A 144,179-nucleotide genomic window follows, 5' to 3' on the forward strand; every position below is an offset into this window, starting at 1 on the left:
CACCCCTGCAACAGGCCTCTGTCTACTCCAGCCCCGGTGACAGACACTGAGACTACTCCAGCTCCCATGACAGGCATTGCAGCTACTCCTACCCTGGTAATAGGCACTGTGGCTACTCCAGCTCTGGCAACAGGCCCTATTGCTGAACCAGAGAACCCACCTGTGCCTGGTGTCAGTCACCCCTATACACAAGAATTAGCACTGGATGTGAAAGTCATCTTGTTTAGTAAGGGAGAAAACTCATACTAAGAAGGGGAAGGAAGAAGAAGTGGATGAGGCAGGCTACTCTGAAGCAGGGCCATAATGAAAAGAGGAGGAAGAGGCAGAACTCATAAGCAAGGTGGTAACTACTCGATTCTTATCCCTGAGTGAGCTGCGAGATATGCAAAAAAAAATCAGCTGTTGTCCAGGCAAGCACATTGTCACCTGGCTGCTCCGATGCTGGGATAAATGGGGTCAGTAGCCTGAAATTAGAGGGTAGGGAAGCCAAGCAGCTATGACCCTTTTCTAGGGAAGGGGGCACTGACAAACCTTTCAGCCCCGGAGGGGCCTGATAAGGCATGAGGGAAAGGTATCCCTTCAACAAAGATGTCCTATGTCACCCAAGCAAGTTGACCACCATGGAGAGAGGTATCCAGTACCTGATGAATTAGCCATGCTGTCATTTATGATGACCTGGGCAATGGGCAGTTATCCAAAGATCCAGATGAAGTCAAGTGTACATGAGGACCCTTCTGTTGTGGTGTTGCTGAAGGCTGAAGAACAACAGGTGCCAATGGCTACTACAACAGTACACTGGTGGCAATATTGCACCATTTGAGACTCCTGGATTCCCGTCCATAAACTGATTCATTAACTGGAGATCCCACAGGGATCAGAAAGACTCACTCACCCTTAATTATCCAGTGTGAAAGTCTAGTGGAGAGTGGAGACTAACAGTAGACTGTTGTGGCCCGAATGAAGTCACACTGAGTGCTGCTGTCCTGGACATGCTAGAACTTCAATACAAACTGGAGTCAAAGGCAGCTGACTGTGGTGGTGCACTTCTCCCCCTTCTCCAGGCTGTTCTATGACCTCAGGAGCTTCTGGCTAGGCTTCGGTGCCTTCAGTAATGAGTTGGGTGGTTAAGCACTCCTTGACTGTACCAGTATCTCCTACTCCACTAAGGCAGAGAATGGCACTGCCTGTGCTGCAAATCCTTTGACTGGTCAAAGCAGGGAAGAAGAGTGGAAACAATCAGTTACTCCCTGACAAACCTGGAATGTTCCTGCCAGAATATTTATAGCCAGAGTGGTAACCCAGTGGAATGATATATTGTTCCTTGAATTTTTAAGATTACCAAGTTGGGTTGTGGTCAGAATGGAAATTTGCTGATGACTAAAGCCAGTCATCTCACAGCTTTATAAACAGTGGTCCCACAGTGAGACCTTTTGGTGCTTTCATGGACCACAGCAGGCTGTGACCAGCATCTCCCTCTGAGAAGGACACTGCTCAGAGCTTGCAAACCACCAAGTTTGTAATACGAGGGAGACCTTCATGGAAACTCAGCGATGGGGCCTGGACTGATATCCCTCCTCCTCAAGTCTCAACACTTCACCTGTTGAGGAATGCAAAGGCATAAGACGTATTTCACTGAACTTGAGGGCAAACTTTTAGTAGGTATACCTTTGCTGTAAAACATATTGCAAGTTTGAAGCAAGTAGTTTAATTATGTAATTTTGTGATGTAAAGCAAATTAATTTGCTGCTACAATCATGAATAATCTTGATCTGGGAACAAACTTTTTCTTTCTCTCTCTCTCTACCCTTTAGATCTAATCTGTTGTCAAAGTCTGATAATAGGTATAGGTCCAGATGCACCTAAGCCCCATGAGAGTTTAGAAAGCAAGGGAGTCTATTCTGAACCTCACAACTTGATGGTAGAGTCCCCCTTATCCTTTATATTTCTCTAGAACTAATCCATTGTCCAGGTCTGAGTCAAGGTATAGATCCAGCCACACGTAAATTCTGTGAGAGTTTAGGAAGCAAGAGGGATTCATGAAAGTTTAGAAAGCAAGAGCCTCATGACTCAGCAAAAGGGTCTCCCTTATGCTTTACCTCGCTTACTGTCTTTCCCTTTTAGACATAAAATGTTGAACAAGTCTGAGACTAAGACTGGATCCAGCTGCACCTAAACTCTGTGATAGTTCAGAAAGCAAGGGGATCTACTCTATACCTTGTGACTCAATGGAAGGATGTCCTTTTATACCTTTGATCTTTTAAAACTGTTTCCAACTCTATTCTGACTTGATTTCAATTTGATTTATCTCTGTGCATTTACTCCATGTAATAAGTAACAGAGTGAACCTTGCCATCGAGTCTTGTGCAGTTGCATTTTCACAAATTCATATTAAACCTGATGCACTTAAACCCTTTGCTGGCAATTCTTTAAGGGACCTGACCTAACCACTGCTTTCATGAGACTGAGTGGTATGCCCCAATTGATACCACTAATGTGTTTTTCTCAGTCCCTTTGGCAGTAGAGTGCAGGCCACAACAGAAGGTAAGACACCCTTCCTATCTTTACAAGATAATGATTTCCAGTAGTTTTTCCTTACTTATTTCCTGGAATTTTTTCACTGATGGGGAAAGTTTTTTGAAAGGAAATAAATTAATTAACTTGACATTGATGATTGACGAGCCTTAACAAGGATAGCCGTAAACCTGCAGTGATTACTTGAATGAACATTCCCACTGGGCAAATACCTTTCTCACTTACATTAAGGCAACTCCTTGATTTAAGTGGAATTCTGGTGATATATATGAGATGTATGAGATTTGGTCTATTGATTTTTAGTGTGGGTAACAACTACCTGAACAGATTTTAAATTAAGTTTTGAAGCTACAGATTTTTATTAAGCTGGTACGGCCCTTTAATAAATCCTGTAAAGGTGTCTACTGAGTTGCAGAGAAAAGGAATTTCCAAACACAAAGAAGTGCAAATTATGTGGTATACCCTTAAACATGTCATTTCAAGCTTCTAAGTGTTGTGTAAACTATTTTGCCCTTTGTATACACCTAGAAGTCTTGGGATAAGGGCTAAACATACCAAGGACAATAGTGAAATGTAACTAACTACAGACTGTAGCCTTCTGGTTTTTTTTTTATTTAATAAAAAGGTCAGAAAAATGTAAGAGTAAATTGCCTGCTACATGCTGGATTAACCCCAGTTAAGTGAACATGTATTAATTCTCCCACAACAAAGAAACAGAAGAATAAACTTTTCTTATATATTATCATGACTGATCGGTGAAAGAAAAATCTAAATAATTTGTAAAGTATGTGAACTAAATCTAGTAAAGGACTGGTTTACTGTTTTACTAAACTAAAAGCACTGAACTAGAAGCATCAGAGAGTTAACCAGAAGGGAATACTGCAGAAAGATGCGATTTGTGTTGTACTCTTCTCTAAAGCCAAGGTATTTAACTGCAGTGATGAGCCAGGTATCTCCCACCATGTGGGAGTTACTTTCACAAAGGCAGCACTCGGCTGTATGTAGTACATGCATTCTTGAATGATCAGACCAGGGTTCAACTCTCCTTTAAAATTCTCTTGGTACTGGCTGGATTGTTAAAGCACTCACTCTGGGCTTTGCTCTTGGCTCTAAGAGCTGCTTAAGTATTTTGTATGAGTAAATAATTCACTAAAATGAGTAAAAAGACCAGAGAAGCAGGAACAGAAACACTCCCCAAACACCCAAGTACCCCTTCTCTTCTTCCCACCATGAATGAGATTACTGGTGCTATAATATTTAGTTGCACTGACTTTACTGCATTTACACCAATGTAGATGTCCTACCTTTAGCATGATTCATCAATGCAATTACTGAAATGTTTTGTAAAATGGAAGTGTAGGGGAGAATCATAGCTTATCTACAAGGAGAAGAAACAGAATAGGGATTGCGTTGCTAGTTTGCTAGAGGTTGTATGACAGCCCTTAATTAATGGAGCAGATTTTAGTAGCTCTCTGCCTTATTAAGATGTGATTTAGGAAGCAGAGTGGGCTAGCATTCAGGTCTCTGGTGTGGGAGGACAGCCTGCAGATGGCAGGTGCTGGCATGCAGCATGGTCGGTCTGTTGTGATGACCCAAAGATAAAACTGGGCACAGGCAATTACACCCTCCACACACTGAAAATAAACGGGCATGTAATTACAGAGCTGGTGCTCCAGACAGTTGAGTGGTCTTATTTTTCTGGGTGATGAATGTAAAGCCTATATTCGTTTAGAAACTTAGCTCCTATTTATTTTTGTAATAACTAATATTTTCATATGTTCTTAGCTCTGAAATCTCTGTTTCGTCCCATGAAAGGTCTAATGGTATAAAATAACTTGCTGGAGCACAATGACTTTGTTTTTCCTTTCACAATCCAAGTTTTTGCTGTACATAGCTGAAAATCAACAGAAGGACACTGCAATTTGCTAAAATCAATATAATTAGAGAAAAAAAAATTGATGTACTGAAAAGACCACAATTCAAAGAACTACTGGGCATGATTGAAATGCTTAATGAGCTGCTGAACTGTAGTGCCCTGGCTCTGCCACGCAGTGGAACCTGGGTGCCTCTGATGGGAACCTTGCTGCCAGCCTGGCTCCCCAGAACACTTCTCAGCACCATTTCATGCCAGCAGCTGTATTAGGCTGAATCTGTATCATACCCACTGCCATTTCAGGGAGTTATTCATGCTGAGACACTTCAGACCAAAATGTCAGGCTAGCACCTAATTTCTTCACATTACTAACATTTAGTGCAGCTGCTAAGGTGAGCATGCAGCACTGTACTAAACTCCTCTGTGAAAAGAGAATTTGTCCTTTCAACAGTTTAATTCTTTGAAGAGTTGTCTGATGAAAGTGTTTTGACTTTACATTGCTATTGACTTTTTACAAACCTATAAATGGGCTTCAGGCTTTGTCCTTTCAGAGTTAAACTATGCAGACAGGACTGGAGCCTCATGCATTAAGTTTATTACCTTTGCTTTGTTTCATTTTTCCCTCTCCTGACCCAAATCTGCCATGAAGCAGGGAATTAGGAAATGAGCTGGTCAAGGATGGTTTGATTCAGACCTCTGCTTTTTATCTGACCTAGACTATGAGACATGGCAAGGTGGATCCTTATATAGGTGTATCCCTGGCCCTTTGCACCAGCTCAGCTCCTTTCCCTGTGCTGAGTTTGTGACAGGACAGGAGCAATGGTGTGAGACTGCAGTGGGGTAAGCATGTCTTCTCTTGCAACTTCTGTGTGGGATGCTGCATGAAGAGGCCCAATTTTTTCTACAGTGCAGGGTCCAATCTCCTCTGCCCTTCTGTATCTTCACACATGACGTCTCTCAGTGGGGAAAGTAGACTTGGTTTCTGCATCGCAGCTATGTGAACTACAAGGACTCTGCAGGAGACCTTAGCCTGCGGTGAACCCTTGACCATGTATCACACTTCTGCAGAACAGCTGACAGGTCTATAGCTTGGGAAACATGCCCATGCCCACTTTTATTATTAAAATGAAGCAAATGCAGAAAAATGGTTTGCTTGGACTGTGGTGCTCTGGATGCAATTTTCTCTCTGCCATTCATCTTCTCAGATTATAAGCTCTGCTCTTAGTAAACAGAAGAGTTCTGTGTAGCAAAACCAAAAAAAAGGAGGCTCAGTTTTTACCATTCCTGCTAAATTTAACATGAAATGAGAGTGGTGCTGTAAAGCACATTTCTGCGTTTTTGTTTTTCAAAACAAATAACAGCATATGCTTTTTCACTTATACCTGCTCAGGAAACAAGAGCAGGCTGCTCCCCAGGGAAGGTGAGCCAGAAGCCAGGGTGACAGCAAGGTGGAAGGGCAGTGTCTGCGCCAGCAAGGTCACAGTGCCACCATGCCAGAGCAAGGAGAGCAGGGTAGGCCCAGTGACAGTAACCAGGGTCAGTCACAACCCAGGCAAATCCTTGGTGATGGGGCAGGTCTGAGGTCCAGTCAGCTGGTCATGACGAGGGGCAGGCACAGGCATATCTCCAACATGGCTCAGGCCAGGAGCAGGGGAAACAGCTACAGGTTAAATGCATGCAGGAGGAGGCCCTGAGAGGGCTTCTTATGGCTCTCCTGCACAGCTTTTTTCCCAGCACCCTGATCCCAGCTTAGATGGCTGTGCTGTGTTCAGGATGGCTACCAGCACAGGCAGCTGAACCTTGGGGTGGGGGGCAGAAGTTGAGACTGGAGGTGCGTGCAGGGCCCAGACTCATCTGTCCTGCAGGACAAGAAGGCCACATTTTCTGTAGGATGTTGTCAAATGGAGAATGCATACTTTTCTTCAAAGAGGATCACTGTGTACCTGAAACCCAGTGACAATCAGGATGTCAGCAAATATATTCTACTACCTTGTCATGATTTGTTTTGTAGGGTAAACCTGAGATGGCAACAAGATTACCATCTGTATTTTAAAAATAAAAAAAAGCCCCACAACTTAAACAGAGGTAACCTGCATGAAACAAATGCTTTGCAGAAAGACATAATGTATTTCTATTTCACTCTGGAGAGGTTTCTGAGCATTATTATCATATTGTGATGCTATGCTACAATTAATCACCCCATTTAGTGATGCTGTAATAAACTCAGGGGTTTAGGTTTTCAGCTTGTGTAAATCAATATGGGTCCATTGATTTCAGTGGAACTGTGCCAGGTGAATATCTGGCCCCTGACATCAAGTGGAGCTTGTACAGAGATGTTTAATAAAGCAAGAGACCTGTGTTTTCACAGTAGATAAATGACTTCCCGGGTGATGCTGCAGTCTCTTGTGACATTTCTTCTCCAAGAAGTTTTATTTTAATCACTCTCATAAAGTTCCCTTAACTGTAACAATAATGCTAAGTGCCTGACACAAAGCAAAGGAAATCAGATATCTAGATAACTGCTGGAATGAAGTGTTAGTCTTGAGTTGTTAGGTGTTTTTTCCTAGGATTTTTATTCTATTATTTCCTTCCTTTTAATAGCACTGAAAGTGCTAGTGTTTAAAAACCCAGCTTCTTCAGTCCTTAGCAGATAGACCTCTGGGTGGTCCCTGTAAGGCCTGTAATATAAATAAATATCAATATAATTGATCTAGTTTTATCTAGAACTGTGCCATAAAATGAAGGTCTTAAGAGCAGCTGCCCAGTTTATCATGTCAGTAATCATTCTCTGTGTTCACCCAGTACGAACAGATGCAACCCTACAATAAATATGAAGGAACCAAGGCAGCATTCAAATACAAAGTTCTTTAAATGCAGTTAGTTTGGGATAGTACAGCACACTAGTGCTTATGGGACTGTGTGTGAGGAAGTATCATTTAAACCACTTCCGATGATACTAAAATAATAAATTTAGCAGCACAACATAGTATTAGTCAAACACATAATAAAAATGTCTTCTCATCTCTTTGAAATACCAAATCTGTTTAACTCCCAGAGAATCAATGGAGACTGCACATGCTCAACAGTTCTGAAAATCAGATATGCATCTGCTTATTTGCCCAATATGTATATCCATGCCAAATCTGAGGTGTTCACATTTGACAAATTTGATCTCTGTCTTCAGTCAAATGCACTTCTTGCTTGCAAATCTCTGTATGTGATTAAAAACATTTCCTTTTTACTTTAATTGTTTCATTTAACATTTATACTAATTCCCTTTCATTTGTTAGTCCATGTAAATTCTACTCAGATTAATTTTAGACAAGCTGGTAAATAATGTAAATGGAAGCAGCTTCATTGATTTCCTAAGGCTTTTTGGCATGAGCTTAAATATAGTCTGAAGACAACCACGGAGGTAAACACCACAGACAGCATCAACATATCTTAGAGCAGCACCATCATTTCTGTATGTAATATAATGTAATTAATGTAAGTAGAAGTGTATTGACAAAATCCAGAATTTCGAGGTCCCTCCAGAAACAGGAAGGTCTAAGTTTTATACTTAGAGTAGGAAGCTGATTGGCAATACTAGAATTAGTAACGTTTTTGCTGAACACCTTCTAGTTAAATGCATGGCATTTAAAAACAAGAACTGGGTTATCAGTTGTGAACAATTTGTAGCATTTGGCTTAATTCACAAAAGTGAAGTTCTGTACAGGAATCAAGGATTAATTGGGGTTTGATGCGGTGCCATCCGCTCCCTCATCCTGCAGGGATCTGTTGTATAACCTCAAGGCCTTCAGCTGATTGGACTAGTATAAGCAGCCAGGGACCCATGAATAGGACAATCTTATTACAACCAAACATGTTTCACTAAATTGCAGAAAGAAATATGCAGGTTGGATATCAGTTAAAACTAATGAAACATGGAATAGAACACTTACAGGCCCTAGCACATTTCTTTCACTGGAAGAAGGACAGGGGGTGACCCTTATGTGAGAGAGGTAAATGATTAGGATGACAACTTTGTGTGTTTGCAAACTTTTACTTTTCTCTTGTATAACCTACAATAAACAGCTGTGCTACTGATCTTTGTGTCTGAGCGTATCAGCTGCACCTATCAAAAGGGAAATGTTGCTAACCCGTACGGCAGCGTACTGCTGGGGTGGCTCCCACCATCTCCTGAACACAAACTGACCATGACAGCTATGGATCTTCTTGTTCTTTAGTTCAACATCACTAAAGCCTTTCCAACAGAGATAACTGACAGCTTCTCTTCTTCACAGTGTCATTGCTTACCCACCTGTAGGTATTAAGTGAAACATTCGCAATTGACATCTCCAGGAACTAAGAACTGCTATGGGCTTACCTGACCCTCATAGAATAGATAAACTCCAAATAGTCACCATGGAGCTGAAAAGGTAATGTGTCTGGCTTTGAATTGCTGCAAGGCAATTCTTGTTTCTAGTTCATGACCATCTTGTGATGTGCTGTTACATTTGTCTTAGAAATTGCACTGGTGAAGTGGTAATATGGACTGGCTTCTATTGATGCATCTCTTATAATTCCAGAAGTAGCATGCACATTCCCATAAACAAGCTCATCAAAATCTGCTTGAGCTTGTCTTGGATGCCCTCTGATAGAGACACTGTTATTGCCTTCTCACTTTTCCTGTTTACTATCACTCATTGTCAGAACAAAGGATAATGTCCTGTGGTTTAGTAAACTGCTTGAGAATTTAAAGTCAATTCTCAGTGACTTATCTGAATGATATAGCTCTTCTGCATTCCCAGAAGAGCATGCCACCAGCACATCTTCCTAAAAGGTGCTACAAATCTCCTCAACCTGCTGCAACCTATTGCAAAGCCTGCATATATCACTTTAATCCAGTAGAAAATTACTGTATCCCCATATGATAATTCCAGTAATTGATGGGAATGTGTTTTCACTATATAATGCACAATATTATATATTCATAATATACACCAAAATTAAGCCCAACTGTTGGCCCTTCTAGACAATTATACAATGACGAATTCCCATGCTAGTATGGAGTACTAGGTTTTTATAGTGGTCTGCTATTTACCACTCACCTGGCATACAGTGTAAGGGAATTCTTTTCCCATGAGTAAAGGAATTTATTTTCATAAGTTTTCAGACACTTCAAATACTACAGCTATGCAATTGCAAGTGCATTTCATAGTTATATTCAGATGTTGCATTGCCCTGTCATAACAGTAATGTTGTCTTTAACAGCAGTTTTCCTCCTACTGTCTAAGACAGTCCCACAAACTGTTTCTATAGTAAATAAAATCACTGTGCCAATGCACAGTTTGTGCACTGATGTATCATTATCCCTAAGCTCCCTGGCACAATTCTGACCTGTGCCAGCCTGTTCTTTCCTAGACCATATTTGGCCACGGTTTGGGAGATTACTGTCATGTTAAGAGTCTGATGAGTGGCCAGTGACAGGGGCAGGGGGCAGACAGCCCTCCTGTTGAGTCATGAGGTTCGGAAAGGACCCCCTTTCTTTTGAAACTCCTCCTCAGAGAGGAGTCTAGGTGTGGCTAGATCCAATCCTAGTCTCAGACTTGGTCGGGGGTTTTGAGTCGAAGGATTATATGTACAGCCACTCATCAGAGTCAACTTTTGCCTGTCAGAGACCAGTTTAAGGACCTTCACTGAAATAATTTTGCAAAGTTGAAAAAAATAGAAAAAATAGATGATTTATTAAGGTGACACATAACACGTTCGGAATTGCTATTGAGAAATACATTGACTGTAAAAACTGAGTTAAGAGTACAGCACTTTTGTTAGTAATATTGTCCTGGGAAACATACAACCTAGTTGGAGGTGCAAATCTTACCACAGAGGCATCCCTGCTTGGGAAGGAAAGTGGTCCAGGCCCGTCGACCCATCCCATATTTATGATTCTTGTCCTCCAAAAAAAAGATTCTAAAATTCTGGATTTTATACTCATGGTGAGGTGGGACTAAGTGTACCCATTGGCCCTTCACAAGGTCTCAGTTCGGGAAGGTCAGTTGGGCCCGATGGTTCAGTGTGGAGCAGGGAGGATTCAGAAGAGATACAGATTTATGGCTACAGATGTTCAGGAGTCTTCCTGGCCTTCACCCTGGGCACCACACAGTTTGCTTGTTAGACCACATCTGTAATCTGTTTTGTGAGATAGACATGCTGCTCAGGTCAAACTGCTGACTCCACCTAGAGCTGAATACAGTCATTCCTTGTTAGGGCAGGATGGGGCAGGGGGGACACCACCACAATTACATGGGCCATATGGACACATGTTGCATTGTGCCACTTGCTTTTAGACGCAGGGAACTAGCTGTGTCCCAAAGAATAAACATAGCTGCAGTCTCCCAGTCTGTCTGAATGACAAACTGAGTTGAGTGCAGCTTCCTTCATGCCAGGAGAGCACTCTCTGTTCTGCCTCACCCTGTTTTATAACAACATGCCAAAATTCCAGTGCTTTTTCTTTACCTCATCACTATCAAAATTCCCTTTTGGGACTCCTCAGGTCCTGCAACCAGTAAAAGCATAAATCTCAAGGACGCTGGTAGGCATCTTCCCTTTCCTAAGCTTGTTGCCTCAAGCCACTCACTGTGGTCCCACCATTTCCTTTCCCTTCCCTCCCTGGCAATGCACTGACTCAGCTGTTGACATTAAGGTTGTAGGACTCAGTGTTCATCTTTCTGGGGGACAAACATGGCAGTGAGTTTCTGAAATGATGACGAAAGCTGTTGAAGAGCAGCACAGAAACAGCTCCCTGCCTGTGGTCACTACTCCTAGGTCCGTGTTGTGGTTTAACCCCAGCTGCCAACTAAGCCCCACACAGCCTCTGGCTCACTCCCCCCACAGTGGGATGAGGGAGAGAATTGGAAGAGTAGAAGTCAGAAAAATTGTGGGTTGAGATAAAGACAGTTTAATAAGTAAAGCAAAAGCCACACACGCAAGCAAAGCAAAACAAGGAATTCATTCACCACTTCCCATGGGCAGGCAGGTGTTCAGCCATCCCCAGGAAAGCAGGGCTCTGTCATGTGTAACGATTACTTGGGAAAATAAATGCCATCACTTTAAATGTCCTCCACTTCCTTCTTCCCCCAGCTTATATACTCAGCATGACATCCCATGGTATGGAATATCCCTTTGGCTAGTTTGGATCAGCTGTCCTGGCTGTGTCCCCTTCCCTTTCCCCGTGCCCCTCCAGCCCTCTTGCTGGCAGGGCCCAAGAAACTGAAAAGCCCTTGAATCAGAATAAACATTCCCAAGCAACAACCAAAACCATCCATGTGCTGTCAACATTGTTCTCACACCAAATCCAAAACACAGCACTGCACCAGCTGCTAAGAAAATTAACTCTGTCCCAGCCAAAACCAGAACAGTCTACGTTCAATTTCCATTTTGTTTATCCAAGGCCAAAAAAAATATCTTCATGTAACTTTCATGTTATGCTTATTTCTTTCACTGTCCTTTTTTGGCTGACTTGTCAGCCCCATCCTGTAGGCTGTCTGTGTGACATGACCCATTCTTAGACGTGAAGGAGGTACCATATTTCAGCACTAATGCCTATGTCAATTGCCCTTTTTTAGGAGGTCCTGTAGATGTACATATACTAAGGAGCCTTTTGGTGGAAGTTCAAACCCAGCCTGTGAAGGTTTTATAGCTATAAATGGCTGCTGATGGTACTGCATGAAATATTCCATAATTGTAATGCCTTTACAGATGTTAACACTACCCCTCATGTATTGCTTTACCTCCCATTTGTATGTGCTATCTAGCACAGGAGGAATCTTCTGTGTGTTCCCAAAGAGAGGCTCCATGTGGGACCTTGAATCCAAGATTTCTCCTCTACATTGTGACCTTGACTTGGCTCATTTGCTGCAGCTAGATTTACTTAGATGAAAGGCTGTACTTCTGTGTAGGTTGACAGCATGCTACAGGTTTTATGAAGTCAAAATGGTACAAAGTGACTCAGATCCCTTTTTAGCTGTAGCTAAAAGAATCCATCCTGCTGTAGTCTCCAACTCTCTCTTTTGTCACACATTTTGAAAATCCAGAAGGCAGCTTCTGAATCTACTTCAGAACCAAAAGCAGCTTCTGGCACCATCTCTGGCCTTTCTACTGTGTATTTTCTCCAAGGACTATAATGCATCGGTTGTTTTTTAAGCTAGAATAACCAGCAGAGTGTGAAAACTACAGATTATGCTTATTTAACAACTGATTCAGCTGAAAGCTCTAAACATTTGACTGAATGCATCTCCCTTTTCTTTGTACCAGAATAGTTTTCTGCTGTGGAAGGAGAAGAATGCTTCATTAACTTTAGAAAATATTCATAGTATACTGCACTAGAGATCTGAATGGTGCCCACAAGTGCTGGATAGGGGATGTGCATTGTTACCTGAAATGAGTGAACCAGATACAGTGATAAGGGTAAACCTCAAATAAATGATTCAAAGCATTGAAATAACTCCCTTTCTGTTGTCCCTTCCTTGCTCTTAACTTTTAAAGGAAATCTTCTGTTACTTCCTTAGTAACATTAATACTCATTGGGGAAGCCTTTTATTGAACTAACAGCTGCCCCTTTTGAGTGAAATACCTAATTGTGTTCCTCTCACACAATTAGGTTACAAACTTGGCTAGAAACATAGTATGTGAAATCAACCCCAAGTGAAAATGTGCTTGTTCAGGAAAACTGCGTATCACCAAAATAAAGTCCTGTACTCATTTAAAGGTTCTTTCATCTAGTGAAAATAAGCTGTGTCTTTAGAAGTTACAATCATCCCAGAAAGACTTTTCTATTAGCTCTAAACTCTAAGCAAAAAATTGTTAGTAAAGTTGATGGGATAGGTATGATTAGTTACCTATCAGTAAGAGTTTATCAGTGTGGATGTGGGCTTACAAACCACACCACAAGGGCTTGCAAGTTTCCTCAGCAAGATGTGCCCCATGCTTTGCCACATAGATTGCCATCTTATACTTGGGCTTTTGATTTTCAGAACATGTTTTGACTGAAGACATATTACTTTGTGCAGTCATACTGTACTGAGGTATCACCATCCACGTTATTAATGAACCAGTGTTACATTCACCAATCTCACCAAGAATATAAAAATTTTCAGGCAGCTAAAAGCTTCAAATCTTCTTCTGTTCCTGGATTCAGTGACTCTGTGGCTGCCCTTTACAAATTTTGTATTGATAGAAATTGCCTCTTGCCTGCCAGCTGTTTATGGGATAACCATACCAGACTGACTGTCAAACTCTGTGGATAGCAGTGAATTCAAAAGAGGACAAAGGTCTCAATAAAAACGCTCCTATTGATTTCAATAAACATAATTTTCTACCATAAATAAGGAATTTAAACATTTTATGTGGGCCTAAGTATCTGAGTCTATTTATCTGGTGATAGTGGTCACACAGTAAGCTGTACAACAATTCATAAATTGTATGTAGCCCAACCAGCTAAATCAAGGACCAAAGGGATGCAGAAAAAATAGAGGTCTCTTTTCAGGATTAGAACCAGGTAAAAGTGCAGTGATGCAATTCTCCTTTACACATGTTCCTTTGGAGATCGTTTCTGAAAGGCAGAGTAGGTGACAACATGGTTCAGTTATAGCTACAGTGAATAGTTTTGCGACTACTACGAGAATTAAGTCCTGACCGTCCTTAGAAAAGGGCTCAAAATTTTAGCCAGATGGATGTGACATTGTCATTGGTCATGTTTTAAGGGAGGAACTAAGACAAAGGACACAATTCATTTGAGAATACCTAGGAAACTGAGTGGATCAGTAACTCCCATAGTGTGTGAGCATGTATCCTCTGGTACCTTAGAGCCTTTCTGTGGTATGATAGCTCTAGCACAGTCTTTTAAGTCACTTTTAACAAGAACCAGCAACTAGAAGGTGCATCAAAGAAAAAAGTCTTGAAAGCTCAATCCAGTGCAACTAAGAAGCACTTAAAGAGTGAGTATAGAACTACTACAACTCCTTGCCAAATGAGGTATACAGGGGCATATATATGTCTACAGAGAAGTAGGCACAATGTGAGCTGAATGCATATTTTGTAATTTTCACCAAGAAAAACAAACAAACAAACAAACAAACAAACAAACAAACAGACAACAGGAAATATCTCAGACAAAAGGTATTTTCTTTTGGTTTTGTTTTGGTTTTTGTAACCACCAGAACATCTTAGTTAAAGGCTGCCCATCAGGTTTGCATCAACCTCCCCATGAAATCTGAGCGGTTTTTATAGTTCAGCTGACTCCATTCTTTTTCTGAGTAAAGGTGAAGTCTCTGAAGTTAGAGAAAGAAAATTCAGCAGGAAAAATGCTTTGATACTGTAATTATGTCTATTCTAAAATGACAGGTTTTGTTGGGCTGAAGTTATTCAAGATACTGCCCTAAATGGCAGAGGGGATTTTTTATTCTTCTGAAATGTAATGTGAAAGAGAATTAATGTGACACAAGGGCATTCAAAACCCCCAAACCACTTTGTGGGTAGGGCTGAAAAAAACATGGGAATACAGTACAACAAGCAATATTTCTGAGCGCACAGGGGGAGAACTGATAAAGCAAAGAAGGTGTTTTGGGACAATAAATAACACTAGCAAGGAGAGTTTTTCTGGTGCAGAAAATGTGCTTCCTTAAATTAACTTACGTAACTTTAGAAGACATGATGCAACTCTGCATGTACTATATAAATGAAAAAAATTATGAGTACACATTTTTAAATTTAATGTTCTTATAGGCTTTCCACCCTTCTCAAGTTGCCTTCTGGAGGAATGACACCTTATGGTATAATGCTGTCATATGCTCACATACTTTGTAGCAGAATGTTAAGGTTACTCCTTAACTTGTTGGTCCAGTCCCATTTACCTTGGTACAAAATCCAAATAAATATAACATGATGTAAAATCCTGGTGAAATTAGCTAGTGGAAGAATGGCAAAGGGCCCATACAAACCCTGGCTTTGAGGTGTAAAGGCACTGAGCAACATACAGGTAGTTGTGGAGCAGTGGAGCTCCTGGAGAGATCTGATGCCTGTTGGCCTCTGAGCACTAATGTATATTATTCTCTGGCACCACCTGTTCTGCTGCAGTGATGGTTGGTCCCATTAAACATCCCAAAGCTGAAAGGCCTCTCAAATCACTTAGAGACATGACAACTTCCAATTCTTCTGAGCTATGTGTTCTGGGCTAAAATCAGTACTGGATCTTCTGCTAAAAGTTCACCTTAATAATTTTAACAACTCAATTCTTAAGTTCCTGCTCTTGTGATTTTTTAGTATCTACAGCACATCAGGGATTCAAGTTACAAGTCCTGGTCTTTTTTTTTTTTTTTTTTTTCATTTTGAAGATCTTTTTTCCTTTGGTACTTAATTTCTTATTTCCGAGCGGGTTATTGATTATTTTTCCTTTGTAATACAGGTAATAGAAAAATAGTAACCTAACACACTTAAAACTCAAGGAAAAAACCCCAAACAACATTATCCAATGTACTGAAGAAAGTCTTCTTTGAAGGCAGAACTGCTTAAATGAAAAGACCTCCATTTTTTTGAAAGTAAGGGGATATTAAGCATGATTAGATGCTAGAAAAGGCTTTCTTTTGGTATCCAAGATGGCTATACAATTACTGACTTCAAAGTAGTAATTTAGTTAAAAATAGATGCAAGCCATGTAACTCCTCTGCCACCTGGCATGTGGCTTCAAGAGTTGACCTTTATCAAAATGTTATCAATATAGTTTTCTTAAATCCATATTCTGAGACAAATTAACATGGGAATTGTGAATTTAAAAATATTTACATTTTAAGTTATTCCTTTTTAAGAGCACCACATCCTATACGATTATTTGTATCTGAATCACTCTCTTTTGGCACTCTCTTAACTCAGTCATTTATTCAAATAATTTAATTTAAACTGACAAATCCAAGTGTATGAATTTCCTAAGCATATTACCAGCTGGGAGCAGTAGTAGTTATAATTACTTCTTAGCTAATATTGTACACAGAAAAATTATGTTTGGAGAGTTATATAACATTGGACTGGTCTGTGATAATCTTGCAAATTTAGAAAGCAATGAATGACCTCTAAACATGGCTAAGACAAAAATTAATTAACAAAGAAATCTCCTGATATGCTGTAATATGCCATAGTTTGCAGCTAACAACAATTATTTTGTGTTTTAAATGTTAGCAGTTACAGTTTATCTACTTTGTCTTCTATGTATGCCAGCATAAAATCAATAAAACTTGTAAACAGCAATTAAAATGCAATAACAATCCCACTCAAGATTTTTTTTTAAAGCAATATGAACAACTAAGATGATGATCATTATTACGTCTATTTATTTTTCCCCATAGTCGGGTAGATTTGCATATTTATGCCACAAATATTTCACTTACTAATACAAGCCTCCCCTATGCCATATCCATAACCACGGGGGTGCACACCTGGTCCAGAATGATTCATTTATTCAGCTCAGGGGAGATATTTTAAGCTAGCACACTTTCCTTTGCACTTGCAATGGACAAACACTGTATACCCAGTCAGGCACCAGGCATCAGAGACACAGTCTTTGCCTCTGTCTCATGACATGGCTAAGGTGACTTTTACACCAGTGTCATCCAAATATAAAGATGGGTCTGGGCCAGAGTTCTCAAGCTGTGATAAGCATCCTACTAGTAATATGCAAGCTACTCCTTCTGTGCGTGTACCCAGCCTAGCATAGTGCCAGGAGCTTTTGTTGCTGATGCTGTCGTTAATGCTCTTACCTAAGAAAACTACATTTAGAAAGTGCTATGTAGGATGTTCTTCCTTCTTGATAATTATAGTTTGATCAGGTGTTTCAAAAAGACTGTTTCAATAAGAGGGAATTCTGACCCTACTCGGATTGTAATGTGAGTTTGTGATTTCTTCAATGTTTCAATCTAGGGAAGGAGAATCATGAATCTGCAGTGAAATAAATGAGAGGAGAATCTGCCCTGTAAACCAAACATGAAATTACTGATGAAAAAGGAAGATTTTTTTTAATGTATTTGAAATTATTTGTGAATATTTGAGTGCATTATCAGGCAATGCCATTTTCTGTATTTCTTGGTATTAAAACAATCAAAAGAAATAAAAAGTTATACAGCAAAATAAACACAGAAGTCTTGCTGTGACATCCAATATGGTTGCAGAACTGACTGACTGCTAATGTGGTACTTCAAGACGGAATCTAAATGAATGGTTTGCTTTGAATAATGTATTTGTCAAAACTGGTCTAGTCCTGTTCACAAATTGCTGGAGTATGATTTTTTTGTTTTATTACTCACATTGTTGGAACAAAATTTTGCATTGAAAGCTTTGACATGAACAATTTTTGGCTATCTAAGACTTGTACATTCCATTATTGGCATTAATATTTGGAATTCCCTATTTGATTGACCTTTGAACAGCCAAATAAATTATGTGGTATCCTGTTGCCCCTTAATTGAATTCTAAAAAAATAAAGAAGTATTCTTTGCGTGTTTTTTAAAATAGTCTTTTATCCAATATGTGGGAATATGTAGGGTAGAAATATATTTTAGGAACAGGGAGCAATGGCTCAAAGGAATATAAGGACATTTAAAACCCATCTTCTTTTTCATTTAACATTGCTTCCTGGATAAGGAAACAATAAAGTTATAAACCAGATTCATTACTGTCCTGAATACTTTAGGTTCAATTTTCTCTTTCCTTAAAAAAAGCAAAGCAATTAAAGATTTTTGAACCTGCATGGCTTCAGCCTTTTCTGATTTAAGTGTCTAAGCTGCAGGACTTCAGGCAGGTTTTTTTTGAGGTAAGGCAAGTTAACCTCATAGACCTCCCTACCCTTCAGTCCAAAAGACTTCATGATAATGGAGGGATGAAGTAGTCTGGGGAGTTCTGTATAGGAGAGTGTTAGTTTTCTGCAAAACACTGGGAATACTAGTGCCTGTTCTCACTCAGCAGTCTCTCTTAGTAACACTATGTTTCCATAACTGTATATAAAACAAAGCATTTTTTCAAGAAGCACATACATCAAATTTAATGGTCTTTGGCTTGTATCATACTGTATTTCTTTCACATATTTAATCCCAGATGAAAAGGATGCCTGTGTTTATTATCGTCAGATCAGATGACTACAGCTATCACTGCTGTTAAATCCAACTATTGCAAACAGAGATTGTGGTGCTGGAACAGGTATTGAGGCACATAAGTAAGAAGATTATTGAAGTTCTATTCAAAAAATCCTCTGAAAATATGTCCAAAATGTCTAAAAAAGTACTGAGTTTCATAAACTATACTCCAGTGAAGATGAGAACGTAGTCTTCCTCTTCACAAAGTATATAGCAAACCCAGTGCTGCTAATGTAAAAAAAATGCCCCATTTCTCTTCAGACTGGTCATTCAGGATGAAACCTGAGGTTTTGATTTGGATTTTAGGGATGTGAATGACATAGAGCTATACCTCCCTGTCACACATCATGGAATCATAAACACTGGGGGCTAGAAGTGACCTCAAGAGCTTTTCTTCTCCATCAGCCTCTCCCAAGGCCAGATAAAATACCTTTCCTTCTTTCCAAAGACTTGTTGTACCTGTTCTTAAGTCTTTTATGATGAAGATTCCACAACCTCCTTATTCAGTACCCCTAAAATCCAGCAAGTACCAAAGAATTCTGAAATTTTCTCTGGCTTGCTTGTTGCACTGTGAATGAACTCAAAATTCAACTTACTAGCTGACCGCTAGATCCTCACCAAAATATAGGTGTCTGTAGTGCAGACAAGAGCTTGACTGAGGGGTTTATGGAAAGAGAAATTTGAATCCCATCACAATCAGTAGCTCTTTAAACCCCTAGGAGGTGTACTGATATCAGTGAAGACACCCATGGAATATAATGTTATCCAATATGAAAAAGGGGACCAGAATCTGTCCCTTTGTTAAAACTGATAGGGCAAGAAGATTCTCTTGGACTTATGTTTAGGTATGGCTTATAATAAGCCATATCTAAATGGTTTGAATATGGCTTTGAATAAGCCATACGTTTAGATATGGCTTTGAATAAGCCAGATCTCATTCTGTGTGACATTGTTAAAAGCAAATGAGGTATCAGCCAAAATCATAAAAATGGGTTTTATATTATGGTAATTGCATACTGATACAGACACAAGGGTCTAATTTCTTGTAGTAGTGGTAATATAGTACATCTACTACAAAATAAACATATATTTCATGTTGGCATTTCTTGTATAAATGGATGAAAAATCCTAATTCAGTTTTTGATGGAGTTTTGCAGTCAACCACTTGCTTTGCATAATTGGGGTGACAGATGCACTTTATTGTAGCAGCAAAACCACTTTGTAACACATCTTGTAAAATGGTACAATGGGCCTGGATCTTGGCCAACATCAATAATGGAATAATAAACTCATACAAGTAGCGGGGAATTGCAGTTGTTTTAATGGAAAAGCCACTTCTCATGGTTGTTTTGAAGTTATTCTGTTCAACAGTTGCTGTCAGGATACAGGACTTTTAGAAAAGATTCTCAATCATTTGTGAGAGAGGTAGAGAAGGGACACAGGAGGAAAAGATTCCGAAAGAGTCCCACAGCATAAACCCCACCATGTCATGCACTGCTGTCAGAGAAAGCACTGGATCATTACTGAGCCACCACTCACAGAAGCAAGTCTTTTTGTACAGTCCTGTAAACCAAGCAACCCTGCTGAAAATTGTTATCCAGCCCCTCAGAAGTCAGACAGGAAAACACAGCCTGGTCTACACTGTAGGGTCTTCCTGCACTAATGCTTTCGTCACCCACATTGCTTACTCACCTGATAAGCAGAGATTTGTCTACACAGTTTTCGTGATTCACTGTTGTCAGTCTGAATAGGACAAATCTGGGAAAAAAGCAGCATCCCTCACCAGAGTCCTGTGAAAAATGTCAATGTATATCAGACTATTAAGACAGGTTGGTATTGATGTGATTTCTCTTTCTGACAGTTGATGAAATGCTCACCTATCAAAAATCTCTGCCTCTCACAGCTGCTCCTTTGAAGACAACCTGCAATGCAATGCTCTTGAAACGTGATTTTGTTTGAGATGGATACATTACTTTTCTTGTGTTTGTTTTTACTCAGTAAGTAGACAGGAGAAACTTGTTGAAAACAAAATAGGCTGATGAATGCAACCCAGATGAGGTAATTGAAAAGATAACCGAACAGAGGCAATGTCTAATCAGGATAATATTTTCTTACTGAGAAAATGTGAATGCAACACCATTTTGACACAAGTTGTCGTCCTTATTATTTCTTTAATAGCTTGTGCATACCTCCATTTCTTAGACAGAAACATAGATAGGAGAAGAGAAAGAATGCAACTCCTGAACACATTTCTTATCATTAACAACCACTCTGCCATGTATTTTGTAGGTCAGACTGTGTACTTTTTCCAAAGAAATTCATATCTGATCTGACACAACTCAAAACCCATCAAGAACATTAGAAAAACAACTATTGACTTCCACTTTGACTTTAAAAGGTCTCTGGGTCCAGTTTTAGGCAACTAGAAATAGCTGTCTGGAACATGGAATGAGAAGAAATTCTATAAGCATAATTCTTTTTAAAAAGTGACCCAAAAGACGTATATTTCTCTATCCTATACATGTTATAATCTTATTTTAAAAAGTTTCATTTGTAGCTTTTTCCAACTTACCGACCCGTATCAAACTAAGGAACCATGTAACAAAATGTAGGATGCAATAGTGACTCAACATACAGACATGTTTAATATCTGATAGCTACTGATTATTGTGTATCTCCAAATAATAAGCTTATTCTCCAAATGCAGAAGTCTAAGAAACATTGACACGTGGCAATTGTCTCATGTACCATGCCCAAAAAATGTCAAAAGGATGATCTGTGAAACTACTGCTAAGTGGTCAGTCTTGCTTCAGTCTCTGGGAAAATCATGAAGCGAGTCATTTTGGGACACACTTCTTGGCACCTGAGGGAGAAGAAAGCAATGACAACAATCAGCATGGATTTCCCAAGTATAAATTACGCCTGAACAATGTGATTGCTGTCTGTAACAAAATGACTGGATGCAAGAGCGGAAAGAGAGCAGTGGATGTCTCTTTATATATATATAGTATATATATATATATATATAGTGGATATATATAAAGATATACTTTAGCACATCTTTCGACACTGTAGATCAAGGACATGTTTATGCCCCTTTACTTAGCACTCATTGGACCTCATCTAGAATACAGTGTTTAGGTTTTCTCCCCTCCTCAACTTCCCTCATGAAACACAAATATTGATAAACTAGAACAAGTTCAGTGGAGGCCACCAAGATGGTCATGGCTAGATCACTTGCCCTGTGAGGAGAGGCTGAGGGAACTGGGCTTATTTAGCTTGGAGAAAAGATGGCTTTGGTGAGACGAGAATATCGTTGAGGGACAAAAGTTCATTATCATGCTCATGGTATATTTACAAGCATTTGTAGAGCTTGAAAAGTCCGCTTTCCCTCTCACTGCAGCATGTGTGAACAAGGAACAAAAATACCAAAATCTATGGTATGTCAAAGGCATAACTTCCAATAAGAGAATAAGAATTTGTCTTCAAGAAGTATCAAAGTACCAATTGCAGTGAGAATCAGCTTTCTTTGAATTAGATTATTTCCACATAAAAGCTTGATATATTGCTCAGATTCAAAAAATGCCAAATAAAAGTAGGTATGAAGAATTTTATTATTTTCACATTATTTGTAAATGAGATAGAAAATTAAGATATTCTGTATCAGAGACTGAAGAATAACAAAATAAATAAAAGGATCCATTTACATGGCCTTGGAATTTGCAATTTTTATTTTAAAAAAGTAACTCATTACTTGATCTTTTTTGTCTGAAATCTTTCTCCAGAATGTCCCATTCTGTTCCAAACTGCTCATCCTCCAGGTAGGTCAACAAAGTGAATATTGTTCATGACTCTCAAGCTAACTTTGAAAATAGAAGCATACTTATGTTAATGAACATGTTTGTTTAAATACTTAGAAAGATCACAGTCAGAGAATTGCATCTTTTGGAGGAAAACAGAATGGGAAGGATGTGCTTGGATTGTAGTCATGCAGAGGTACATATATCATATTGGTCTCACATTAGGATTCATCTTTAATAGCTCTGTTTCTTCTCTGTTAATCACAGTCAATCACACCATATCTCCTTCCTTATGCAAAGCATATTCTTTTGTTTTCATCCTCCACTGAAGGCTCTTACCCATACTTGTTTCCATATAATTTCTTTTTTCTTGAATGTGAGTGAAAAGCATATCAGATAATCTCGCAGATAAGGTTTTGCTTCTACTTTGTATATGAATACCTAATGCATCCTAAGACTACATTTCTGCATTTACTTTTTAACAGCCATGTCATGTTGGTCACTCATAATCATCCTAACTTATTGGTGTGCTCAGATCTATGCACTTCTAGATTTTTTCCACTGGATAAATGCCCAATTTAGATGAGGAATTAGTGTGAGTGTTATCCTACATAAAGTTACTTAATATTAACGTTGTTCTCACTGGTGGCTGCCTTGGTAAACAACGCTAGCTAATGTAATTATTATAAACCTGTAAACTTAATGATGTAATATCTCTATTATTCCATGTGATTTTACAGGCAACCTGTCCCTAGATAAGTATTTATAGAACATATAATAAATAATTTACAAGATTCAATCTCCTCTGCACAGTTTTCTTAATATTACAGATATACAAAAGGCTATAGTTCACAGTAGACCTAAATGGCAGCAAAACTATATGAATCAGAATATTTTTTTAGTGCCACAGCTAATAGTGCCTCTGGTTTTATCTTCATTGTACAGTCAACAGAAAACTTAATCAGCATCTTTGGTGAGCAGAGAAACACAATTAAAAGCTGCTTCTTTGAAAAGACTTTACTCAGCTCTACAGTCAATTGTCATCTCAGAATATTTCATGAGCTTGTTTTCTAAGTCTGCAGAGTTCAGTTGCTTGTGTTTTCATGGTATCCACATACATTTTCATTTTTATAGAAGTCCACAAAAAGATAAGGAAGGTTATGTCATTGTTTCTGTTCTTTCCTGTCCTCCCACAGGCTAAGCTTCCTGAAGTGCAGATAACTTGTCTGTTGTTTCAGACTGTTTGAATCTTATCCCTTCAGAGACAAACTGAGCATATTTAAGTTAGCAAAGATATCACCCAGATCTGTCTGAATGCACAGTCATTGCTGGTCACACCACGGTGCCTGCACTGTGTTGCCTTCCTGAAATAAAAAAAAAAACAACCCTAATTTCTGAATTTTATATTCAGCTCAAAACCTTTCTGTGTGATAGTCATCCTACCTCAGCAAGGAGGAGCAGTGCTGGTACTCAGAACAGTCTGTCACAATGTCTTGTGCCTTTGGCTTGATAAATTCATCCGTTTTATTGACCTGATGAAGGAAGTAACTTGCATTCATTTCAGAGGAGCATTTTCATACATTTAACACCTCTTTTTGGGTAGAATAGTGTGTATTTCATGTGCATTTCATTCATTTCATTCCAAGCCTGCCTATGAGGGCATCATCACCACAACACTTGAATAATTTGAATAATTAAACACTTTGGATGATACTTTTTCTTTATATAAGTCTCAAGGATTTTTAAAAATATATTCTATATTTGTTATTTGCTATTTAGCATTTAATATACAGCATTTAGTATTCAGTTATTAGTATCTATAGTTTCTGCAGAGATAGGCCAACACAGGAAAAAATCTTTCAGAAAAAGCATGAGGTTTGAATAAAAGAAGAAGTTACTTCTGCCTTTAGAGCAACAACAGAATAAACCTCATGTTGATCAAGGTTCTGATTTTTTTATTATTTGGCTTTTTTTCTAACATAATTTTGTTTGCTGATATAGACTCATAGAATTGTTAAGGTTGGAAAAGACCTTTAAAAGTCCAACCATTAACCCAGCACTGCCAAGTTCACCACTAAGTCCCATGTCCCCACGATGCTTTTTAATACCTCCGGGGATGGTAACTCAACCACTTCCCTGGGCAGCCTGTCCCAGTGCTTGACAAAATTTTGGGGAAGAGTTTTTTTCCTAATATCCAAGCTAAACCTTCCCTTGTTGTCAGTCCTGATGACCCCCCTCCTTTCTTCTCTGAGAATCAAAAACTTTATCAGTTTGTGATCTCATGACTGGCAGACCTGGCCTGGAGCAGAGGATAGTGCTGAGCAGCCGTGGGGATCTTTCCATTAACCAGTAAAACCAAGAAGCGAGCGCAGAAAGAGGGTGTCCCAGCCCTGCCTCCCGGAGCAGCAAGCCTTGACACCCTGACGTGCAGCAGCTCTGACTCTGTGGGCAGGGCCAGGAGTGAAGGTGGCCAAACCTTGACATGTACAAAAGCAGCCCCTGGTGAGTGCAGCAAACAAAGTGGGCAAACAGGGCACAGCGTGGTGGCCAGGGCGTGGCACGGCAGTTGGTGCTGCAGTTTGTGTATGGAGGGTGCAGTCACCCTACAAGCTCAAATAGGCAAACTCAAGTAGTGGTCATCATCCTTCCTGAAGAAACCTAGCCATGGTTTCCACTTGGCCAAAAGCCAGAGCCAGAAGGCATGGGTGACCCAGATGGAGCTCCCACATAACCATGCAGCTGTCCACATCACGGGCTGCAGGGTGTGCCTGAGCCTGTCACTGCTACCAGAGGGCAGCAGAGATAACACCTGTGTGAAGTGCGACCAGGTGCACGATCTGCCCAGCCTGGTGGCAAAGCCAAAAGGGAAAGTAGAAAGGTTAAAGGAGCATCAGGGAGTGTGACAGGGAGACAGACTGGTGGAGCCACCTCCTACCATCACTGAGACAAACACACTGGACAGACACATCACAAGAAGTGGAGGATGCCCTGCCTACTCACCACCAGGCAGCAGGAGGAGTCCTAAGCGATGGGGAGGAATGGGAACAGGTCTCTGCTTGGGGCAGCAGGTGAGTCACCCCCTGGCCTCCTTCACCTTCCCAGGTGCCCCTACACAAGAGGTACATGGCCCTGGAACCTGAAGGCCAGGAAAATTATGATCTGGACAAAAGTCTGTCCAGGCTGGAGGAGTTGCCTAGGGAGAGTCAGTCAACCCCACACATCAAGACCAGCTCTGCTAGGAAAAAACAGAAAGGTGGTCACCATTGGTGACTCCATTCTGAGAGGAGCAGAGGGCTCAAATACTGACCGGCCCCATCCCACAGGGAAGCCACCGGGGCCCAGGTAAGGGACGTTACTAGAAAACTGCCTTGTCTGGTACAGCCCTCTGATTGTTACCCGTTACTGGTCTTCCAAGTGGGCAACGATGCAGTCCAAACAAGAAGTCTGAGGGCAATCAAAAGAGACCTCAGAGCCTTGGAGTGACTGGTTGAGGAATCAGGAGCTCAAGTAGTGTTTTCTTCTATCCTGCCAGTTGCAGGGAAAACTGGGACATGTAATCAGAAGGTCACACATGAATACCTGGCTCCAGGCCTGGTGTCACTGACTGAATTTTGGTTTTTTTGTTCATGGATCAGTTTACACAGCACCAGACCTGCTGGGAACAGATGGGGTTCTGTTCTAGGGGAAGTGATCATCCTCCTGTACTTGGCAATGTTGAGGCCACACCTCAAATCCTGTGTCGGTTTTGAGCCCCTCACTACAAGAAAGACATTGAGGTGCTGGAGCATGTCCAGAGAAGGGTAACAAAGCTGTTGAAAGGCCTAGAGCAAAAGTCTTATGAGGAGCGCTGGATGAACTGTGGTTGTTTAGCCTGGAGAAAGGCAGGCTGAGAGGAGACCTTATTGGTCCTTACAACTACCTGAAAGGAGGTTATAGCGAGGTGAGTCCAGTCTTTTCTTCAACATAACAAGTGATGGGACAAGAGGAAATGGCCTCAAATTGCACCAAGGGAGTTTCAGATTGGATATTAGGAAAAATTTCTGAAAGGGTGGTCATGCACTGGAACAAGCTGCACAAGGAGGTCGTGGAATCAGTCCCTGGAAGCGTCCAGAAACACGGAGATGTGGTGCTTAGAGGCATGGTTTAATGGTGGACTTGGCAGTGCAAGGTTAGTGATTGGACTTGATGATTTTAAAGGTCCTTTCCAAGCTAAAGGATTCTTTTTTTTTCCTGCCATCTCTATGCTAAACAGGCCTCCACCCATTACATCATTCACAGGTCCTTCTCTGTTCACAAAAAACAGGTCCAGCAGGATGCCTTCCCTATTGGGTCACTCACTAGCTGTATCAGGAAGTTACCTTCCATACACTCCAGGAACATTCTAGTCTGTTTCCTCTCTGCTGTATTGTATTTCTAGCAGACATCTGGTAATTGAAGTCCTCCACAAGAACAAGGGCTAGCAATTGTGAGACTTCTTTGGAGCTCCTCTTTAAAAGTTTCTCAGAGTTCAGGCTATGTTACTGGAAGGCTCTGAGACTTCACATTAAAAGGCGGAGCTGGGACGTTTTGTGATTTTCTTTCTTTACCTTTTGATCTAAAGAGGGCTCCTAGGTAACTTGCAGTGTCCTTGGACTGGGCAGGGAGATAGCAGCCTGGCACTTAGAGATGACCTTTAAATCTGTGTTTAGCTGTGTAGGAAACATTTCCCATGTGTGAAAGACCTTATACCAAACTGCTAACTTGGTGTCTTGTGCTCCAGGAGCATGACATTGTGGGAATTCACATATAAGTAAATACTTATATTTCATCCCAGTTTATAACCCAGGAGATCTGAGAAATTCCTTAAAGCATTTGCTCTATTCTTGTGCTTGGAAGACTGAAGTTATGTGTTTAAAGTGCTACTCTAATAATCACTTCAATCAGTATATTGAACTAATTATAGATACATTTCCTCAATTTTTGTATTTTATTTTTAGTAAATCAGAATATCCTTTCTTCTTTAAAGACACAAAAACAATGGTTCAAGCTAAGTCAGAGCACAGGAAACAAGACAGACTTGGGTACCATTGCCTGAGAAAATGCTGAGCTGAGAAACTGCTCTGAAGCAGGAGAGGAAAAGTTTCTGACATGCATGAGATCAAAAGAACTCTCCTGCAGGTCTAAAAATGAACACTTGCTCTGTGGAGAGTAATTATCTTGGAACAACCAGCTGAGACACAGGACCTTGTGAGACCAGAAGAAGTTACAACTAGCTTCATTATCATCAGAAGATCAAAAGATTTTAAGATAGATGAGCATGCCAGCTGCTCTTTCAGGAAATACTGTCCCTTTGTTACAATAGCTTAATACTTCCATTTTAAGAAGGCTGTTATGTATCTATGTATGATTTGTATCTGAGTCACAAAAAGAAAAACTGCAGGTACCTGAACATAGTCAGACTTACTGAGAAAGTGCAGTCTCCTCTGAAGTATTGTAACCCAGGTCTTAGTTGAGTACAAAAAAGACGTCAATAAACTGGAGCAAGTTTGGTCAGGGGTGAGAATGCTTGCCCTGTGTAAGGAGAGGCTGAGGGAATTGGGCTTGCTGAGCCTGAAGAGAGATCACTCCGGGGAGATCTCAATGCCATCCTCAACTACCTAATGGAAGGAAATAGAGGAAAGGGAGCCAGAGTCTTAGAGGAAGAATGAGAGGTAACAGTCATGAGCTGGAAGGTGGGACATTTGATGCAGTATTAGGGAAAAAAATTTACTGTAAGCATGTTCAAACAGTGGAACCAGTTTCCAGCAAGGTTGAGGGATCTCTGTCCTTTGAGATACTCAAAACTCGATTGGAGAAGTCCCTGAGCAGCCTGCTATAAGGGAACCTGCTTTGAGCAAGGGGGTTGGACTAGATGAAGGATCCATCCTACCTACATAATTTTGTGACTGTCACCTGTGGGTTACTATAAAAACAGGATCAATCACGTCTGGTGGGTTTACCTTGGCTGGCTGCCAGAACCCCAGCCTGTTGATTTCTCTCCCCTGCTCCTCAATAGGACAGGGACAGAAAATAAGTTGGAAAAGTTTATGGGCCAAGATAAAGGCAGTTTAATATTCACTACTTCCCATTGGCAGGCAGATGTCCAGCACTTCCCTGGGAAACAGGGTGTCAGTACACATAGTGGTTGCTTGGTAAGACAGACACCATAACCACGAATGTACCTGCATCCACCTCCTTGCCCTCAGCTTTTATTGCCGAGCACAACGTCAAATGGTGTGGAATATCCCTTTGGTTAGATGTGCTCTGTTGTCCTGGCTGTGTCCCCTCCCAACCACTTGCCCACACCCAACCTACTGGACTTTGGATAGGAGGGGGATTTGGAGAGAAAACCTGATTCTGTGTAAGCACTGCTCAGCAAAAGCCAAAACACTGGTGTGTTATCAAAGCTGTTTTAGCCATAAATGCAAAGCACAGAACCATACGGGCTACCATGAGGAAACTTAATTCCATCTCACCTGGAATGTAACTATGCACGATACAGGCTTGTTGCTTGGGAGGGATGTCCACATGAACACAGGCACATATCAAAAAAATACAGCTTACCCTGAACTGTGACAATTTGTTGTTTGGATAGTTCTGCTTATTTCTATTTCAATAAAATTGATCTGACATTAATGCACAGTGTAGGCTGACCTTTGGATCTACGTGAATAAGAAAACCATTAAACACTGTGTTCCCCAAATGCTAAGCAACAACTAAAATTTAACAGAAAGAACTCAGATATGCCAAGGATAAATTGCCTAAGAAAAAAACATAGAATTAACTTATTTTCTTTGCTTGTTGGTATTGATTGGACTGCTTGAGCAGTGAAAATTGCAGGACAGAAAATCCAATTAGCAAAATATGGTACTTCTTTAAGTAAGCAAACATGCGCTGGTGGTCAAAGCTTGGTTGCTTTATTTTTGTGCTTCACAGACTGATTCCCAGCCTAATCCTAAAATGTGCTGCTGAGTGCATTTTGTAACAGTTCATAAGATTTGCCTACCAACAACTTCTGAATTCTCTATAAAATTATAGGTGCTGTTTATCTTAATCAGTCAGTTTTCTCAGCTTTAAGGTGCACCTCTCCAGCCCTCTGTTGTTCTTTTGACTCTCTGACAGTTTAGTATTCACAGAAGTACGCCTATGCAGCCTGCAACAGAGGATTTGTTCAAACGGAAAAAAAAGCTGGCACCTGATCAAGCGAAATGGTTTAAATGGGTTATCTGGAAAGCAGATCACACAGTAGGGGTCTCTGACTATATGTTGGACCTCTCCATGATTGTGTCCTGAGGAAAATAGGCAGAAGGTAGAAAAAAACAAACCCAAAGTTACATTTTTAAGGGGCATTTTCACTAGCTTACCTGAGGACAGTTGAGCCAATATCTGATTAAGAAGGAGCTCTGCCTTCCTGAATACTGATTGATTCTTAATGAACAGGGTAAGGGGGGAGGGATATTACCTATAAAGAATCTCTACGTTTTAGTAGGTTCTTTGCTAAACAACATTACTAGGCAAAGAATAGTAACCCTTAAATGTTAAAGAAACATTTAAAGAAAAAGACATTGTGAGCTATATAACTGAATTCTCTGTGTTACAGGGTAGATAGATTGCTGAAATAGGCTAAGTCCTTGTTCTACTATCCAGGTGGAAGACAATTTCCAGATTTCATTCTTAAGGTGGGAAATCCCAGCCAAAGTTTATTCATGACTCGTTCATACCGATTTCTTCAGTTGCCAATTTTTTTAAAGCTTAAATTAGCTCTTCTTTCTCCCTCTCATTTATCATCCTGATGATTTTACAGACTGCTTTCTGTTTTTTTTCTTCCTGAATTAAATCAGACAAGATTTTTTAAGTGTCCTTTCCGAACATAACATTCAGTTGGCCATTTCTAGTAGGATTTTTCTGCACACAGTCCAATCTGAATTCATCTTTCTTGAAATGGATGAATGAAATTCTGTACGGTGTATATGAGGGCTCACTAATGCCTTAAACAATGGTAATGATTGCAAGAGTAAAGCAGACCAGCATCGTGAGGCTTTTCAAGGTTCTTAATGGGGGGTGGGGGGGTGGGCTGAGTAGAAAAATCACTATCTAATCATAGCAGGAGACATTCTTGGTGTTTCTTGAATCAAATGTCTTGGATGAACTTGCAGTTTAGAATTTTTTAAAAAAATATTTTGACATTAGCAATTTCTGTACCAAAATATTTCCAAAATACAAACACACCAAATTAACCTAAGCATGCAAAACCAATCTTTATATCTAGGGTTTCAGTTGAAACACTGTTTGGACTAAGGAAGGAAGAAGAATTTGAGGGTTGTTAGATAAACATGTTTTGTTGTGTCAGAAAATGTTTCTGTATGAAACAGTATTTTCCCATGCTCTGCATTATGTGAACCCAAGAGAATTCAAATGGGATGTATAGATTAATTTCAATTCACAAATATAAATAACAATTAATGTAATGTATCTATATGATTACGAATCATTTAAGTAAAACCTTTTTTTTTTCAAATAGGTATGTTTATGGGTCTTAAAGCTGAGGCATTAATTCTGGGATTCTTTTGAGCGTTTACAGAAACAGATCATCAAAAAAAAAAGAAACTATAATTTGCTTACTAAAAATTTGTCCATGGTCTGCTACTGTTACTTTGGGATTTTATGAAAAGTTCCTGAAAGAAAGAGAAGTGACATGATCCTGAAAAAAATAAGATGCAGAGAAGTTAATTCAATATTGTGTAATTAAAGTACTGGAGCCTGCCAAAAAAAACCCAAACCAAAAGCCCAAACCCCAAATCCCAACAAAAGACAACCCACAGCAAGAAAGCAGCAGATAATTTTTTTGAGAAATACTCCAAAGCAGCAACCATATGATACCACCCCCACTCTGCGCCCAGCCACCCCATTTTCTAAACAGAGTAGTTGCAATTACCTGTGCTTACGTTCAAATAACAATAAGAGAATGGCATTAAGAATGAACAGTCAATCATAGAAATGCTAGAAAATGCCCAAGACAACACTCAGTGCAAATCAAATTTATCCTAGTCCTCATACTTATAAAAATCACATTGATCTAGTAGAACCAACAAATAAAGTAAAAAACCCAGGAGAGAGGATTTAAACCTTGAAGCTTCAGAGCCTGAAGTTCTGAAACTGTAAATGACTGAAAACTTCCTTGTGAGGGACATTATTAAACAACATGAATAAAAAGAGCTGTTACTGTCTCACTCACTGTAATGTACAGTTTAAGGGCCTAGCTGATGGTGTGTCAGCACTTCAGCTTTGGTCAAGAGTTGTTTGAAGCTTCTATTCATTTGCAGAAGTTCTGATCAGTCAAATGTGGAAACTGGGTTATTTTTACCTTGACTTTTCCTCCAGCATTCCTCTTGATACTAATGGAAACTTTGATCAAAGCTCTAAACATAGTTGAAGCATACTTGTATGCGATTCTCATGATTTGCCACACCTATTGCTATACCATTACAAAATACTACTATCCCAAGTATCTTCCAGCAATTTTCCCTATGCTTTTTCAGTGTTACTAATTTGTGACTTTCAGTATTGCTTGTTATAATAATATTGACAAGTGGCACATAACCACTCAATCAGGCATATCAAGTCCTTTAATTTGGTCTAATTCAGGCATCAATGAAATGTGTGAAGCTTTTATATTTGCTCTACTGAAACTAATGCCCATCACAAAGCAAATTGATTTTCAGTTTCAATACAGATCAAAATCTGATCACATGAAAAAATGTTGTCAAGCCTGCTAAATTGATAATGAATGAACAAAGTAAAGTGACTTGAATATCTGTCTCACATTTTCCTTTTCTCTGGTGTGTAATTTCTAGCCATTCAAAGTAATTTTCTAAAAGATGAAACACCTCAGTCATTCTTTGCATGTCTACTTTTTTAATGCTCCAGGTCTATTTTTTGTCACATTCTGTCTTATGGTACTTCAGACAGGCAAAGTAAATTGATTCTTTGCTATAAATGTTTCTGATTTGGCAAACAGCCAAATAAAAGAGTCAAAGTGGAAAGTGTATGTGGAAACACAAACTCTGTGTCCCAAATGTGACTCCAGCTTCCATTTTCGCAGAGATGCGTAGGTGGATTGCACAGAAATAACTGATAATAGTTGTGAAAGACAAGACAGCATTATTATTATGTCTACGTCTATAATTGCTTTCTTTGAGGAAACTGTAGTTCCCCTAATAATGCTGATTATGAGATATGCCTGCTTTTGTTGACTTTATATTGTTAGTGATATAAGTAATCTTAAACAGTTCTACAATAGTGACACAAAAAGAAAGAAAAATGCCTGGTATTGGTTTTTGTTATTGTTTTGTTTCATCTGAAATTCTAGAAGTAATATAAATAGAATAGGGTTAATCAGTTAATCCTTGATGTCATCTCTGTTACTTCTTCAGCACATTCATCTTTTGGACATATTCTCTATGTCTTGATCTATGCCTGGAGATCTACAATATTTCTAATAGGCTTAAGAGCAAGCTGTTAATACCAAGGAAATATTTGCTTTTTAATGCAATAAAAGAATTAATTGCAACAAAGAATCTGCAATGTCTCCGGAGCACTGCCCATTTATGCAGAAACAAAACTATTAAGCTAATTTTATTTAATTAAGGCTACCCTTTCCCTGATTTTCTCAGACAATCTGTACACTGAATTTGTATCTTCATGGCCTTTATGGTTATTTGCCATATTGTGCTACCTATTTGTAAGTGCAACTCCCCATTGATTTCTAAGACAGGCAACTTGGGAACAGTGTGCATTGCCTAAGAAGTGGTAGGGTCTGTAACAGATTCACCACTCGCAGAATATCGATCTTTAAGTGGTATGAATAAGACATCAAAATCTATTAAAGTTACATCAAAATAAAGCACGTATAAGATCTGATTCTGGTCCCTGTATGAACTGTATTTATGGTGTTCATTCCCTTGACATCTACAAATCTAGTTGATTTTCAGATGACAAAATTTATGTCAATTAATAGAAGTTACATGACTTAACCGCCATCAAATGTAGATCTATATTCACATGCTGATTAATTTACAACTCAGCTAGTTCTTTCTTTGAGACTTAGGTAAAAGCTTTTGACTTCTCTTGAAATGTTTTCTTCTCATTTAGAAGATTAAATATATTAGACTAAATCACACTAAAACTGGAACAGGGTTTAGCCATCCTCCAGCCCTCTCTTGCCTCCATTCTTAGTTGTTATATAACTCTGAGAAGCATGTGAAATTCCACATGCATTTCCTGAATGAAAGGCACATTCTGAAGGGTGCCTTTACCCATGCTATACAACAAGCTGTTGTATTCTTCTAAGCTTTGTGGTACAGCTGGCTTTCAATACATCCCAAGACAAGGACCTGAACCTCATATCTTTCAGTTCTTGCATAAATGATCTAAAATCTGAACTTTTAAACATAGGAAGGACAGAGCCATCCTTAGAACTTGACTGGAAACAAAGGTGAAAGAACACTTCACCTTGTCTTTTGAGGTGTAGCTGGAGGTTTTTGCTTTGGAGAAAGGATTCTGAATCTGGCTTGTAAGTGCATGAAGATACTGAGTTCATATGCTTAAACTTGGAAAGATGTATAATATCTGAGATGTACTTATGATTTCCAGTTAGCTGACTGGAAGTGGTCTACCACTCCATGTGCAAAAAACTTTTAGATTCCCCTTTAGGAACTGGACACATAGGAGGGTATGTCTGTGAAGTTTTTCACAAGAAGACAGGAATCAGGTCTCTGAGACATGCAGCCATCAGCCAAATCTAAGTCAGAAGCTCTGTAGCCCCCTAGGAAGTTACATGGCTTGAGTCGGTTCAACCCTGTCTGACTTAAATATGCCTGAGCCTTTGGTGGGATCTAGACTTTCGCCTGTATGAAGGTGAAAACTACTTGTCCTGATAGAATTTTTCTGTAATTCGGAGTACTAGATATTGTGTAATGTTTCCTTGTGGAGGTCATGTACACAAAGTGTTAGGTCAAGGTCGAAGCAAACCCAACATTACCTGGGCTGCTTTACAGGAGGCAACAAACTGGTTATGGCTCCAGTGCCAATAGAAAATCCCTGGGAAGCACAAAATGCTACTGGTGCTGCTCCCAGTGAGGCCAGTGACTCCAGGGAGATTTAAGAAAGGTACAGTCTCTCCCACAGCCATTTCTCCTTTTCTCATGTCACTGTAAACAGAAGTGCTAAGTTCCACCTCTAACCTGTTTACCTCTCCATTTTCCTGTGGCAGTAATTGCCTGGCTTTAGGTTAATTCCAACCTCATCTTATAGTGGTATCATATTCAATTTTTCTCAAATTTCTTTCTAAGGGTCTCATGCTGAATTGTAGGCAATCATCTGTGAATGGAAATAAAATCAATAAATGTAGTTTAGTTTTGACCTAAACCAGTCAGGATCTCCACATTTCAGAAGCTTATTGTGATGGACAGTTGTAACACCATTTTATTGGCTTGAAATGGAAAGGCCAGGAACAACGTCTGCTTGACAAATCTGGACAGGAGGAAGATGTTTGTGCTGGTTTTGGTACACTTCCTAACTCTAAAGATAACTTCCTAACTCGGGTTAGGTACACTTCCTAACTCAGGAAAAGACCTGCTGGTTTGCTATGAACCTTGACAATGAGCTTCTCTCCATCTATGTTCAAATTGTTCAAGCCCAGTGTCTTTGTTAAGTCCCTGGATAAGTGCTCTGTGCATGTTTTTGCATGTAGATTTAAGATGTGTACTTTTAACTTCCTCAATCCCAAATATAACAATGTGTGAAATGGAATCATCTTGATTTTTCATTTTAAGTGGGTCCTGCAAAGTTTATTTAATTTATCAAGACCACTGAAGTCCTCAGGGAAAGAAAGGAAATAAAAAGGAATGCAAAAAATATATTGCAATTTTGTTAAAAACTGTGTAACAGCAGTAGAAAGCAATATTATTACTGAAATAGTGGAAGAGAAAAAATAAAAATGTTAGAAAGAAGGCTCTTTAAGTAGTTGAAAGCTTGTCAGACAAGATCATCATTTAGGGTTTTACAAGAGTGGTTTCTTATGAGACTGCAAATACAGAAATCACAGTCTACATCAGCAGAAAAATAAATCCAGTAATAAAACCAACAGGATTAGGGGTGCTTGGGAATTTTGGAGTGAATGCTGCTTCAAACCACTCTTGCAAGATGGAATGGAAAGCGATGTAGAAAGAAAGAGCAGCAACATTCCAATGGTATGGTCTCTTGAGCAACAGGCTGACAGGATACTTTATATACTGCAAGCAAAAGCAAAGACCCCTGGAAGCAAAATCCTTTCTTGAGTCCAGAAATGACAGTAGTGTAAATTTACCACAACATCTATGGCAGTTAACTAGATGACTAGTGTGACATTATTCATGGAGTCTGAAATATCTCATGCATTCCTACGGGTGAGAAATTCTAGCTAGCAACAATGAACTTTTCATTGTTCCACTGTTTTTTAATTAACATTCCTTGAGCCAGTTTCCCTGGTTCTGATAATATTCTGCAATACTCTGCACTAATCTCTATCTGCTTCAAACAAACAAACAAAATTGTTTTTTTTCTCCCACCTCAGTTTAAAGCTATTTTGGTGACATCTTTCAGAGTTGTATGATTCTAGAATAGGTCTCATTAACAGTGATTAGTCTGAAGTTTTAAAGATACTAAACAAAGTAGGCCAGAGTGTGCTTCCAATTTATTTACTGGATAGTTAGCGTAGCATAGAGAGATAATTTGAATACTGTTGAGTGCTGACATGAAAGGGAGGAGGCAATCTACTTATACACAGATAGTAACATTTAATCCTGAAAAGGCAATAGACTGTCCTGTGCCATCTTCTGACACGATATTTGTTTACATTCATTGACAAAGATCAGCATTGAGGCAGGCATTGATAGCATGATGGATTGAGAAGAGAATTGTGATTGAAAACTTTCACGGAGGGTTGGTGTCTGAAATAATGTCAAGCTGAAGTGCTGGACACTAATTCTCTCAGTAGGTTGTCTTCTCTGAAGATCCAGGCCTGTTAACCTAGCTGACATGGGCCATGGTGATAAACCTCTGGCTAAATCACATCAATGTCTTTGTAAGGAAAATATCGTTTGTCTGGGAGATGGGGAAAGGGGAAGTTAGTGACTCCCCTTGCCCTGTTTTATAAAGTCAGGGAAGGACTGGAGTTGTTTCTTGGTTCAGCAGCTTAGATCAGCCTGAGAGGTATGCCAGCAGTTGCAAAAGAGGATGAAGGAGGTGTTGAGGGGAAGTTGGCTAGCAATGAGATTAGCTCATTAGGAGGTTAAATGATCACCTCAATGACAGGTACTGAGGATCTTTAAATCTCTACCAAAACTCAACTGCCTTGTTTCTCTGCTGCAAGTAGAACATACTCTTCAGTGGTATGGTGATCCTCCTTTTTTTGGACAGAAATTCAAAAGCATTGAAAGTGATCCTATTGTGAGAACTCTGTGGCAGTGATCAGCACAGGCCCTTTCTCTAGCCCAGGCATTGGCACAGGGGAATTTGGGAGCTATAGTTTCCACTATGAGTGCTGAGTGCTCAGTCATACCCATTGCAGTTGACTTTTAAGAACATCAGTTAATTTGGGACTAAAAAGCAATATGTTTCCCTTAAAATTCTCTGTGCTTGATTATTATTATTACCCTAGATTGAATGTTTCTCTCCCTCTGCAGCTGGAATTTTAACGGACTGTTCTGTTCCTGTAACAGCTGCTAAGAAGCTTTTCTCTTCCCCTAACTGATCTATTATTTCTACATAGCATCAAATGAAGTTAAATTTTGTTATCCCTGCATACTTATTTTTTTATCTCATTTCATTTCCTTTAGCTTCTTAAGAAATGGATTGAGACTTAATGTGGTTTAGAAGTGTTGGTGGCTTTCTCAGATCAACAAGCGTTGTCATACTGGCATGTTGAAGCTTTTTTTGTAGATGATGCCTAAATGCAGTGAAGACATGCCAACATTAATTCCTTGGCATGTTGAAGCTTGCTAGATTTGTGCAAAGAAAGTGAGTTGCCTTGTACATGTAGTTGGTCATACTGTAGGGAAAGCTGGATCTAACAGATGAGGAAGGTGACCTATTGATGTTTCACCATTGTAAACTGTAAACGTCTTTCAGAGGCACCACCTGCACATTTCCTCAGGTTGAGCATTACCTCCCCTTGCCCAAAACAGAATAGTTTCTCCTTTTGGAAGGCCCACAACGTGTCTTTTCCAGGCATCCCCTGCTCAAATTCAAATTCTGGGATCTAGTCCAGGGATTCATGGTGAAATTTGGTGGCTGGCCAGCACATACACTGTGCTGCACATTCCGTTATCTGTTGAGGCAGCTACCAAATGTTATAAGAACAAGCCCCTTTTTTCTCCATTCATTTGATTTTTCGAGTTGCACTGCTCCTATGTCTCTAAAGCTGACTGGAAGACCTGAGAAAGGACTGTCAATGAGCCAATCAGCAATCTGTGTCCCAAATATTGACTTTGGCTGCTTATAAGAGTATTTAGATATAGGAGCAAGTGCTCTTATTGGCTGCCAAAGGACAGGATTAGTACATCTACTTATAAAATAGGGCTGACAATCTGCTTCACAGAGAAAATATATCTGGGCTGATCTTATGTGTGTTGGCCTTCTAGGAAAACAGAATCACAGAATGGTTGGGGTTGGAAGGGACCTCTGGATATCACCTAGTTGAACCTCCCTGCCAAAGCAGGTTCACCCAGAGCAGGTTGCACAGGATTGCGTCCAGGTGGGTTTTGAATGTCTCCAGAGTAGGAAACTCCACAACCTTTCTAGGCAGCTTGTTCCAGTGGTCTGTCGTGCTCAAGGTAGAGAAGTTCTTCCTTGTACTCACATGGAACTTCCTGTGTTGCAGTCTGTGTCCCTTACCCCTTGTCCTGTTGCTGGGCACCACTGAAAAGAGCCTGGCCCCATCCTCCTTACAATTGTCCTTAAGATATTTATATGCATTGATAAGATCCCGTCTCAGTCTTCTCCAGGGTAAACAGGCCCAGCTCGCTCAGCCTTCCCTCATAAGGGAGGTGCTCCAGTCCTATAATCATCATCATATGATAATCAAGGCCAACAAAATGAAAAGGGTGATCAATATAGATATTCATTTGCTGCTTACAAGTAACTGATACTCCAAATATGCTAGAAATAAGGGCCTTCATGTAGTCTGTGATCTCTGATTGGAAATGGTAGATTAGCATTTAGTTTGCTGGTAGTTAAGAATGTACAGCTTAATGGCTGCCCTGTAGAGCTAAGGGCAAGCTATGTTAAAATTAAAACATGATTTCTCCATCATCAAATATAGGTTACTGATCTTCTTTTACAACCTCATTTTGCATATGGGCAAATAGATTACTCTAGAAACCTTTTGCACTATGTTCAATTTCTCTTCCTTTCTAGATTTTAATACCTAGTAATTTTCTATTTCCTTATTATTTGCTTTATGCAGCCTCTCCTTGTTCTAGAGAAGACTTTAGGGCTCAGTTGGTCAAAAGTGACAAGTAATTTTGCCTGCCTTGTGTTGTTTATTTAAACAGATGTAACTTAAAAACAGTTTTCAAGAATGAGTAAATACTTTCGCATGACATCAAGTTTTTTTGACCACCTAAAGTTTGAAAAGCCAAATCTAAACATTCTCAAAATATTTAGTCATTTTTGAGAAAACCATATTCCTTTCTTGACTTTATTATGCTTTTCCTTTTTAATTTCCTATTGCATCTCTCTGTTCTCCTCCCTTTCTCCCTCATACTTCTTTTCATGTCTTAAAGTATTCCTTTCCAATTATATCTTCCCCCCCCCCCCCCCCCCCCCCGTATTTATTTACATGCTATTAGGAAGGCTACATTATTTTTCAGACATCTGATTTAATGATCCTAAAACTCTGCTAGCAAAAGTAATGCTGTTTGGAAAAGGTTAACGATAAAGTATCATCACCATCTGCACCAAGTCTGCTGGTGAAGCCTGAACCCATCCCAGGTTAACTGCAGGCTATCCCGGGTACCCCAGTCCCTGGGAGAAACTGAGTCTGGCTAGGAACTTAGAACAAGCAAACTTGTAGCAGTGCTTATTCTGTACCATTCAGGAAATGTGGTTTAGAGGAAAAGAGGTAGATGTGTAGAAAGAATAAGCAATACCCCTGTGTTTGGAAGTAATCCTGCGTTTTGGTTAGCCCTGAAATGGTCAGGCAGGGCAGGCAGTTGGACTAGATGACCATTGTAGGTCCCTTCCAACAGAAATTTATCCTATTCTTTTATATTATATGCAGAGCTCTGAGGTCAGCTGGTTGCTCAGACCAAAGGACTCTTCAGTTGTTTTGTAGGAGTAACTCTTGTATAAGATGCATCCGTAATCACAGTACTTAAGAGGATTGGATCTTCCTATCTGCACAGCAAAGCCAGCCAATGGGGAAATGGAGTTACAGTCCTTCATTCTCAAGGTGCCTCACATCAACTGTAAGAAGCATATCTCAGAATGAAAACATGTTAACAATAAAAAATCAAGCAAGCAGCGGTACACATTGAATATCCTAACAATTGAATGTGAATATAAGAATACCATACTGCGTCTTCTTCCTGCTTCCTACGCACCTGTTCTGTTTATGGTACTCACATCTTTAAAATTCAAGCATGCATATGAGCTCCCTGCAGTCAATCCACTTTGTGTGGGAGAAGACTGTACAATGATAAGAGTAGCCAGTGCCAACTGGTGATGCAGGTCCTTTTGTAGATCTTTGTCTGCATCACTGGGGCAAATGTAAGTGGGACATACTTGTGTAAAATTAAAGTGTAGGGCTTTTCTAAAATTTCTGTTATACACAATAAACTGGTAATCCTGGGATCTTGTAGTAAATATGGCACTAGGCTGCAAGAAACAGCAAAAGTACTGTATGCTTGAAATACCGCCTAGGAAACTACTAATTTTAATGGAACATTTAATCTTTTCCGTATCAGATGTAAATGTGGTATCAATAATATGTTCTGATATTTAACTATATGCTTACTCTGAAGAAAAGTAAATCAGAGAAAATATTTTGTCCCTGATAGAAAGACTTTACTTTTCTAAAACTGCTTTCTAACTGAGCACACATAAGGATTATCTGGCTGGATACTGAAGAACCAACTGTGTAATTCTGTGAAAACAGAAATTTGTTGGAATTAATAAGGTAAACGGAAGTTAAAACCTTATTATACATAAAAAGATAAAATCCTTATTTGAATACAAATGGATTTTTCCTATGCGAGTAATGTATGATGATATGATTTTCTATCCTTTGAATACATCAGAGACCAATTACTTCCTGGATATGTTGTACATAAAGAATAAAAAAACATAAAAAGAAACTGGGCAATGTACTAGCAGAGTCTCAAGTTAATTGTGCCAATGAACAGATTCTGACTGAAATGAAAATTTGACATTTTAAAACTTTAGCAGTCATACCTCTTGTAATTGCACCAGTTCACCTGAACAGAGGATGAAGGTGAGGTCCAGGGAGAAGGGGCAGAAATGGCAGCTGAGAAGTGTTTTGGACAGTTACAATGCTGTGACACAGCAGCATTTATCTGCAGTTCCTTACAAGAACATTTTCCTGAATAGGGCCCATAGACATCAGTGAGCGTGGGTCTCTTCCAACTCTGCTTTGGAAAGAGATTTAACCTGTATGTCCAAAAGGTGACTCTGTCACCTATACAGCTATGAATCTCAGAAGGATTTCTACTTCTTGTTATGGCGATTCACACTCCAGCTGTGGCCTCACCAGTGGTGAATAGAGGGGAAGATCCCCTCCCTTGGTCTGCTGGCAATGCTTTGCCTCATGCAGCCCTGGACACTGTTCACATTCTTTGCTGCAGGGTCTCACTGTTGACTCACATTCAGCTTGGTGTCCATTGGGTCCTTTTCTGCCAAGCTCTGTATCAGCTGGGTGGCCCCCAGCATGTACTACTGTCTGGTATTGTTCCTCCCCAGGTGCAGAGCTTTGTACTACCCCTTGCTGAACTTCATGAGGCTCCTGTTAGCCCATTTCTTCAGCCTGTCAAGCTCCCTGTGGATAGCAGCACAACACCGTGGCATACCAGCCACTTCTCACAGTTTTGCACCATCTGCAAACTTGCTGAGCGTACATTCTGCCCTATCATCCAGATCAGTAAAAGAAGATGTTAAACAAGACTTGACCCAGTATTGACTCCTGGGGTATGCTGCTAGCCATGATGACTACTTATGATGATTTCTGCTTCTGGTTATGGATGTACTGTGTGTGTTATAAGTGAGGAACAAATAAAGTTCCTGTAGGAGCGGCACTTAGAATTTGGTTTTGAGGAAGTAACTTACAGAGAGGATGAGCAGAAGTTCTGGAGGCCCTGTCCTCAGTTTGCTGTGATGCCCCTGGGGTCTCATCTTCCAAAGGGAGAGCACACAAATTCTGCAAACAGAAGGCAAAATTCTGTGCTGACCAACACTGAGGCAACTCCACTGATACTACCATAATTACCCCCAAAGTACATCACAACTTCTCTAATTAAGGAAAATGTAAAAGCTCTTCCATGTGCACAATTAAATAGAAATTTAAAAAAAACAGAAAACAAATGCCTTAATGAGGACACGCAGTTAAAGAATGTGGTTTTCTTTCTTTAAGTGTTTGAAGTTTCCATTAAGATTTTCCAAAACAGTGACATGACAACATGCAAGAAACAGATGACAAGCTGTAATTTCCCCTGTGATGCACAAAATAAATGATAGTCAGAAAGCAGGTTTGTTAAGGAAAAGCCTTTTCAAACTTTGGTGCAGCCAAAGCAACTGGATGGCTTAAGAACTAAAGCTTCATCTTAAACCTCAAACTCATACCTGTGTAAGTTTAAGTATGCATTTAAACACTTTACTTATTCAAACTGTATACACTGATGCTGCTTTTTTGAGCATGAAGCAGAAAAACGAAGAGACTTTCCTCCATCCGTGGTACCACAATTAAGCTTAGAGGGATAATGTGATTCATTATGGTTCAATATAAACACCGAAGACCCCGTTCACACCCTGCCTCCACCTACCTCATGGAATTTGTATGATGAAAAGCAATTTCAGTAAAGAACAGTGTATTTGTCTTGTAGGGCATAACAAAAGTGAAAATCAACACTTTGGATAAGGCAACATTCTCAAAGGAAGAAAAAATTGGTGTGAAGTTAAAATGATGCAAACATATCTGTTACTATACTCACGTAAATATGCAATAACACTATAAATGTTGGAACAATAGCATAATTTACCCATGCTTAGAACATTGGGGACTTTTTGGTTTCATATTAGAAAAAAACAGTATTGATAGTTGCATTAAGAAAGTTGAAAAGAAAGTTAGTGAACGCTCTCTCTAACTTTCCAGTGCACAGGAGAGCCAGCAATTGAAGTTCTGTGGATCGCACCGTTTCATGAGTGGCTCCTATAAACTGCAGAAACCTCAAAGCCAGAACTTTGGACTGTCTGTGTAACCACTTTGATACCATGCAGCTAGCACATCAGAAAACATAAAGCTAAGGAAATTTAAAATACGCAAATCTGACTCTTTTTTTCTGAACTCATGGGAAATCTAGGCAGCAAATGCAGATGTTACCTACCAGCAGTTCCTATTTCTCCCAATAAACTCTATTACATATCTTCCTCAAAACAATTGACACTGTTTTGGAGAAACAGTAAATAAAACTCATGGTCTTTCATCTATCCAGCGATGCTAAAAGGTTCTTTTCAGATGAAAGCATGAAACACAGGTCTTCCACCATTTCCTTCAGCACAGTGTACCAGAAAACAAATTTTTTGCTTTGCTAGCAGTATTTTTTCTGCTTTGGCATAGATAGAATACATGGATCTTGCTACTTTCCTTTGCTAAATGACATGGAACTAATTTTGGTTGAAAAAAAAGAAAAAGTCAACACTAAAAACCTGACATTTCAAAGCTTTTTGTTTCAAAGGATTTGAAATGAACAATATTTACTGTGTTTTCTTCCAGAATTTTATTCAAAAATGGATGAAAATGGTTTAAAAATAGCGATCATACTGCTTACTGAAGACCCATTTTTTGATAAACACAAAATTACAAGGTTTTTATTGGAATATAACATTTAGGAAAAAATACGGAAAAGCACAAATTCTAGTAAGATATTTCAATATTTCATGGATAGCTATTGTAGCTTTAAGGTAACATTCTATCTAAATTCCATGCAATTCACAAAAGTACAGTTTCCCAAGACTACATATTTTTAAAAAAAGTAGAAACAGATTCACACGTGTCTGCAAAAGCTCTGCAAAGCTGAAGAAAATCATGTACTTCCTTTTCCTTTGGATACAAGAATTTTAGGTGAACAGGGAAGTTCCTTTCAGAGAGGAGGATGGTAAGGACACTGGATGCATCTGATGTGGTGTATTCCCACTGCGAGTGACATTGCCTCTCAGCTGCAGAGGGACTGGCTTTCCAGGCAATGCAGCATGGAAATGTGATCTCACTGCACATCATTTAAGGCATTTGGACTTGCTGCACACATGCAAATCACCAGCAAAACTGCAGGGTCAACAAATGATGTACATGGGAGGCCTGTACTTCAACACAGAACTTTAAGATTCACTTAAACTGAAGCATTAGCATGTTTTCGCTCTTTTTCCTCATGTTAAACATACCTCCAACTGAAGGAGTATTCTCAACATTTTACATTTCAAATTTTAATTTTAATTTAACTTACATTTAAAATGAACATTTTAAAGAAATGTTAATTTAACAGACAAGAAAATAACATTGTTGCTGAAATGAAATGTGGGTACAGCAAGTTTATCCCAGAGATTAACCTTTGTGCCTAATCTGGATTGTGAGACTGAGGTATGAGTCTGGCTTGTACAAGAGAAAGCAAATGCAAGCTGTAAGAAAGAAAATCTTAACTGTTTTTGTAACAGCCTAAAGAAGAACCTCTCAAGACTGTTCTAGGGACAACTTTGGCTCAGCTTGAAGAATGTGCCTCTACTGGGTAACATTTGGCACAAAAAAATAATTCCAATACTTTGAAAGTTCTCTGGAGAGCAGAGAAGCAAAGCAATCCCCATGACTTTTAGATGGTGTTTTTACCCTCCTACAAGGAAGAGAGTCTCCAAACTGCAAGTGTTTCCTTTGAAGCCGCTGCTCTTTCACTTTCAGTTTTCTTGGGGAGAAGTGAATTATCTTTCCCAAGGGAAATTAAGGCAACATTAGCTTCACAGCTTACATAAAAGCAGCAGATAGATAATGCAATGGTCCATCACTCAGTGATCACAGTTCCCAAAACAGGAACATGCTGCTGGAAAAGGGTCTCTTATATCACTGAATCACTTGTGTCTTCTGATTGATAGTCTAGATTTTCTTTGAATTTCTGCCCTGCATTTACTGATGCCTGGTTTATACCTACTCACTTTTGTGTCAGCTGTGGTCTTTAGCTTAGGCAGATCTTCCCTGTCTTGATTGTTTTCCTTTTCTGAGCCTCCTCTTCAGCTAAAAAGTCAAAATTCTTTTCACTGAGGTTTTCAAGACTTGGCTAAACAATGCTGCAGCAGACAAATGTAGTGTTGGTGCTTTGAGGAAGAAGCTGGACTAGGTGACCTCCAGAGGTTCAATTCCAGTTCACATTTCTGTGATTTTTGCCTACAAAAAAAGATTATATGTATGTCAGGCTTGGAAATGTGTTAACTTCTATCTCATCTGCTAAAAATAAATGAAAGGCTGCATCTACACTGGGAAAAAGGACAAATTTCTCTTAGGTTTGGATATTACATATGAATTGTATGAATCCTTTACTTGACCTCTTACTAATCAATACAGGGTACAGAAACTAAAATAGTGCTAAATTAAATAAAGTTTCTCCTTTGAGCATCTATGAAAAACAGAATGTTGTCTTGATTTCAAATATGTAATGAAAAACCAGTCCCAAGCCTATTACTCCCCGATGGTGATTTTTTAATTTTGATTTTCAGTGTATTTTAGTAGTTTAACTAGTTGAAACTGTACGTTAAAGATCAACACCAAACTCTTATTGTAAAGGTAATTTCTTTGAAAAAATGTTTAGAAGCTGTGGAACACTTATGACAGTATCCTTCTCCATACTGAGTCAAGGAAAACTTGACACATCTGAGCCACCTGGGTGAGATCAAATTTAAAGGCTAGTGGATTCCTGCACTTAGAAATGCCACTTGTGACACAGTAAAACTTACCTTTATAGACATTTGTGAAAAATGAAGGAGTGTGGTCCAAGCAGATTCATTTAAACACCCAGGACTCTGTATTATTCAGAAAGTTCTAGTCATTACATAGGTGTTTCCAAAAATGGAAATGGGAATGAAAAATATGTAACTGTTCCTCTTTCCTTTTCAGGATTTTTTTCAGGAAGTGTGTCTAAAGCTTATAAATAAGTTATCAGCAAATGTGAAATTAATGATTAAAGCTTAATTGTACCCTGGGTTTAAAGAACAATTGAAGAAATAGTTTGTAATTGTACTTGGAACAGATGTGCAACTGATTCTCTGTGCTAGTAAATTTTCAGTAGCATGCTACAGTTCAGAAGGGATTGGAAGATCGAGTCACTTTAATTTTCCTTCACGAAACTTACTTTTTTCACAACTACAGGTAGAATCCTGCCTGCTGACTCCTACCAAGTCCATTAAGCAGGAGTTGCTGTGGTTGACACTGCTTGGCTCCTTCAGACACCATTTTGAAGTTAAAAAGAGTATCATTAAGAGTTATCATTAATTCTGTAGACCTGCTGCAGGGTAAGATTTCCCTTGAGCTTTTTGCCCACTGTTTCTTCTCATCGATATTGTTTCTGCAGTCCTCGTTCATATCATCATCTTTGATTTGGCTCTTTTTTTACTGAATGACGTTTTATATGTCTCAGAATAGTCTGGGTAAAGTGGCAAAGAAACAACAATTTCTGAAACATCAAAGCATATTCCATGCTTCTCCAATGTAAATTCAGCAAAATCTTTGTCATAATGCAATCCTCCTATTTTATAAATAGGTTCCTTTGAATCCTTTGTTATCATTTAACATGCTTGCAGAATTTCTTCTTATCCAAGTAACTGTTTTCATCCAGATAAAATTTACTTTCCATTTTGTCCTTGCTTTTATTAGAATACTGTAGATGAATTTTGCTCCTCAGGCAACATGCTTAAGTTTGCAGCACCACTTTTATGTGTGTTTTTTTTAAAAATAGGTCTCTGTATTTTACCTTATATTGTTATTTAGGGTGTTTGTGAAATGCCTATAAATCTTGTGTGAGATTCAGGAGTTTGTTCTTACGTTATGAAGGATAAACCTAGGATTTGGAGGGAAATGCAAACAAAACCTGAGTGGTATTCTTGGCACAATTATAAACCGTGGTCTTGAAAGCTTGCAAAACTAATATGCTTGAAGTTAAATGTGCACTTAGCTCTTTGCTAAGTCAGGGATGAAATGAATAATTAACCACAACAGAAAAAACCAAAATTATAAGAACACTGCAACACATAATAATGGTACATAAAATAGTAATAAAATTCTTGAATATCAACCATAATAAGAATTCTTGTATCTGAAACAAACACCAAAGTCACCTAAGGTTTTCATATTAATCTGTGAATAAAGATGGTCTTACATAGCTGCACAGCAAAATTTTGTGTTTGCCTAGCCAAATACATTATATCAAAGGAATGACTCCTGATTTGGAGAACTGAAAGTTCCCACCCATTTATACAAGTTAAGCACATTATAAATTTTAAATTTCATTTTTCAGCACCTTTCTGAGAATGTATTTATCTCCCAGAAGACACTGTTTGACTTCCCTCTGTAAAACATAGCGACAGGTGTTCCAAGCATCTCCCAAAATGGTCAATGCAATTTCAATAATGTATGAAATGAGCAACACCACTACTGTTTGTGAAGGAAATGGAAATCCAGCAGCATTCAGGTTTAAACAGGATCTTGTTATCAAATGCAAATCAATTGTGAATATGGTAATGTTGTTTTAAATAGTAAACAACAGGAGGCAAGAGGACTTACATGGAGCCCTCTAAAAGGAAGGTTTCTAGGTGATTTTGTCTATTGTTTTTTATATCTAGTAACTTCAGAAATAGTGTGCAGCCACACCATCATTTCAGGTTGTGTAGCTTTCTTCAGTGTCAGTAGGAAGTATTTAATCTGGGGGTGCAACATGCCTCAGTGGAGTAACTCCTAGCAGCCCTGAAGACAGCTGGAATGCTGCTGTTAGTCTCAAGGGGAATCAGGATTTAGACCACGGCACTCAAACAAAACCAGTAACAAAACCTAATAAACTACCAGTATACTTAGCATATTCTGTATTTTTTTGCAGGTCATAGATATCTGGCTATGAAAGGAATTGCAGAGCTGTGAACATACATTTCTCTAGAGACTTTGTCATTATAATTTTTTCTGTGTTAAATCACTACTAAGTTCAAATATACTGACCATTCTTAAAGAAAACACACGAAACTTTAGTATTGCAACATCCTGAGCACTCTTTTCTACAGTTGATAGAAAAGGACTCCTCCAGAGGCTGTTGTTCTGTTCCAACAAGGTGCTTGCAATGAGTAGGGTGATCTGCACTTCAGGTGTGACTGGTGACAGAAGATAGTGGGTGGTAAGCTTAGTTTACTTGTAGGATGGTTACCTGGATAAAGCAAAAGAATTTGAAATATCTACCTATTTCAGTGAATAGTGACAGAGTATATAGAGCATATTGATTTATTTTATTTCAATATAATTTATTTAGTTCAACATAAGTGCTAGTTATAAACAAGTTCCTTCTTTCTGGCATGCTCTGATATTAATTTAACTTCATTTCCTTACTGCAGGTTCAAGAAAATCCCATACTCATCCAATGCGTTTTATCACTGGATCGTATGTGATGTGAAAAGTCCTATGCAAAGTCAACACGCCAGGATGAAATGGCTTAGCAATATAGGGCTTAAGTAGTGCCTAACCACTTATTAGTGGATTTGACCTCGTTACCCTTTCTAAGCAGAAGTGTTTTAATCCTTATTCATAAGTGATGAACTAAAAGACAGAAAAAGCAACCGTTTTGATCAAAGCTAAGCAATCATCTTTGACAGAAGATGAACCCCAACTTTTGAAGGCTTAGTACTGTGCTAGTTTTACTTCTAAGTGTAGTGTTACTAAAATGTAATGAATTTCATGGACCGCTACTTTCTATCCTTACTGGAAAGTCTGTGGTTTAACTTACTTGTTGGACATCACCATTCTTTTCTTCCCTGCATATAGGCTTAAAGTTGACATGTCTGCTGCTTTTTTCCCCTCCGTTCTCTCTGCTCTCTCCATATGTACAGAGACTGTCTTAGCTTATTTTTCATCCTGCCCAGTGTCTGTTCCAATTTAACCCTAATTTTCATTATTAATTTTACTTTCCATCATCCTATATGTTTCTGCAGGTGATATGAATTAATACATAAAATAAAAGCTCCACAACACTCAATTCTGAACCAATAACATTTTAGTGACTTTTGAATTATCACAGGCAAAATGAAGATGCCTGTCCTTAGTTCTAATTCATTATTTTTCCAGGCATTTGGTGCAAGATATTAAAGGCAATCATTTCCATGAATGAACTTATTTCCCTTTTGTATATGATAAATCATTCCCAGAATAAGAAGGATGGACTAATACTAGTTACTAATCAACTATCAGCTCAATGATGCTTTCATTGATGTGAATTAGTATAGTAAATCTGAAAAACAGCAAGCAGTAGGTTTGAGATAAAAATCAGTGTCATTGCAAAGTGTGAAACAGAAGCTGCAGAAAGCAGTATGTGACAGTATTTAATAGTACAGAAATGTGGTATAGCATTTTGTGTATTACACATCATGTGTTTTATCACCTTATGCTGATGGCAAATTGTGCATCAGAACGCTTCCTTTCAATACAGGTGTCGTGGAGTCATGCACTTCATTCGTAAGAGAGAGGCAACAGTATACTTTATTGATATAAAGTAGTGAGTTAAAGTTCAATGGTAAATGTGACGGTGGTTTAACAATATAGCAAGGTATACTTCAGTATTTACCGCATAGAGGACAAGATCACAAAAAACGGTCAGAGACCCTTCCATTGAGTTACAAGGTTCAGAAAAGACCCTCTTTGCTTTCTAAACTTCTCAGAGGAGCCTAGGTGCAGCTGGGTCTACTCCTAGTCCTAGACTTGGTCAATAGTTTATGTCTAAAGGATTATATATGCACAATCAATCCTTTGTATCACGTAAGTTTAGCATACTGTTAACCACTTACCAAGAAACTGTTGCAGCAAAGGATACCTCAACCTCTAGGAATAACCTTGAGAGGTGTCCCTCCTCAAGGGGAGGTCCTGGCTTGCAGTCTGCTGTGGTGCAGGAGAGCTCAATGGGCCTTGGGTTGTCCACTCTTTATCGAGTAAAGTTATTGACTTACAGTCATATTTGGATACCAGCAAGATGCTTGGGTCATGGTTCCAGACAGCCCTTGGCTACTGTGTTGCCATCTGTCACCCAAAGTCTAGAGTAAGCTGGGTGCAGCCATCACAACCCCATTGGTGGTTATGGCTTAAGCAGGGGCGGGAGGTGGGTGGGGGATTGGGGTGGGGGGCCGTGGGGTCAGGGGAGCACACTGCCACAACAGGCAGGGAGAGAGTAATTCATTTATGTATATGCTGGGGAGTCTGAACTTAACAGTAAACTTACTTCAGACCTGGCTTCCCTGTTGGGTAGTTAAGAGTAGACTACAGGGCTCAGGGTCGGCTTCTGACTCATTCCAGGTCTATATTCTAGTATTCTCCAAAGGCCGTACCATGGATCATATACTCCAGAAATTGAAATTTCTATGTTTCTTATCAAAGTACTGGGGAAACACAGAGCTGCTTAGTTTTTCAGAGTAGTCAAGATCAAGCTGCTTAGATGATCTAAATCACCTTCTAGGAAAAAAAAAAAACCAAACACAAGTGCCATGTGAGACTATTAATGCTATTTGCAAATGAAGGCTAAAAAAGGACCAGATTTTGTGAATTTTCCTTCATAGAAATATACATGCATTAAAAAAGACAGCTGAAGTAGATTTCTGAAAGTGCAAACACCATGATCCATATGGAGGGGTGTACATCCATCCCATCTGTGAGGGCAGAATCACACCCTGAGTTCCTGAAAACAACAGGAGATGGGGACATGGCACATTTTATTCTAATGGACCGTAGCCGTGTGATTGAGAAACTCCGCTGAGAACACTGAGCCTGCCAGGAAAGGGTTTGTGCTCATGGGCTAAGTTTTATACTTGCACAGTAGTGGCTGCTTCTCTGCAATTGGGAGAGGTCTGTCAGCATTTCTATGACAGAGATTCTGGTATTAGGCTTAAGCAGCTTTTGGCTTTTAAATGCTTCCTGACTGAGAAAGTCAAAAAAAACAACTCCGTAAATGAAAGAATTGCAACTCCAGTCATAAGTGTATTAACTCACATGGTACTGCTGTCATTTCCTCCCTGAAAAATATTGCGTAGATCACAGTGTGTCTATGTTTTCTAAGTTTTGTCCTATTTGTGAATGAAATTGGATTACTTTAAACAATGTTTTTCTAACCTGCTGATACTGCTGTCCTCATCACATCCATCTTTTCTAATTACTTTCTCCAAAGTTGCCTTTCTCAGCAAGCCTTGAGAACTGCTATTCAAGACACTGAGAAAAAGAAATGTCTGCTGTTTGCCTATGTTAAAAAGTCCTGCCATCTTGAATTACATTGGTCTCCAAGAAAGCTGGTAACAAGCGTTTTGTAATAAAAAAATGAAGACATGGTATTTACAGAGTTTCATGTAATTAAATTCTGAAAATACCTCACAGCTCTCTTTCTGTTTAATTTTATTGTCTGAAGAATACATTTCCTTATGCCTACATCAGAAAGGTCCGAAGCCAGGACCCCTAGTTTCAAAACTTAATTTTCAGTGTTGCTACATTTAGCTGACCAGGCTAAGAGATTGTAGGTTCAGGGCTGTGAAGGTTTGGGCAGGTGACAGGCAGGGACTGACGCTGCTGCACAGCATGGCATCACTGGCAGAGGAAGGGCTGCCCTGCAACAGAGAGTTTTAAGAGATTATCTGAAGCCTTTCTGATGACTTAGTAAAGCTAGTCTGAAGCAGCTTACCAAAACTTACAGAGCTGTTTATCTTCTCTGAAAGTCCTGAAGGTGCAGAAGAAAGCCATGAGTTTTGCTACTTGTGTGAAATAAAATCTGAATATTTTTTACTGTTACTTCATCTGTGTTCTATATCCTATAGTTTACAGTATCTTTTGTCTCCCCTGGAGCAGAAGTGTCCCTGTTTTTTCTCCATGCTGTTTTACATTTGAAACTTCCAGAAGTGACCTTTTTTAATGGTATGGAAACATGCAGTGAACACACATTGAATGTATTAACACTTAAACATTGCACAGGGTCTACCATGTAAATTCACAGAAGTTATTGGCCTAAGACAATTCTATTATGTCTCAATTTAATTCCTTCATCGTGTTATCCTTTACCTTTACATCCTTTACTGTTATCTTCTTGAGAATGCCTATTTATTATTTAAAGTTACATTAGATGAGCTGTCAACATTTTCTTCAACTAGGCAACTATTTTCATTCAAAGAAAATTACTGTGCTCCCAATACTTGCTTTTATCAGCATATTATAGATTATTTTTTTTTTATTAAGGACAAATTATCACTCAAAACCTAATTTATGTGCACAGTAACTTCTTTTTATATCATTTATAATTGTGTGTGCATTCCCATATTAACATTATAACATATTACAAACTGATAAATGTGGTGCTGTTATGAGATACCACATAAAAATATATTTAACGACCTTTCCATACAGCAGACAGATACTTTAGCTCATTGCTTTTTAGAAGAAGCTGGGTATATTCACTGTGGCTATTATAGTTTGTAATACCTTACATTGCAAGTTCTAAAGTCTATGAGAATTCCCTGCACACAATAGAGCTCCTACCGTATGTCAGGTAAATAAAATATATTTTGAAAACTCCCTAAACACCTACTTTTCAACAGTAGTTATTAAGGTTATTTATGGACGTATCTATTCTCAGCATGTGGAATTCATAGCCACGGGAAGTCATAGAATAAATATCAGAGCTGGATTTGAAAAGTAGTTGGCTCATTTTATGACTAAAGTAATGTTTGTGGGTGGTACATCCCTTAGCATGGCAGCTCTGTGCAGGTACAAATGCGAGAGTAGATTCATTGCCCTGAGGAAGAGAGGAACTTAAAAATCTGTCTTGTCGTTCTTTGCTGAATGTCATCCCATTTTTCAACACACCTTTTGAAATGACTGCCAAAGCTGGACAGAGTAATCCATGGACTCATTTTTACTGCTTCTTAATGCTGTTCTCTGGATTTATCCCAGATTAATGCTCCTGTTCAGGTAACCCCAATTTAATCATGCTTTGACTGTGTACCATACCTTTCTATGTATAAGGTATGTACCTCATACCTCTGTGTACCATGATACCCCTCCTATCCATGCTGAGGGGATATGTTCTATGTGCCCTCTCTTCACCTAAGTAATTTTATAGAAAAATGGCTGTGTATGACTCAGTTGCCTTGATGACTTTACTTCCTAATACGCAAATATACATTTATCATCTTAGATTCATATAAATGACTTATTGTTATGTTCTAGTGAACACCTTTTTTGTCATCACTGGATTTTATTAGCAATAGTTATATTACAGGTCATTGCCTAAGATACCAAATACCATTAAGCCAAAACTGGACCCCACAAGAAACATGACTTCCCACTTCCAGTTACTTTGGCAAGTCTGTTAGTCATCCAGATTCTCTTCCATTTTTATGGGTTTTATTGATTCTATATAGTGTTATATATAGTGGTAAGTCAAATAAACAAATCTCATAGAAAATCAAATGGTTCAAATTATTCTACTACTTTACACAGTTGCCTTCTCCAACTGGACTTGCAGTCCCGTAATGCTGATGACAAGTCTTAGATCAGTGCAGAGCATTAAACACAGTTGGCCAAGTGTAACATGTGTACACAATTTTTCACTTACACACTTATCCACCCACCCCCAACACATACACATGTGTACACGCGTATTTTTTCAAAAGTTTAAGCAATGAATAGAGGTAAAATAAGTCTCGATAGACTATTCACCTTATCTACTAGAGTGATGCAATATTATTAAAAAAGAGAATGTTTATTCTACATTTTCCTTAGGTTCGCAATGAAATAAAGGGTCTAACATATGGACTGTAAGTGTCCTGCCAATTGTTTAAAATTACAAACCCCAAATACAATATCAGCCTGTCATTCCTTCAAGCTGTAGCCCATACTGAAATGCTAAAGGCTCATACAGCAGCCTATACCTCAAATCACCAACCTCTCTTCAAAGCTTGGCTGAAGCAGATGGACCTTCCTACATACAACCAGAAATATAAATTTTTAATCTTGTCTCTCCAGGGCTCACAGTATGAGACTATATCCTGATATTTAATAAAATAATTACTACTTACTGCAATTCCATGGTTTAATAAAATCTCAAAGGCAACAAAAGACAAATAAAAATAAGTGAATGGGAGAGCAAAGATCACAAAAGCCAACAAATTAATTGTTACTTTAGGCATGTTTTCCTTGTTGTGGTGTCGTAGTTTAACCCCAGCCAGAAACCAAGCACCATGCAGCCACTTGCTCATTCCCCCCTCACCCAGAGGATTGGGGAAGAGGATTGGAAGGGAATATAAAACTCCAGGGTTGAGATAAGAACAATTTCACAGGTAAAGCAAAAGCCGTGCATGCATGTAAAGCAAAACAAAGAATTAATTTGCTGCTTTCCATCAACAGGCAGGTATTAAGCCATCCTCAGGAAAGCAGGGCTCCATTATGCATAACTACTGCTGAGGACGACAAACGCCTTAATGCTGGATGTCCTGTGTTGTGTCCCCCCCCGCCCCTTCCTCCTTCTTCCCAAGTTTATTTATTCAGCATGATGTCCTATGGTATGGAATATCTCTTTGGCTAGTTCAGGTCAGCTGTCCTGGCTCTGTCCCGTGTGTCGTCCCCCCTCGTCCTCCCCCCCCTGTTTCCCATGTCCATCCAGCCCTCTCGCTGGCAGGGCCCAAGAAACTGAAAAGTCCTTGACTTAGCATAAACATCACCCAGCAACACCCAAAACCATCCGTGTGCTGACAACACTGTTCTCACACCAAATCCAAAACACAGCACTGCACCAGCTACTGAGAAGAAAAATAACTCTGTCCCAGCCAAAACCAGGACATGTGGTTAACACCTATATGAGAAAATTAGTGTGACAGAGTCTCCTTGGGAGCCTCCTGCAGAGTCAGCTGACCCCAGCAGAATGATGTAGAAGGCATCACCTAGATGTGTCCATGCTGCAGCAGTTCATTGCTCCAAACAGCACTGGCCAGATGTCTCCTCCATGCTTTTTGAGACAAAACTGGAAAATGTTTGTCAGGGAACATGAAGAACACAGAGAACCAAGAGTGTTACTTATCTCCAGCTTACAGCTGGCCTGTTCCCTGAAGTAGAAACTCCATTTTCTGCTGCTAGCTGAACAGATCTGTATCTACTGTAGATACCCATACTCTTTTGAGAGGGCATGTGTATCTGTGCAAAGTTCTTTCTTGCTAATGTATTAGTGGCTAGAGCATTTAGCCAGAAAATTGGACAGCAGTCCTGACAAATGTATGTCTTCCAGTTCCCAGAAAAGCTACCTAACCAATTTCTTGGAGAATACCTGTGGGACCACACACATTGATCCTGCTGGGGCTGTGTCAGAAGAAGAACAAATAATAAAACCATGTCACTCTGTCATGGAGGCATGGGAAGAAGGGTTCCTACCATTTTGTTCTAGCACCCATGGTTGTTTCTGGTGACCAGGATCCAATTAATGTGAAACATAGAGTGGAACACAGATCTCTCCTACCCTGACAAATTGCTGTCATGACCAGGACACTAGCCAGTAAGGCGGTGCTTTCTGCTGAGCTTATTGCTTTTGTTATATCTTAGAAAGGTTTGAAAATGCCCAGTGAGCAGGATGATCTAGGGAAGCGGGTAGAGTTTAGGTATCACTATATTAACATACCTATACTGTTACAGTCTTTGAGTACTTGTGCAAGGTGCACAGGGAATATCTGTGATTCAGAACACAGGTGATTAATACAGATGCTGCAAAACTGGCTGGCTACAGCTGGAGGTTGCTGGCTTTCTGAATAGACTTCCTGAAAATGCATGACTTACTCTTTAAAGCACCTAAATGGGCTCTCTGGATCTCATTCATAGGCATAGTGTGCAAACCCAAATAATTAAATACAACTGCCCCTGCCTAAATAATTATTTAGACAGGTCAATTAGAACTGGAATAGTTCAATCCAGTGTCTCTGCAGCTTTTCTTTGGAGTTGAACAGCAGCTTTTCCTCCTCAAAAGGCTGGAAAACTAGTTAGAGAAAGTGTAAGACAGTGCTCTAGCATGGCATCCACTCTGATTATGAAGCCCCGATGTTAATGTTTTATTTTAGGCTATAGGATTCAGTCTTAAAACGCTCTAAGACATGCAAACGTGTGAGTGATCTTCCAAGTTGTGCTTAGGTCTCTTGCAGTCATACATGTTTACAGCACTGAACTCAAGTTCTGATTTGTGAGGGACAGTAATTTTGTAATGGGAGTCCTTGATTAGTTTATTAGTTAGTGGTGACTACCATTTGTTATTTACCTGCATCTGTATTTCTCCCTTAATATGTTTAGAAAGAAGCAAAATGAAGCATCAACCCCTGATCTGTTTAAAAAGATGGGAAAAGATTGTGCTGTTTAAATTTATGTTTCAAATTAAAGTAGCTGAAGGAATTGGACATTATTTATTTACTCTATTTGTTTAAAATTGTTGGCATAAGAAAAATAGTGTATTTTAAAATGAATTGTCCAATTCATAAGCATCCTAAACTATGAAGAAGCCATACATTTTTCCATATAGAATAGTAGCATTTTATTAAAAACACTATCCATAGTCTGTACTTGCAGTCAAAGGAGAAGGTATGGAAGATAAAACGTGATGTCAATTTATCTTATTGCTATAAAAAATACAGCTGAAAAGGAAGAAAGTTGCATTACCAACAGAAAAATCATATTACCCTGTGTATATTTAAAAGAAAATGTCAGTTTATTTTTCATCTGTTTCTCATGAATGCAAACAGTACCTGTTTCTTGTTGAGCAGACCTGCTGAGTATAATACTAAATAAAAGCAAAACAGGATCTGTTCACTAGGCTGAATTCCCTTACCTTCCAGTCTCTGAAGGATTCAAGCAAAATCAAAGGTCTGTGCTTCTTATGCCAGAAAGGGGCAAATTATCAAGAAACCACTGTGAGCTATTGAGCCGCCATGGAATAATTTTTCCCAGTGGTTGTTTTCATGGCAGTGAAAGAACATGGTGCATTAATTAGTTCAATAGGAACACGTAAAGGACACAAAATATATCTTCAGTTCCTTTGTTTTCACCTTGTTACAGTTCTCAGGAATACAAATATCAGTGACCACAGATGTGGCTCCTTACACAGATTAGTCCAAGGTCAGTGGTTAATAATATTAACAACATTCATAATTTTGTTAAGGGTGGGACCCCTGACTTGCAGGAATAATGGAGACTGTACAGGATTTGGGCTGGATTAAGCAAAGACAGAAGGGAGACTTGAAACTACCATTATATAGTGAGAGCTGTAGACTCATTCTCAGAGCTAGTATTCTTTGTAAGCATCTGCCCAGGATCTTGGCTCATAGAAATTTCTAGATTCCTCTTCTGAAAAGCTAGGTGGTATTGGTAACTTGTGCTGGGTCATTTTAACTGCCAGTACACTATTCTGCTTAATGTGAAGGGTGTGTTATGGCTATTTTGACAAGTAGTTGAAGCTTTTTGCTCTTAGTGTGGCACATACTGCATGTGATATTCAGACAGTGAGTGATAGTTTGGGACTACGATGTCTCTTTCACATAATGGATCCAGCTTTCTTTGATTTTAAGATTCTGCACAGCCAAGGTGTGCACAGACAGACTGACAGATAGATGAATGTTATGTACAATGTATCCATAAAATGCTTTTCACTGAAACCATTCAGACTTTAGCCAGCTTCCACGGCTGCAGGTGTGTATTTACACTCTGAAGGTCATATGTGAACCAGGAGACTTGCAACACCTCCCCCCCACCCCAACTACAGCAACAACAATTCTTCCTCTGTCTTGCTTAAATGTCTAGTATACCCTTATGCCGTATGCAAGAGTACAGTAACTAGGTGCTTTTTGTTTTGTCAGACATCCTGAAAACAAGTCCATCTCCTATGCACCATAAGTAAGGCTTTTTGCTATTATCAGTGTGTCTAAACTCTTGCACAATAAATTATTACTTTTTGAGAGCTTTTCTAGCTATATGGATTATTTCACCACTGTGGGTTATTTAAATGTTGCTGTTTGGTTTGATGGATCACATCCAGATGGGTTAGGCCAACATTACTGGCTTATTCAAATGGCCATTTTTCATAATAAATGTCTTGCTTTCTCCATCCGATACAACACTATACCAGCAATAGAGCTAGCTCTAAGTGAACTAGCTTATCTGCACTGCAGAGTAGCAAAGAACTTGGCTCATGGAAACAATATACTTGTGCCGGTGCTGTGTTGACTACCCAATGAATATCGTTGTGAGTAGCCCCTGGAGAAGAGGATGATTAGTCCAGGCACTGTAGCTACGTCGCTTCCAGTTCTGAACCTAAATCAGTCAGACCCAGCCTGGGGATCTCTGTGCAGGCATATCCAAGGTGTACCACTACAGCATGTGCATTTGTCTGAAACACAGCTAATAATAGCTGTGACCGACAAGGAGAGCACAACCTTTTTACTTCAAGGTATCCTTTGCCACAGTGATCTACATCTCTGTGAGTCTGAGATAAAATTACTGTAATATACTCTGTGTGGGACTACAGGCTGAAATGGAAATGGGAGTGACAACAAAATACAGTTGCCCCATGTAGGTAGTATTTTGTGTTTGTTTAGCTTTGGTCTCCAGTGACTGCCGATTTCTTTCTGGATGGAGGTCAACTGTAAAGCTCTGTGAGATCCAAGTGCTCTTTTCTGTCATTGTGGAGATCCAAGTGCTCTTCTCTGTCATCGTGACATGCTGAACAGTTATGATCAGCTAATGCTCTCATTACTGAGAGAATAGTGCTGCCAGAAGCTCCTGTCCTCTTGTCCTTCATGACAGATACTGGGATTTAAAATTAGTATTTTCTGCCAGGACTCTGCTCTATTGGCTTTTGAGACTGCAAAGCTAATCTTTTCACCTCTGCATTTAGCTCACAGAAACATTGATGTTTGTACAAATCCTGTTGTTTGATAGGTGAAATATTGTATCTTTTAGATATCTTTTGTATTGGAGAGAACAGCATTTGAATTGAATAATGACAGCAATTACATCCAGGTGGCTCAAGCTTGTCATGGATACTTATTTACATTTTTAAATCAAAAAAGCTAAAATAATAATCAAATGCAAATCACATTGAAGGTGACTTCACTAGTCTAAGTATGTCCATTATTCTAGGTTAAATGAACCCACTGATCAAATGATCATTATGTTCTATGGTCATGATTAGTATATAAGATCACGCCTATAACAACCTTATGCTACATTTTTTTGGGTGATTATCTGCCTGACCACCGGCACGTATCCACTCAGTTTTGTGGATTTTGACCTCAGATGATATACTTATGTGGTGTTTCTCAAGCTTCTTTTAATCAGTCATTCTAGTTCCTTTGTAAAGTTTTTCTTTTCCTTTGCAAAATTCTGGAGTCATGATGATTTTGGTAGTAAGAAGCTGCTATCACCAGATATATGGGAACACTTAATTATTCAATAATGGTGTGCATTTTAAAATTATATAGGTCAGATTACCATATCTGACATTCTGTTGAGTGGACCCAGTTTTATCAGCTTTTGAAGAAGCATGTATGTAAATACAAGCAACAAAAAAATTAATTCAAAAGCAAAAAGTGACAAACTTGTTTTCATATGTTGCTCACCATGCCATAGCTGAGGCTTCGCAATGTCACATAATACACTAATCTATGTGTGACAGTTTGTTAGTAGTTTAAAATAAGCACTAGGAATATAAGCCACATCTCATTAGGTCCACCATTACTAATGTGTGGTTGGCCTTAGAGAAAGAAGAATATGTTATGAAATAGTGATTCGGTGGTGTTGTTCTAAAAGTTTTTATGATTCTCTTATTTGACCATGCATCATATTGGGGTGGGGGTGGGGGTAGAGAAACAGATCAGAAATGCTACCATTTATCGTGTTTGTCTCTCTATTTTACAGGCAGGTATAGTAGAATATTTTATTATCTTTGTTTTCTATCCAAAGACTGAAAGCACAATCTACCTTGCTCAATAACTTCTTCCTTTTATACTCTTTCCATATTACTTTACTAAAAAATACATGGGAACTCTGTGGTATTATGTGGTAGGGCAGTTCATGCCATATTATAATTATTCCCAATTGCAAATACAAACCACATTTTCGATAGCTAGATAAATAAGTTGTGCCTATCGGGAGTTTAATGTCAAACATCTGACTTGGAAAAACATCTAAGTTTGATATGGTAATAGAAGAAAAATAATTACTCTATCTGTGTCTTTACGCAGATCTGTACTTTTCCTGTTGGAACTAGAGAAAATCAAACTTAAAATGGAAAAGTGGGCTCATCTGAACATCCTTGAACACTTTTGAGCATTCCTGCTTATCTAGTGCTGTCCATAGCGACTTGCAATAGGCTTACCGCCAGGGCAACCCAGACACACTGAAGTTAATGCTAATTGTGAGTCTGACAAGCACGTCTACCACCATTTTTAACATCTTTCCCAGATAAGTCTGATCTAAATTTTGGGTTTCCAGGTGACAGTGCAGCTAACTCACAGTACATTTTAGATAAATTATAGAAGTAATTCAGCACAGGGAGGGTTCCTATGTTGGCAGATCTTTGCTGACAGATGACAGTTCTGTTTCCTTATGGATAACAGAGCTGAGTTTCAAACTTCTTGATGCTGAAATGTTTTGTTGTAGCAGGATCTGAGTAAGAAATTACTTTCATATATATCAGAAGCTATTTGATAGGTATATAATTCAATTGCCTTTCAATGTATAATTTGATATGTTAGGATCTTTGAGTATTTCCTGATTTCAATTAATAGTGTATGTCTTTATTAATAGCAAAAGGAAATAAATATTTCAGTTTATTTGCATGTTGTCACTGAATGAGTACTGAGTAAACTCTTAGTGGAGCTATCTAATTGCACATGACAAGTATGTAAAAATTAACGTGACTGATAAAGGTTCCTGGAGAACTTCAAATGCTTAGTCCAAATATGTGAAGTATTAAGTTTTGCTAATTGGAAATTCTATTTACTTAATTAAAATACAGAGCCTGTATGCTAATACAAATGAGAACAGTCAATATATAGCTTGCAGGCATAAACAAAAGGGGATTACTTACCTGAAAAACACATTTACCTTAATTACAGAACTCAAATTTTGTAAGTCTGTTCCTGATGAAAGTGAAAGGGCATTATAAAAAGAACTGAGGTTAGCATATTATTCATGAGATTAGTTTAAAAATTATACCTCTAATACAGTGGCTATATATTTTCTTTGCCATATTCTTAATATAAGAAACATCGTTCAAGAAGTGTTATTAGTACTTTATCATATTTAATTTTTAACTTTGATCTAATTTGCTCATATAATTCCCTCAGTGACTCTCAGGGGACAAGAAAGATTGTCCTATAATTTGTACTAACGATGCTGATAACAGAAAGATCAGTGTTCTAAAAAAGACACGCTAATCCAAATATAGCCATCTGCAGCTTGGCAATCAGCAGGAAACACCATGATGTGCACACCAAAAGAAAGTGAAAGTGAGATCTGTTAAGCTAAATGTCACTTTCAGGAGCACCACCTTAGGAAGTAAAGTGTCTTGGCAGCAGCACATAGATGGCTTTGACAATGAAATGTTTTTTCCAAAGTTGTTTTTTATAAAAATCTTTCTTCTGAAAGTGACCATGAACTCTGTCACAGACATGATACCTCTCCTGCTGTGAACAAATATTGGAGCTGGGAACAAGCTGCCCTGCAGTATTTGTGATTTAGCCTGTCTTCTTATCTAGTTGAAAGACCGTGTCAAATCTTAGGACTACATGTGTTGTCGTTCTCTACTCCTTCAAACTAAACGCATTTAACAGCAGTCCTAGTACCAATGAATTACCATGATATGAAATAATCAATACACCTGCCACTTGAATTTTGAATGAGAATATAATTCCAAAACCAAGCGAAGCAAGGACATGAAGCTGACAGCTGCAGAAGTAGATTAAAAAGGGGCTGCAGCGCAGCTTCACCTTTCACTGAGGCCACTTGATTTTCAGAAATGCTGCAGAAAGCCCAGGTGTGTCCCAAGCAAATGGCAGTGGCTGCAGCTTACCTCCAGGCATGCAACACTGTGGCTCTGCCATAGGAATGCATGAATTCAATACTGAGTGCCTTTGATTGAAAATTGCAGACTGATTTAATTTCTAAATCAAATATCCCCGATCTTTTAAAAGCCAACCTTAGGGGTGCCTTTCTGGTGCTTTTCTAAACATTTGCTAATGTAAACTTGAAAACATGGTCTTTACAAATGTATGCATCCAGTCTCAGACAATGCCTTTCAGCTTCATGCTGTCGGTACAAAGTAATTGAGATTGCCTTATGGCTGAAGAGCAGTAAATAACTTCCCTCTGATCACCCCCTGCTCTTTCACAGGCAGAGTTTTTCCATCCTCTTTCTACTTTGAGCCACTTGCTTCCCCTCTGTCAGCAATTCATAGCTCCTAATCATTGTGCTGACACCATGGTTTGCTAACCCCTTTGCAAATCTGCTCACTGGAGTCTCTCAGGTAAAAAAATAAACAACAAACTCCATGGGTGTTTGTGACCACAACACCGTTATAACCCTGGACAATTTCAGCTGCTTATAACCACACAGTATTAAGAGTTATATCACTACAATTAGGTACAATTTGGGCTATAGGACTGGTGGATGTGACTTCTTAAATCAGAATTACAGTGTAACATTATGGATAAAAGATAGGCTCCAAGTGAATCCTTGCTGACAATATATCAAAGACAAGTGTGGCTGGGTGGGTTTTTTTCCTCTTTTGTTTTCTTTTCACAGAATAACTGAATGGTCTGAATTGGAAGGGACCTGTAGAGATCATCTAGTCCAGCCCTCTGCTAAAACAGGTTCACCCAGAGCAGGTTGCACAGAATTGCATCCAGGCGGGTTTTGAATGTCTCCAGAGAAGAAGACTCCACAACCTCTCTGGGAAGCCTGTTCCAGTGCTCTGCCACCCTCAAAATGAAGTTTTTCTTCTTATTCAGATGGAACTTCATGTGTTGCACCCATTGCCCCATGTCATGTTCTTGGGCACCACTGAAAAAAGCCTGGCCCCATCCTCTTGACACTCACCCTTAAGATATTTGCATACATTCCCTTCCCTTCCCTTCCCTTCCCTTCCCTTCCCTTCCCTTTTTCCCCATGTTTTCCCATGTTTTTCTATATTTTATTTTGTTTTATTTTTTAATTTTATTTTCTTATCCAGATGCTGCATAGAGGGTAAAGCATAGCCTTTTACATCTTAATTTCTTAAAGATGTAGGTTTTCTCATTTGGGGTGCCCTATGTCCTCTGTGTCAGTGCGCATGAAATGTCCATTGTAGGTCATTGCCAACTGAACACCACTGGCATCAGTATGTAATATCTGTGACTGCATCAGGGAGATGAGGAGGACAAAGGCTTAATGCTACCAGCTGCTGTCAGCCACAGTACACATCTATACTTTCAAATTCTTTCCAGCGGCAAGGACTTCTTCCATAAAAGAGGCCCTTATTCAAATGGAAGCTACAGGACTGCAGAGCTGTGTTTATTGCAAAGCTTTTAGCTGCATGGAGCTCAGAAGATTTGCAATGGAATCAGCCTTTGTTTAAAACAAATCACTGATGGCCTTGTGTCACAAGATCTTCAAATGTATATTAGTCCGTAATTGGTTCACCCATCAGTGTGAACTTTTCACTCACTTGATAATTACGTCTGGCTTATATTAGTTTATTGCTGCTTGCTCAGAGAACAGCCTGATTATTGCATGCAGGCATTCATTAAGCAAGCAGCTGCACATGAGGTTTAGTTTATTTGCATTTTGGTACCTGAACCCCAAAAGCCACCTCTCATGACCATATGAAAGTTTTACTGCTCCTCATGTTTCCTGTGTACTAGTTGCCTGTTGCTGGCTTCCAGCTGGTGACTCCAACCACCCAAGCCCTGCCAGCAGGAGGGATCATGCGAATTCTCCTTAATGTGCTTTTGGCAAAGTTAGTCAATTTAGATTAAACCACTGTCATTAACAGGTTAAGTTAACCTGACTGACTTTGCCTGAAGATGATGAGGGAGAGATTGCATGATCCTTCCCTTGGAAGATCCCCTGTAGGGAAAATGGGCGGTGGCAGAATGACTGAGAGATGCAAAGTCTTCATGGGCTACAACAGTTTGCAAAATGAATGAAAATGTGACCCAATTATAGGCAGATGTACAAAAATAATGGTTAATGATTATACCTAAAAGCACGGTATGAGGAACATCTTGCATGACTATGCCTATTAATAGTAAATTAAAAAGTGTGAGACATGGTTTGAGCACTGATGTGATCATCCATGCTGTTTGCTTGTTAACATGCTCCCTAGCACTTTTGGCCTGGGGTCAACCAACCAGAAAAACACAGCTTGGAGACAGAATAGGTCAATAAGCAGTGTGGACAAGACCAGCTTTTTCAGATGGAGGGAAGGGTTTAGCTTTGTAAGCCTGTGCTGTGCCACTTGCCCTGAGGACAATGGGGAGGATTCATATGGAACAGAAGAGGAACTGAACCCAGTACATAAGTGGCCAGGTTCCCTAGGATGCTTTGCATCCTCCCTGGAAATCTGAGCAGTCCTGGGCACATGGGTTACATACCATGTCTTTCACTGAACTAAAAGGGAAATCTAAAGAAATCACCTAGTTTAAGGCATTTGTGTGTGTGAAACTAGGCTTTGTGAAAGTTCTTTCCTGTCCACATCCCACCCACATTTTGTATGGACAAGCAATACGTTACTTGATGGAGATATTCAAAAGCCATCTGGACATAGTCCTGGGCAACCGGTTCTAGGTGACCCTTCTAGAGAAGAGGTGTTGGATCAAGTTACCTCCAGAGGTCCCCTCCAACATCAACCATTCTGTCATTCTGTGACACTTAGCCTAATAATGTAAGGTTGTGTGGAAGAAGAGAGTGTGTGCTTCCTTATGGTCATGTGATCAAGGACGTTGTCAAATTAGATGATAAGGAAAAGGAGAAAACCCAAAACCAAGCTGCTGGGAGGGACTGGCATGAATGAGGTGTGTGAAGAGCTCAGCACCGGTGGCTGGAGCGTGACTACGGGTCACAGCTGATGTGTCTGGTGCCAGCTGCTGGAGGTGGTGTCTGTATCTGCCCCAATCCTTGTGTGTGTGTCATTTACCAGTACACTCCAAGCTGGGCTTGCTGGCAAGGAGGAGGCTCTGGGTCTGGATAGGCGTATCAGGTGGGTGGAGGGTCTGTGTGGGTATCTGGGGAGACTTGTGGGTGTGGAATGCCCATGGAACAGCTGTGTGAGTGTGTGTCTGCACCATACAAAGCTGGACCAAGCAGTGAGTCAGGGACTTATGGGGCAGGAGAGTGTTGTGTGTGGGCCCGCATGAGTGACCTGTCTTTGCCAGCCCAAGAGGAGGAGGGGATGGGACTCACTGTGCTTATGTCTTGTCAGTCCTATATGTACGTGCAGCTGAAGTCAGCACCCTCTCTGTGTGACTGGCCATGTCTGTGTCCTGTGTGTGTCCTGTGTGTGTGTGCACGTCTGGGATATGTGCTCAACTTCCCTACTGGGTGAACCTGCAATTGGGAAGGCAGCAGGTGTGTACCTCAGCCCAGGCAGAGACCCCAGGTCCCGAGGGTACCCGTCTGGGCTCCAGCGGTTGCACAGGAGGAAGTCCTGGGCAAGGGCTGCTGGAGGTGATGGCCACTCCTAACATCCCTTAACAAAGAATTTATAATACAACTTGTTGCTTAAACCTGGAATTTGGACCCTCTGTATGTAATTTGCATTGGAAGAAAGATGAATCATATAAAATTTAATATGTTCTGATACTTTTTCTGTTCTTCAGAAATATGTAAGAATTATGTTAATCCCTGTTTCTAGGGAAAACAATAAAAGCATCATACTCAATCATGTTTTTCAGTCCACGCTAAACATGGAGCTGATGAAAAGCTGGAGGTTTTCTGTGTGATACTAAATGAGAATGATTAGGTACAAAAATTTTCCTGCAGAGTTTGAAAATTGACATTCCCTGTTGTCTTTGAGAGATATACTGAAAATCATTACAAGTTCTCTGCAATTGCTCAATAATTTTCTCAAATTGCTAAAATATACTTCACCCTTGAGCTCTTCCTTCTCTTTGCCTTCCACTTCCATTGCTATCAAAACCCATACACCTTCACAAACATTCGCGACAGTGCCCTGCCTTTCTGGCGTTTGTGCATATCATGGTAAATTATACTCTTATAATCCTCTGCCCTCAGTCTTACATTAAATCACTTTAGCCAGGGTGTTTTATTTCCAAATATTTTGTCCCCTGAAAACTAAGGCTCAGTTTATCAGATGATCTTGGTAATTAGAAATGAAGCTCATAATAGAAGGACCATTACTGTCTCATTTGCATTTGCTATGTCAGATGATGAGTTAAAATTACAATAAAATGGCTAATTTGCACTACATAAACATACCCAGAACCTAAATCTGATGCATTTTAAGTTCCTTTTGTTTACAGAAATAAAGATCCTGTTAGAAGGATTGAGCTGGCTTTTGGCATAAACTCTCAATTTTCTTGATAGTTGTGAATCCCCTTAATCCCTTGCATTCTTTGTAAATCATTTTGCATTACATATTCACTTTCCTTCCATTAGATGAGCTGTTTACACAACGGATATGGGTATACACAACAGTGGATATACACTGTTGATATGAATATACTTTTTAATTTATTTTTAATTTATTTTTGTTTTGATCATTTAGAGCCAGGCCAAAACTTCATAACTTCAACAAATCAAATTGGGATTTATTTAATACAGATTAGAGTTCTTCCTTGTAAATCTTTAGGAATACTCAGTACTTCTTAATGTTTGGAAAGTACTTTAAGCACATAATTCACTTCTTTCTTTCATACAGGTGGAGAAGAATATAAAAATTTTCAGTGCAGAAATCTTGTCCCCTTCAAAGTCCAAATAAGTTGTAATTGTACAGTACTGCAACCATGCCTACAGTTCATATAACTAGGTGTATTTTACAACCAAATTACAAAAAATATAAATGTCTCCACATCTTGAAATAGATTTAAGAGACAGATTGTACAGAAATGAACAAAAGCTCTAACCCCATTCACCTTCCCTATTCCAATGCCTACCTGTTGTTGAGCTGCATTTTTGGACCTATCCAGGATGCAGATAGTCCCTTGGTGACAGTATCTGAAGCAAGGCTTGGAAGGATTACTGCAGAGTTGGTGAACCATATAAGCTGGGGAGCATATAGACAACCTCTGATTTGTGGAGATGAGACATTATCTGCTTGCTTCCCCCTGTAGACAGGTTCTGCACACAGGGAATAGTATCAGGGGCACCAGGCAGAGGATGGAGCACTCCACTATCTCACACTAGGTGGAAAACCCCTCCTCAGTAGAGCAGACAGTCAAACTCCATGTAGTTATGAACCAAAAGGAAAGTCCTTGGGAACTAGAGTCTTGCTAGTAACTCATTGTGCAATTTGGGAATAGAAAAATGAGCAGCTTCTCAAGAAGCAGGGATTGTGCTCCAGTTTTGATCTTAAAGGCCCAACTCAACTTTTGGCAGACACCCAAAGCACAAAGGGGACCTTGGTTCACCTGCTACAAAGACTGTACTGCAAAGACACAGCAAGGAAGTGCCATTACAAAATGTCCTTGACACAGGCAGCAAAACCCTCTTCATTCTTATCTTCATTTGTACTGTCTATATGTACCTTTTACAAACTGACTGCTGCATTTACAGAATGAGCTTGAGGCCCTGCTGTCGCTTAAAGTCCTGAAACATAGTAACGTCATCCTACAAGAGGTGTTCTCCATGCTATCCTGCTAGAGCACAGCTTGTTGAAGAACTGCTTTAGCCTATGATCCAAATTTTTGCCTGGGTTACTGGCGCATTAGGAAACTGCATATGGAGAACAATGCAGTGCACTGTGTATTTGCAAAGGCTTGCGTAGTCTATTTTCCTTTAAAGGAATTTCTGACAGGGAAAGCCTGGTGTTTAGCTGCTGGTCTCAGGGAACCAACCTAGAGGACCTTTGGAGCTGGCAGGAGGTATCTCAAGTGAAACCTATAAATTCTGGGTCTGACTGAAATCCTTGTTTTCAGGACAAGGTTACTAAACTGCCATTGCGGGAAACAAGCAATGTATGTCAAAAGGCTTACTGGCACTATGATGTTCCCCCATGGGGAACTGCACATGGTTGATGAAGCACAAATTAATGAAAACAAAGCTACCCCAGCCACTGTCAACCAGAATGCTATATATTGTAGTATAAAATGGTGTGGAGGTGGCACTAAAGGTTTTTGGGTAACTGTTATGCAATGTTATACTTCTGCCACAATGCATGAACAATATACATGTAAACCAGTCTATCACTTGGTGCATGGTCCTAGATGGACCTAGATGTAGATGAGAAAGACAAGAGTGCTAGTGGAATAGACAATATACAAGATAAAGCATTTTTTTTAACATACACTTTTTTACACAAACAAATGGACACATTTGCATTGAATAAAAGGAAAAAGAGGGTAAAATAGGTGTAAAGGTGTGGTATATTGTACCTTTACAGCATTCTGGCAATAAGTAGTTGGGACTACTGATTTAAGGCATTGGATGAAGTAGATTCAACAGGATTCAACTTAGTGTGACTACTGATCACATTCCTGCTGAGTTGCACTTACCATCTGAAATCATGCATAAAATTGAAGTTACTTTGATAATGTAAAACTTGATTTATGATTTAAAGAGACGATGGTTTGATCGGGTGGAGGGATGAGAAAGCTAGATCAAAGATTTTGAGAAGTTTATGAAATTGAAAAATTATAAAATCAAGGTAAATAAGCAAAAATGAATATTCTGTGAAGGGAAACTTTACATGATGGAGAGAGGTTGTCATAGCAAAGATGCGGTCACTAGTTAAATGCATACTTCGACAGGCAGAAAAAGAGTACAGTAATAGTGAACTACAGAAAGAAATTTGTGGCTTGCTGTTCACCTAATCCATCAATTTTATTATATTGATATTGAAAGACATCCATAGAATACTTATGTTGGTAAACAACTGGGATCTGAAGGGGGATCTGAATAAGTTAAGTTACTTATAGTTGTCAAATACTCTTTTTGGACAGTACCTTTCTGGGTTTTTATTGCCTGTAATTGGTATGTAGAGGGGAACCTTGAATCTTAAACAGACTGGGAGAAGTGAAATGAAACTGGAAAGTTGTGCAGAAGTGTGTCAGTGAAGTGTTGGTCATTTCAACAGAGGCCCCAAGTGAAGCAGATCTCCAGCTCTTGACTCTCAGGGTTTAGTACACAGCAAATTAGTTGTCTCTTCTGAATGTTCTAGATTGCTCTTAATATGACAAAGCATTAGAAGACAAAAAAAGAGAAGAAAGTAGTAACTTCAGGATGGCTATTGTTTAGTGTGACATGGGGTTTCCATACAAAATAACAGCATAGGTTGGGAGAACTCAGAGAATGTAACTCTGAGACAGAGGTCATTATGGCAACGTGTTAATCATACAAGAGGTTGTTGTCAAATGTGTTAATAGCTTGGAGGTTGTCTTCAGATGACAAGATGTCAGCTTCTTTGGAAGATCTTTCTTGTGTTTTCTTCTTACACAGTTTGTTTTAAGAGATTGTTTCTGTGGAAAATAAAATAACATAAATATTCTATGACCCTCATCGGATGAATGTCAATGTTTGTTTTCCTTTTTAACCAGGTCACACCCTTGTTGTTTCCTCAAGATCATTTTAAATCTTAGTTTTTCAGAAATGCTATTTATTATGTTTATTTTCACATGCTTGTTTTCTCCTGTCCAATCCAATTTTGTTTTTAGGATATCATTCAATATGCCTAATAGGACTAAATAGGAGAAGACAAACAGCAACATTATTATCCTCACTAAGCACATTTAGAAACGTTCATTTTGCTTACTGATTCTTTGAAGCAAGACATTTCATGATTTGTAAGGCTGGCAGAATCCACAGTTTTAGGCGTTTATCAGTCACAGCACTCCTTCTTACGCCAATAGGCTGTTTCTTTGATCATTTGCTAGAAGTTTCAAAATACCAGGGAAAACAGCCCAGAGGTATTTTGGTTGGATCACAATGCAAACTTAAAAATATCTTAGCTCCCTGCTTGTTGGTGGCACTTTACTTCAAGCAAGACATTAAAAAAATGCTTATGCTGGCAAAGACAGCCAGCTAAGTTATGCCTTTGTTTTACTTACAGTGAAATTAAGAGAACATTTCTATCACTTCACATAATTTAATGTTATCAGGGAGACTTTAGCACAGAGGCTGCAGAAGTGCAGCAGTGACACGAAAGGATCTACATTTTTAAAAATAACTTAGGCATTTCTCAGTGAGCAACGTCGTGTCTTAATTAACTGCTTTCTGCTCATAGTACAAATGCTGCCTTTTCTACTTTTCTATTGCTATAAATGTACAATGTACTTTCTACAGCATTACTAGTGGTATGATGTCAGCCCTTAGTAGGAGAGCTATAGTGCACGCAAGCTGTAAAGGAACACATCCAAGTGCTGAAAAGACTACTGAGAGGAGAAAAGGTTTTTCAGTGGAAGTCTGAGCAGCTAGTCTGAGCAGTGTGCCTTGGCAGCCAAGAGGGTAAACTGCATCCCAGGGTGCATCAAACACAGTATAACCATCCGGCTGAAAAAGGTGATTATCCCACTGTATTCAGCACTGGTGCAGCCTCACCTTGAATAGTGTGTGCAGTTCTGGGCCCCACAATTTAAGAAGGATGTGAAGGTCCCTGAATGCATCCACAGGAGGGCAACAAGGCCATGACAGAGCTGGAAAGAATGTCCTGTGAGGAGTGGCTAAGGACTTTGGGCTTGTCTAGTTTGGAGAAAAGGAGGCTGAGGGACGACTTCATGGGTCTCTGCAGCTTCCTGAGGGGAAGTGGAGAGCGAGGTGCTGAGCTTTTCTCCCTGGTATCCAGTGATAGGACACGTAATTGTTCAAAGCTGCACCAGGGGAGGTTTAGACTGGGCATTTGGAAGCATTTCTTTACCGAGGATGGTCAGACACTGGAACAAGCTTCCTAGAGAGGTGGTCAATGCCCCAAGCCTGTCAGCATTTAAGAGGCATTTGGACAATGCCCTTAATATAACACTTTAATTTTTGGTCAGCCTTGAGGTGGTCAGGCAGTGGTGTTAGATGAACACTGTAGGTCCCTTCCCTTCTGTTCTGTTCTACCTTAATAGAACTCTATTGTGTTCTAGTGTTTGGCATATTATCTGAAAAATCAGCATCCATCAAATCTGTCAGAAACTTATTTTTCCTAAATTATTCCTTACTGTTAAAATGTAATGTATAATTGTCGTTATCACTAATGTAAATCATTTCTGTATGCGGTGATTTTATCCACATTCAAACATAGCCACAAGAACATCCAATGTTAAGCTCTTGATGGGAAAAAAATCATTGTACAGATTGGATTATATTACAAATTACAGGCACAAAATACAGTATATAATGTGACTGTGATGTAATAATTTTTTGACTGTCTAAACTGATGTAAACAGTTCTTAAAAAGGATTTGTCTCTGGACTCCTTCCTTACAGTGTGAGTGCTTTCTGCCAGTCTTTTGACAGGAAGGCAACTCATGTCCTGTATAGTGAAGATCAGGAAACACATTCTTGCCACACCAGTTTTAGAGGCTGCATAAAGCAAGATTTTCATAACCAATTCCTGTGTGAATGTTTTCCCCTTCTCCGTGGGTAATGTTTGAAAAAGCAATTGGGGATTTTACAATGTTAATTACTTGATATAGTTTATCTTCTGTCATGTATATTTAAAATCCCACCAACAAATACTTATATTCTGTAAAGTGCTGGTTATACTTATCTTTTTGTTGTTTGTGCTTTCTAAAAGGAATAATTGCTGATCAAAAATGGAAGCATCAGTAAATCTGAGATATTACACTGTCATAATAACAATGACTATTCTTCCACTCCACAAAAAAACCCCCCGAAAAAGCCTTTAACTCCAAAGTTGGGCTTTTAACATATATTCAGGCACATTTCATAGACTACCCAGGAGTGAAGTTGGTAAAAGACTTCTAAACAAATATTGCTTCATATAAACACTTCAATGTTGCAGATTATCTGCTTTAATTTTCCTGAAGTGTTTTATACATTTTCATGGAAAAGCTTAAGTTTCCAGGAAACCCAATATCACAGGATTCTGTGGAGAATATTTTCCCTGTTTCATTTAATTACACGATATTTTTCCACATCGTAACAATGCTCATGGTGCTTCATTTTAGTCTTATTTTCCAATGTGTAAAATATTTCATGCTGTGAGACAGTATCTCTTTCTTTTTGGTACTTGGTCTTTAATAGCAGCTGAAGGAAGTATCCAATTGGAGGAAAGGATATTTTATCAGGGACTGAGCTGCCTGTTTCATTGTCATTTTTGCTCCCAAAGGGCTGGACTTAAATGCTGTGAGTATTCCCGAATATGATTACAAAATTATGGCTTCCACTCTAAACATTTGTTTTATGAATTCAGTTTAATTCCACAGTGGTGCAAAAATTTTAAATCGGCTGCAGATGAAAGCTGGTTGTTTGGATTGAGATGGAATGAGTATTTTTTTTCCTCTCAGTAGAGAATAATCTAATTTTGCTCTTCCTAAAGGTCGATAAGATCCCTGGCTGGTGAAGATAAAGATAGTTCCTGTCATGCTCTAAGGGTCATTTTCCCTTTTATACTTCCTTTTCCCCAGAGCAAAACAGAAAAGTCCTGGTGTCCTTGCAACGAGCGTGAGAATGACAACAGAAAGTGATTTTATATATAGAAAGGTTTTAGTGTAATCCTGAGAAAGAAAATCAGGCATACTGCAGTAAAATGCTGTATTTTAAGAGATGAGACAGTTTCCAACTTGTGCAACTCTAGGCAGTTCACAGAGATTGTCTACAAGGCCTAGTGTGCCCATTGCCTGCAATTTTCCCTTAGCCCTGCAATTTAAAAACCTATTGATCAAGCTTCCTACATGTTTGTTATTTATATTTCACTTTGTGCATTATGAAGTCAGTTGTGCTGGTAAGACAATTCCAAGGAATTAGCAATGCAGAGATAGACTTACAGGAGGCAGGGGAAGGAGAGACTTGGCAGAGGTTATGCTTCTAGAAGTGTGATACCCCCAGCAGCACATGGAAGTATGCTCATGGTGTCCTATGGTTTATGATAACTCTATACATCTCACCTGCCACATCTGTGTGAATAAAATTCAGGTAAGATATAGTCAAAGCTCAGTATCAACAAATAAAGGCCTTTGTAAACAAAACACAAAAATTAGAGAACCAGAATAAGGCAGCACGTCTGGATAAATGCCAGGAGTCTAAAAGTAAGGTATGGGCATAAAAAGAATCAGAAATTTGATGGGAGAAACACACTCAAGAGAACACCCTGATGGCAGGGAAAAACTGATCTACAGATGGCAGAGGAGGAAAGACTGAAGCAAGAGTGAAAGTAAGTTGTGTTAAACAAATGCTGTTAAGCAAACAGTTTGTGAGATCCTTTCTAAGAGCCACTGTGATGGTGACAACCATGACTTTAAACGTAACTTTTCTAGGAGCAAAAATCCTCCCAGAACTGCAAGTATTCAAGCTTCACAGAGAGGAATTATAATTACGAAGGAGCCTGTTAAAAGGAAATTAAAAGAAGAAGCTGGGGTGAGGAGTTACGAGTGAAATACAATGCTGTAGTATGCTTGGACCTGTGTTGTTCAGTGTACTCATCTGTCTGGAAAAGTAGATACACAATGAGGTGACAGGTTTCCTGATACCTTCACATTTTTTCTGGGTATTAAAATTCAGAGCCAGCTGAAGAGAGTTAGGGAAGAGTCTCATGATACTAAGTGGCTGGGTGATAAAGTGGTGGATGAAATCCAATGTTGATAATGCCAAGTAATGCACCTGGAGAAAAACAAGTCTAAGTACGTATACACAGTGATAGCTTTTAAATTGGCTATTACCACTCGGAGAAGAAATTGTTGTTGTGGATAATTTTATGAAAACATCTCACAACCAACAACATAGTGTTCTGTACTAGACAAATGAGCAAGCTAGGAATTATTAATAAAGGATAGAGAACAAATAAGGAAAATCATTATGTTGCTGTGTACAGTTACAGCATAAAAAAACCCTGAATGCTGTGTGCGGATCTGGTTCCCCTCATCCCCACCTTTTCAAAAAAGGTAGAGCTAAGCAAAGGTTCAAAGAAGTTCCAGAGGTATGTTCAAAGTTGTTGAATGGATCAGGATTCTTCAGCTCTGAGGTGACGGAGGAGTAGAAAATGAAAAAAAAATCCACTAAGAAAATCATAAATTGCATTGAGAATAAGTAACAATTAATTACAGTTTCTCATAATACAAATGGGGCCTTGAATAAGATGGTGGCCAATGGGTTGCAAACAAGCTACTGTAATGGCCTTTAATGTTATTGCCACAGGATAGTCTTGACAGTTTTAATGCAGAAGGTAGAAATTAATTGGACTAATTCAGCAAAGAAAGACTATTAAGCATAAAAGCAAATACAATTGCTGGCTCAGGACACTCTTAAGATTTCTGGAAACAGGGAGTGTTTAGTATCAAGCTTTATTTTATCCTTATTTCCATGTATCCCTAGTGATTGGAATCACAGATTCACTCAGGGTGGAAGGCACTTCAGGAGGTCTTTCACCCAATCTCCTAATCAAGGCAGGGCCAGCTACAGGATCAAACAAGGCCGCTCGGTGCTTTGAAAAATCTACAAGGACAGAGCCAGCATCACAGCACTCTCCAAACTATGAAGCTACAACAAGGTCTTTCACCATCTCATACAAACACACCTTTCATACCAGTCCCTCTGCTGCCTTCTCCTCATATAGCCTCATCCAGGACCCACTCACTCTTCTCTTGTTTCTTCCTCTCTCTGCTTCTGCCTCGGCTGCTCTCTCTTCATTGGCTGCCCAACCCCTTACCAGAACCAGCCACAGCTGCACCTTATCTACATCAGCCAGCCCACCGCCCCTGAAGCCAACCCACAGTTGTATATTATCAGTGCTAATTAACCCAGCTTCATTCCTCTACAATTCCCCCTTCTTTTTTTTTTTTTTTAACATTTCATACCTTAAGTTTTTAACAATTATTACAACATTTTTACAAGTAAATTTTTCATACAGTCCTGTATATTTCCTCTACAAGCCAACACAACCTGTCTGAGCAACCTGCTCCACTGCTGGGCTGCCCTTATGGTGAAAAAGCTTTTCATCATATTTGATCTGAAGGTCTCTTGATTTGATTTATGACCTTGGCCTCTCATCCTCTCACCATGCACTAGTGTGAAGAACTTGGCTCCATTTCAACGCCCTCCTTGCACGCACAAGAGGCTGCAATTAGGTCCCTCCGAAGCCATCTCTTCTCCAGACTGAACAAGCCCAGGTCCCTCAGTGTCTCCTCACAGGATTAGTGCTGTGGCCCCAACCATCTTTGTAATCTCCTTGACTGAACTCTTTCCAGTGTAACAATGTTTTTTCTTGAACTCCTTAAACCCTTTTGCTAAGCACAGAGGCCTGGGAGACATTGATGATGCCTAAGGCAAATGCGCCATTGAGGACATTTGTCAGTGTCCAATATTCTCTGACCAGGGTCATTGAGATATTCTGCATGACGAGGAGTCAATATTTAATACCAAATTTACTTATTTGCATATGTTGCACGGGATTTGATTTAGCAGGGTAATACAGCAATGAACTGAAATTGCAATATGCTACGCTTAGCAGAATATAGCACTTGCAATATATACTTGGATCATGATGCAAATGTGATTCCCATTGCCAGTCTTTATCTGGACACCATCACAACACTGGTTGTCCCTCATTACCAGGAAAGAGTATGCAGGTTGAAACCAGCACAGGTCTGTTGCTCTCTTTGAAATTCATTTGGTTGTTTTTAAGTTTTTATACTCTTACCTTGGACTGAGCCACACCTGCAGTTCCCCCTTGCTGATCTGGCTAACTAGGGAAGACATTCACACTCTTTTAATTAACTCTGGGAAACCATTAACATTGGGAAAACCATTTTAACAACCAGTTGATCCTTTCCACTGATATATCCATTTATTCAAAGTTAAATCTGGTCCCTTTTGTGTTGAGATAAATGAAAATATCTTTGCAGAGCTGTAGTCACTCCCTACCTTCTCCCTTGAGCTTCATGAGCACATTGCCTGTACCTGTCTCCTCTGATACTTCTGCCACTGTAGGGATTTGTTGATTGGTCACAAGTTTGTCTTTGCCTGCTGTCACTAACCTGCTGTCACTAAATCACCTGCCCCTTTCAGGAAGGGGCTCAAATTTTCTTTGTTCCAAAGTTTTATTTCTGAAGATTTTACTCCCAAAGTTTCAATAGAAGCTTTTGTTGCCCTTGATGTCCCTCAAGCACATCAATTTTAGGTGAGCTTTGGCTTTCCTAACATTGCCTAAAAGTACCTCTAAATTCCTCTTTTGCAGTCTGTCTCTGCTTCCACCTCTTGTGCTGCCTTTTTGCACTGGAGCTCGGTTACAAATTCCCTGCTTAATCAAGCTGGTGTCCTGACAAGTCTGTTGGTCTTCCTGAATGTCAGCACAGACAGACTTGCACCTGGAGAAGGTTGTCCTCACAGATGTGGCAGCTTTCCTGAGCTCCTTCGTACTTCCAGGCTGCCTCCTATGGGATCCCACTTAACAGCTCTTGGATAAGCCAAAGTCAACTCTCCTAAACCCCAGGGTCTGTGCTCCAGTACTTGCCTTCCTCGCTCACCACAGGATCTTCAGCTTCATTATTTCATGGTCACTGCAGACAAGGCCGGTATTGAGATTCACATCCCAAACCACTTTTTCCTCATTTCTGAATAACAAATTCAGCTGTGTGCAACACTGGTTGGCCTATGCAGTGCCCGTATCAAGAAGCTATACTTGACACTGTCCAGAAATTCCCTGGATTGCTTATATCCTTCTATTTTTTCCTTCAGCAGGTGTCAAGGAGGTTAAAGATCTTTGTTAAGGATTAGTCTATGATCCAGAGACTTCCTTGAGTTGTTTAAAGATTTATTTATTTATTTAAGTGCTGTCCCCTTTCTTAACTGAATTGTGCTCTGTACCACAGTCCCACCATGGTGCCACCTTCACTGACATCTCTGATTCTAACCCACAAACTCTTGCCCAGCTTGTTGCCCACCCCATACAAGAGCTCCCTGCATCTGAGCTGCTGCTTCACATAGAGGGATACTCCCCTTCTCCCCTGAGAGCTATCCTGACACATCTGAGTTATTTCTGCAATGTCATAGTTCTGTGACCATATGTGGTGCTTCAGTTCCTCCTTCCTGTTTCACCAGGCTGTATATATTCTTATACATACGCTTGAGGTAGGGGCCTCTTCACTTTATCATTCTCTTGATCCCATCGCTCTGCACCTTTTGCTTTCCAAGCAAATAACAATTCCAGTGATATATCCACTGTCTAAGAATATGGAGGGACCTTTCTTACGTTCCAGGAAGTCAGTTCCTATACTTTTACATTATTCACCATGACTAAGTCCTTCTGTCTTTATTCTGTATAAGATCATATTTCCCGCTCCAGGTCCCTTCTCCCTGATTTTTGGCCTCAGACATGTGCTCACATTGGAACCTATATTAATGGTGAAAATTATTTATTTCATAAATTCAGATATGGGCCAAATGCAGTCTAACCCTGCTTTTAATACATAAAAAACATATAGTACATTATGCAAATGGTTAATATTTAATCACAGATCTCCTTACATTTTATGACTGCAATGAGTAACACATCTATCTACAGAATTGTACAGACAGTATTATAAAGCAGATTAAATATGTAATTACTATCTTAAATAAAACAGCAATTCCCCTGAAATAATCATCTATCTCTGGGTGAGGTTTGGGAGGAGATTGGGTTGTCTATAATGCACTCAAGCATAGATTAGCTGGCAGCTAGAATTACAACTATCTCATACAGTAGTTGTACAGAAAAAACTGTATTGTATTCTAGTGAAGGGAAATAGAAACATGATTTTTTTATGGTATTCACAGATAATTATTGAAAATGTGCTTCTTTACTACACAGCAAAGGCACTATGTTCAAAATGGCATGTAAAAGAGAAGTCTCAGCAAAATATTTTTTATCTCTGTTTTCCTCTTCTGTGGATACTACTAAGAATGCACACTGTATTTTGTGGTAGGTCTGTTGGTTCAAATAATTTGCCATAGTCAGACTTTTCATAAGAAGATGAAATCAGATTATGGTGACTAATGAAAGAAACTCAATATTGGTGCATAAGGTTCTGTTCTGCAGCTCAGAGAGCTCATTTTATATGATATTTTAAAGTGAGCTTAATGGTGGTGAAATTTGCTTTCTTAGAAAAGGAATGGAGCACAGGTGTTGCACGGCCAGCTGCTGGGCCCATGTCACAGCTTTAGCTGTATCCAGGGATGACAGCTCCATTAGTGAGCAAGGAAGTTAGTCATGTACTCATGCACTCTGTTTCCCATTGGACAAAGTTGTTTTTAGTCTTATGTAATGCACTAATAAGGGAGAACTTCATACCTCTGTGCAGTGCAAAGTCATGTCCTCTCTGTACTCCATGGCCTGATGTCACAGCAAGGTGACCTGGACCTTCTCACCCTTAGCCAGTTGTGTGAGGAGCAGGGAGCAGGGCAAAGGCTGGGGGACAATGCTTTCATCAGGTGCTGTGCAACCTTGTACGGCCTGGAATAAGGTTACTTCTTATTACACTGGTCAAGACGCTCTGGGGTCATCTCTTGCTACCATATCCATCATGAACTAAAGCAGAAAAACTTGAGAGGTGCTGCTAATAGACCCGGTAAGGTTAGTAATAGGGTTAACATTAGCTGTGATGACAAAAGGGAGTTCTTATGCCACAGAGGAAAACAAAGATCTCTTGTAGCTCTGCATATGGTCTTGACAAAGTTCTTGCCCACAGTTGTTTCTGCTAGTACAGATACAGGATGCAGTCTTTAAAAAAAAACATCTAGGTGAGATTTGAATAGACAAAGTGACTAACAGCACGTGCAGATATTTATTCACCACTGTACTGAGTCTGGCTGGGATGGTATTAACTTTCCCCATAGAAGCCCTCAAAGGGCTGTGCTATGTATTTGTAGCTAGAAAGGTGTTGATAATACACCGGTGTTTTGGCTACTGCGGTGCTCACACAGCACCAAGCTTGTCTCTCCAGATCTTTCCAAGGCCAGTAGGCTGAGGTTGGGCAAGAGGTTGGGAGGGGACACAGCCAGAACAGCTGACCCAAACTAGCTATAGGGATATTCCATACCATGTGACCCTGTGTTCAGCAATAACAGCTAAGAGAAAGGATCAGGAAGGGAACATTAATGTTATTAAGGCATTTGTCTTCCAGAGTATCCGCTGTGCGTACTGAGGCCCTGCTTCCCAGGAAGTGGCTGGACATTGCCTGCCGATGGGAAATAGACACTAAAACTTTTCGTTTCCATGTGCTGTCTTTGCTTTCCCTTTATTAAACTGCCTTTAGCTTGACCCATGAGTTCATCTTCATCTTATTTTCTTCCTCCCTGTCCTGTTGAGAAGGGGGAGTGACAGAGCAGATTGGTGGGCATGTGGTGGCCAGGCAAAGTGAATCCACCAAAAAGGCCATTGCACAGGGAACCGGACATTCCATATAAAGCTGACCTCCCCCACCTCTCCACTGTGTGCTCAGGGCCAGGACACACATAAGGCCACACTTGCACACCCCGGGCCCATGGCAGATGCTCTCGCTGCTCCTGCACAGTGAAGGAAGGCAGGTGCTGCAAGGGGGTCAGGGGCTGCTGCCCGTGCAGGCCCAGGGAGGTTGGTAACTGCCTGTTGGTAACTGCTGGCAGTAGCCTCCAGTGGCCAACGGCCTGCTCCCCATCCCTTTGGCCATGATGCAGGATGGTGCAGGCTAGGGCCCTCTGGCATGCAGCAGCTGCTCACAGCAGTTGCAGGTGTTGAACCAGTAACAGCGGGCAGCAGGGACCCACCAGATGCTGTGCTGGAAGGAGGCTGAGCTCCATGAGGTGCAGGAGCTGTGGCAGCTGGCCAGTGAGGTGGTTAGGCCCAGCAGAAGCTGTAGGGCAGCCCGCACAAGCTCCAGGACGTCCTCAAGAAGCTGCACTGGGAGACGGATGGCTACCAGCCTGCCTGCATCTGTCATCTCCAGAATGAGCTGCAGCTCGAGCGGGACTCTTCATAAAATACACCCTGGAGCAGCCTGCGGGCAAGCTGCCTGTCTTCCCCCTGCAGGGCCCAGTCCAAAGGCCCTCTGGGACACCAGGGCCCTCAGGAGATGCAAAGCTCCCGCTTCTTGATGTAAACGGGCCCTGGGCCCTAGCAGTGACCAGATGCCAGATTGAGCCTTGGTCTTTCCAGTTGGCACTACAAAACTGCCCCCAAAAGCCACAGCGCTGGGCAGCAGACAAAATGCAAGGCTGTGGCAGATGCTCAGCTCCAGGTGCCAGAGTCTGCAGGGGAGAACTTGGTACTTCCTAGTGGCACATGCAGCTGGCTGCTGGAGCAGAGCAGTCACCTGCAGTGTGCCCTGGAAGACCTGGAGAAGCAATGCCCTTGAGATGGAGAACTGCCTCCTGAGAAAGAGAGGCTCTCCAGAAGCATGCGAGGAGGCAGAGAGGATTCAGCAGAATAAAACTAGCTGCCCTCACCATGTGGCTGAAAAAAAAAGTGAGTAAAGGACTAAAATAAGGAAAGACATGTTTTGAAATTAAAAGAAAAAAGTCAGCCTAAGAATTTTGGAACCATAGAAAGCAGGTTGGAGGGAAATAAATTGTAGAATCAAAGCTCAGTGAATCTAGGTGAGGATTCATGGTACTTTTTTGATAAATAAATTAGCCTATAGAGGTATGCAAATTTAGTCTTGGACCATGAAAATAATTTTGTAATTTCTAAGGTGTTTCCAAATGTAGAAATGACATACCATAATATCATAAAACCTTCTTTTAATTTCTCATTCCTTTTCATGAATAGGTTTTGTATTAGGCAGAATCTAGAAATCTTGATACAGAAAGCATTACATGTGACAGGTATCATGGTAAAAGCACAAAGGGAAAATGCTACAACATTCTTTAGCAGGGGTCCTCAAACTATGGCCTGCAGGCTGGATCCAGCCCCCGGTATTTACACAACCCCCCCACCCCCCTCGCCAGGGTTGGGGGGGGAAACCAAGCAGCCGCAGATGACTGCCTGCCACTTCATCTGCATGCTGGCCCCCTGCTTAAAAAGTTTGAGGACCCCTGTTCTTTAGCCTTCACTCTAGACCTTCCTGATGGTGTTCTATGATGTGGCCATCATACTCTGCAATGTTTCCGTATGCTGTGAATACGCTGCCTGTATGCATCGTTCAAGTTTCATGACTGCTTATTTGGAAAAGAATGTTGAGAATGATTATAATCCCATAGAGAAATTAAAATTTGGAGATGTTCAGAAAGAAGAATATTCAATTTGGTGGGATACTCTGGCATTTCAGAATCCAGGACTTGTTCCCAAACAGGATGAAAAGTCCACTTTTTTGGGGAATGGATATTCTAACCACTTTTTTTGGAAATGGATATTCTAACCACTTTTTTTGGAATTTGGAATTTTTGGGGAATTTTGGAATCAGATTTGATATTGCTGAAACATGTTCCTTCAACGTTGAAAATCTATTTCATGGTATTAAAAAAAATTAATAAACATGATGTATGATGAATGCAATACAGGATGAATATTATCATATGAAAGACAAAACTGTTGGGGTCTGCAGATGAGTTAGTTGACTTTAAAGACTTAGTCGTGTATCTTTAAGACAGCCACAAAAATGTCAAGTATGTAAACAGGATGTGAGAAACCGGAACTTAGAACTGCAGCATAGGGGCACATACAACAACAAATAGCAAGCAAGAAGAAGACAGAAAGCCTATCAGGGTCTGACACATATGCTATGTAAGATATATAAGCAATATGTAGAAATAAACACCACTTTTGGCCATTTTGTCTGAACCCAGTGATTAGCTGAAGAGAGTTAGGGATATAGTGTTTTTGAGTCTGTCTCTACTTACATTGCCCCACAAAACCTGAAACTTTAAAGTGGGTAGTTGTTTTTAACTTTGCTTTAATTATTTCTATTAAATTTGAGTGAAGCTGATTGAATCCCATGAGGTTCCCAGTTGCTTACATGGTACTCTCCTGTGGAAATGGCTCTGTTTAAAGTTTTTTGCCAGCTCTAATCACCAAAATTTACCTCTCCTCCTGCATTGCAATCCAGGGAAATAACCTTATTTTTCTTTTTCTCTTGACAGTCCTGAAACAGCTGACAACAGAAATGACAAAGGTACTGACAGAAAAGTTATTTTTTTTCCTCTTCATTTTGATGTTATGGATTGATGTCCATTCCACTAGCAGCCTCCAAACCATAGATCACATAGCGCGTGACTTCCAAGTCAACAAGAGACATTTACAGATTAGCAAATGTGTTAATTTCCCTTTGGCAATTCAACAGGGATTCTGGCCATCTGATTCAGAGAAGCACATATGGTAAATACTTAATGGAATATAAATCTTGAGAGCACACCTTGAAATTAAATGAGATTCAGTGGGACTCACATTCCTGTTTTACAAAAGTCCTTTTGAGAATTCTATCTGTTGTAAGCCTCTGACAGTTATTTATGATCTTGGGCATACATATACTCAACGTTTAACCTATCCCATCTGTGTTAAATCTAGTTTTCTATCAGGATACCAATGTTTACTGCACACTGACCTACAGAAATAATTAAATTGCCTTTATTCTTCCTAGATTTTATTGCCTGGCCTTACAATAGACATCAGAATGTACATGAAGATGTATTTTTATTATTTCTGCAACATTATTGTATGTTTTTAAATGATTTTAAAAGATACTCTGCTATATTTACATTGTTACTACTACCACTGGGCCACAAGGGATGAACTCTGGAAATAATTTTTATGGATTTACTTCAAGCATGTAACATGTCAGGTTTCATATTTCCTTAATAAATTCTAAAAATACATTCACCTCCAGGGTGTCTGAAAGTTTTAGAGATTGGAAACTGTCAAAAGGCTTTTTCATCTTTTAGGTTTGGATTACTTCAGTCAGTGGAACTGCTCAGACTGAAATGGTTAAAAAATAGATTCCAGACCAGTGGAGGCTAATAGCAGAGTGAAGATGGTTTTCCTTTCTTATATTGGAGTCGTGTGAAATAGAAGCAAAACTCCATTCAGTTGTAATCTCTTTTAGCTAGCGTACCTTCTGAGACTTGTCAGAACTCGGGAGGGCACAAAGTCCAGCCTTTCAGGCAGCTGCTCGCTCCTCAGATGTCAGTGCTGGATGAAGTAATTGCTGCTCCCCATGCTGTTTGCTACTGTCGTTTTCCTGGAAGTTGCTGCCCCCACAATTTTGCAGCAGAGTGGTTAATGTGAAGGCTTCCTAATATGACTGGCAAAGCCAGCTGGGTTAGCTAAACTAGCTGTTTTATTTTTTGTTTTAAATTATACTGGAGACATGCTTCCTTAATAGATGTCTATAATGGAAAATGCCGGGTTCTCAATTACACTTTGTTTCAAGCATCGAGAAAGATAAAGAGTCAAGGAATCTTTAGACTATACAAAATACTTTATTGCATTTAGTGGGTGTGCCTTAGAAGCCATCTTCTCATAGATCATCAAATGAATGTAACACTGTATGTGGGATGTGGATGATTGGGGATAACCTAGCATGTTTTAATAGGAAAACATTGACGTCTAGCAACTTTTGCAGGTTATTTTGATAAAAGACTGAGACAAAAATAAGAAAAAAGATATGTTACTAGTTAGGATACTGACATTTCTACAGGTATGTGCAAAGGCTAGCAGGGTAAAGATCTGAATCCAGGTCTCTTCTCTAACCAGAATCAAAGATTTTTCTTACTAACCACTCTGCATTTAGATGAGCAGGATATTAGTACATATCTTGCCAGCATCACCAGTTCAGCATCTGAAAGTACTGAGTACTCCAAGCTCTACTATCAAATGATTAGACGTCCATTTTTTTTTTTTACCAGCTGCATTAAAGGAATCACACCTGACAGAACATGTGAGAATAACATGATGCCAGAATATTTTCCCAGTCTTTCCAGGACAAACCAAGGGAAGTCATTAAGAAGAATTAAGAAAGACCCACAACTTTTGACTTACTTGTTTATTCCTGCTTTGCACCCTCAGCATGCTACTAGCTACTGGAAAGCAAGCTAAAAATATAAATCTATCTTTCTGGTATCTTCCTCATTGTTTAGATAAACAATTAACTCTGAAATAAATATGAGCTTCCATTGTTAGTTACAGAATACAAAAAAGCTTATCCAAAATTTTTCTCAGTTGCTTTTTTTATTGATGCTTAAACCAAATATAAATGAATACATGTACTCTGGCCTGGAGAAAGCAGTTTCTTAGCATGGCTGTTGGGCATTCCCATGGGATGCTGAAATACAGGTTAAAATCAGAAAACAAAACAATAAGGACATGTACCTAAAACCTAAGTGTTATTACTAGTCAGCTGCTATTTTGAGGTCTGTGTCTTTAACACTTTTCAGTTACATTATAAGACATATTTCCTAATTAAATATTTCTTGATACTTTCCTCCAGAAAGAATCAGATTTGATAAATTAGCATTTGTATTAAAAACAATTGCCCTGAACAGTTCCCAGCAAAATATATCCCTAATTAAGTCAGTTACAAATCAACACAAAATAAGTATTCCATGTTTGAAATATGTCTTCACCACCTGAATGAGAAATTTAACGATAAATTACTTTTTTCCCCTATCTTAACTGAAAGTGTTTTAAATTCCACTGTTTTATTTTTCTGTATCTTTTTAAATTGTGCAAATGCATGCTTTTTCAACTTATAATGGCTTTAACTCCTCCTTTACTCCCATGGGAGGGTCACTCTTTAATGCAGTAGGATCATATCAGAATTACAGAAGTAAAACATGTTGATATCAAACCCATATGAGGCTGCTTCAGTTTAATTTATGATGCTGCATTTGTTTTACTGAAAGTAGTAATATAATCCTTCATCTTATCCTGATCATAGCTGGTGTTTGAAGCTACACTGAGGCTGACTAAGTCAGGCACTGAAAGAAACACAGTCAGAAAAATTACTTTTAATTAAACCTGTTTATTTAATAAGTTGCCTTGATTAGTTTCCAATACCTTTCCTTATCTTTCCACCCAGGAATTCTCCTTCTTTGTCATTTTCTTGACAAATAATTTTAAAATTAATTTTTTAAAGCATTTTAGACCTTTTGTCAGCTGCCTTGCAGTTTGTGCCTGGTTTAATGGTGGACTGATTCTTAATAAAATGAAACTTATTTTTCAAATACTGTTGTAAGAATGACAACTGCAGTACTTTGGATTCATGTGTTCTATTTTCATGTGAGAGCATATTCTTAGCTTTAGTGTCACGTTTTCACACTAATTTTAGAAGGAAAAAATATTAAAAATGACACATCTAATAAGACAATTTTGCCACACTACCCTTACTGTTTTAACTTTAACTATTTATACCATATATTTTTTTTTCAGATTCATAGTTTCTGAAGAGCTTTTTTGATCAATTTTGTATGCTTTCAGAACACTGTATGTGAATATGTAATGACATTCTCATCTTTGGATGACTTTAATGTATTTCTTAACAGTACAAATTATAATCTTGTTGGGGCTTTTTCTTATTTACAAGTTTGGTCCTTTAACCATACTGGTTTATTTTTTGTCAAGTAAATATTCATCAGGAATTTCTTCACTTCACATATGTCATACAGTTTCCCCTGTGTGGGTTTCAAATGTTAAGGAAAAAAATGTGGCAGGGTTTATTTTTCCCATGGTGATTTTTTGAGCAATTAGACCTACATTTTTCAGCTTCCTAATGTGATTTTTCTTTCCAATTTATAATACTTTACTTTTACAAAATATACAGATAAAACTTACAGGAAAATTTGAAAGAGAATAGGAAATTAATAAATATGACTCATTTTAATTAAATTCTATTAACAATAGGAAAATAGATATAGGGAATAGGTAGCTGATCTATGCAATTTAAAAAATGAAAAACAACATATCTGTATAAGTGGAAGTGATGATAACATCACCTCACAAAGTTTTAGAGAGAGAAAAGATAACATTTATTATTCCAAGACTGCAGCCATATCACATACACAGAGACAAGCAGCTCTCTTCTATACAATCCTCTACTGCAACACAATCTCTAAAATAGGGATCTATTGGAAAGTCAGACAAGGAAAGACTGTGACTAAATACTCAGTTAAACAAAAGTAAACAACTTTGCTTTGCTCATGTTTATGCCCCTCTATATTTGCATTTTGAAGTAAGAAATGGAGAGATTTTGTTTAGCTCTTGTGCATGTGGTTTTGTTTTTTTAATGAAATTTAGTTTTAAAGTAGTATCTGTGCCAGAAATGCTATTAGAGGGATAAGTCATGAGATTTCTGACTAGTCATAAGTAATTAACACAGCTGAAAGTGAAAATCAAGTAATCTATATGTGAAGAAAACTGCATCCCATTGATTCAGAATCAAGAAAGTCTGCAAAAAATGTTTTTGAAGAAATGATGATCTATTCATGGATGTTCAGGGACAAAGAAAAGATATAAACTTCCTCAGATAAATTATTCATGATCAATTATTTGCTCAGCTTCAGTCCGAGTACATCTTGTGACAAAATTAGATTTTAATCACATATTTCTTTAAGTCCCAAATGAGGCATTCAGCATTCAGAGATAGTAAGATCTGTCAGCTTCTCAGTGGTTAGGGGCTGATTCTGCAGCACTGAAGTCACTAGGGCTATTTTTAACTGATTTCAATTAGAGTAGGGTCAAACTACTGGGACTTTATGGTTCTCTGTGTTCCACTACATTTGCACCAGTAGAACTTTTCTTTTTCCTGCCATTGAGCAACTCACAATTTGAAGGAGAGGGTGCACAAGCAACTAGAGCACTGAAATTAAAGAGGATTTTTTTTGTTGTTGTTAATGAACATGGGAGAGGGCTTTATTGCCTCCACTGCTTATCAGTCAATCTGTTCACAACATGAACACTATGGGCTGGTTCTTCAGCTTTCATAAGTTAATATCACATCCTTGACTACTGTGGGGTGATGCTAGTTTTCATGAATTTGATCTGACCTCAACTGTCATTTTCTTTATTTCCTACTTTTTTATCATTTAAATATAACTGACTAGAAAGGGAGTGAAAGTAGTCAGTAGAATCTCATTATATCATCTTTCTCCTTAACTTTGATAATAGTACCCAACTGCAATGAGTATGACAAGCTTTAATTCAAGTGTTGTCTCTTTCAAGGTCTACACGATGATTAGTAAAGCTGGGAGGGCTAATCCAAGTATCAGTTCATGCCTGGTCAGTGCATATACTGTGCATGTATAAGTTGCCCTTTTTCAATGCAGGCAGTTATTTTGCCTACCAGACTTCCACACAGTTGTGGAGAACCGAATACATTTTTTCTCATGGCAGATACACAAGTTGATTTTAACTAGCTATTTCACAACAAGTTGTTTTGAAGTTACAAATAGCTCTTTAAACAGGAATATGCCCAGCTCCTCTACAATTGTTTTCCGAGCAGACTGCTCTTTGAAGATAATACTGCCTTTTAGGTGAACACTACACATTAAAGCTTCTTGTATGACCGATTCCTTTTTTCCATCACTTGTTACTGAATGAATCATACTATGTTATTTATTGGGTAACGACAAGAGAGAGAACAATATATATATCTATACAGATATAGAGTATATGAACAATTAACAGAAATCAAATTCTAAATCTACTACAGGTCTAAAATTAGTCTGAACTGTAGTTTCTTTTATGAAACACACATACCAACTACTAATACAACAATCAGTTCTATGCTTATTCTTTCATCATGGATGGCTGGAAATTTTTCTGTAGTTTGAACGACAGTATGTTAAACTGTATTTTTATTTAGATATTCTAGCTGCCAGGAAGTTATAGCTAGTGCCAGACATGATTTATCACTCACCTTTACCATGTTCCCTTCCAGCTGTATACTAAATCATTTCCACTGACTTAAGCTAGCCTTCCAAACCTCAGCACAGCTTCAAATGCAAATGTATATGTATACACATATATATAAAATTGTGTATATATACACATACAAATACACTGCCTTTTTTCTTATCTGTTTGCTAAAGTATAATATAATACACACCAAAGTAATATTTAATCTTTTTTTAAATTAAAAAATGAAGCAACAAAAAGTAAGAAAAAACAAATTTAAGTAGATCTGCAACTGAAGTTTTGCCTTAAAGTTGGATTGCTCAGATTTTTGCACAAAGGAGAACTATTTCATCTGGTATGCTTGATGGTCTCCATGAATGGCTGCTTCATAATTTGTATTTCTCTCAAGGTGTGTTTACTCCATAATACTAAAATCTTGCTCTAACAATAGTTGCTAGTTTGTTTAGCAGCCATTCTGTGACACACATTATTAGACTGTTCAGACATCAGTTGCTTTATTTTCACAAATTATCTCCATTGTGAGAGGCTGGCATTATCCCATTTTAGAAGTACTGAACTGAATGAAGCATGGTGATATCTATCCTAATGATTATCCACTAATTTTAGCAGACTCACTTTTCAGAGTTCTGAGTATGATGTGGCATATCTCCTGCTCAGAGCATGCTATACCTCCTGCTGATTAAACGCACAGCTATTAGCGCTCAAAACTTCAGCAAATGAGGGTCCAAAACTTAAGCTGAGAAAACAAACTTGGGTTGAAATTAATTGCAATTTAGCTATTTAATATTAAGGCATTTAAGCTGAACTAGCTGTTTAAATTTTTCCTTTCTCCAGTTAACGGAGTGACAGGCAGCTCAAGAGAGCCATTGCCTCCATCAGTTAGAAAAGAACTCCGGGACAGAACGAACTGTTTTCTGGAGGTGCTTTTCTGCACTGACAGAGAAAACCTGCCTTATTTGTAGACCAAGGATATGCAAGATGAATCTCACTCTTTGGGAGGGCAAAGGCAGAAAGGGTCTAAAAGTTAGGCATTTGGTCTAAATTAGTCTGCTGTAGTCAAGAGTGGTAAGAACTCCCAGCAGGTGATTCATGCCATTCAAAGTCCTCTTAAAAGGGATTTGAAAAATCACCTTCTAGATATACCTGTCTCCCCCCATTGACTACAGACACTTTAGACTCCTAAATTTAAGGATGATGAATAAAACATTTACAGATTTCCTTTGGTAATTTTGGCTGTAGCCATTTGCTTGCCATGCAGAAATTCTTGCAGGGAAAGAAAATGTATTTCTTCCTAGAACTATACAGCTTGGAGAACAACTTCCCTTCTTATTCTGCCTTCTTATTTAGGCAACCTTCATTGCTGTGGTTTCTAAATTCATAGCACTTATGCCTCCAACTACAATTTAAGGGATTTTTGTGTGTGCAGAATTTCCTTGTTTTTTTAAAGAAGCAGGTTTGTTTGGGGGAGGTGTGGGTGTGTTTTTTTAATTCAGTTATTAGGCACTATAATGCTTTGTGATGAGCATGGCTGGAAGACTAACACCTCACAGACAGGTGTCAGGGAAGGTAACTGACTGAAAAAAGCCCAGGACCTTTTATGTTTAATCCTAACACAAACTAAGTAAATTTATTCTTTAATTTCCACATTGGTATTTTATAAATATTTGTAACTATCACCTGCTTTGTATGTTGTGACAACTTCTACTTGTATTAACCTGGTTTAGATTAAGGATAATTTCAAAGTATTTAGACAAAAGCAAGAGACAGGCTCTCACAAAGAGCAGTAATCTAGGAATATGACTTCAAGGTAATACCCTGCAGAATATGCCTAGGTTAAATGTACAAGAGTGCTGCAGTCAAAGTTTCAGAGACCATACAGAAAGCACGAGCTGGTATCTGAAGAGTCAAAAGAAAATATGGCTAATAGTTCTCTTCAATATAGGTAGGAAGATATTCAGGAGAATTTTAAAATAAAAATGGTTCCCCCAGAAATCCATTCCATTGGCACGATTGTGAGTACAGCTATGACTCCATAGTGTGTCACATTTGCCTTAACGACCTAGAGGGGAATTTAAGCATTTATATCACAAAAGTGAAGTGCTACCCCTTCCCCTATAGTATCTATATAGGACCACCTTTTCCTGTTCTGGTTCAATGACTCCTTCATTAGTTTCAGTTACAAATATATTAAACATCACGCTTACTAAATTGTATACGGAAGAGTCCCATGCTAACAGCTTCCTAGAAAACAGTGTGAAATGCAGTAGTTTACTGAAACACATCAGAAGGTCTGATGCCTAAGACTGTCCTACCATTAGGTGTCAGGACTGAGAGAGTCATTATATACATATATATAAACTTAGCTCTTGCTGTTGACTCCCTTCTCTGTCCCTAGGCCCTTGACCCTGGCCTGCCCAGTCCTTCACTGCTGGAGCACCTCACATCAGTCCAGCTTCATTGCTTGCCAGTCCTTGTATCTTCACCATGCCCCAATATCTTAACCTGTCACCCAGCTTCCTTTCCCAACACCACCAGCTTCTCATTTTATCTTCTTGTCTTCCTTGCTACTGCTTCTTTCCTTCCAGACTGGTTCAAAATAATAAAAAGCTTTGCCAGAGTTAAAAACAAAACAAGTCACTTTGAGATAGACTCCTGCCTGTGAAATTTTACTCCAAAATCTTTACTCAAGTAGAAGCAAGGGGAAACACCTGTGAAATTCACACATAGGTAGTACCCTTCCATAATGCCTTGTCTTTCCTACATAATTATATAGATTACATATAATAATAGCCACAACTTACTAAAGAGTTCATGAAAGACTGTCATCTCTGAAATAGTTTCTTATCAGCTGCTGTGCCCATAAGATATTAATGATTGCTAATATATAGATACTTGATCAGCTGTAACTGATTTTTCCATAATCTTGATTAATGTATAAGCTATTATAAAAAAAATTAATGCTTTCCCAAAAATCATTCCATTGTGCACATCATTGCACTCATTGTTTCTACTCATTGTCCTCTATTCCTTCCAATTTTTTTGCTTTCTCTCAAATTACATGGGCTCCTCTCACTGCCCATAAAATGTTTATGCCTAATAACAATAAATCACTTGCTTTTTTTCTTCTCTACCTGATAGAAACTTTCTTTCAAAATTACAATTTTTTGTATGCCACAACACAAGCAAACAACAAAAAGGCTTTACCACTGGTCAGATTCTACTGTCCATACTGTTTCTCTATCCTCCAGAGATCAAACCACAGTACTTCTCACCTCTGTCTCACCCAGACTCCTCCCCTCTCCCACACTCCTCAGAGCTATATAACCATTTTGCTGTAGGATCACAGATGCACATTGTCAAAGCAATCTACCCAATGCCTTCAAAAAAAGGCTGCAGCTGCATATTATCAATGTCAATCAATGTACTGCCTACATTCCCCTACATTTGTAGACACAGGATCTAGCAGGATTCCATACTGACTTAGTAACTGATTTCCAGTACATAAAGCTCATCACAACAATAATGTATGTTTTCTTGGAACCCTGCAGTAGGAATTCGATAGCACCACAAAAGGGACTTTCCTCATTGCCCAGAAAAATTAGCTTGCCCCTCAGAAAGGCTCACAACATCAACCTTTAAAAATATATTTTAGTAATAATATATATACAATTTAAATATAGAAGAGAAATTAGGTAATTTTAGAGGTTTATTTGGCTCCCTCTACCCTGTGTCCTGTGCAAATTTAGATATTTGGTGAGCAAGATTTAAAAAGCAGAGGGATAGAAAAACTAGCACCAATGGCTTCTAATATGATTCTAATTTAATTTTCTTTTACCTTTGTGGAGTGTGGCATTTTCTGAGTGCAGAACAATGAGCAATTTTATCAGGTCTCAGCCAGCATGGCCTTCTTCACCTACAGGGTGGAAAGAAGCCACCTGAACACATGTCTGCAGAACTTTTAGACTATGTTTGCCACTTAACATGTACTTATTTAATTTCATTACTAAGAGAATTAAAAATAAAGATGAGACAATCTGTAACAGTTGGTCTCATACCAACAAAATATAGCCCCCATATTTTGAAATTGCTTTCTCCTAGCTACTCAATTCAGATGATTTCTATGCTCTTTATTTTTTAAGCTGAACTGTTCAGCACACTTTGAATGCTCATATCTCTGAAAAACACGTGGCAGCTAAAGAAATATTCACAAAGATTTTCAAAAATAATGCCTAGAAAACAGTTTTACAAATCTTCTTAAACTTTAACAGACTTTATAGCATTATAACATGAAATGAATAAATACTTTAATGCAGGAAATGCAAATTTTAGTTTCCTGCATCTCCTTGTGTCACAGTGGGAAAGCAGTAGTAGCTATGAAAGACCCACTCCCTTGTGAGCACTGGGTAATGTGCACCTTTGCTTGGACATGGATGGACAGAAGAAGGAGACATCTTATGTCAAGAAACTGATTAATGGATATACACGTACAAGAATTTGCTTCCAATTCAAATGGTCCAGCCTACCTCCTCCTAGGAACAGAGATAAAAGAAGATGACATTCAAAACCATGGGTATTTGAAAGTGATAAGGAAAGCTGTTTTTTTTCATTTAATTTTTGAGGCACCAGCCATCTCCTGGCATAATCCCCTTCTGGTCCCTGTAATTAGAGATTGCTTTTCCTAAGAACAGTCATATGTGGTCAAAAAACAAATGTGCCCTTGCAAGATAGTGAAGGAGAATCATGTTGACTCTTGAGAGACTCCTTTTGGAGCTGGCTAGCACAGTAAGAGATGAGGAGTAACCCTTTCTTTGGACTGGTTTTCTCCGAGCAATAAAAATGCCCAGTTTGTCAGCAGTCTCTCTCTCCAAGGCAGAAATACATTTATTTTATGCTACTGAAATGCACTGACCAAGAAAGAAGGCACAGAGTAAGGAAACAATAACATGCTTTAATCTTTTGCTATCTCCAGCATGAAATGTTCAATGATACACTGATTTGGCTTTGCAATGGTACCTGTATGGCCTCCATTCAGCAATATTTTTCAGAGGTTTATAAAAGCCTGCCACAAACTACTCGAATTGTACAACCAAGGACATATTGCATCAAACTCTCTGATATGGGCTGTGAAAGAAGAGAAGGCCCGTCTTAAACCAAATATTCTGCCAAAGGAATGTTTGTCTTTTCAGATACCCTCACCTTTAGAAAAGCTTGGGTTTAGAATCTGAATGCACATTTTCCTCACAACAACGTAAAAAAAGATTTGCATCATTTTATGAACCCAATTATATAAACATTTTATGACATGAAGGTTCATAACTATTCCTTATAATATGAAATTATAAATGAATATATAAATGAATAAAATGAAAAACACTGTTGTGATTAGTTCTTGATAAAGAAGAGAAAAGATAGCATATAAACATACTGAGGTTGATAACATTGTGGTACACAGTCTGCTGAAATCTGGGGATGCTAAGAACAAGCAACCACTAAACCAATTAATTAAATGAGAAGTCAAAAAATGTTTGGCCAGAATCAGGAAGAGTTTAGAGTAGAGAAAAAAAACAACAAAACCAGAGAGACCAGGGAAGACTTTTCTCCACATCACCAAAGTTGTTTTCCATTGAATCTCGAGTTTTTCTGACTTATTTCCCACATACAACTTCAATGCTTATTTCTTGTCCAAACTGAGTTCCCAAGTCAAGGCTGATTTTTTTAGAAAATCCTTGCATCAACCTTCAGATGAACAAATCAGAAATCTGTTATTTTAAATGAGGCAGTAAAACTTCTGATTGTAAATGCAGAGCCTAAAAGCAAAAGCTTGTAGATATCCTAGCTATCTGGGACACAAGCATGAAGATTATTTTCTCACTTTATTCATTCTGTGCTGGAAAACCTCATGATTTTATTCTGTGTTTCATAACTGTTGTGAATTTTCAACAGCCCCAACCTCAGGAGCCTTGCTGTCTGCAAACCCCCAGCTTTTACTTAAAGTGCATTTTTATAAACAAGTTATAGTCATCAGAACTGCAGGGGGGAAAACCCAACAGCAAACCCTAAAAAATGCTACAGAAAACTTTGAGCATTCAAAAAACTTCATGGTAAATGGCATGTTCACAAAGTACTTGTGTTTTTATCTCATGAATTTATGTTCCTACTAAGACTTTCAAAAGACAGTGTTGGAGATATAAAAGGTTTGCTTTGCTGAGAGTAAAGATGGAGAGATTTCACGTGTTTGTTTGACTTAGAAAAAATCTTGGCTTAAGGCCATCATGTACACATTGACTATGGGACTAGTGTTTTTTCCTTTCCAAACTTTTTTCTCTGTAGAGAAATATGAGGAGAATTAATTGGTTTGTAGTACCATTCTTTTGCTAGAATTGGGAGCTCAAAGTAGGGAAGCGTCACTTTCACATCAGTCTGAGATAGACTTAAAGACTTTCTTTGTCAGTGTTCAAGCCTCCTTTTGTTTTATTCTGTCTTTGCTTCTCTGTTGTCTGTCTTTCATGAGTCTGGCCGTATAGCTGTTTGCTCCATATTCTCCTCTCCCCAGGGACTGTGCTTTAATTCGGTGATAGAAATCACTGTTGTGTAGACATCAAGATTTTTTTGTCACTTTCTAAAACTTCACCACAACATTATTTTCTATTAGAAAAGCAAAGACTCTGCTTCCCAGGCAATTGGAGTCAAACTCAGGACATTGCTTGAGGCAGAAAGTGGATATTGAACAGTTCCTGCTCTTTTGTCCTTGCAATGCTTAAGGGACGAAGTGACACAAAAAAAATGAATGCCCCACCTGTTCATCTGTATGACAGGAGCTTGGCTTAGATAACAGATAAATGCTCTGGTCTCAGTCTCAAGTGAACATTGTCAAATTAACACGAGCCACTGTATCAGTTGTCAGCTTAGTTTTTGTTCCAGCAAATGACAGATATGAGCAGCTACTCATATTTTTTTCACACCTCAAGAGCATGTGGTGACACAGTGTTCATACACAATGAGATGCAATGTACCACTGGGAATAGTTTCCTCTGTGCAAAATCTGTCACAGCCATGAGAAGTCATTACTGATGTGGCTATACAGTTGTATGAACAGAAAAGGGGTGCCTTGGGAGCTAAGCACAGCTTGAGAGACCCATGTGAGAAAAAGACTGCTCTGTTTTCTCATTGTGACACTTAATAAACCTCACTTGCACGAATACGCTTTGGGTGTGCAGAGAGTGGAAGTCCTGACCACTTCAGTCATTAAAGAAGCTGCGATACTTTATAAGTGACTTTACAAAGAATAAGGATTTCTGGCTTTGTGTTCTGAGAAAATTCATTTGGAAAAATTATATCCTCCCTAGCAAAATTACTCCAGTAGTTTTAATTGCCCATAACATCCTACTTTATTTTTACCCTTAATTATTCTCTATTTCTCTTGAGCAGTCCTAACTTCCATGCTTTATTCAGAAGTATATGTGTTTCAGTGGTGAGTGCAGTGATTACCATATACCTATTAAGGGGATTTATTACGTCTTCCTCAGGTAGATTAAAGAATCCATTTAACCCCAGTATTTTTTTCCCTGGAAAGATCCTTACAAACTACACTTAAGTCACTTTTTGAACCATGTATATAGTTTTCTCAAGTCAGTCTCAGGAATGCATCATACAATGACAAAATCATTCCTCAAATCCCAGTCTAAATTTGAGCTTTTTCTGCCACTGTGTTGCATGGAGGTTCCTGCCCAGGAGCTAATTTATAGTGGCTCGAAGCATTTTAGAAGTCTTATCTTCCAGGTGACAATGTCTTACTATGTAGGCATGGCCAATGTTCCTAGTTCTTCAGTAAATGGTTTTCATTCACCTTTAGCATGAGAGGGCCTGGCTTGTTGAGCAGCTCTGATTCTTCTGTACAATTAATTTTTCCTTATTAGTTTGCCATTCTGCAGTCTGTGTCAGCCAAATATGTTGTGAATTACAGTTTTATAATTGCATTCATGTGAAAATGCTAGTTTTACATACCAATTCATGTGTGCCTCCACTAGGACTCTCTTTATTTGATGACTGCTCATCCACAAATACCATTTGAAATATGACGGCAAAGTACTTCTTAATTAATTTCATGTACCTGCATGATACTGTATAATGCTTATTTTTAATCAAAATGTCATGAAGTTCTAAAACATATATCTTAAACAGTTTAAATCTATTATATCTAAACAGTTATTTTAGTATCCAGACTTGTAATTTAACCAAAGAATGAAGTCATATTTGTCTGATAATAAAGCCACATTAACAAAGACTAATTGTAATAGAACAGTTAATAAAACAAAAATATTTTTAAAGTATATCACCCAAAGTACCGTAGTCAATATAAACAGCATAACTCTCAGTACCAGTTGTATGTCCTCAGACACCAAATAACTATGACCAGCAAATATAAACTGAGCACAAAGGAAAATCTATCCTTGAGGAAACTTCAGTTCTGACAGGATGAAATGAGATTAAAGATAGACAGAAGGAGCTAGATTGACAAGACTGAATTAAGCTCTTTAGTTCAAACACCTGAAGGTTTCTAAAATTCAGGTGCCAGTAGCATTTATAAGACCTTACTCAGCCATTGCCTAAGCCTGTAAAATTCTGCAGCTGCTAGAAAGCTGATCCCCAAAGGGATTTATTCCGCCAGATTTTAATTAACTGAGAGTAATAGAAATGGTGAATGCTTCAGATTCAGGACTTCAAAACCTCTGTGAGTCTTGGTCCAAACAGCTATATCTGTACATCACTAAACAAACTGGGACACTACAGAGTATCTCAGGGTCTGCTTCACTCTTGTCTGTAAGACAAACTTGTGTAATGCACAAGTGGGGCATTTTTTAGTGTACCTCATTGGAAATCCCAGTCAAAGACCCTAGTCCTCCCAAAATAGTGACAAGAAACTGGTGATGCAGTGCAGCAATGGAGACAAGACAGACTTAAATCATCCTGACTTCAGTGTTCTGTTTTCTACAGAATTTTAAGTGTAGGTTAAAATGCTGATTTGAACTTGAGTCTCTCAAAGGAATGCCAAAATACAGGTTATAAGGCTGTTCTCAGCATTGCTCTGTTTTCACCAAAATTTAATTATTTTGCATATTGGAATTGTTCAAAAAGAATGAACGAAGAACTCCTCTCTTGAGGAAAAGAGGCCTTCCTATAGAGGCCAGGGCTTTATGCATTTGGATAGGCACAGATTTAAATTGTTACTGTAGATTAGACAATTAAACCTGGTCTGCTCACACTGCAGTATTCCAACAACTGAATATGTACTGAAGGGAAAAGCAGCATCAATATTATTTTAAGGGGGGTGGGACGGGTGGGGTGGGGGAGGGGCAGTAGATTGGATGCTCCGCTCTAGGAGAGAGGTTTTAGCTGCAGATCCCAAGCAGAGGGAAGCATATTGTTCTCTTCTGAAATCAAGCATATAATTCATCCTCTCTTTCTCTTTGACATTTCCTGCAGATGAGCTTAGGCAGCTTTCTTCTGCAAAGTGGATTCATTTTTTGGTTCATCCCTTTTAAGGGGCAGTCCAATTTCCTAATCTGTGGGTGTGTTTTTAGTCACTTGCAAGGCATCTAATGCTTAGGCCGTATTTTTACTCTCCTTTATGAAGCTAATCTTAGGCACAACAGCAAATCATCAATACTGGACAAAATATCTCAGGTAAGGGTCCAAACATATATTCTGGAAGTAAGTGTTGACTGTTTTCAACAGTAATAGAGAACTGCATATCCCAGTCTCTCACTTTTTACTAGAAAGAGTGCATTCAAGTAAAGCACAGCTCTGAGCCTCCAAGGCCCTATTCATTTCCAGAAGTCTAAGAAAAACTGAGAAAAACAGACAGGTAGTAGCGGTAGTAATTACAATAAATGACCATTAACACTGTTCATTGCTATTGAAAAAAAAAAAAAAAAAGGGTGGGAGTGGGGTATGGGGGAATAACAGACATACACAGCAACAAACATGAGAAAGCCCAAAGCAATGATGAGACAGTTCTGATTAGTGTAATAAACAGAACTCACTGCATAGAGCCTGTTCTACTTTTGTGAACAATTCCACTAGTACTGTAGTACCAGTAGGTTGTAAGTAGCTATTACATGGAGGATGGTATTGTGATCTTATAGGAGAATATTTCTCTCTTCTTCCTCCAGAGACAATTAGCTCAAACACAAGGAGTTATAATTATGACATGGATCAACCCTTGGTCACAGTAACACATTCAGTTTGAAGAGCTCCTAGACTGTCACGATTGTCTGAATAGCAAGGGCTGATAATGGTCAGTTATATTAACTTGACATGTCATATCCAGTCAGTGTCCTGCTAGTATGTGCATATACATGGAGATTCATGGAAATTCTGCATCAAGAAATTCTATCTGTACCAAGAAAAATCTATGGACAAGTTTCTCTAAGGTGAAGGTTAAGTTGATGAATTTAAGGGCTTTTTCTGAGAAAAAGTTAATTGTCTGGGTGGCAGGTTGCAGAGTGATTATGCCACACCTGTCTGCAATGAGGGCCATGCTTCCCACATCTTAAGTACTGGGGAAGAAGAGATCTCCTCAGGTGAGCATGCTCTGTGGAGTGTGAACTGGCTGTAAAGTTGCTTTGCTGTACCTAGGCATATTCTAGGGCAGAACTTGGGTGGGTAAATGATTGTATATAATCAGCACTTATGTATGCAATAAAGGATCTTACTTGGGGTCTGTGCTTTCATATGCTACAAATGGTGTCTGAACAGGGGCTTGAGGAAAAAAAAAAAACCAACAAAAGTCAACAACAAAAAACCCCACCTACTGGCATAGCCCACCTGAAGCAGGGAAGGTGGATACATTAAGATGGATAAGGGAGTGTTCTCATCATCACCACAGAATGGCAGGTGAGTGACTGGGAACCCTGGGACAACCATTAATACAGGAATCAAAAAATCAGGAACAGGAAATTGATAGTCATGTTTTGGACTGAAACAGCCAAAATTGCACCTACCCACAGATTCTCCATTTTGGGCCTAACAGACTGAGTCATTACATTCAGGTGAGTTGTCTGAAATTATAGTCCTTTGAAACAAACATTCCCTTGGTAATCATGTTTATCCTCTTGCAACAGTAGGGTATTAATTTTACTCATGTATTTACAGCAAGGAGCAAAAGAAAAACCAGAGTCTCTTCTGTGCTGTTTTGCAACTGTGACTAGATATGTGGGTTTAAATTGTACTATACATTTTATTGACAAAGACATGAAGACAGACTTGAGCTGAAGCAGTTCTGGAAGCAAAAGAAAGAGAGTATACTTTGGTGCCTTAGATCAGTGCAGAAAGGAGGTTGTGCGAAAGGGAGGCATGGAATTATTCAGTGCATTCCCTGTCTGATACCAGGTAGAGCAACCAGCTGTGTGAGAACAATTCCTGTACGAAGCTGTAAAAGAACCCAGATGCTCAGTTAAAGATTTTTGGACCCAGATGCTCAGTTAAAGATTTTTGGACTCAGATGGGCATTTACCATAAACTTGTACACTGCCATTGCAGAAAGATATGTAAATGACCCTATACAATTGTGAAGTGCTGTGTCATATGATGCTTACCTCTATACAATATGAAGTTTGATAATGGAGTACTGGGACTGAGCTACTGTGCAGACAGTGGATAATTTAATGATGAAAAATATAGATCAAAGGCCTCAGTGAACCCCCACTTGGCTCATTTGACCAACAGAAACCTCCTACCGACGACAGGCCAGAGAACAAACCAGAATAATGTGGATCATCTTGATGCTTCTTTCCTTGCATCTGGCATTGCTGCCACACAATCTTTAACCACATTGAATAAGTTAGGATGTGATATGAAAAATATTGATGTGTGGGTTTGTTATATTGCTAGGGTTTTGGCTATTGTTAGGTCTACTGTGTTTGATGAACCTGAAGTGAGCCACGATAAAAAGAGCTGTCTATCAAGCTATGATGGTTCAGATTCACATAGCCTTAACCTTACCTGATTTAACAAACAAAAAATGGGGAATTATAAGGGCTCTTTCTGAGAAAAGGCTTTGTTCATTGTCTGGGTGCCAGGTTGCAGAGTGATTATGCCACACCTGTCTGCAATGAGGGGCATGCCCAAAGCCTCCCATATGTTAAATATTGGGTAAGAGATCTCCTTAGATGAGCATGGAGGAAGTAAATAGCTTTGTGGAGTGTGAACTGGCTGCAAAGGTGCTTTGCTGCACCTAGGCATATTCTAGGGCAGAACTTTGGTGGATAAGTGATTGTATACAACCAGCACTTATGTATATAATAAAGGATCTCATCTGGGGTCCATGCTTTCATATGCCACAGGTGAAAGTCAAGACTGACTCAGCTAAAGTTCAAGTAAAATAACATGACAGTTTACAAGAAACTTTCTATTATAGATAGGGTGTAGGCATACTTCTTTATAAACAGCTTAGGGCACAAAATTTCTCCTGTATCATAAAATACCTGATGCTGTTTCTTCTTTTGAATGGTACTAAACTCTATTCCTTGTCCCTTTTCTTCCTGCCACATTTAGATGATCCTGCCCAGTTCCCTGTCTTGGGAGAAGAGCTTTGCCTGCATCTCAAGTGAGGAGGTGTGGGCCTGTGGGTTCTAATCTACTCAGAAAATGAACATTCTACTTAGGAAAAACAATTAAAAGCCAAAAATTCTCCAGTTTTTTTTTCCCCCTAAGTTGAAATCTATAAAATATTTTTTGTGAATTCTGAGAAGAGGGAAAGAAAAAAGCAAAAGGGCAAGGGAAAAGCACTCAATAGAGCTTATTGCCAGGGCTTGACCTGGGAATGGGAGGCCCTTCTGGGCTTTAGGTTGAGGAATATTATGTGACTTGAAAATTCTGATTGACTTTCTGAAAATGAACTTAGAAAATACCCTATGAAAGACTAGAGTTTGTGGATTAGAAATTTTATGATCTGGGACAAAGCAAGAAAGATGTTAAGGAAAATGTAAACACTCCATAAGTGCAGGATAGATGGTGCGTATAGAAGGTTTAGGTTAACAATGAGACTAACATTACAGCAGCAGAGAAAGAGAGATTCTGTGAAAACATAAGATTCTAAGCATTGTGTAAGGATGATAAATGCTTCAGTGGACCCCACAAATTGTAAACAATAATAAATCCAGATAATGCTAGAGAAACATGGAAAACAGACCATATATTGTCTGTTTCTCTCTCACATTGTTAAAGGGTTTTGTGTTTTTTTTTTAGTATGTTGTATTTGGTATAGTTTTAAGTACTTTTAGAGATGTGTGGAATAAGCTTCAGCTATTATAAGGCCCATAATAATTAAATAGAAATTCCAAACATTCATAGGATCTGATTCCCTGGAGGTTATGACAGAAATTCATTGGTGTGTTAAAGCTCTTTGGTGCTTCTAGAGACCAATATCTACCAATATCTTTGTCATGTATGAATCAACTCATGAAATTCTGACAAAGGGAATCTAGTAGACTGAATTAGGAAGGGGGAAAAAAACAACACTATTGTCTGCTATAGGACAAATAAAAACATCAGTCTTGAATTTTAAGCCCAACACTGCTGTCATCTAGTTCCCTGTCAGGAAGACTTCTGCTAGAGCTGGAAACACTGAGATCTTTCCTCCTGATGTCCCCTCTCCCACACCTCTAGATCAAAGAAGAAACTCCATCCTATTTGAAAAAAGTGTTTTCTTTGTCATGGGTACATACAAGAAAGGTATTGACGTATTCGAGTGAGTCCAGTGGAGGACCCCAAAGCCTAGGAGGATGGAGCACACATCATACAAGAACAGGCGGAGACCTCTGTTTGTTTGGAGATGGGAAAGAGAAGGAACACCTTAGTGCTGCCTGGAGGACACAGAGGAGACAGAGCCTTACTCTTGGAGGTACACAGCAGCATGATGACAGGCAATGGGCACAGGTTGAAACGTGAAAGTTCTGATTCAATATTCAGATGTTTTCTTTTTTAACTGTAAGGGTGCTCGAATACTGGAGGATGTTGCCTAGATGTGTTGTGGAGCCTCCATCCCTGGAGGTGTTCAGAACTGGACAGAACACAGTCCTGAGAAATGTGGTCTACTTTGAGGCTGGAGTTGGACTAGATGACCTCTGGACAACTCTTCTAGCCTTAATTATTTGATGAGTCTATGATTCTATAATTCTATAGTTCTCTGTAGCGTTTGTCTTGCATACCTACCTGAAGTCCAAGCATGGTTGCTCCTAACTTGAGAAAGGTAAAGAGCCATGGTTAGAGTACAATACTCTGTGGAGACAACTTTGTGAGAGTGTGGTAGAAAAAAGTGATAAATAAGTTAAAAAGCCCCACAGTAGACCAGTTATAATGCACTCAAAACATTAAAGATGGGAAGTAAGCTTCTATAGTAGATGCTGAACTTCTAATTCTTGGAAAAAGAGTATGAACTGCAGATTTCTGAATAGTTTTCTGTGTGCTTAAGATAGGCTATATGAGATAGACGTAATTCAATCAGCAACAAAAGTATGAACCATTTTCAATATCACGCTCAATAGTATGAAAATTTAGCAAATTGTGTTCTAAAGAAAGAATAAAACAATACAAGAAACTTTACAAAGACAAAATGTGTCTCCCAACCTTGCCCATTTCTATAGGTTTTATCCCACCTGTTTTAACTTGTTCTTTCAGAGGAATACTTTACTTATTATCATTGTGGTTTTTGGTTTTGGGGTTTTTTTTAGTTGGTTTTGTTTTCTTTTTTTTTTTTTTTTTGAGGGATGTATGATCTAGGATACCTTTTTTATATTTCTTAATTGCTGATGTGCATTTAGGGTAGACCAAACCCTTGACTCAGAGCTCAGTCATGAGTGGTGTGTCATCCCAAGAGAAGTAACAAGCACCCCCAAAGACATTCTTCTGACACACAGTTTCTCTGAGATTCTCCTTTTCTCCCTCCACTAAACAGGAGTAACCTTCAACAGCATCTCAGAAGATTCAGCTTTGATGACTACTGGGTGAGGGAGGTTATGCCCATGTGTGGCAGAAGTGTGCAGCCAACACTACCCAAATCCTACTTTGCTTATGTTGAGCTCATAGAAGGACAGAGATTTATTCCATTTGACATGTAGGCGCAAGTCTGCTTTAATGTGCAGGCCAGCACAACTTTTGGGAAAAGGAAGATTGCAATTTTGAACAGGTTTCTTTCCTAGATTCATTCAAAACTATTTTCAGAATTCATGTTAGGTCTCTAAAGAAGTTCTTTTTGCAGGAGAATAAAGCATCCAGACTTTTGCCTTAGGAAAAAGACTAGCATCTGATGAAGTTGGGTAAGAAATGTGTATATTTCTCTCTGATAGATGACATGCCAAAAAAGCCAACATAAACAGCTAACGGCTGATTGGATTGGTACATTACCCTTTGAGGAAGTGCTTTTCCTGGCTAATGCAGGAGGTGAGCTACCCATGTAGATAAATCAATGACGTAATTGATTTGGCAAATCTCATTTTCCAGTCAGTCAACGCTTTGCGTGTTGTGTCCTAACTTCTGAGAAAATATCTGACTTCAAAATACTGAAATGTTTTCACCAAAAAGCCACCGAGATGCTTGTTTTTATAAAATACTGTGACTGTTTCATAATTAGCTTGGCTGTCTTTAGGGGACATACTGTAAAATTATATCTAGAAGAAAATAAGCTAAAAATGGATTTGATCTTCCCTTAGACAGATAGACCTTCCACATCGAAAGCATAGCATACATTCATAAGCACAGACAATGGCCATATTAAAATGCAGTCTTGTATTTTTCCTGTGTTTGTGGCCTGTTCATGTAATTTGGAAATGTCTCAACCCCAGGTGTAAGCCTGAAGGCAAGATCCAATTGTTGACATCTGTTGAGGAACAGAGAGAGGGGTAATCTATAGGTTCTGAGACCTTCAGATACACAGACAGCCCTCTGAGGGAAGGGGTATGCTGCCAGCATGCATTGGCGCACACACACAGATCCCTGCAACATCATTCATCTGCATGCACATGAGCTAACACTTTGGGCCATGATGGCTTGGAAAAGAAGACTGCGCTGTAAAGTTGAAGTGTACACAACATTTGTATTCCTGGTTCCCAATGGATGGACAAGAAAACCATGGACAGTATTAGGATGAGAGGTCTGCCAAGTCTCTGAGGTGGGAATCCTAAACAAAAGCTGACTTGTGAAAGGTAGCCAGAAGTGTTGAGAGAAGACAAGGAACACGCCTCCATATGGCTCAGAACAACAACTGAGAGCAAGGGGCGAAACCAACAGCTGTTGAGGCTGAAGTGCCCAAAACAGCAGCCTTGGACAGGAACTGTGGTGCTTCTTACTCAACAATGCTTCAGATCATATTGCTAATAGAGTCCCAGGAAAATATATATCACTTAGGAACAACAGCAAATGACCATGCTAAAGAGTTGGATTTCTCTGAGGCTGGGCAAAAAACTGTGAGCAGTTACTAGCCCAGGAAGGAGAGAGGCACTCTGCCAACATAGTGACAGCTGTAGGAAGAGGGAAGCCTGATAATGAACACAGCCCAGAAGGGACAATGTTTCTTTCTTTCAATTATTTAGTTTTTCTAAATTGCCTTAATATGTTTCTGTCGTCTTCTCCCACTCCCCAAAACTCTAACTCTTCAGCTCCTTTATCTAAAGTCATGGCCTCATGTGAGGAAGTCCTGCCATTTTGGAGTGTTCAGGTGACAATGTGTATTTTCTCAGGCTCCTGAGGGAGGTTCCAGTTGATGGAATGACACATGTCATTTGAAATTCTCATGGAAAATATGTTGTGCAACAAAAAACTTGGTTAGTGTTTACCAAAATTCTGTATGACACAATCTAGCCCAGTGCCTGTGTTCTGATGAGCTTCAATATGCAGAACAGGACTTACTTTTCATCCAAGCACTCAGGTTCCAGTGAATGCAAAATTTGATTTTGTAAGATCAGTAGTGAGCTTGCTAAAATTAAAAATGTGGATTGATTAGTGAGATTAAACGAAAGTCATATAATAGCAGAGACAGGTTCACAATAGTAAAATGAACATTAGCAACAATCAATCAGTTGAGCTCCAAGCCATGTGCTGAGATCAAGTGGTAGTGTTCAGTAAAGTTCTGCTCTATGCCAGGAGAAAAGTGGCAGCCCAATGTGTTGCATTTAAGAAAGATATTTTTGTGTAACACAGAATGACATCAAATTGCACCTGTCAGGAGACTGAGATTCTGATATAATTTAAATCATGATTTCCAAATGGCCATGTTCTGAGCTGCGAGGAACACCTGCCAACATAACTAATAGTGAGGACAAAAAGCCTTTGGTAGCAAGTCCCTTGAGAAGGAGATAATAATATATGTGCCCTGTTCAATAAGCTCTTAGCCTGAGGTATTTCCAGTATGCAAAGAAAAGAAAGCTTACTTTTAATTTTTTATGCTGTCCCGCTTTATCTTGATATGTTTCTTCCATTTTCATCAAAGAAGTTCTCAATTAGTTTAACAGGAGTTTTCTTTTCTAAAACCAAATCCATTTCTATGTGGAAGCCTTTGATGGGAGTTTCCATATGAAGAAAGATTAAAGAAGTGAGAGCTAATTATTATGGAAAGAATAAGCACAAGAGAAGATATAACAAAATAGGCACACATAATAGTTCCTACTGTGGACAAGGTCAGTCATGCTCTCTTGATTGTCCATTACCAAAGCAAACACTTCATAAATTAAAAAAAACAACAGACTGAATTATATATACACACCATTTTTTACAAAAGCAATCTCACTTTACACAATACATGGCTACAAGAATTTACTTGCACAGTAAGGGAAGTTTGTTGTAGAAGAAAATATACAGTCTCAGGACAGTATGTCCTAGATGTTTCCGAAATGGCAATCTTGTAAACAGGAGGGCTGACAGGCAAGGGTAATTGTGGGTTAAAACTCAGAAGTCTGCAGAGAGCAGCCAGATCCACAGACCTTCTCCTTTTCTTTTGTGCCCTCTACTCCCAATATAATCCATTATCAATGTTTTTTTAGTGACAGAAAAAAGAATTAACTGCAATGACAGGGTCACAGCAAGCTCCAGCCGGACTAGCAGCCTTCCACAGGCTGTTGCTGCTGCTTCAAATCAGAGGAACCACCTCTAAGCCTTAGCTAAACCTGGCCTCTTCTTTGGATGTAGTTAAAAGATTTGTGCCACTGCCACACAGTGAACAGGCAGATGAACATTTATCATGCAAATAAAATGCCGGCAGTCTTCTTCATGGGATGCCACAGCTTCTCATCATGTGATGGAAAGTGCATGAGCACTGAATCGGCACCTGTTTGCATACAGCAGTGTAGGGGATGAAGTGCCAGAGACCATCAGAACACAGGGGTCCTTCCATACCTGCTAAGCCCACGTTCAACCAGAAGGTGAAGATGTACAAGTAAGTGTCATTCGCAATCTCTTAAACAGTCTCAAAGTATCATGTAAAGGAATGTTTTTTTCTTGTATTGAGAAGGGTATACTGAGTCACAGTGAAGGAAGGTAGCAGAGAAGCAGGTTGTGAACTGGATGTCTTTTTCTGTCTAAGAGAAGGTTGTGGAATAGACATTATAGGGCTTTCTAAGAACAGGGGAAAAAAAAAAAAGGTTTTGTGGAGAATTATAGCTGATCTTTTTGTGCAGCAGGAGCACAGATAAGATGCTTTGCAGAGATCCTTTTTATAAATTTAGCCCAGAAGGCCAGCTTTGCATTAAAGTGTCTATCAATTTGCTGTAATTTATAATAGATATGTTGTGGATCTTCAGGTCTTGGCTGTTCTCTGTGCTCATGATAGGGAGATCAATATCACTTTCACATGCGTAGGGCATGCTATGTTTAATAAAAACTGCAATGTACATAAACCCCTCACCTGGCTGAGGCCCAGGAGAGAAAGTTTGCTTGGTACAGCAAGCATAGACTTAACAGCTCACTTCTAGGTGTGCCCTTCTGGGTCTGGCAAGACAGCGTAAGTTCAAGTGTGTATGCATCTGTTGGTGTTGACCTATCATGTAGTACAAATACTAGGGAAACAAATTTAAACATCGCATCCTCAGTTGCTCACTGTGTTCTGCTAAAAGCAGTACTGCTTGTTGACCACTGACTATCAGAAATTCTCTGGTTTACTGCCACAGAGTGTGACCTTTCTTTTTCTGAACTCCGATGGCTTTTTCAGCTTCCCTACATAGACAAATTGATTGGCACAGCATTTTTTTATTTTGGAGGGGTGAAGGAGTAGAGGAAGCCACGGAGACTGGAAGACATCCCATTCCAAAACAGGGTCAAGCAAGGATCATAGGAACTTACTAGTATATCAATAGCTGCAAAAATATACTGTTACAGACCTGCTATTATAGCTTTCTTTGAAGACCCTATACCAGAAAAAAGGTTATACAATATTACTGTATAATACATATACACATACATATACAATATATGTTACAATAGTATTACTCTACTGTAACTGTAGCTATGGATAAACCTTCTAACATCCCTCTGGTTCCTGGAGGTGATTTTGCTGAGGAACAAAATTACCTCAGTAAAGGTAACGTGCTGACTGATGGCACAGAAGTTACACAATGAATTTGTGTGATGGATTTAAACCGGTAGTTTAATTACAAGTTGCTAATGGTTCACGCTATGTAGTTCCATATGTATAGCTACCCCTCACTTAATGTTGTATTGGGATGGGGCATCTGCAGCACCATTCTCTGTTGTCTTCTCCCAGGCAAAATAAATTCATCTGTAAATTTTTTGCTACACAGTTATCAAGGTAGTATTATGACATCAAAAAAAATCAATATATGTACAATCCTTATGCTTCATAGCTCATGCTAAAGAAATATTTACCAGCCCATTAGGTGACGTTGTTGTTATACATGGTCCCCTCACTGTGTAAGGGGTACATAAAATGCTGAATAGGCAGGCACAAATAGCAGCCATCTCTTAGGGCCAAGGTATTTTACCTGTGAATATACATACAGGAGAAACTAGTAGATGCACATAGACATCAACAATTTGTGTCTACTGTATGCATATAGGTGATGATGCAATGGGACTATGTGGGTAAGAGGATGAGCCTGTGTACTTCTGTGTTCTAGCCATATCTTTATAAAACAAGAAAAAATGGAGGACTAATAATAATACCATTAAATTTGGAGTTTATGTAAGAAGAATGTTGTGAGCATTGCTGAAATAAATCCTTGTTCTGTGATTTTTGGCTACATGTCTTGACTGGCTACATGATATCTGCAATAGAAACATAAAGATCCTTGGTTCATAATGCCCAATCATACATTACAATTTATATCATGTAGTCATGTCTTCCTGATCATAATAAGTTCTGTTTAAGACCATAGAAAAATAGATTATTTCCCAATATTTCTTGTAGAATATTGTTACAAAATCTTATTCTTCCACTGTTTCAAAATCTCTTAAGTTATAAGTTAAACTGAGTCACAGCTATGTTTTATTCATTTGTTCTTTTACCAGTATTGCCCTTTACCATAAAATGATATTTTGCTCATATTAGGCAATAGTTGTGTTTTGGTTGTGTTTTTTTTTTTTTGCTTTAACTTCCCTCTCTGCTGTTATTCCCCCCTGACATATTTATAGAAATCAATTATATCCTCACTCAGCCTTGGTTTTGCTGCTTTTTTGCTGCTAAGCTGAAGAAGTTAATTCTGGTGGGTTTTTTTACTCACACAAAGTAAGTTCTACACCATACTCGTCATTTTAATGGACCTTTTCTCATCCCTTTTGAAACAACTTTATTGACCTTTGGTGGCTACATGCAGGATTTCAGAGTAAGTCTCACCAATATAAAAAATACAGCATTAATACTTCCATACCTGACCACAGTTTGTGTGAGCAGGCAAGGGCCTGAGGAATGTGATTTGAACATTATTATTGTGAGAATGCCCCAGAGTGGTAAAGTTGGGCTTTGATCCTAAACAACAAAAAGATACTACAGTCATTCAAACAACTTTTGCTACTGTAGCTTTAGCAAATTTATGTACGTAACGGTGAACTTTAGCTCTTTAGTTGACCTCTTTTCCTTTTTAGGTACATATGTACAAATGAGTTTTGTGAGTAAGCAGTGCATGGTTACTAGCCTACATTTATCAATCAGAAAAGGCTGTTCCACTCATTCACTGCCTCTGCAGAAGACTTTTCTCTCTGTTTTCCCCCTTATCTTACCTTCTCTCAGTGATGAGGTTAATTCCATCTTCTCCCTGCTGTCTACCAAGTACACTTGTACTGTATTTGCTTTTTCTTTGTCTTACTTTCCTACCAGCTGAGTAATAGTGAGGCCAAAAGAAGAGGAGGTGAGAGGACAGGCAGGCAGGCAATCTGCCCAGTAGCAGGGATAGGAAAGAAGAGAATTTGGGTAAGAAAAGTTGATGAAAGCAAGAATTTTTTTTTTCCTCCTTTCTCCCTATGAAAGAAGATGTTGCACTCTCAGACTTTTGCAGTGGCTGTCTCTTCTGAGGGCCTAAAGTGTTTGTTCTAACACTTGAAGAGAGTTGGCATAGGTATTCTGAAATGACAGAATGTCCATACAAAATAGCAACAGCAGTCACTGTAATTATTATTAGGGTTAGTTAATTAGGGTTTATTAATTAGTAGATTAGGGTTAGAGTGCATTGAATATTATTTTTTCATTGCTTGCAACATGGCATAGGTCTGGTCTGTGGCTGTTGTATACCATTATACATTTTCTCTCATTTTCTCCTTGTATACACTACCTTCTCTCATGCATTAAATTCTTCTGCACTACTGCACTTAAAACAGCATCTTTTTGCCAGGTGATCCATCCCAGATGATTCAGCTAACTTTTTAATTAGTGCAGATTTTCCCTGTTCTTACCCACTGATTGTGTAGTGCAAGCTGTTCATGGAATGTAAGCGCTTTTCAGCAGGCATTGTAAACTTGTCTGAGCTCTGTAAAAGGCATTTTTCCTAAAATCTTGCCAACTTAGTTGCAGTTATATTACACTTGCTATATTACACCGTAGATAAAGATGATATTCCTATCCCTTTTCTACCATGTTAGGAGTGACTATAAATATGTTTAACACAACAACTCTGCACACTGTTTTCTGGTGCCAGCTGAATCCCTCAGATTCATGGTAGCCAAATCAGATGCAGGTATTTGTTCTTTCTCTATGATCATCAGTACTCCACAACTGCTAAACCACAAAATTTCTCTTGGGAATACCACTCTAATAGTTTGCTTCCTTCTTTCCTGCCCTTCCCCTCCAGGTATATCTTTGTAGTCATAGTCAAGCACTAGGAATGATTTTCCCTACAGGAAGAATGAAGGGAAACACATTTTCAGACATGACACTGCACTGTAGTGTTTTCAGTAGGAAAGGAGACTTGAAAAGAATTGCCAGTAATTAAACATTGGGCCTGGAGAAAAACAGTTGTGAATAATACTAGTATCTCTAATTGGTCCTGAAGAGGCTTGTTGTCAAAATTGCTAGTAGTTATATGTTTCTTTTCTTGTTATTACACAACATCACGTAATAGATTTTGTTTTAAACAGTATTTTTACTAATTCATCCTTTCAGTAGATTTATAGAGTTTCTCTAATTCAGAAGTCTTTTATTACTTTATTATTCCAGTCATACTCTCAAAATCATTGTTTCATGGAGAATTCAGCATTCTGAGCGACTTCTAGACCCTTAAATATAAAGGGAATACAACATACCACACCTGACATATATATATATATATTCTGATTACAGATATAACTATAAAGCATATACCTATCAAGTGACATGCTAAAGGTCATACAGGTAGTCTGAAGCAGGGCAATATCTCTTGAGTCCTAACCCAGTGATTTTACCAGAAGAAACATACTTCCTTCTAGTAATGCTGCCACAGCCTGTTATTGGCAGGAAAATGAAGAACTGAGAAATGTTGACTGTGAACATCAAGGCGTTAACTTTTCTTTTAATCAGACAAAATAATTTAGCTATGACTCTTCAGGTAAAAGTTCATTAGTGAAATACATGAAGTAACATTGCAGCCTAACCAAGGTTCAGAAGAATCCATTTTTATTTCAGTGAAATAACATTACAAATTAATGAAAATATAATTATTAGATATGGGAGGTTAGTCACATTTTCCAAAATAAATTCAATTGTAGCTAACACTGAGACTGACAAATTTTAAAACAGGAGGATTTATTTTAAAGAAAAGGAGAAGAGAATATAGTTTAAGAGTGTAATACCTTCAGTAAATTGAACTATGCAATTGCTACTGGTGACTTCAACAATTGCATGCTGTATCATTCTTGAATCTGCGGTAACAAGGCTGTTCACTTAACACACTGATTTTCTTGTAGTTATGGTTCTCAAATTATATAAACTATAATAAAATGTTTGCTTTTCAAGGGTAACATCTAAATGAAAATGTCACTAGATAGTTTCAAGAAGTACAGGCTGACCATTTAATTTTCTTTATTTATAGTTTTCTCCTTTCAAACTAAATCTGATGTTTTTCTTTGTCTGGCTATGTGATTAGATTTAAGAGTGGATTAATGGAGATAATTCTGCTAAGAAAAGCTATTCTGCTGAAATCCACAAAGCATTTCTGCTTCCGCTCTTACTCCCCAATTTCCATTAAACAGAAAATGGAGACCTTTAAGACAGAGAACCCTGTGTACCCCAGCTTCACTGTAGCTGAAAGTAGTACAACAAATCTAAGACTCTTAGCTAGAAGGAACATGTATGCTTTCTTTTCAATGTCCCTACTTCCTAAATTGTACGTAAGGCAAGGCTCCACCAAACCTTTGCCTTCTCTGTTACATTCGTGTGCCCTCTTACAGTTATTGTAAAATGCATAAAAATAGCAGAAGCCAACATATGTATTCCGTTAGGGCTTCAGCCAGAGTTCAGTGGGTGGAGGAAAAGCAGACAAGAAAGAACATGGATTTTACCTTCATGTTATGAGTTGATTCTTGAACTTAAATGGACAGAACACATCAGGCAGTAGAGACCCTTTAATTAGAAAGGTAGTTGTAAGCCTCTGGCTGGAAGCTGAAGGTAGACTAATTCAAACTGTGGAAAGGGCCCATTTGTCAAGGAATGAAGGTAATTAGCCACTAGAATGACTTACTTTAAAACAGGTAAGTTACGATAGGTTCTTCTTTGCTACAAGAACTTGTATTGACCCTGGCTCTCTTTCAAAAGATGTCCTGTCCAACACTATCAGAGGTTGCTGCCTTGGTTCAGAAACTAGAAAGTGGAATGATACAGTCTTGTCACACATGCAGCAAGACAGAATGATCTGCCCCTAAAACTATAAATCTAATAAATTTTAGGACTGGCTCAATGTGGAAGAATTTCTTTATGGCACCTGTTGTAAACTACGGTGTGGAGGGGAGATATTTGTTAAGCTGGTAAAGTTCTGGTACAGGACAAGGCATGTGTGTGGTAGAAGTAATCTACTTGCACCGGAAGAGAGCATCACTCAAAGCTATTCAGTTTCTGTAAATAAGGTAATCCAGATGTCCTGTGGCTGCATAGGTATGCCCACTGTTCATCTAGCACCCCAGAGTTGTTCTGAACTCAGGCAGAACACCTTCTGGCAGGCATACTTTGCGGTATGCAAATCTACCTTATACTTAAAGATTCTTCATTATACAAGTACTTGACTGTAGAATTAAGCCCTCTTCATATTAAAAAATAACCCCCTACCTTGTTACTGAGTATCATATAAAAATGTTTTTAATGTCAACACATTAAAAAGATGTGAGGCCAAGGAATATCTGGTTTTATACAGTTCTTTGAATATTGGCTTGTTTATGGGGATAAATAAGGCAGCTTGCCTGGAGCTGAGATATTAGTACACCTCAGTGAAAACTAAGTGTACATGCATCCGATATTTAACTGTGACAACTTGCTCTGCTTCTGGAAACACTGCATTATGAATTAGTAGTAAAAGCTGGACTACACCCCTTCAAATATTTAGTGACTAGTCAGAGCTTTGTCACGTGGGTAATCCCTGTGCTAATGTAATATAATTATACAGTTAAACATGGGGTCCCTGACAAATTAGTCAAACAGTAAATCTCTTCTTAGCACCGCCTGCAAATTTGCGTAGGGAATTTTATTTCCAATTACAAATTGGATCAATAGAGGTGACATCATGGTCATAGTGAGAAATATTCAGATTACATTTTCTTCATAAACACAATTAGAATTTACTACTCTGTTGAGTTGCAATGATATTTCCAAGTGAAGGCTCCAGAAAAAATAGCTGGCTGAGAACATGTAACCGAGATCTTCCCCAGTGTCCCTTGTAGATTTGACATTTCACTTTTGGACACTTTTGGAGCACTGTGGCTACTACAGTCTTTCCAATGCTCACTTGATAGAACTTCCTGAAAATATCAGTGTGTAACCAGCAAAGTGTCACACCAAAATGTTTGATTCTGCTGACGCTACCATTTTAACTTCTTTTTTAAAGCACACATATTTTTCTTAAAATGCATCTCTCATAGTCTGCAGTTAATAACTACTAATAATAGAGTATTTATTGATGATTTGATGTAAATATTCCTAAAATACTTGAGTTATAATCATTATAGAAAGCATAACTTAGAAGTAAAAATGACAGTTTCATTTTTTCTTCTTGGAGAATTAAATAAGTGTTGATTACAATTCCAACACCAGCATCACATGGAAGAGTGGGACAAAAATTATGCTTTTCTGCCATCGTTCAATTTAAGCCTGTTCTTTAGGAAACCCCTTTAGAGGTTAAAAAGGGCTGATTCATGGCTAGTAACTGCCAATATTATTCATAGTCTCCTGATCTGGACACATTATTTAAGAACCAGAGTGATGCTCATTTTCTTTCAGAAATTTAGGCATTTTGGTGCATGTAGCCTTTAAATGCCTATGTTTGGGTGATGTTAGCATTGGTCCTGAGGGCTTAGGAAATATGAGCTGTGAGATCCTATTTGTGCTAAGGGACAGTAAGTCAGAAAATATTTCCAAAGGAAGTATGACAGAGGAATGGTGCTGCCATCTATTCAGTCAAGGTTTAATAATAAGCAAAAGAAATACAAGAGCACATGAATGTAATGTAATGGCAGCCACAGTAAACAGACTGGTAAATTGCTAATGGTGACCTTTACTAGGAGTGGATGATTAATTACCTAAGGTAGTTAAGGCAAAGAAAAAGGTTATATTGTTACAAATAAAATTACTTAAAGGAATTTTTGAACTTCTACATGACCCAAGTGTTTCTGCCTTGGTTAGTCTGTGAATAAGTCTAGATCTGAAGGACCTGCATATTTTAATTTAGTTAGGGAAAATGACAGGTTAAGCAAGTATTCTGAAAGATGAACACACAAGTGAGTTTTAACAATGTCCCAATTAACAAAAAAAAAATCTTGATTTGGCCCTCTGTCCCCAAATGCCCCTTGCATTATGCATCAGTTGCCTATAATAGTACATTTTGTTACCCGTTATGGTTATTGATGATCCTTTTGTGTTCAGTAATTTGCCAGTACATATGTGCCGAAGGTTTCATCAGCTAGAAAGAAAAAAAGGCTATATGGAATTGGGTAAAACTTACTTTGTATTCAGAAAATATATGCAAGCTTTCATTTCCCTATACACAGTAGAAACAAAACAGCAAGATATGGCTTCTCTCCCATATCTCCAGGGCACTTTCTCAGCTAGAAGTTTATCTGCAAAGCTTTTTCTCCATTTAAGTATCACACAGCAGGTACTTCTCTGGCTCCAGTTTGAATTCACTGTCTTTTCTAAAGGTTCCTGGGCTGTTCTGAGCACACACAAACTCTGAAAGCTCCACCAAGAAAATAGAAAAACCTCTTCAATTAACATGGTTTCTGATCATCCATATATGCAGCTGGTATTTTGAGGAATAGCTCCAGTTTTTAGAGCTCTGAACATTATGTTCTGAATGAATGGCAGCTACCAGTCCCAAGAATAATTTTGCTTGACCCATCTTTTCAGCAGAGTCTAGTACAGTGACTGTCATTATAGGCCATCTAGAACAGAAAGCAGAAGAAAAGTAATTTACAGATTACATATGGTGCAAATCAAACTTTCATAACACCTTTTCCTAACAGGACATTTTCACATTTCCAACAAAAGTTGATTAGATAAACACCCTAACTTCCTTGGACTTTTTTGCCTTTGTAGTTGATTTTTCGTCTCTGTGTTTATCCTGGGTGTTTTTTGTTTTGTTTTGTTTTTTAAAATCTGAGTTAGTCAGAGACTGTTGTTTTTGTTCAGCTGGAGAATTTTTTTATTGCTGCAGCCATTCCATTCTCAGCTGTCGCAGTTAAACCCCTAATCTCTTCTCCCCCTGCTATTTCCTTTAGTAGTCTTCAGGAATTTGGCTTAATTTTATACCTAGCTGTGTTCTACGTATCATACATTTTGTTTGCATCAGTGCCACATAAAGCCCCTCTGAAGCTCTTTCCAGGTCAGGATTTTGATTTATTTCTAGGATTGTGAAACATTTAAACATTTCCCACATAACCTTATATCATTTTAATGGTAGTTGCTCTCAACTTTCCTCTGACAAAGGAACATGAGTTTTCAATTTTGGATTGCAATGTTTCTGCAAAGTCCTTTGTTCCTCTTCAACAACTCCATAGAAGAGGTTTCCTGGGGTCCATGTCTCACACTGACATATGAGGAGTGCCAGGATGACATTTTGTACTCTCTCATTGGTTGCTTTTCCAGAAGCCGTCAAAAGGAATGCGATGTGCTGATCCCAATGCCTTTGATACTGTTCTAAAACGATGGCCAGCTGAGCCCTTCAAATCTAATTGAATTTTGCATCCATTTCATTGTACCATTGGTGCTCAGGGCAGGAGCAAATTATGTGGATTCCCAGAATCTTCCAGGCCAGCTGAAATATTTTTGGTTAGAATTTCCCCCTTTTACTCCTATAAAGTTACTAGAGATGTCAAGAATTCATTAATTCATTAACAGAGCTGGATGGAAAATAGCAGATGCCTTTGGTGAAAAAAAGACATTTTTAAAGTTTGTTTGTTTCTGAAATGAGTGTGAAAATTAAAGAAAAAAAACGTGGGGGGAAGATTGATGGGATTTCAGGACCTGAAGCTTTTAAGGAGTGAGCCAGAAGGGAATGTTTTGGCTTTCTATGTGCCCTTCTGGAAGGTTTTTGTTAACTGACAGAAACTGACATTGACCGAAGCTTGCCAGCACAGCTGCGGAAAGACAGCCCCTGCCCAAACAGCTCTCCACACTCTAGATCTGGGAACCATTCAGCCTTTCTAAGCTCAGGAGAATAAAGACACAACTGCACTGTGGAGTGAGGTAGAGAGAAGTCCAACCTTGGTTGCCAGCCAGCCTTGTCACAGGATTGCCACACGAGCTCAGTGCAGGGCCATGCCTTCAGCACCATGTTCAGCCATGCTATGGTACCCCAGTGCACGTGGACAAACCATGTGCCATCATCATCTCGGCATACGGATTCATTCTTCAGTGTAAGTGTGATCAAATAATCAAGGTACTGAGGGCTCAGAAATTTTCTGTCAAGTTCACTGAGAAATTGGAGGTAAAAACATTACTGCTGAGGCAAAAAGACAATGCTTGGTGTGGGTGTATGTGTATGGTAATATGCTTTTGAATGGATAACTGATATTTAGGATCTTAACTTCCAAAAGGATAATGATTTTCTGAAATCACTGGCCTGTTAGTAGGCAAGCAAAAGCAGAATGATAAGTCTGTTTACACGGTTACATCAAAACCAGCATCACAACTTCTATTCATTGGAAGTGTCCCATATGAATTTGAATTTATTTGCAAAGCTGTGCAATTAAGTCTAATAAAGAGATGGAAAAAACAGTGGTGTATTCAATGAAAACTTTAATTTTAACATCAGCTTTTGGAAACTGGGGAAAAAATAGGAAATACTGTATTTTGCAATAGAGAAATAGAGAACCTTTTTTCTTATGTTTAAAAAACAATCTCAGGAGCCAGAATATGGCTAGTTATAGCTCTGACATTAAATTTTTCTGACTCTTAAGCCAATTAGGGCAACATTTTAAAGTCTGGAGGCATAAATATAACTAATGTATTAAGCAGGGAATTTAATGAGGAGTAAATTCCCTCAGCTTCTTTGGGAATCAAGTCCACTGATTTAGGAGAATAAATATGAGTGCTTAGCTTGATAAAATTAAGCAGAGTGATTTGACAGTGCTAGCCTAATCAGCATTGTATCTCATTTTATCTACCTGTGGAAAAGGACTACTAATATGAATGAGGATTATTCAGTAGTATCTGTAAGTCACTTTCAGACCAGCTGTATATAGTATTCTACAAATGCAAAGTATTATTAACATCTATAATCTGAAATTTAGTTGTTGGACAGACTCCCTGTATATAATTTTGCTGCAAGAATACAGTCTCATCATATGAAAGGCCTTTTTCTTACAGTAAAATGGTTATCTTTTTGAAATACATTATTTAAATATACTAGTGCTAGCCAATATTCATTTGATGCAGAGGAGAATGTTGAGTATATTATTCAATAGCTATTCACTCTTTACCAGAGACAATAATTAGTGGTATTAACAGGTGGAAAATTGCTGCAGTGAAGAATTCACTAATATATTATGATGAACTCCCTCAGAAAGTTACTGTACTTTTTCAGAATCACAATGGCTTTGTTACTCGCTGCCAAATAGTATTTTTGGAAGTGTATTGTCAATGAATGCTCTCAAAAGGACCCTTCAGTGGACAGTAAAAAACTGAAATAGCAATTGTCTCTTTGAGTAATGATTTCTCCAGATAGACCCTGTAGTATACTATAATACATACACTGAAATACATGATTTATGCATAGACCTTTGGTTACAGTGCCTTACTAGCTATTCCAATGGTTTGGGGGCTACTTGGCATTGTTTCTTTAATTGAATGTTACCACAAAAAAAGAGTAAAGGCCATCTTCTAACACAAATCTTATCAGATTTTTACAATCTGAAGATTTATAAAAGACTTACTTTTAGAACTCTTAGTAATACTCCTTCTCTCAAGGTAAGTATCCTGGGAAGGAGTATGGAACAAAAGCTTGTTATCCAGATCCCATTGAGAGATGCACAAGGTTGGAAAGGACAGTTTCAGTATTCTTAGTTCTTGGTTGCTCAGGAAAAGGATGTTACCCAATGGCATGAAATAGAAGCCACAGGGGTTATCTGTAGCATAAAGAAAAACAAGATTTCTGGCAAATTACAGATATAGTATGTGATAACATTCATCAGACTCATCAGGGAACTGATAGGAACCAGGCTTTCTCAGCCAGCAGCAAACAAATAGCAAATTAAATTCCAGCTGCTCTATCTCCTATGGTGTGTTGGTACATTTAAAAAATAAGAACTTAGATGTCCCTTTATTCCATTTTATTCTTTACATTACTTAGTATAGAGCCAGACTTGTTGCACTGGTTTTGTACTGTGTGTTATATGGTGTGTGTCAATATGGTCTGTGATGTACCAATCTAGCTCTGACAAACTTTACAGGAAAAAAGAGCATTGCTAAACATAGGAAAGAAAACTACGAATGACAGGGGATTTACAGAAAGTCAGATCACCCTGAAATCAGCAGCAGTTCTTTAGTTTTCAGTGACTTGAAGGTTCCATTTTCAGCCTAGCCATATAGATTCAGATTTACTAAAAGCTGAAACAAATTCATTTTTTGAAGCACCCTACTGCTGTTTGAAATTCTAGTCAGTGTGACTTCAGGTGAAGACTCATCCCTTCTAACTTCTGGCACTCAACAGAGATGCATAAATTAGGATTTCAGTCTCCTCATGTTTCTATTTACAAACAACATAAACCCAAGTGATACTTCTAGAAGTATTACAGATCCTAAATGGCCAGTTGACTCTATTGACTAGGAAGGGCCAGGAAGATGAGGCTCCACCAAACCTGAGGACACCAGCACATCTGAACTGCACAGTATCAGGCACCTAACAGAGCATCACACGGCAAATAGAATAATTTTTTACCCTTCCAGAAATGGGCCTGAGGTTAGGCTGAGTTAATCATATGTAGAAGCTGTAACAGACTGTGTTTTCAGGGCCAAAACAGTGTTGAGTTTGTGAGTAATTTCCTAAAGGACTGAGCACCCTACCACTGCAGAAAGTGTTGCAGGATTTGATCAGATGAATGATTAACAGTGGAAGAAATGGTAAGCTATTGACTGATGGTTTTATTTAGAAGTTAAGCACACTAGCAGTTTGAATTATGAATTGTTCTTCAATAGGAATCACTTATGGGCAGAATGCTTCTGAGAAGGTTGACTCAATCAAAAGCATTTTTTTACTTTCCTGAAACCTAAGTCTGGATGGTTGTTTTTTAAATTAACTTTTTTTAAAAAAGTCTTGATTTTAAATGTCTCAAAATTTTGTAACTAATTAATACTGAAAATGTGAACTGTTCATTTATCTACCCTTCCTCAAATGAATTTGGATTAACTATAAAAATCCCTTTTGTTACACATTTTGAAAACATATTTGATAATGATCTTGATAAAATTTGGAAATATCACAAAAAGAGTAATTTCAAGTCTTGAAGGGAGAACGATTTTTCCACTTCATTTTTCCAAAGTAGTTTTTCATTTTTCAACCATCTTAACATGTCAAAACATTGCAAAGTTTGGAAGTACTCAGAATTACAGAGGACCAGGCACCTGACAAGACCCCCACAGCAACATTCTGCAAATACAAAATAAGAGAATTTTTCCTCCAGAAACACGCAGGGACCTGTTACCACACCTCCCTCCACAGTCTATGAGAGAGTGCTGTTTTCATCAGAAGCATGTCTATGTGCACAAAGCAATTTGAATTTATTTTATTTCTTCTCCTGCAAGCTTCTCTTTACAATGCTGAAGCTTTAAAACTTGCCCAATGTAAGGTGAAATCTGTAGAAGTTTATTCCCACTTCTGTAAATCTTATGTGGGACTTGTAGTTCATTTTGCATTTTTCTCCTGCTCCTATTCCTGACTATTTTCTGTTTCTGGCAGAAAAACATCATTTTTTTTTTTTGGAGTAATTATGCTATCTTTATATTTGTATGAAGATCAGCTTTTATACATTTACCACCACTTTTTTCTCCCTCCCTCATCAATCCATAACAACCCTTTCTGTGCTGCCTGATAAATTTAAGACTTTTAATGTAAAAACTCCATCATAGATGTAAGGGAAAAGACATGTTTGCTGTAGGAGTAAAGCAGACAGCATTAGTATAGCAGTGGCACTGAAAAAAAATGTGCAAGCTGTAAATTTTAATGAGGAGCATGTTTTACGGAAAGAAAAGTCTTTATTTGTAGATGTTAGCTTGCATGGAGCCTTCATTCTGCAATGTAAAACTGACTAAAAGGACCCCTTCTGCAATGAGAAATCAAAATCTGTTCTCTTTTAAGGAGTTTTCTTTTATGTATGGACCACCAAGAAAGAAACTTCCAAACAAGGCTTCTCTGCTCCTGCAGAGGTTTGAATTGAAATCTCTCCTCACATTTCCTGAACGGCAGGTGAGATATCAGCCTCTCACTCTGTTGGCCTTAGAGATCAGCATGGAGCTGGCTTAAGGTGACTTGATATGGATTTGCTATTTGCAAATTAAAAGCCTTCATCTCTGAAGAGAATCCAAAATAGAATGCAGTTCTTTATTAACTGTGGTCCTAAAATTTTTTTAATGGTTTTTAGCTCAGAGGGTCTTTCAAGAGTTGTCTTTTCAGACCTATTATACAGCTCTAATTTTTTTAGGTAGTGAGCATATATGTGAAACCATTGGGGTAGCTCATGCAAACTCAGGTTTTTTAGGCTAAGAAGTTTCATGACCAGAAATACCAGAGATGTGAGCTGTATCATAAAGTTTTTTCCCATAGAAAATAGCTTAGAAGAAATAACTTGAAAAAATGAGCAGCTAATAAATGTATTTTACCATTATTAGATGACGACAGAGAAGATGGATCATGTCCGATTATCTTAAGACATTTTATATTACATTACTGGCACCCCAACTGCATTTATCTGCCCCTCACCTATGCACATATTTCAGTCTGCAGAAGTCAAAAGCTTTCCTGAAACTTAAAATAATGATGAAACTTAAAAAAATAGATGAGACACCTGTTCCAGAAGGTAATTTTGCTACTAGCATTTCTTCAGATTTTTTACTCCTGATTTGCCAAACCTAATCGTTTTATTCCTTTTATTATTTCTATTCAGCATTTATATATGTCTTCTATGTACTACTGTAGCACATGACTTTTCCATGGCCTATCTACACTGCACAACAAGCTGTTAAATAAAATTCTTGTTGTCTTTTACCATGAAAGTCTAATCTCTTTGGGGTGGTTTTCTTGAACTGCTTTCCCAGCTAATGTCTCGAGGTCAGTATCATTCATCTGTAGGCTTTGCACTTTAAAAAATGACAGACCATGATTAGACAGGGGCTGCTCTCTCACTGTTTCCAGTGTGTGATTCTTTCTGACAGTGCATTCCCCTGACAGTGAAATCCTGCTAGAATATTTCAGATCAAAATATCTTCTAATATCTTAAAATTCCCTAGAACTGAAAAGTAGATGTGATCATTTGGAATGAGGTTCTGTTGTTGTTTGTCATAGTGAAGAGCAATTTAGAGGACAAAACCGCTGATACTACAGCATGATACTACTGAGACAAGATACTAGCCCCTCATGAGGTAGTTGAACTGGAATTCAAACAAGCTAAAGCAGGGATAGGAAAGAATATCAGGTTTAGTGCTTCCTGCTAGTAATTCTTGGTGTAATAATCAGGAAAGAATTTGGGTCCTGTTTATAAGTACTTCAAATATTCCAGGTCCTTTCCAAAGCTGAGGTAAGCCTATTAGGCTAGATGGATGGTACTTTGACCTGGGACAGGGCTTGAAAGTTCTTGGATATTTAAAAATATGTATCGGTGAGCATGTCTTTTACAATTTAAACTGGTGAAGCTTGAGTTCCCAAGTTTTTACCCTAAGGAGATGGAGTTGCTTTATAGCTTGTGCTAAACAGAGCAGATGTTCAGAGGACCTTTCAGGGCTTTCAGTTATAACTGAAACGGCCTACTTTGCAGTCTTCTGTGAGACTGAAGGTGCAGGTTTCATTTGGTCTCTGTGACGCACCACGTATTACAAAGGATGTGCACTGGGACATTGCTTTTCTACTGACATGTAAGTTAGAGAATTTTATTAGGCAGAACAACCAAGGAAGAGCCTTATGTTGGCCACAGATTGGAGAAGAGAAGATGATGAGAGGAATCAGAGGAGGCTTGGAGGCATCTGCTGCTGTTCGTTACATATGGGGGGTGTGTGTGAGGTATTTCCATGAAAAAAGGAGGCATATCAAAAATGACATGATATTTCAAGTATTTAGAGTATTTACTCTAAAAAAGAAAACAGAAGAGGCTCCTTAAGGAGCTGACAGTATGAGTTTAGGTCTGTGTACTATGCATGCTGTAGATAGGAGGAGTGAGAGACAGTGGAGGTTGATAGCAAAATAGCGTGTGTGGGGAGAAGCAACCACAGGCAGGCAAGGGGTCAGCAGGACACCAACACTGTAGGAGCAGCCACAGACTAACCTCAGGATGCTCAGGAAGAAGGGTGGCAGACCACTATCCTGCACTGGGAGAAGCCCCTTGTCATCTCATCTAACCTTCCAGCAAGGAAGATCTGGGACTCTCCTTTTTTGGTAGGTGAGGTGTATTTTCTGTCATCAGGATCACTCCTGGAAGAGCTCAGACAGTCTGTGCTCCTATAAAAAGGCAATATGTCTGCCATGGTCTAAAGGCTGTTCTTGGACATCTCTGTGAAGCACAGAATAACTGCACCTGTTAACCTGTCACAGCTAAAATGCATTAGTACCAGGCTTCTCATACTCTATGGACCTGCTATTAATTTTTGTGAATGTTTTCCCACTTAAGAATCTTTTGAAAATTATTATGGAATTGCAGATTGTATTATGTTAACATGCAAAGAACTCTATCCACATTCCTAGATACTGTCTCATTCTTTTCGCATCGCTGTTACTGAAATGGCATGGGAGAAAATCCAATACTGCACGCTCCTTGGTTGCGTGCCAAAGTGGTAAAGCAGCAAAATCAGGCCCCACTGTTAGTGATGGCAGTCTGTAAAACAGGAATAATTTTCTATTGAATACCTGATTGAATTACTCGTGAATTGCTGCTCTGCTGAGAAAATGATATTGGAGGTTGGCAGGCGGTCACCATTTTTATTTGCTAGAGGGTATTATCTGAATTTGCCTGTCAGGTGATTGCCTGGTTAGTTCCTTCCAAGTATAAATAACTGTGTATTTCAAAATGTGATAAATAATAGTAATAAAGTTTATAGGGGAAAAAAAATTACTTGCTGTTACAAGGAATAGCACTTAACCCAGCCATTTATCTACTGCTTACAAAAAGCTGGGCTGATCAGGTGATAATGTATTCCAAAGGTTTGCAAAAATAAAAGGGAAGGAAGAATCGCTGTTTGATCCCTCTCCCACTTCTTCTTGTAGCTACAGTTTATAATACCTTTGCATTTAATTGGTATTTTATTTCTTTATGCTTATGAGGTTTGATAATTTGAACAGCCCTTGCAGTGGTATAATTTTGTTCAGTGAGCCAGACATTGCAAACTTGTGCATTTTTATGTAATTGAGATGATTTTGCCTGGTAGCTTGTGGAAAATTTCATAAAAATTTGTATGCATTGATCAACTCATTTAATGTGATATTTCACTTTTTGCGCTGATCGGCATTTTTTCCTGGTACTCCAATCGCTGTGCTGTAAATAAACTTTTTTTGTACTCTGTCTCTAATGGTGAAATAATGAACAACATAACACTTCCCAAGGCAGAAATACAATGTTCATTTTTCCCTTTGGCAAATGAGAATCTAGCCATTAAGAACAGTGCTTTCCCAGCTGCTCCTTGGAGGGAAAAGCCAGTATACTGGTATCAGATATATGGATTTTATTCGGACCACAGAAAGCTTATGTAACACTTGACTGTGTGCCTCTCTGTGCTTGACCATGAAGAAGTGGGGCAGATTCCTCCCATTTCACTGCTGCTGCTTGAAGTGGTGGACTACATCAGCAGGAGTCAAAGACTTAAGCAGGCTGCTTGTGGTGATACCATACTTGTGACAGATTCTTCTCAAAACAGGTAGCATGGCTTTCACAAAGATCCTCTTTGTCTTTTGGTTATAATGGAGTTTTTGACAACAAATACTAGATCTCTTTTCACAGATAGGCACCAAGAAGCAAAGGGTGAAGTTCAGCCGTTGGAAGGAAGGAACTAACACCACCATGTCTTATAAGTGATCTATTGTCAGGAACAGTAAATAAAAGGCAGTTCCTTGCAGAGGTTCAGTGACTTAGATCATTGGTTCAAATCCAGCTCAGATCTGAACCACTAATTGAGAGGCTTGCACGGCTGCTGCCAGCACTGTACCTGTTCTGCCTGTAAAGAGGGCTTCAGCCGCCAGAGTGTCTATCCAGCAGGCTGGTTCAGACAGGTAGTGGAACCTGCAGCTTCAGGGGTGCCCCTTGGGTTTTCGAGTTCGATGTGCTGTAACTCTTCCATATGTATGAGACTCCTCTGTGGGGAGGCTGAGAGGAGGAAAGAGGTGTGCACTTGCACTGAAAGCAGCAGAAAGACTCCTGGTGTGATAAACACCTGGTTGCTAAGCTGCTGCTCAACACTGCTGGGATATTTTGGGTAAGGGACTTACTTTTCAGGAAGCTAGGGTCACACTGGCAGTGTGAAGCACACACCATGAGAGGCACTGCCAGCAATCTTGGACTGGAAGTTAAGGACTATTTTCTTGTTGGTAGCAACAAAAGGTACGGTGGATCCCTAACCCCTGATCTTGGGGTGGTAAAAGAAAAACTAGGAAGCTCTCAGTTTAGACATCAGGTGGCCAAAAGAGGAAAGTCCCTTTGAAAACTCTTTCTGAGAACAACGGTCACCACCTTTTAGACAGTGTCAGAGTAGGTGGGAATAATGATGGAAAGAATGATAAATGACCCAAGACAATTTCTCTCAAAGTGTTTTTTCTAGAACAGTTCATAAAATTATGGCCAAATTAACTTCAGCAATAGTGTCTCAACTTCTTGTAGCAGAGCTGACCGTATTTGACTGTAGGGATGGGACTGAAATTGAAATCACTGCCCAAAGCTGCTCTCCTTGCAGACCCTCAGCAAGAAACCAATGCCAAAGAGACTGAGAATCTCTTGTGGCATTCCTTCTCCTGGTTTGCATAAGGCTAACTGAAAATGAAGTGGTTACCTAACTGAGAGCTTTGTTGCCAAGGTGGTGTCTATAGTACACACAAGACAGAAGGACAGATGAGTTGAAATAGATCTGGTTTTCAACACAGATATTTTGCAGGAACTGTCTTTGCCTGGTACATGTGCTTTTTGACTTGCTTTCAATGGAAAATTAGCCATTTTGTGAAGATATTCCTCAAAACAACATTAGGAATATGTGAAACTGGGTAAAAGCATGCTGCAAATACATAGAATTCCGTGGGGCGTTAAATCTGAATTTCACAGAACTCTGATTTGAAACTAGTTCTGATGGTCTCATTACTCTAATTCAGAGTAAAATATCATAAATAATTTATTGGTGAATGTAGTAATAGTGGTTTGAATTGTGCTAAATATACACTGTAGAGCCTTCCTATTGTGGGCTCCCTTGACCAACACTGCAATTTTGTAAAAAGAAATGTATTAAACCAATTTGTAATGACTCTTGTACATGGGATACTTTCTTGACATCCCCTGCCCCGACAATATTCTGCAGTAACAGTGATTCGTAGAACAGGGGAAGCAAGCAAATATCTTACGTGTTCCCCAATTGTGTTCCATGAGACTAATCTGAAGAAAACAATATCTCATCCACAGAACCTTATTTTTTGATTTAAATGTTGGTGATAAATGTATATGGTATTTCTGAAGAGAACTGAAACACTGATCTGTGTATCCAAAAAGTCTTGAATTCTTGAGATTAAAATAACTTTTTACTGAAAATGCTGTCATGAGGTTTAAGTAAGAAGGAAGATGCTTAACACCCATTCTAGTGTTTAATACTGTGGGGCAATAAGGTTGGGTTGTTGTACACACAAGATAGAAAGACAGCTGAGTTAAAAGAGGTCTGGGTTTCAACTCATATGGTGCTGAGCCCTGTTGCTAGCACTTACTGCATTCATTAAGATGGATTTTATCAAAACAGAGAAGGTATTTATACCCTCACTAGATCTAGCTTTTGGTAAGCACTCTTCACAGTTTTTGAACTCCTTGGTAAATCAAGCTCTGAGCTTGTAGCTTTTACATAATGATTCTTAATATCTGTTAAGTAATATATATTAATCTAAATATTAGGAAAAAAAACCCTCAACCTTGCTGATGTACAGGTAGATCAATCTGCTTTAAATATGGTATAAAGAAAGTCATTAATACTGAAAAATATTCCTGCTAAGAACATTTTACAGGCTAACAGGCATTGCTGTTCTTCTGAGAGTGTGTTGAAAATGGTGACAAAATGGCAAGGATGTGAAGTGCATAACAGTAACATAAAAAATAGTAAAATATTTGATCTTCTCACTACAAAAAGAGAGCCACGTAGTCTGGGATGATGTAAATATCCTGGAGTGGGTTCTAATCTGTCTAATTTAAACATACAGCTTTCACATATGCGCCTCTAAAGGCATCAGGTAGGCAGATCACGTCTGTCTACCTTAGGTACCTGAACTGACATAGGCAGTTTTTTCCACTGGAAGCTTTCAAAAGCAGCTTTCTCTCTCCATCGTCTAAAAAGGACCTCTGGAACACATTAGAAATCCCTTAAAATATACCTGGCACATGCAAAGCTACATCATACTGTGACTCTAGCACTGTCCTGTCCTCCCCCCACACCCACCCAGCAAATGTAGCTCCTGGACAAGTACCAGTGCAAAGGCAGTGATGAGTGGATTCTAAGAGTAGGTATGTTCATGAATGTAATCCAGGTGAATAATTACTTTAATATATTAACCTCATCCAGTGTTTAATGGATCAGCTTACTTAGCTACGTCTATTTTACAGATGTGGATTTGGAGCCAGAGAAAAGACTAGGACCGCAGCTCCTCTCTAGTATTTGGTAGGCAACAGATCAGCTCCCCCTTCCTCCTTATGTTCTGTTGCACATGGTTGCAATCTCCCACCAGAAACTGGCATCCCTCAGTTGCATCTGTTCAGGTGACCAGTCTTTAAACCAGGTTTATGCAACTGTCCACATTTTGAAACTGAAACCTCTAGCATGGGAAAAGCAAAACATATTTTCACAAAACCTTTGCAAAGCACAATTGTATAAACAGCTGAATTGGCATGACAGAGGGAAGTAAGCTCTGGTACAGAAGAGATGGAAGGGAAGAGGGTCAGAACAGAGGAGTTTAAACTAGGTCTGCTACTGACAGAACCAGTAATCTGGAATGACAGTCTGAGAGATTTGTCTGGAGCTAAGCAGAAGATCTGTGTCACATCAGCAAACCAACTATGCTTTTCAAACTCTAATAGGCTCCCCAAGCAGTGACCAAACTTCCTCTTAACTCAGATTAGCAGTATGGTGTAGATTTCTGGCAGATGTATGTGTTTAGGAATGCAAATATACTAATGGCTTTTCTTCATGTTAGTGGAGTGACTGTAGAATGACAAAGCTGAAGATGCTTTGGTCATGGAGCTGTGCTACTGGTGGCGAGAACTAATATCCTACACTCTATGCATGGCATTTCTGTTTATGGGAAATCAACAGTTTGGGAATAATGACTCCTGACACACAATTGATTATTAGATGAACACAAGTTGCTGCTTTGGGGGACTGCAAAACATGTAAGTAAAGGAAAATTTTACACACAGACTTCCTGGTGGTAAAGGCAAATAAATCTCTCTATCAGCATTTGTGCTGTCAATGTTTATTTATCCAAAAGAGCAGCTTATTATGATATGACACTTTTGAAAGACCCAGAGGGAAGGATTTAGACAGGCATTCAAGATTCAGCAGGATAAATAAGAAAAGAAGCAGTTGTCATCTCCAAAAAAACCCGTACCAGTAGAACTTGCAGATAACATAGCTACCTGCTGTAAACTACAATTCTGTCCTTTCTGAAAGGATAACAGAGTTTGTATGTTGATTTCACATTTTCTTAATGGATTTAACTGGAACCTACAGAATTAGATCTCTACAGAGCTCCAGGAAAGAGTTGTGTTGTATGTTGATCCTTGACTCTCTATCATTTTGGATAGAGGATTTCTACTTTCACCAATTAATTGTTAACACAAATGTTAGATCATTTGTAGCCCCTGTGATTGTTTGCTGGCAAAGTCATCTGAAGAATGCTAAAATGCTATTTTCCTGCAGAATGACTTACACTACAAAGTATGGTCACGCTCATAAAATCTGAGAAATCATATTAGAGATCCGTGCCTCTGTAGGGCTTTGTGTTCAAAGGAAAAGAAAAGAAAAGAAAAGAAAAGAAAAAAGAAAAGAAAAGAAAAGAAAAGAAAAGAAAAGAAAAGAAAAGAAAAGAAAAGAAAAGAAAAGAAAAGAAAAGAAAAAAGAAAAGAAAAGAAAAGAAAAGAAAAGAAAAGAAAAAAGAAAAGAAAAGAAAAGAAAAGAAAAGAAAAGAAAAGAAAAGAAAAGAAAAGAAAAGAAAAGAAAAGAAAAGAAAAGAAAAGAAAAGAAAAGAAAAGAAAAGAAAAGAAAAGAAAAGAAAAGAAAAAAGAAAAGAAAAGAAAAGTTAAGTTTCTGGCTTTTGCTTTACTAAAGGTTATTCTGAGGTGCAGGGAGAAGTGGACTACCACACAGTCATGCATAAATCTGCTTTGCTTTCTATCCGTCCAACTAAGCAATCAATGAGATTCAGCTCCACACCACTCTTCCTTGTTTCTATGTCCATTTGCACCTTGTAACCCTACCTCTTGCCTACACCTGCTGTGTGTAGTCCAATTTGAATGTATGGGATGCCCAGGCACTGCTATATGCATTTTAGGAGATGCACAGTCACTTTTTCTATACCAGACACTGCTTAAAGGAGTAGAGCTTCAGCTTCATTAAGCTCTTTGGTTAATGCCATACTTGCATTCTGCAGCTCTCCCTCGAGGATGTTACAAAGACAGTGCTACATTCTGTCTGGATAGTTCACAAAACCTAGCTTCCTGGACACAAATGTTTGTGACTATACCTATACAGTGGAATTGATGGGTATGGAAGTTTAAGTGCTTTGCTAAAACAAGACCATAAGGAGTCCAGGTAATGGGAAATTTATCATTTTTGTTAATAAGCTATCCTAGTGGATTACGATTCTCATTTCTAATAGTCATATTCTCAGTTTAAACTTTGCAGATTTCACTTCTGAAATATCTGGTGACTTGTTCACATCTGAGTTTTGCCATACATAATTAAATCTCACATAAGCTTGCCAAGTAAGGCTTACCTGGGATCTAAAAAGAATTTTGGTCTTAGGCAAGCCTTCTGCCTAGGGGTATATTTCATCCTATAAACTCATTCATTTAGCTTTGCTGCTAGTCTATTACCTGTAAAGGTAAATCAGTACTTCACTACCTTCTGAAGTATATTCTTATATAAAGCATAGGGATGACTCCTCTTCCAAGTTTTATCAGACATTATAAAGAAATTAGGTGTTCTCTCACCAGCTCAGTGGAAGAGGCAGCTGACATACCATCAACAAATAACACTGCTGTTATTTATTTATGGCACAAAAATGCATTAAATAAACATACCTGAGGATGCTGAAGAATTTAGAAATAAACAAAACAAAAAAAACCACAACAAAATGACAATTGTTTCTAGCCTGTCAATGATTTAGTTAAAAGATCATCTAATTATTTGATTAACTTTAAAAACAGGTGAAAATCATGTTTCTATGATTTAGGATTAAGAGGGGAGAAAAAGAATGATTTATAGTTAAGGCATGTCAAATGTCAGTATCTCCTTAACAGAGAAGCTTTTAAACATGCAACCAGACAAATTAAAAGCTTCAGAGCAAGGTATATTTCTCATGCTTTTAGTAAAAATTTTGCATCTAGATCTACCTATTTGTATTTATGCAAGGTGCTCAATCAGTTATTTCTTTGGAGAGGCTTTATTTATTGTCTCTTGGTTTCATTTTATTTAGCTTTTTTTTTCAGATTACTGATTTACAGAGCTGATTAAAAAAGGAAAGATGAAAAATAAAATAAGTAATAGCATTGTTTTCAAGGTGAAAGAATTATTTCATTGTTACAGTATTATTTTTATTGTAATTCTAAATCATTATTGCTGAGATAAATTTAGTACACATTATTTCCTTTCCTTGAGCCTTTAGACCATATTGATTATCTGAGTCCTTAAGTTTTAAAATTCTGCTTATATTTTCTAATTAATACAGTGAAATATATCACGATTTAGCCTCTGGGATGGGTAAAATGTTAAGCCTCCAGCATGCTGTGTTACTTAACTTAAAGGCATCTTTTCCAATGTACTTTTCTGCCTAGTAACCATAGATCTGTACCTGAGTAAGTTGATGAGTTTGGAAAGTCAGGTTAATGGTACACAGCTTCCACTGGGAATTTTCCAACAGTGGTCTAGATTGTAGATATCTCCACTGAACCAGAAATTACCCACTTCCTTTATTGTCGGTTGTGAATAAAAAAGGTACTTTGGGGAATGCAATTTACTCCATTATTTTCAGCATCTACGTTAGAATGAGATCAATTATATCCTAGAATTGCCTATTTTTTCTGAGCAGTTAGAGGCTGGTTAAGTAAAAAGGAGATGTCTATACCTGGTCAGGTGAATCCTACACATTTGGGTAGAAAAGCTTGAATTAGAGTTAAATAACTCCAAGGAAAAAGAGATTAATTGGGAGTGGCAGGTAAAATTACGAATGTCCCAGGAAATAAATTGGGTCAGTGAAGCAAATGTAGGGTTGTTAGTCCTACTTCAAACCAAGTTTCTTTCAGGAAAAACTCTGTACATTAAAAGTAGAGCCCAATGGAAGCCCAATGAAAATAGGAGCTTTTAGAAGTAATAAGAGATATTGCCCTGCGAAGTTGGACTCAAATCTTCAAAACACAGCAGATAACATTCATAGCAAATCTCCTCACAGATCAGGAGCTTGTACATTAGGAGAAAAAAAAAGTAATCTGCATACTCATGGTTTTGAAAGGTTTTTCTTTTGATTTTTGTATTTCAAGACAACACCTAAACCCATCAGTGTTATGTCATGGTTAGTGGTTTATTACATGCATATTTATAGATAACATTTATTATTTTCCTCATTAGTTGGTGTTACATAGCTTTCTAAGAAAAGATTAGTAGAGGTTTAATTGAAAACCAGGATTAATTTCTGAGAGATTCTGTGTAAATAATATATATCCACAGTCCTACTGTTTAATACTGCAAATTATCCTTTATCATCTAACTCAATTTGGTAGCTAGATTCAGAAGATGCAAAGTTGAAAGATTGTCTCAATAAAACAGTAAGGGAGAATCTGGAGTCCTAGATCAGTAATAAAATTTAAAGGAAACAGAAAATTACCTGTTGTGATACTGAATATGGGTTAAACTAAGCATGTCTATACAGGACCATAATAAGACATTTTGGCATCTGGGATGCTGCCTCAGCTGGCTCTGCTTCCTGCCAACTGCTGCATCTACCTCCTCTGGATCTGCTCACTCCAGACTGAGTGAGGACCTGCAGCAGCAGCATCTCAGACATTTGCTGCTTTTGAGTGCTCGTTGCTATGGCTCTGTGGCTATGCTGTTTGTTGTGAAAATATCTTGATGGTCAGGTAAGAAAGTCACATTACAGCGGTTCCTTTTGCACTGGTTGACTTGTTCTGATGAAAAAAAAAAAAAAAAAAAAAAGATTATTAATTTGAATAAGTACTTGCTGCATAATGGTATTTGTGTGAGATGTTTTAGTTTTACATAATGGGCAAAGGAAGCTGTGGATATATCCAGTGTGTCTTGGCAGAGCTCCTCTATGATTCATAAGAGAAATGAGAAGGTTGAGAGCTGCCAGGCTTAAAAGATCTAATATCACTAAGGCCTGGAGACTCAAGAGCACTGAGAGAGGCCCCCGAATAATTCCAGGGTCAGCCAGATCACTTGGAAGACTTGACCTTCGGGATTTCTAACCTTAGCTTTTGAATTACTAATGAAGTTTATATGCAGAGAACATGAACTTCTCCCACATTAATTCTTTTATGTAGCAATTTTATATATGAAAATAGTTTCATATATTTGCTTCTCTGACTTTAAAACTTGGGTTTCTCTTTTAACTCACAGATGACCAATGGCTATGAAAGATTAATGCTAACACTAATATAAATAATTAATTAAACAATGAAAGCTTCAGCTTAAAAAGTCTAACTCTTACATGAGTACAGACTTAAAAGTGCACACGAAGACAAGTATGCATCATTATTTCTTCCAAGTAAAGAATTGCCTGTTTGTAAATCAGACATAATCTTGTTACTTTATGTTTCTACTTGGGGCACAAATGGTAACCACTTAACAAGGTGAACTCCCTGTCTAGTCTCTCCCAATATTTGTTATTCTAATTTATCTTAGCAGAGAGAACATAAATTCCCTGAGCCGCTGAGCTAAGCCCTGGTTTTGCTGCAGGCTCCTGATCTTGCATTCTTTGTGTCACTCTTAATGCCTTCAGAGGGTGTGCAAAGGAAGCGGTTCAGACCCCATAACTCTGTATCTGAAGAAAGGCAATTTAATATTCTTCAGTTTCACTTACCAGTTCCTGCTCTGCTGACAGTCTTGCTGCACATCTTGCAGTTTTAACAATCTTTCCTTTCTTTTTGTTGTTGCTTAGGTATAAAATGATGATGTAGTTTTCCATAACATGCTGTTTCCTTGCAATATTCTCACTCTGTAGGGTAGCTCTCTATTGATTATTTATTTTTGGAAGAACCTTAGCACAGCCCTATACTGTGAGCCCTCGTCTCTTGAGAGATTACTTTATAAAGTCTGTGAGCCTTCATGAAAGAATGTAACAACTGAAAGTAGAATTGCACTTTGAATTGTGGTGTGCCTGTCCAGTACATGTTCAACTCTACAATATGGAGTGGTAAAAAACTTTTCAGCAGTGCTATTTTTTCAGGTTGCACTTCCTAAAAATGATTGTCCATCTTCTAAGCCTTGCTATTAAGGAACCATAAAACAGCTGGAAAATGGATGTATTTATTTCTCTGGAAGCCTCCTGTGTTAAACAGCTGTGATGGCAAGTTTAGGCAAATTCCTTACAGATCTACAGTGGCTACAGTGGATGTGCCTGGACTTGAGAAAAAAAAGATCTGAAAAGAGAGTTTATTTACTCAGTTGACTGGTTAACTTAATTGAGTTGAAGAGGCAAAATGCAAACCCTGACCATCATCCCTAAGTAGCTTAGTTGTCCTAGCAAAAACCCTGTGCTTGATGGTCATTATGTAAGTCTGGATTTAAATTTTTGGGATCATTAAGGACCAGCTCAAGCTCTCACCAAGTGTGCAAAGATAAACCTGAGCTGCCTGGTGTTCAGCGAACTAATTTTCTTTCCTTACTCACAAAGATACTGGCTTGAAGAACTATCCTTTACTGAAAGGAGAAGAGAGTGACTAAGTACACCACTGCCCCTTCTCCGTAGTTTAGGTAACTATTCACAATTCTCCTCGCTAGCTCCTTGGTAAGACAACTGTTAGGGCATCTGACTGTTTCCCAGCTTCTGCAGTAGCACCTTCTTTCTAATTTAAGACTGTCAAGTCCCATGGATTTTATGTTTACCCTGCAGGGCAGAGAGGTTTCATCCCAGGCAGAGCTGCTCTGCAGCATCAGCTGCCTTGCCAGCCCACCCCGCTCAGCTCTCACAGGTCCTCCCAGTGCCCACCGCACCACTGCTAAGAAGTTCGGTTCCACAGTGATTTCTGCACTGTGAGCAGGACTGCAATGAGTATGCAGGGGTTTTCACCTATAAGAAAACCCCTATGCAGACTCTCTCACCTAGCTGTTTTTCTAAACCTTTGGCATTTGCAGTCCAATGTGGCAAGATTAATTTAATGGAGGGCAAAGAGTCAATATGCAGTCATAGTTAGCTGCCCAACACTTCTATGCCTTTATAAAATTATTAAATCTTCTTCAACATTGTAAGACTTTTTTCTTCTTAACAGGGACAACACACTTATAAAATAACATATGTAAATTCAATATCTTAAGCCTGTCCGTTGACTAATTTTCTTTTTCTTTCTCTCCACAAGAAGCCAACAGATCAATGCTTCCCTTTTTGCTTCCATCCCACCTGGAACCCTCGGGAGGAAGATGGGGGTGCATCCTCCCTTTGGCATCAGCCATTCTGCTTGTACTAGTACACTTGGAATTACTCCTCTGTGCAGGCTGCTGTGTTGTGGGAGACTGAATACAAAGAGACATTCATATTAGCAATCCTGCTGGCATTTGCGATAGAATGTGGATGCTGTGTGCCAGCTACAGTGCTTCTTACTGGTCATTAAGGAGAACTTCTGAGTCACTGTACCTTAGATTCAAATAAGACCACGTATTTTTACAAAATATTATGTAGTAATATAATACTATATATAATTAATATATAAGTGAGTAAGAAATGCAAGAGAAAGGAATCTAGGGTTCTTTTAAAGGGCTATTATCAAACTTACTGGATCGGCAAACCAAAAGTGTGCTACGCCTCTTAAGAGTACATTTTTCCATTGAGGAAGATCTGATAGTCAGGTGAGAAGCTGAATTTAGAAATAGCTAACATAATAATCAATGCATAGTCCTATAACTGATATACCCAGAAGCAATGAAGTGAGAAAACTAGTACCATGGAGTCATCCAGACTGATCCATATGACTTACTGGTATTTCTGCATTCAGCAACACTGCAAATTCTGGAAGAGCATTTGGTAGTTAGAGTGATATTTTTTGTGTGATGCTATGAATCTTTGGGGAAAATTAGAAAAGTTGTAATAGCTGCAACAGCTGCTGGATATAAAACCGTATCTCTTCTTGAAGATATATTAACATATTTGTCTTCGATCCTATGCTTGCGGCAGAGCAGGTGGGTGTCCAGATCTGGGTGGGAGCTTTTATCAGCAAACTGTTACACCATATTCACCCTACTACTGTCTGAGTACCAGTAGATGCCAAGTTATTATGAGAATGCAGAGAATGAAGGGATTGCTGTTCTCTAGGAAAAGTAATACACATGATTTGGACAACTTGACAATCCATCTATTCTCTTTCAATATTTACATTCAGGGGAGCTGATATAACACAACCAACACCAAGGTACCATCTCTGGAGAAAATGAAGAGAAAAATCGTGTAACAGATGGCTTTTTACATTAGCAGAGAGTGCACTGTGAGTTTCTAGAACTTCATCTTAAGGTAGAGATCACCTATATTCTAATGAGTTACAGGAAGAAGAGAGTCCTCTGGATCTTTATTCTTTTTCATATTATTAAAATAAAAGAATTATTGTTCATTCAAATGTGAGCATTTAGCAACCCTGATTTACTTTTTTTTCCCTGAAATAAGAATTAAAAGATTTTGGATATATCTAAAATTATTTTATGTTTGTCATCATGATTTGAACTCACATGTTTTATTGAAATAATGGTATTTAGTGGAATCCTGTTTCCCTTTAAATCAGCTGCTAAATTCCTACTGATTTATTAGGGCCAGGGCTTCACTCATAGATTTTAAAATGCACACTTTGATTTTGCACATTGTCTCTACAAAATTACACTGATTATCTAGTAATGATTTTATCTGAATAATGAGATCTCTTCTCTGAAGTCATAGGATAATTTATTTGCATTTTGAATTAAATTATGACTGAGATATTTAAGGTAATTGTGCTTGCTGAAACACCCCAGGAATATAAAGAGATCCTTACAAATCTTGAATGAAATACAATTCTAATTATCAGAAAGTTTATAATTTGAAGATTTTCAGCAGCTTTCATGATAATATCTTTCAATTTAATCCAAATATTAGGTCCTCAACCCCTTGGACATTTTCTTTGGTCATTCATCAACCCTGACCGTTGTAGGTAGGTTCTGCAACACCTGATATATAATCCATAATATACGCATTCCTCTTTCAGCCTCCATTTCTCATAGACCACAGACTGGAGGAAGCAAAAGTGAAATATATGCATCCCAGCTTTGTTTAAGAAATCTTTTGTAGGCTATGTAGAAACTTCCATTTTCTGTATCATTCAGTTATAAACTCTGGCAAAATAGAGGGCAACTACAAAGTGATATGTGCCATAGAGGCCAAGGCCTTTTCCTTTTAAGGCGTAGGACATCCCTCTGTTGAGGTCCTTGGCTGAAGAAGTGCATCTGTCCTGTTCTATGCAACATAAACTACTGCCAGAGTCTGGGAGGAAAGTGAGGTTATTCCAGGGAGCTGCCAGGAATGGACAGAAATGATGGATACTGGGCAGAAAAGCATGTCACCAAACAGAGAACCCAATGGTTTGATGGCATCTCTAACTCACCGTCTTTGGCTTTTTATTTCCTTGTCTCGTTCCTGTCCATCACAGTCTCCAGCTAACTTTTTTTTCTGTAACAAGCTAGACGGAACTGATAATCTATAGCAACATGTCAGACTTCTACATATTTTTCATTACATGCAAATGTTAAGTAATTTTGCTTGATATATTTGACAGCGATAGTTTCAATACAACAACTTGAAGTTATGTCTTTTCTAAGTTGTTCTTGTAATTTGTTAGCTTTTTATACACAAGTGGCTGCTATTCCCAATGGAAGAACTTACCCTACCTCCTCCACGCACACATTCAGCTCTGCTTTGTTTAAACAGCAGCTGAGATATACAGGGCACAAAGCTCGCTTTGCAGATGTGATCCTGAATCTCTCACTGAATCTTGACTACAGTGCTGTGGAGCTGTGTGGATCTGTTTTTGTGGAACAAGTGTAAGGATTGGGATCTGAAACAGTTGTTGGTACGAGATAATTTGCCTGCCCTGAAACTCATAAAATGTCAGGCACCTTGCAAGAAATAAGGCAGCTTGATGCTTCTGTGGGTGTACTGTTATATCCAGGGCAAGGATTAGTGGGATTTGTTGAAGTATTGATTTAGTATAATATTTTGGAACTATAAAATTGTATACAATTTACAAGCTATATATCGAACTGTCAAGCTGTGCACACTGTTAGCCTACATAATGGTAGGATTGCTTGTAATCTTGTCCCTTCTCTCTTTTTGCCTCCCAGTGTCTGTAATGCACTTGTTGTGTCTTGTTCTTAATTATCCCCCAGTTCTATATGAGCTGTGAAGCCCTGTGCCCCTCTTGAAGGATACTGATTTCAGTTGAGCTCTCCAGAGTGCAAAGGTCTGCCTGCAGAGAGGACGATGAACAATAACCCTTTAAAGGGAAAGACCTTAATTTATCCCTGCATCCTCTGAATATAAAACTCCTCCAAGATACTCTCTGCCAGCCAGTTTATGACAGGGTTTTAAAGTAAGCAGTCTCTCAGCTACAGGATGACTGCTAAATTTCTGCGATGGTTGCTCCTCATCAAACTGCGTTTGGGACCTGACGTGGGTGTCCATGCTCAGTCTCTAGTTCAGCGAGGCAGGTGAGTGTGTTTGATAATGTCAAGAAGGAAATACTGGACATCAGAGTTGATGTGCCTAAACTGAGAAGACCAGATCTTCTCCATTGACCAGCTAGGAAATATAATATTCTTTTTTGCAGAACTAATCTGCCAAAGGGCTGTATGTGCCTGTATCCAACAGACTGGCTTTGCCTTTGCTGTGCCTGCATGAGTAGATTTGGGTTTTTTTCAGCCTGTGATCAGAGGAGATAAAGTCAATGCAAGTGCTACACTTGCAGTGTCTCCACAGGCAGAGGAGCCTTGGAAATGTGCGTGGCTTTACTGGATTAGAGAAAGACATAAGGCCATTTAAGCTTGACTCAACACATAGAAGAAACTCCAGACCACTGCAGCCTACCATAAGGCTACTCTTTTCTTCCCTTTTCTTCCCCTTTCCTCCCACCTGTAATCTCTTACAGCTCAGAGTAGCAGCTGCCATTCAGGATTTCATGTTTTAAAACTGCTGACTTCAAAAAACTCTTTATGCTTGATTCTCATGTCTCTGAGCTGTCAGTGAAGCCTGAAGTCTTTACCTACCTATTAACCCCAAGACCTATTCATCAGCAGTGTATTGGTAAACACTAGGTCCTACTAAGGCAGCAGCCTGGCTTGCTACCAGCGATACCCTTCAGTGTACGGTTGTGTTGCATATAAATAAAATGTGGCAGCTGAAACTAGCCTGGACCACAGTCAATAGCCCCATTGCCTTATACAATATTGATGGGTTGGCATTACAGAACCTGTAAAAAATCTTACATTGAACATTTTTTTCAGGTTCCAGGTAAAAAGCACTCCAACTGCCACCAGCAGCTTAATCTTAGGAGCTCTGCTTCTGTACACAGGGACAAGAAACAATCAGCTTACTTACAGAGCACAGTACATTACTGAAAAGTAGGGGACGCTTAATTTCAGCAAATCTTTTAATACATAGGAGGCACCACTATTTTAATTACTGAGAATTTATTTTTGAGTCTCTCTTACTGGGAGAAAGGGGTTTTGAAAATGCTGCATTTGTTTCAGAGAACATATTAAACTAAAATGGTGAGTGGAGCAGAAGGATTTGGATAGGTGAGAGGAATATGTGGGGCAGGCAATAGTTTACTTTTTTCACACAAGATGTTTCTCTTTCCAGTACAGGCTAAGCTTTAAAACTTCAAGATATAATTTCTACCTGAAAGTAAGTTGGTGAAAGATAAACATTTCTGAGACACGCCCCCCCTTCTCCCATCCCCATGATATCTCCTGGCTTAAGCTGCCACTTCTGCTTTGCGTGCTGTGCTGCGAGGTACAGTACAGAGCTGTGGCAATTTTGGGTGCTCGTCTTTCAGTCAAGCCAGCGTAAATGAAACTGTCAGCAATGAGAAAAGAGATGTTTGCTAGAAATTAAATAAGAAAGCCTATGCTAAAATGCATTAATCCCACTATTTCATGGTTTGTAATGTTATTCATACATTTTACTTTCGACACCTCAGACTCAAACTTTTATTAAAAAATGTCAAAACCATGTAGGGCTGTTGGTACTGTACAGAAATCGTGAAAGGCTCTTGCAAAGTTACTGTTGTCTGAGCTCTCAATATTTAATGTGCCCTGAACTTAAACTAGGTTCTCATTTTCTGTGTTCTTAATAGCTTTATTATGCCTTGGCTGTAATGTTTCTGAGAGGAACCTTTGTCTCTACTGATCCCTATGTGAGTTCACGCATCTGTCTGGTGTGAATTCTGCTCACTCTCACTCCACCCTCATTTTGTGCCTTAAGTGTTATCACTTTGAAAAGGTGCAATTCACATATCAGCCTGGTACTTCAGGCAATGACAGATTCTGCAACCAAGGAACATTACAAATTCCTAGGCCTGCATACCTCATCCATGCTTTTGTCTTTCTTTTCTCTTGTTTTTCTTCATTTTTTTCTTTTGTATTTTTCTGAGGTGTTTTCTCTCTCTCTTTAAAATTATTATTCCTTTTCCCCAAAATCCTCATTTTTTTCTGATTAATGCAAACTCTGGGTATCAGATACTGAACCTATTGCTGAAAAATATATTTTATGGAACAGCTATATATTTTATATAACAGCTTAAAGGGGAAAGAACCCACAAGGAAGATTACATTTTTTGTACAAAAGCATTAAATACTTCAAGGTCCTACTTCACAAACTATGAAGAACTCTCTGTGTGGCTTTACACAGGAAGCTGGGGTTGCTTCTGTATTTACACAAAATCTTTCTTTTGCTTTAATAATTTGTTTGCAGGGAGGTATAAATATACCGTTTGAGATTAGAACCACACTGCCCCATGTACATTCCTCTATTATCAGGGAGTCTTTCCCCTAAAGGCATTATATTCTGAATCAGAAGAGTCACATAATGTATATAACAGATGAGAAGGAGGTCTACTTAGCAAAATTTTAGGGAAATTAGAGAAGGCAGCTGTGGCTCCTGGTGTTGTTGGTGGCAGCGTCTGACCTTGCTGGGAGGATATATGTTATCCACGCATTTCATCCGGGAGCAGGAGTAAACAATTACAAAATCTCTTTTTGTAATGATGGAGATTAAAGCCCAGAGCACAGAGAAGCTTGTCAAAGACAGCCATACTGACTGAAAACACAGGAATCAGAGGCATTGATTTGGGTGCAGGTTTCTAAGAATGTCTATAAGAAACGAGATCTCTGCATGCCAAGAGAGAAGTACAGGGTGTAGCACTGGAAAGAGCACTTATTTTGAAGTAAATGGAAAAGCTGGTTACTTTCAAAATGGCTTCATTCTTTTTCTCCTTGCTGGTTTCAGAGGAATGGGAATTTGTGCACATTTATTGCAAAAGAAACAGGGATGAAGCAAAGGAATATTTGACTACATTAAAAAAAGAACTCAATAAAGCTGGTTGCGTCACTTAGCCTTTTTAAGGAAACAAGTACAGCCTGGTTCTGATGGGCCAGATCCTCTGTCATTGCTAAGTTTGAAATCTAAACTTGCATCCTTTAAAACAAAGTCAGAGAGAAAGAGTTGAGAGGGAAGGCAAAAAAGCAAAGCTAAACCCTACCAATTTGGTTCTTTATGTTGACGCTCCCTAGCAATGTGGCAAGGGACATGTTTTCTCCAAAATGTGGAAACAGGCAAGCAAAGTAAAGTATTAGTTATCAGCTGCTGAGAGATATTCCTGGCCACATGTTACCCTTTTGTTTTTTTATAAACCATCTAGGTTATATCATTATGTTGCTTCTAACATTTTCTGAATTTCAGAATATTTTCAGAATAAAGCAGGTCTGAGTTATGCTTCCTGAGACAATTGCAAATATCAAAATCTGTGCAGCAGTGTTACAAAAGAAAGAACTTTTATCCCTAAAAGGCAAAGGGATAAATTCTTAGAAGTCAAAAATAATAATAAAAAAACTTACAGGAAAGAAACTCAGAAGCTATGTATATACTACAAAGCTGTTTCTAGACAAACTTTGTTATTAAGAATGTGTACTTTGTCCTACAATAGCTATGACATAAAAGGCCTACCTCAATCCAAAATTATTCAGCACAAATATGTAGGTGAAGTTTACAAAAGCAAAAGGACCTTCCTCTGGGTAAAACATCTGTGACTCCAATGGATGGCTTAACTATACCAGGGAAAAAACTTATTTCTTTTGGTGGTGGCAGCCATGTTTCCATCCAAAGGACTTCCCAATGTACTTCCTTCTGAAGAGTTCTGCTTACTGGAACAACTCTTGTACTGGAAACCAACACAGTGGAAAGTTTCCCCCAAAAAAGGGGGGGGGGGGGTGGGGGGGAAGGAATTAATAAAAAAAAGAACAAAAATTATGAAAAAGAGTGAGAGGCAGAAAAGAAAGGGTAAAAACCAATGATGACAAATTAGATAAGGGAGACAGCTAAAGTCAGAAAAATTTCAGAGCCTTCACTCATGCCTATCCATTCAAAAATTGTCACTCAAAGAGCTGCACATAACATGACAGCTCTTCTCTCCCATAGACCATCTATTTGGTTTCCATACTGATGACTCTAGTCCCAGGACATAATGACCAGATTTTTTCCCTACCCCCTGTGAAAGCCTGATAATTTGCAGTCAGTTATACTTCCTTCTCAAAGGCACCCCTAAACTTTAATGCCTTGCCATAAGGCTTAGGGAGCATTATTCCAATATAAAAAGCAACAGCTATAAATAAATTTCACATTTTTGAGAAAATCCAAATAGCCAATCTGTATTTCTTCAACATCAACTGTCAGCATATACTCAAGCTTGGTGTCTATTTATCATTTTATAGGCTGTGTTAATGCATTCATTTTTATTTTTTTTTACATTACTGCATGCTGCAGAATTGTAACATGCTGGTAGGAAGTAATATGTATATGTCTCAAAAGTCGATTCTACAGTAGCTCTTGATCTGTAAACAGAACATGTTCTTTAAGATACTTATTTAAAAGTCAATGAAAATACCCATGTGAGTATAAGATGTAGGGAATGATCCATCCATTAATAATAAAAATGCATGTCTCTGCTATATGCAGTGGGAAAAAAAAAAAGAAAAAGTAGTATATTTAACAATAGATTTTTCTCAAGGTTAGGATTCCCAGAAATAACTAAGAGACTTAGGATAAATCCCAGTAACTGTCAGTGGAACTCAGGTTCCTAAATCCTACCACAAATCAATCAATTTTACTTATACTGTGAGGCAGTTCTTTTAGGGAACAGAAAAGCAGAGGGAATCTGAGTTTTTCTTTTTTCACAATCCTATGTTTTCTGCAGTTTCCATAAGTACATTTTCAGCACTTTAATTACTGTTTTCCTGTTCCTAATAAAATGTTCGTGAAATCTATTGTGCTGCAGTTACTGGAGTCTGATTGCTTCATTGGTTTCCATTTGCCACAAGGTGAAAGTTAATTTTAAAGCAGCAGTACATGGACTTTCTTGAAAGAAAATTTTCACACTGGAAACTGAGGGAGTTCATTTTTCTTAACCAGAAAACATTTGAAGGATGGATGAACTTAAAATAAGAGCAGGAAAGAAGTATGTATTAGTTGTATTTTTTCTTAAAACCACAGGAGAAATATTCTTAATTTTCCAGAAGACAGAATTTTCTTAGTGCTCATGATCTGAATTAATTTTATTGTCTGTTTGATAAAAGTATGCAACATTAACTTTACTATACCAAAATTGAGTAGCCAGTAAATACCTGAGCCCTGTATTTTCAACTTGAGTACACCATGGGAAGGAGAAAGTATTATGGTGGTTTCTAACCAATATGCACAGATTTATCAAAATAGATTATGAGAAATTTTAAGCATTATGAAACACTGTTTAATAGATGGTGATTATGTATGTACTGAGGGATCTGCATCAGCTCACAAAATTGGATTTGAAAATAAGAATCTTAAGGATATTTCAGGCAGACATCACTGCCCAGCATTATACATGACTGGGACCCTGAGGCACAGTCTAGTCTAATAGGAAAAATATTTCCAAGAACTATAGCTTTCTGTATGGGTTCTGCCACATGCCTTCTGTATTTCCACATGCAAATAATTCTAACTGTATATTCCTGTTATCCTTCCCATCCACTTAGATTATATGGTCTTTGATACAAAGGCTACCACTCCCACCCTGGCACAGAAGCTAGTACAACGCAGTGGCTCTGGTCTTGTTAAGGACTTCAAGCAAAGTCAGTAATGGGTTTTTACATACTACTCATTTCAAAAGACACCACTACCCCATAAAGGTAGTGTATTTCATATTCCTGTCACTTCTTGTTGCAACACTGTATGATCACCTATACATCCAGCAGTCTCCCAGCTCTTCTAGCTAGAATACAACTTGATCTTTTTGAATGAAAGGATGAGAAAGACTAAGGTCTGTTTGGAATTAGATCTGGCAAGAGATATCAACAAGAAAGGCTCCGAGTACATCAGTAGCAAAAGAAAGACTAGGGAAAATGTGTGCCTGCTGCTGAATGAGATGAATGCCCTGGTGATGAAGGACACAGAAAAGGCAGAGTTACTGAATGTCTTCTTAGTTTCAGTCTTTACTGGCGAGGCCGGCGCTCAGGTATTCCAGACCCTGGAGGCAAGAGAGGAAGTCTGTAGAAAAGATGACTTTCCCCTGACAAGGAGGATCAGGTTAGAGCTCACTTAAGCAAACTTGACACCCACAGATCCATGGGCCCCAGTGGGACGCACACCCAAGTGCTGAGGTTGCTGCCAGATGTTATTGCCAAGCCACTCTCCATCATTTTTGAAAGATCACGGAGGACAGGAGAGGTGACTGATGACTTGGGGAAAGCCAATGTCACTCCAGTTTTCAAAAAGGGGGAGAACAACCAGGAAACTACAGGCCAGTCAGCCTCACCTCCATCCCTGGAA

The 144,179-nt window shown here is 38.8% G+C and overlaps 1 long non-coding RNA gene across 1 annotated transcript; it reads right to left on the reverse strand.

Annotated features, from left to right (window-relative positions):
• Positions 1 to 11,530: 11,530 nt before the first annotated feature.
• LOC308064001 lies at positions 11,531 to 81,160 on the reverse strand. The gene is made up of 2 exons (XR_013928151.1): positions 44,846 to 81,160; positions 11,531 to 41,853 (listed from the first exon to the last, which is right to left on the reverse strand). It is a non-coding gene; the product is annotated as an uncharacterized lncRNA (long non-coding RNA).
• Positions 81,161 to 144,179: the final 63,019 nt, after the last annotated feature.

This window comes from Falco punctatus (assembly GCF_963210335.1).
Source record: "Falco punctatus genome assembly, chromosome: 5".
Taxonomy (NCBI): domain Eukaryota; kingdom Metazoa; phylum Chordata; class Aves; order Falconiformes; family Falconidae; genus Falco; species Falco punctatus.